The sequence below is a fragment of the Anabrus simplex genome, chromosome 6 (assembly GCF_040414725.1).
Source record: "Anabrus simplex isolate iqAnaSimp1 chromosome 6, ASM4041472v1, whole genome shotgun sequence".
Taxonomy (NCBI): Eukaryota; Metazoa; Arthropoda; class Insecta; order Orthoptera; family Tettigoniidae; genus Anabrus; species Anabrus simplex.
The window spans coordinates 245,381,718-245,525,896 of NC_090270.1; the positions used below are offsets into that span (position 1 = coordinate 245,381,718).

General features: G+C 40.2%; 2 protein-coding genes across 2 annotated transcripts; both read right to left on the bottom strand.

Moving 5' to 3' along the window:
- Positions 1 to 15,352: 15,352 nt before the first annotated feature.
- On the bottom strand, positions 15,353 to 117,512 carry LOC136875692 (leukocyte elastase inhibitor). The gene is made up of 8 exons (XM_068228278.1): positions 117,452 to 117,512; positions 98,920 to 99,029; positions 98,645 to 98,824; positions 87,190 to 87,388; positions 81,483 to 81,697; positions 39,733 to 39,921; positions 34,912 to 35,038; positions 15,353 to 15,655 (listed from the first exon to the last, which is right to left on the bottom strand). Exons 1-8 carry the CDS (start codon positions 117,510 to 117,512, stop codon positions 15,510 to 15,512), a joined length of 1,227 nt encoding a protein of 408 aa, XP_068084379.1. The 3' UTR covers positions 15,353 to 15,509.
- Positions 117,513 to 132,958: 15,446 nt separating this feature from the next.
- On the bottom strand, positions 132,959 to 137,400 carry LOC137501224 (uncharacterized). The gene is made up of 2 exons (XM_068228107.1): positions 137,103 to 137,400; positions 132,959 to 134,370 (listed from the first exon to the last, which is right to left on the bottom strand). The coding sequence occupies exons 1-2, from the start codon at positions 137,216 to 137,218 to the stop codon at positions 133,455 to 133,457; spliced, it is 1,032 nt and encodes a 343-aa protein (XP_068084208.1). The 5' UTR covers positions 137,219 to 137,400; the 3' UTR covers positions 132,959 to 133,454.
- Between the last annotated feature and the right edge of the window lie 6,779 nt (positions 137,401 to 144,179).

Consider the following 144,179-nt stretch of genomic DNA (forward strand, 5'->3'; position numbering starts at 1 on the left):
AATTGTGTGTCTACTTCTCAATGAACTTTCACAGGAAGAAACGGATTATGGGGCAAAAATTGGCATCTCGCTCCGGAAGGATTTTAACATTATAAGGAAGTAGAAATTATGCAAATCTTACTTGTAATTCCGTTCAGAGGAGAGATGTGTCCACTGCGATGTCCAGGAACACACCATCCCTCTCCTAGAAGTACATTTACTTTCATAACCTAATGAAGAGCAGCAGCTGCCATTCTCTATTGCTGGAGTAGCTACTTGCATTCCTATTGGCCAAAATAAGGTGCGATGTGACGTCATTCCCGTCAACGATGACAATTAGATACCGTTATTAACCCCGGTGAAATAAAAGCACAAATAAATTATACCAATAGCCCACATAGAATGCGTTTGTATCATCCTAAGCCAACCTCTGTCATGAGGCTTTTACAAGAGGCTTTTATCCATGGCTGCCACGCATGTTGTCCGCACGACAAGAAAAATGTTTTCATTCACTTTCCACCACTCGCCCCTTAGTTACTAATTAGACAGTTTGGCAACGTTGTGGACTGCCCAGGGAGTAAATAATACAGGGAGATGTCTTGGAACTCTGAGAGTGAAGTCCAATGACAGTACTCTACATAGGGGTTGGGGTCGTATATAGGCGCGAGAACGCATGTTGTTTTTTGACACTGAAGTGAATACTGTGAACTCAAATTGTAATTCTGGGAATTTTCAGACGTGAACACTGTAAGACACACTAAAGCTTAAAATAGATAATAATATGAAGTTGGTGCTGTAGCTATTATCAAGTAGTGTTGTGCGTACGGTTGCATGAATCGGAAAACCAAAAATATTCCTGGAGTAACATTACACATCTAAGATTATAAGTATGGTTTATAATATGTGGTACAGCATATTACCTCCATTGCTATTGTGCTAGTATTTTGGAGTCCCGGAAGCACCCTCCCCATTTCGTAAGAATTCCTAGGTTAGACTTACTTATCACCTCTGAAATATGTATCCCGTTGTGGGTGGTGGTGGTGGTAGTAGGAAAACCCACGGTGTCACCTGCCTGTCGTGAAAGGCGTCTAAAAGGGGAGAGGAACTGATGGTTGTATTTCCTAATAAAACAATAATCACCACCACCACAACCACTCTAAAATATGAATAGGCGTAAATAGTATTGTACCAGCAAAGTGATTACAAAACATATAATCCGTACTCTAAACAATATACGACGAAAATGTAGAGGGTTTATACGTATTCAAGCAGACACTGGTTTATTTTTAATACGCAACTAGGTACAAAATGGAAAAAAAATTATTCTACGTCATTGCCGCAGTCCACTACAAGTTCTGTTTATATGCAAACATCACGTGATAAAGAGAAGCATGAACAAGAAAAGCATAAAGAAGAAGAGCAGCAGGATGAGGGAGAGGAGAAGAAGGATGGGGATGAGGAAGAAAATGAGGAAAAAGAGGATGGGGAAGAAGATTTAACGATACTTCACCATCTGGGCGTATTAAGTTTTTAAGTAGATATGTTATTGACGAAAAACCTACGACATCAACACAAGATCTACCTTCTTTGTCTGAGGTTATGATCACGCCAGAGTATCGTAACTAGTTTAAGACATTTATTCCAAATACCTGTAGATCTCTCTTTGCTCCTTATATAGAAAAACTCTTTAGAGGACAAACTGACAAAACCTACGATATTCGCTACGAAGACGACTGTTTCTGGAGGTAATGCAAATGTTAAGATTAATAACGACGGTCTCATCGTAAAAGGTGTTACTTATAATCCTACTAAAGTACCCTTAGAACTTCTTTTCTCACGAATACCTGAAAAGGATATAATTTTACAAGATGATATTTAAAATTATAAAGCAATACATTTCGCTATTGACGCAACACGACGTAATTACAAGAGGACAGGAGCTGTAAATGCAAATAAGGGTCACAGTATCGAGAGTTTACTTCTAAGCTGTTTCCCTCACATCAACCAACTGCACGTGGACTTAATGTTATCTACAAGCCTTTGTTGCCGTATGTGGGCGTAAGATATTGGAATGAGCGTAACTTACTCGTTGAATGATTACAACTTCTAAGAGCTTCAGCAGACGCTGGTCACATAGGTCACGAATCAGAAATTCTAGAAACTAATAGAGAGAGAATTACGACATGGGTGTCTTATTCAGTAATGATTCCTCAAGATAGGACCTCGCCTGTGAAGATAAGCATCGTACACGAGTCACATAAACCAGCACGTCGCACCTACTGTCGCAGTCGCGTTATTACACGCGGAAGAGGTGATCTATTGCAGGCAGACTTAGTGGAAATGATTCCATACGCCTCTAATAATAATGAAGTACGTACTTACTGTCATCCATGTGTACCCTAAGTTTGCTTTTAAACGACCTGTGCGTTCTAAGACAGCACCTCAAGTCATTCAAATATATAGTTGAAAAATCGAACCGTTGCCCAAGGCTTCTTTAGACCGATCAAGGTAAAGAGTTTTACAAGGATTTTTGTTCTTACCTCAAGTTTCTTGGCATTCATCACTACTCTACGTACAGCAATCTCAAGGCAAGTGTTGTACAACACTTTAACCGTACACTCAAAACAATGATGTGGCGAAAATTTACAGCTCAATGCTCATATCGTTGGATTGAACTGTTACCTAGACTCGTGTCTACCTACAACGATACACCTCATCGCACTATCGCGACAAAGCTAGGTCTTGTTACTAAGAATAAACTACGCGTAGATGCTATTCATCTTGTAATCAAAACGGCTGATCCGCGCTGCCATCGCTTTAAAAAAGGTGATTTCGTTCGCATGAGCAAACACAAGTCTATCTTTGCGAAAGGATATACCCTAACTGGAGTACATAAATTTTTTAAATCAGGAGTGTTAAGCTTACTAATCCAGTTACATATTTACTTCGCGACCTTACAGGACAGCCTATTGAAGGAGGATTGTACATCAAAGAACTGCAGAAAACAAAATATCCTGATCACTATTTAATCGAACGTGTTATTCGACGTTGTGAAAACAAACTGTATGTCAAATGGCTTAGTTTTCATAACAACTTAAATTCATGGATTAATATAAGGGATGTGTTTTAAACCTTATGTTTTTAAATTCTAGAACATCTCTACCTCTTACTTCCTCTACTCATAAGACAAGATTAAACTTGCAAGTCAACACTATTACTACTAGATAATTTAGGACATGCTGTTGGGTAGGATTAATATTTAAAAATTAAACAACACATGCAATATGTTTCAAAATTCGTATTTATTTTAGAATATATACATTTTCCTTCTTCAGGTAAATCTGTTCTCTCCTTTCTTGCATAGATTATTTTGCTGTCTTCGCTGTTTAAATTCCACGACGTAGTAACAGTTTACATTTCATTGCACCAGCAACGACAAGTGCTGCTATCTTCTCAGCAACTAAAGCATTAGGTGACCACATAGGCTGCATAGCTTTATGAAGCAGATTTTCATCAGCTACACGTCTTAGTTCAGGATTGTTTAGAAGATAAGCAATGTCACGTTCTTTGCAGTCAGCATTTAACATATTAATACCAGGATCATTACGTGCCAAGCGGGCGTCAAGTCTTGTTCTAGGTTCGCAGTACTAGTAGCTAGGAAATGATGCTCAAAAGGAAGAAGATCAATCACCTTATTGATGAGTCCATACTCAGCGTGCTGTCTCACAATTCTCCCAGCACGCTTCTTCACCAATTAAATGCATTCCTTTGCCAAGTGCGGGATGGCATTATTTACGCGTATTAACTGTGTAAACTAGTAACTATACCATTTCAACCTGATAATAAAAAAATGCGCTGAACGCTTATGATTATTGTCATCGATAGGGTCACGGACGCGAGAGAGAAACTGTACGAGTGCGTTCCTTATGATCTTGTTCCGCTACCAAGGACGAGCGTTGAACCTTAAGATATGTTATATCTTAAAACGTCAGATGTGTTAACATAAATAATTCATACTACGGCCATGTTATGTATAGCCTATGATGGTTCGATGCTGTGCACCGAGCACGCTTAGTGGTGAAGAGGAATTAAACTTCTGCATACTTGCAGATCTACTGGAACGAGTTTTAGGAGAAGATGGCATCACCAGGAGATGAAACAAGGACTTATCTGCGGGTTCTACATGTGATTATGATGGAGTAAGTGCTATGATGTCATTTTAAATGAATGATTTATGGTCTGAGTTAAATGCTAGTGACAAATAGGTTATTGATTGAAATGTAATTTTCAACCAGGTGGCATTTGCTCATTTTGTATTTAATTAAATGTAAATATGGACAGGGTTGGAGTGCATGCTTTGCTTTGATTTTCTCTATATAATTAGATAGTTGGAATCCAAGGGAATTATTTACATTTGAATTAAAGTGCTCATGCGGAGTGCACGATTGAAAATGTTGAATTTTATATGAGAGGCCAGAGTGAGCCCAGTATTTGAAAGGGGATTGATATTTATTGGAATGTGAAATGAAGCTGCGAATGATGTCGTAGGCAGTGAGAGCTTGATTTGTATTTGAGAAGGATGTTAGTCTCCCCGTAGTACGTGTTAATATGAGCCCAGGAAAGGCTGATGAATGATTAGCATGCTAGCGACAGCACATTTAGCTTAGATAATGTTAGCACTGTGTGATGTGAAAGTTTGCTTCCGTACTACCAAGCCTCTTGAGTTGATTTGCATTTTGACCTTTACAGCCGTTAGTCAAACATGCGGCGTGAGAAGGAGAGAAGATGGTGGGCGTTGTGTTACACTCATATTCAGCAGAATGATAGGGGAATGTTTCCCGCTGCCTTCTTATTTTGTATTTTGATATTATGCCATTGTTTAATTTTCAGGAGTGCTTATTTGTGCTGTGTGTTGAAATTTACTTTGTCTTGTTGTTTAAATTGGATGTACAGCCCGAATGCTGTTTGATGATTGTTGGTTTTTCTAGTTCTGCCTAGATCCTTGTCGTGAGCCGGGACTCACGTGTAGAATGTGTGTTTTTGGATGGGATATGTTTTTCCAACTATGTACCATTTTATAGTATTTGAGTTTCATTACCGTATTTACGGATGTACATATAGAGTACTTGTATTTCACCAGTATTTTGTCGTATATCATAAATTCATGTTATGTACATTCAAACGTGATTATGCCACTCGACATCACACTTAAATGACGCAGCTACACACTCACATAAATTCGTAAACTTAGTGTCGAATCTCCATATAAACCAAGAACTTTGATTTTGAATATTTTGATTTGGGTCGATACCCTAACTTATCTTTAACTGTGTAATTTATTTTGGAACTGGATCCGTGTTTGTATTTCATTAATTTTTGTTTCGTTTCATTAATTTTATTATGTGCGGATCATACTTTTGGAGCCGATTGGAGACCAATTTAATTTGATTTATTTCTTTGTGTAAGTATGGACCGGTTATTTTTCTGGATATAAATACATCTTACCCCTTGAATATATATCACATTCGATAAACCTCCATTTTTCCTGTCATTATACTTAGTTGTAAGTGAGAACTTCGGCTTTATTTGTACCCTCGTTAGCCTAACCCACTCTCTACCCAGTTGAGCTTAGTCTGAAATTTCTGACAGGAAACGGAGTGATCGTCCTAGGTGGTTCTTACACCTACGGTGCGGTACAGAAATGTCTCACTGTAGGTCTCCTAGCTAAACTCACTTGTTCATGATGTAAACTAAATGTTCGAAGCTCTGACAAAACAAGGTCTTGGGTCCACTCACGAGGCACCTTCTCCCAGATCTTCTTTAGAGCATTCGCAGCTACAATTACTAGAAATCCCTTTGAAAATGTATTCAACTCTTCTTCAGAAAAAGTGTTTTTTGCAAGCATTAAACCTTACGGTTGCCTTTTCAACTCCGTTACACTTAGTATCAGATAGAATTGACATAATATCTTTACTCTACAAGTGTTTTTTCACAGTGACGTCATTTCGACACTGCAATTTTCATATGTTTTTCACCTCCTGGAATGTACTGCTACACAACCAATCAAAGAGAATGCACACATGTCGTAAATCCTGTTTAATTGTTTCTACACTATGCTTCTTCTGAAGGTTTTTTAAATGGTGGACATCCTAATTCATGCATGTCAATAATTTCACACGTTGATGATAGATACTCACGTAACCATTCCTTCTTTTCAAAAACCTTTAAAAGAACAAGGTCTGCTCTGGACAAATGTGCGTTCATGATCATAGATAGAAAGGGATGAGGTATTGTTTTTTCTTCTCACTGCAGACCTAAATTTTTTCTACCCATTGTATCTCCTTTTTTCATCGTTTTGCAAACAGTAAGAGAAAGGTGGGCTAAATACTAAAGTAACGAGCTTTTTGCACCCACAACACAGTGCAATCCAACACAGCCACCTCCTTGGACACAAATTTGTTGCCGTTTACTTTAAAGCCTTGTATATGAACTATTAATGTTCTTACCATAATGGAATATAGAACTCTTCTCTCTATCACTGTATCTCTCAGAGACTAAAGGAAAACTCACTCTTATACCATTTATAAAGGCTTGAGTTTACTAGAGAGTAACCTTGATAACGAACAAGTCTAAACATGCATAACCATATCGACATAATCGCTGCATGTTTAAACGGAATTTTGAAATCGCCCCCGCTTATTAGGTCACAGATCTGTTACTACGCCAAGTGGAAACTAGGCCAGATGAGGAGGAGGAGGAAAGGACATCTGACCGTAAAACTGGGCCCAAGATGGCGACTGTTTAGTTAGCCACCTCCAAAATAGTATCAGTAAGGCGCGAAAGGCATCTGTTCGTAAAACTGGGCCAAAGATAGCGACAGTGTAGTTAGGCCCTCCAAAATGTCATCGGTGATGAGAGAAGGGTATCTGACCGGAAAACGGAGCCCAAAAATGCGACTGTGCAATTAGGACCTACAAAATGGTGACGAGAAAGGGATCTCTCTTTAAAACTGAGCCAAGATGTTGACAGTTTAGTTAGGCCGCTCCAAAATGGTGACGAGAATGGCATCTGACCGTAAAACTGGTCCCAAGGCGGAGACTGTGCAGTTAGGCCCCGAAATGGCGACGGTAAGTATACTTGACAGTAAAACTGTGCCCTGTGTAGTTTGCTTCCTCCAAATGCTACTCCAATGCTACTTGCTCGTTATATCTACAGTTTGTGAGTGTCACTTTTCGGAAGATGCAATTTTAAATAGGCGGACTCGTTTATTGTTAATGGGGAAAACTTGAAATTGCGAGGATAAAGTGGAACCTAACGCCAGGAACTGCCCCACATAATTTTTCAAACTAACGTTCTATTCACGCAAGTCCCTGAAAGATCGAAAACCCTGATGGGGACGAGAGCTATTCAAAGAACATGTTGGCAATGAGGGAGGGGTATATTATATGTTTGGACAGCATACACTCTAATGTTGTCGGACCCACAGACTTTGGATTCAGTAGTGAGAACAGATATCACCTTGTGAGAAAATTGGTGTTTCATTACATTAAGTGCCACTTCTTCTTTAGGAAGGTAATAAGGAAAGAGGTGTACCTTTCCTCCAAATCAGCGAAATCATCCATGCAGTTCTCCAGGGTTTCGCAGAACTAACTCCTTCATGGGTGAGTTAAAAGATTTTTTTATATGTCTTAGAAAATGTGAAATGCACAACTCTTTCAACTGTACCTTACGATTTGTAATTCATTTCAGATTTACTGATGTTCACGTCTTTGCAGTTTAAACATTAAGCCATTAATTGTTAACCTATTGTCTTATTCAAATATTCCTGGAATTTACACACATAACTCGTGAGTGGAATTCGAACGCCATTCTGTCAAATGGACGTCGTACAGTTTTTCTTTCCGGTAGATTTTGTGCATTGCAGCGCCCACTAATTTTATAGGGGAGATGTGTACGAGAAATAAATTGATTTACTAAATTTTCTGTAATTCTGAAAGTATTTTAGTTAGAACCATAAAAATGTGTACACTTGATTAAAATACATTATTATTGACTATATAATTACCCAGTTAGTTTAGATAAAAAGTTTTCAAAAATTATTTTGTACATGTTTTAATTATCATCGTATTGATGAACCATTTCCTCAGCAACGCTGAGGTCCTGGACCGTGTAATTTCGTTTAGTGATTTATGAGAACTTGTTGATTTAATCTCCGCAGGCGTTTATAATTTTAATGCCTATTTCAATTTTTAAAAATAAATTAACATTTCAATTTTTAAAAATGTCACAAAAAGTACGTGATAGGAAACTCTGAAGTCAGTAAAATTACACTACCACTCATTAATTTCAATACACCCTGGTATTTCAGATTGACAACACAGATCAAACGTTATTTCTCACAAAAGATAATTATATTAACTTACACATTTATAATACAATCACAATCATTATATTTTACTTTCATCAAAGTATCTTCCTTTGGATTTAACGACTGCCTCACATACTCGAGGCATGCAGTCAATCAGTTTTTGTAGGTATCGTGAATCTATATGATTCCACACATCCTCAACAATATTCGAGATGTTCCTTGCTGATACGTCTGTCCACTTCATCCCAGACCATTTCAATTGAATTACAATCGGGGCTTTGGGACGGCTATAGCATATCTTTCAGTACTTTTTATTTTTCCTTTGATGAAATGCAGGTCGTACAATATGCCGACCGATGTTTTGGGTCATTATCCTGTTGAAAGTTGAACCCTTTCCCTATTAAGCGCAATCCAGTTGGTATTGCATGATACTGAAGTATGCGGTGGTACTGCTTCTGATCTATACATTCTTCTATTTTCACAATGTCGCCAAATTTATCTCCGGCAAAACATCCCCAAACCATAATAGAACTTCCACCGTGTTCAACTGCAGGTACAACACACTGCTGGGCTACCCTTTCTCCTACAAATCGGCGATCAAATATTCTCCTTCTGGTTCCAAAAAACTCGAACTTCGATTCAGCGGTGAATAACACCTCCGTCCACTCTTCCGTTATCTAATTAGGATGTTTTCTACCCCATCCAAGTCTCTTCTGTTCGTTTATGGGCCTTAGGAGGGGTTTCTTTGCTGTGGCACATCCTTTCAAGCCGGCTTCAAATAGTCCCCTGTTTACTGTTGCAACAGATATTGTGGTCGTGTTCATTTCTAACAATTCTGCAAAAAATTTGGGGCTCTGTTTTGCATCTATTTCTCTTATTGGTAATTCTGGCATATTTATCATCACCTTTAGTTGTTTTTCGAGGTCGTCCTTGTCGTGGTATGTCCTTATTGCTACCTGATGTCTTCTGGTGGTGAAGGGTGTATTACACTCCCTCTATAGACACACTACACTGTTTTGCAATTTGGCGAATAGATAAACCTGCTTGGCTAAGTGCTACAATTGCAGCACGTTCTTTTATGGATATCTCCACTCGTGGAGCCATACTAGCGATGTGCACACTTCAACTGTCACGAAGGAACTGACATGCATGAACCACATGTTATGTATTGTAGTAATGCTTGCCGTTCGCTGCAGATATCGCATCACTACAGGGAACAACACAGGTGCACCAAATGCGGCGTCCGTCGGCAAATAGGTAAACAAACCTATCCGATAGGTACATAACATTTATGTACACAACATTGTTTGTTGGATGTTTTGTACCTCTATGACCACAAACAAAATCATGACATGTGTACAACTATTGTACTATTCCTTTGCTTCACCAACCGTGTTCACGGTATTAGACCTTATCTACAGAGAACTAGATGTCAATTATTGGGTTTATTGAAATTAATGACCGGTAGTGTATACATTTTGTAATTCTTTTGCAGGCAAACGTACGACAGTGTATAGCCTGCCTGTCTATCAAATTTCAGAGTGATATCTTCAGTAGTTCAAGAGAAAAAGGTACATTTCTCAAGTAAGAAGGAAGTCTATGAAATGACAAATGAATTTCACAACACCTAATCTCGCATGGTATCTGTCAAACCAAAACCAACTTTTATCGGTAATCGCCATGCTTGACCAATCGGAATTGATGCTTCACAGCCTTCTTTAATACTCCTAAGTGTGATACCATCAACTGCCTGACTAAGGTGACATAACAGGCTCAGCGAAGTTGGAAAGTAGTAATGCTTGAAAAAAGGGGCGTGACACCTGGCACGCACGTGCTAGGAATTTTAATTTCTAAGATCACGATTGTTCATTATATTACAAGTAGAGTATTTCTTTTGTATATCTGTTTAAATATATAGACAATCACTCGGTAAAAATATTCAAACACACCTTGTTTTAAAATGCTATTTATTCGGGGCGTCAACCTAAGAAGATATTTTGCCCATACTTTGCACCATATGTTGTGAACCTCCGTGTATTTGGAAATAGCGGAAGTGTAAAGTGTTGAATGTAAGGAAAGCAACATTAAGGACGACACAAACACCCAGTCCCCAGGCCAGGGATATTAAACATTTACAGTAAAAAAAACCTGACCCTCCCGGGAATCGAACCCAGGGCCGCCGGGTGACAGGTGGACGTGGTGCGCCCTACACCGCGAGGTCGGATTAAATCACACGTTCCATGTTAATAAAGAAATTCAATGAATAGCTAGTGTCTACGCAGCGGAAAAATCGTGCAAAACAGTGTTAACTTTAGTATATACTATAGGAAAGAAACAATTTCACATCCTTTTTATTTTGGAGCTACATAGGCAATACATTTCTGTTTAAGGGTTCTGCGTTCAAATATTTCTGTCTTTCAAAGATCTCTCTTGTTGATGTGGCTATGTTATTTAAGAAAACAGGAACTCGCAAATAACTGAATGCACTAACTATGAATGTTCTATTTCAGAACAACTGAAGTGAGGAGAACTTCACAAAACACGAAATAAATTGTCACACGTGGGCCCATCAGGATTTTTATGGACTAACGGTTGTGATTTCAATACAAAATCATGAATAACTTTCCAAATCCACTGCAGCAAATCAGATGAGTACTGCAGTACATCTCGTTTATAAATCAACTTCCTTACCACTCATGAATACCTTTTCAAAAGAATCAAGTAGAAGTCACACTTGATTTTCAGGAGTGCTTTTAGGAAAAAATAACATATATATGCGATAGACATTATACTTTCGTACCGGTACATGGGTAGGACCATTCTGAAAGAAAAAAATTCGGATTTTACATCGTGCCTCATTCTAACAATGGAAAAATAGTTATTGTACAATATAATTAAACATTACCTAACGTAAGCATAGAAGTAAATTACCAGGGACTTGCGCAGATCCTCAAGGATACACGTAACTTGCTCTGCTAAATGTGCTGCACTGCGCTGATCTTGAGAAGTGTATGGGAGATTTTCTTCCGCATTTGCGAACACAGAAGTGCCACGTTACTGCTAGCAGGAATAGTCAGGAATCCCGTCTTCAAAAATGAGGTTGAGACTAAAAATGACAGCTCTAGCATTCAGCACATCATTGTTGTCTCACATTTGCCGCAGATCGCTAAAACCATCATTATAGAGTCACTATTGAATGCTTCGGTCAGTACGAAATGAAATCCTGTCCGAAGAAGGTACTTGACCCTATCCACTGTTGATGCTGTCGTTAACAGAATGGCTTCATATATCTCCTTGCCAGGATTTCTTGCAAACACCACGTAAGTCATTTTTAAAAGCGCGGTAAGATTGAAAAGTGGGCGTGCACGATTCGAGAAGTGAGCGTGGCAAACCACGTGTGAATTCTAAACTTCACATGACGGCATAACATTACGCTGGCTGAGTTGTGCAGGCTTAACCTGATATGACGTCACGCTGACTGCGTATGCAGGCTAAATCACACATAACCGAACGCTGTATGAGTGTAGGCTTTACTTCAAATAACTTCATGCTGACCACGTATACAATCTTAACCCTACATAACGTCACGCAGGCTTAACCTTACATGATGGCAGTGTCTTTGAGTGCACGCTTAACCTCACATGACGGCAGGCTAACCACGTGTGCAGGCTTCACATGGCGTCATGCTGGCTACGTGTGCAGGCTTAACCTGACTAGACAGGATAGCCACCATAATTGTTCTGGGTAACCTCAGGGCTTCGAAGCTGATGTTGAAATTCTGAACAAGATAGCGACTATGCATTCTTCATAGGGGGGTAGTGTAAGGCTTAATATGTGTGATTTGCTTATCTCTAGTGGGCTACCATGGGGCCTCGAAGCTCAAATACTACTTTTGAACTAGATTGAGACTATGCATTGCTCTTAGGCAAGTGGTGTCAGGCTTAGTACGTATACATTTATACTAATATATATAAAGAGGCAAAATTTGTATGTATGTAATGGCTAATCTCAGAAACTATCGGACCGATCCTAACAACATATTTTAATAATATAAATATTCATTATCCCTGAGGGACATGGGCTGTATTTAATTTTCAAAACAATTCAATGAGGCACCGTGAGATACAGAAAAATAAGAGGCTAATATATGTGAAATATCGAATTTTTTCGACCAAGGACGAAACAAAGCTCAATTTAAGCCCTTTGACGCAAAAAAACGCGGTATATCCTACGGGCTGGAAAAACATGCTTTAAGGCCCTAAAACCATCCATTATGGAAATATTTGCACTACACTACCTCTGTTCCAGGAATCGGATAAAGAAATTAACTGCCGTAACCATGGCAACGTCAGCTCCAAGATTCTACAACAGCGAGATTATCTACAATATATCACAAAAACCTAACATGTTACAGACATGAAAACTGGTAATCTCCTTTATAAATAAAAGTACACAAATTTTTGTTTTCATAGAATCCACTTAAGATGTGATGGGAGGGAGGTGTAAAGAAATGAGGAAGGATTTAAATTATTTATATGATGATACATATATCTCAGAAACTGAATATGTTACAGACGTTAAAATTGGTGCTTGGAATCTCATTTAAAAATAAATGAACACATTTTTGGAAAATCCACTTAAGCGGTGAAATATTAAAAATGTTGGTGAATTTTTAAAATGAGTATCTTCTTCTTCTACCACTTTTCCCACACCTAAGGGGGCGCGGGTGCGAGCTGTGTTGCAAATGTAGATTTAACCCTGTTTTACGGCTTGATGCCCTTCCTGACGCCAACCCTATGTTTAGGGATGTAATTACGATTGCGTGTTCTTGTTGTGGTTGGTAACGTGGTGTGTTGAGTGAATATGAAGAGGGGAGTGTTGGGACAAACACAAACAACCTGTCCCCGAGCCAGAAGAATTAATCACACGCTATTTAATTCTCCAACTCAGCCCGGATTCGAAACCGAAACCCTGTGAACCGAACGCCTCAACGCTGACCACTCAGCCAAGGAGTGTGGCAGTTTTTAAAATGAGTTCATCTCATAAACTTAACATGTTACAGACGTGAAAATTCGTATTTGTAATCTCCTTTAAAAATAATGAAACACGTCCTTTTCAGTTTTGGAAACCAACTTAAGCTGGAGATCGAATATAAGTTGACAATGGGTTGAATTCTCTTTATGAGGATACTTATATCTCAAAAATTAAGATTTTACAGACGTGAAAATTGGCATTTGGAATCCCCTTTAGAAATAAAGAAACCCTTTCTTTCTTTCTTTCGATTTAAAAGAGGAGTGTTTCTCACATATAGAGTTCCATAACGCATGTTCCAGATTTAGCTCTGCCAATAGCTTGGTCATCTTAGAACCAAAAGGCAATGCCACAAACGTGGTTTACAAAGAGGTTCTGGGGTAAATGAAATGCAATTTTTCGGCGAGTGTTTATACTTTAGGGATTTTCAGATAAGGTATTAGTACAGTACCGAGGAATAATTAATATTTATCAAATTACGAAATCCTGGCGAGCGAAGCCGTGGGTACAGCTAGTTGTTTATATAGGAATAACGTTGTAGGCTACCGTGACGCCTCGGAGCAGAGCTACGACTTTTGAACAAGATGGCGAGTATGCATTGTCCTTTGGGAGGTGGTTTAACGTCTAAAACTTACGCATTGCTAATACCTTGAGAGTAACCTCAGGGTTTCGGAGCTGAGCTTGGAATTCTGAAAAAGATGACGACTATTATTTTGATCATACGCAGGTGGCGTAAGGGCTAAATTACAGTAAAATGCTAAAGGGCACTAAGGATGAGGAGGAGGAGGAGGAGGGTGAAGAGGAGGTGGAGGTGGTGGAGACCACACTCAGTACTTTAATTCAAAGCTATGTTGGGACGAGATGGCGTGGCAGATCAATTGTTATACCATTCAGTGATCACATGGACATGGTTATGCATGTTTAGACTTGTTCACTAACAGGCTCTCTCTCCCTCGTAAACTCATGCCTTTATATATGCTACGAGTAGGAATATTTTACTTAGTCGATAAAACAGCATACTATCTTCCAGATGAAAAATTGGTCTCTACATTAAAGTGCTATTCGAACACAAACACTGTACGTTGCGAATGAAGCACTTCCCCAGTTGATACTGTAGCACTGTGTGAATGTGCTGTGTACGTGCGTGTGAATGTGTGTGCGCGCGCGCGTATGTGTGGATACAAGAAGTGGTTTCCAATACTGTAGTTATTTGTTTTTGTCACGAGGAGGACAACTCCACTAGGCACAAAATATGATATTGACAACCGTGCAACATGGTCGATAACGCTAAGAATTCTGAAGCTTGAAATGCAATATTCAGCAGAGCATACCCTGTAGTCCAATGCTGATTTTTTCTTATTTTCATCTGTTTCTCAACAAGGGAAGGAATGTTCGTAAAAGTGATTCGAATTAATGAATGATTTTAATCACGGTCATCATGTGAGGCAAGAATGCCTTTCAAATTTGAGTATTTATTCAATTAGCCCTAATGACAACTTGACTGATTGACCAATTTCGTCATAAAACATAAAGTATTTCTGGTCTTATTGTAGGATTTCCTTAATAAAAAAAATAATGATCATGAAACGTGATGGAGAGGAAGGTTTTAGAACTATAGAGAGCAATCAAATTTATACATTTCGTTATTAATGGGAAACACAACCAGGTAATCATCAATTTCGGCGGTGGCTAAATGGAAGTGGAAGAGTGGTTCGACCAACGCAGTTAATGGCTGAAAATATATGAAATGAGTAATTAATGAAGAACTGAAAATTTGTCAAGTGAATTATTTTACTGAATATCGTTGATAGTGGACAAACTTCTAATAGAGTAACAGAGTTTCGTCCAAAGCTTGCGACTAAAAACGACTAATTTTTCTTCTTATACTTATTGCTATTTTATACTTGTAAATCTGAAAAATGGAGACAAGGTCAATTAGAAAAATAATGTAAGCACATTCTTTCATTTAAATGATAGTGTTTACTTACGAATCAGTTATATACAATAAAACTGATTTGAAAAACTTACTCTTTGACTTTTCTTCAAATGTCAACAATAAATGACTAACGGCCAGTTGGTATCACGGTTCTACTTTTGCTTTGCGTTTCCTATGCTCCAGGCTCCACAGTTCCTAAAATGGAGAAGGTTGCTTCACCCGTCCAATGATCATAATGGTTCCTTTCTCTTCCTCTATGAACATGTACGTGAAGGGATGGTCAGCAATAAACTCCCGCGGGGGTCTCACTACCTTGGAAGTTCTTGCAAATACATCAGGTCCTGTAACAGAAGAGCAATATCAAATGTTAGCTAACAGTTATTATTATTTATCAGTCCCAGACGCTCCCGGAGGTCAGTATCGAAACATTCGTCTCCGTCGCTATTTAGCACGCACGTAACATTCAGTAACATCTATTTGCCGTTCAGAAAGGAAGATCTAGGAATGATTTATGTCGTCCTGTCTAACTTCTGAGATTTACTTTGTTATACTTCGGTGCAAAAATAGGTTTTCTTTCTTTTTCAAGATCCAATAATCGTCGCAATAAATATGTTTGCTAAGAGGGTAAATAATTTCGAACGGAAAATATATATATACCAGGTGGCTCACGGACGCCGTACTTTGTACTTATAAATGTCCCGCATGCATAAGTGATGTGTGGGGTGTCTACCAACTGATTTTAACAGGGGAACTACTGCCAGCGGGCAGGTTACGTCAGAATATGAAGAGATAAGAAACAGAGTCACACTCGCAGCATGTTACTCAGCGTTGCCGGTCGAATGCACCCCTTGCATTAGTAAACATCGTTTTCGACCGCACAGTTCTAGGCTGGTGTATGCTACAGCCGCAGTATATTTGCTGTCTGCATATCGGCAGTAGCTAGTGTGATCAGCAGCGGTGAATACACAGACATTATTTTAATCTGAACAATCTGGTCGGAATGCAACAGAAGCTCCAAACAGACGTATGCCTTCTACATACGTACTTCACCGAACAGTATTAGTTTTTGTTTCATACATGCAACTCTTCCATCGAGTGGAATGTCTACACGTGTAAAATAAATAAGTTATTAGATTTCATTTACTGCATTTTTTCTTGCTAGGGGCTTTACGTCGCACCGACACAGATAGGTCTTATTGCGACGATTGTATAGGAAAGGCCTAGGAGTTGGAAGGAAGCGGCCGTGGCCTTAATTAAGGTACAGCCCCAGCATTTGCCTGGTGTGAAAATGGGAAACCACGGAAAACCATCTTCAGGGCTGCCGATAGTGGGATTCGAACCTACTATCTCCCGGATGCAAGCTCATAGCCGCGCGCCTCTCCGCGCACGGCCAACTCGACCGGTACTACTGCATCTTTTGCGTGTCTACAAACAGTAGCGGCGGTTAGGGGGTGGGGTGAGGGACAGTCGCTCCCACCCGCACTTTGTAGAGTAAATATGGCATTTATCCATTTTAGCCAGCAGGAACTAGGAATTATTTTTAAAAAAGCTATTTGTACAAGCCTTATTGTCTTATAATCTAAATATTTCCTTTGCTGTATAGTGCTACGGCAAGTAGTGGAGACGTTGCATGTGCTGTGAGGAAGGGTAGTAGGGGTACAAATTTTTGCCGAGGTCGTGGCCACTGAGTTATAATTCACCCACTTGTCGCGCGCATTCATCAGTCTGGCAGTCTCTTTAGTGTCTGTTAGTTTCTTAGTGAGTATTCAAATACTAAATTATTTTAATTGCATAATCATGCCGTACTTCTATGTAATTATACCGGGCGAGGTGGCGGTGGGGTTACGGTCGTGCAGCTCGGAGTTTGCATTCGGGAGATAGTAGTTTCGAATCCCACTGTCAGCAGCCCTGAAGATGATTGTCCGTGGTTTCCCATTTTCACAGCAGGCAAGTGCTGGGTCTGTACCTTATTTAAGGCCACGGTCGCTTCCTTTCCACGCGCAGCCCTTTTCTGTCTCATCGTCGCCATAAATCCTATCTATGTCGGTGCGACGTAAAGCCAATTGTAAAAAAAAAAAATATTCAGTTGTAATCGTATTGCAACAGGAGCTAATACCAACGTTCCTATGTTATTTCTTTGTGTTATGTTATTTATTAAGTAAATTCCCCGTAGTGAGACCTGGTGAAAATTTTATTATACAGCATTGAATCAAAAACTCAAAGAAACTATTATTACGAATAGGCCTAATCCACGGGGCTGATTAATTACATTTACTTATAAAAAAGCATAATACAAACGAAATAATTTAGTCCGGTGAATGTAAAGTTGGTATTCTCTCGCGTTGAAATTACAATTACAATTAAATATATCTGTTTTTACAATTGACTTTATGTCGCACCGACACAGATAGAACTTATGGGAAGGAAGCGACCGTGGCCTTAATTAAGGTACAGCCTCAGCGTTTGCCTGGTATGAAAATGGGATACCACGGAAAACCATCTTCAGTGGTGTCGACAATGGTATTCGAAACCATTATCTCCCAAGTGCAAGCTCACAACTGCACGCCCGTAACCCCACAGCCAGATATCGCCCTGTACAATTACATAGATGTACGGTATGATTATGCAATTAATAATCATGTAGTATTTGAATACACACTAAGTAACTAACAGACAATAAAGAGACTGACGAATGCGCGCGGCGAGCGGGTGAATTATACCTCCGTGGCCACCCCCTCGGCAAAAATGTGTACCCCTACTACCCTTCCTCACAGCACATGCAACGTCTCCACTACTTGCCGTAGCGCTATACAGTAAAGGAAAGATTTAGCACATAAGACAACAAGGCTTGTACAATTTTATTAAAAATAATTTCTAGTTCCAGCTGGCTAAAATGGAATAAATGCCATATTTACTCTACAAAGTGCGGGTGGCAGCGACTGTCCCTCCTCACCCCACCCCCTAACCGCCGCTACTGTTTGTAGACACGCCAAGGAAGCAGTAGTACCGGGCGAGTTGGCCGTGCGCGTAGAGGCGCGCGGCTATGAGCTTGCATCCAGGAGATAGTAGGTTCGAATCCCGCTATCGGCAGCCCTGAAGATGGTTCTCCGTGGTTTCCCATTTTCACACCAGCCAAATGCTGGGGCTGTACCTTAATTAAGGCCATGGCCGCTTCCTTCCAACTCCTAGGCCTTTCCTATCCCATCGTTGCCATAAGACCTATCTGTGTCGGTGCGACGTAAAGCCCCTAGCACAAAAAAAGATGCAGTAAATGAAATCTAATAACTTATTTATTTATACACGTGTAGACATTCCACTCGATGGAAGAGTTGCATGTATGAAACAAAAACTAATACTGTTCGGTGAAGTACGTATGTAGAAGGCATACGTCTGTTTGGAGCTTCTGTTGCATTCCGACCAGATTGTTCAGATTAAAATAATGTCTGTGTATTCACCGCTGCTGATCACACTAGCTACTGCCGATATGCAGACAGCAAATATACTGCGGCTGTAGCATACACCAGCCTAGAACTGTGCGGTCGAAAACGATGTTTACTATTGCAAGGGGTCCATTCGACCGGCGACGCTGAGTAACATGCTGCGAGTGTGACTCTGTTTCTTGTCTCTTCATATTCTGACGTAACCTGCCCACTGGCAGTAGTTTCCCTATTAAAATCAGTTGGTAGACACCCCACACATCACTTATGCATGCGGGACATTTATAAGTAGAAAGTACGGCGTCCGTGAGCCACCTGGTATATACAATAAGACTTTTGTCTGTAAATTGATCAGAATATAAAATGAATGGTATTTCTGTATTGGTCGTGTCCATAGTAACAAGGAGATGAACTTCTTTTAATTATCCGTCATCTTTGCCTATCTGTCCGAATCACGAGAAAATGGCTGAAGCGAATGTAATGAAAATCGGAATGTGAATTCGGGGAATGAGGCTCTACAATCTAGGCTATAAATCATGTTAATCACGCTGAGTGAAATAGTAGTTCAGGGGAAGCCCTGAAATTTTATTCTCAAATATCCATGTTATTAGTGTTCCATTCGATAATACAACATAACTAAAGTTATATAGAACTAAATTTCCGATCATTTGTCTTATACAGTTTTACCGTACCGGCTATGATAAGAGAGATATTCATCGATTTCGAAGTTTGTTGCTTAGTTTCTATCATCTCCGAGCACTGCTAACATAGAAATATTGTTCAGTCTTGTTAACTGGCGATGATTTTGTGATGATTTTAAGGTATAAAACTGCAAGGTTATTGGTCCATATCGACAAGGGAATTTTGAGGATGATGATGATGATTATAAAAATGAGAAAACCCCTAACAGAACGATCGCTTGAAGAATAAAAGAGGAGGAAGTCATGGAAGAGGAGCCTTGATATCAGATGCTCTAATTCCACAGTTGAAAGAAAACTAAATGTGAAGGCCTACAGTACAATATCGAAAGCTCGTAAAACTGAACAACAATAAGCTTAAATTGACCATTGTTGTGTTGTGATTTTTCTCTTCTGTTGTCACTCATCTCCGATAGATGGGCTTCCTGTTGCGTCCCGAGTAAAACAGCCTGCATGAATATGGATAAATATAACTGGGAAGATAGATAACCTTGCACGGGCTGTATGATTGACCTATGAACGAGGACTCTACAACTAGTTTATAATTTTTAAGACATTTCAAATGCTGCCATATCGCAGAATATTCAAAATCGCGCAGGCAGATCACGTCGCCAACGAGGAGGTAGGTATGCTTCGCCGTTTCTTGGAAACTTGTAAGACGCTAACCCTTACAAAAGTAAGAAAACTCTCTATTTTGGTCACAGTTTTGGTTAAAATGGATTTTTAACAGAAGTTTGGAAATGAAAGGTGTAATACGAACAATGTATGTTCTAAAACAATGGGTGCTGAGTGAGAATTTTCCCACTAGGTCATTGACCCCTAGTTGACTAGTAATATCTATATAAGTTCTGGACAACTGAACGCTGAGTGACGTCATAACCTTGCGTACGAGAGCATGCCTAAACTCATACACTCCTTTGAAGGGGCCTAATTGGTCAGGAAATGATCTGGGGTGTTCTGGCTCCCTTAGGTGAGATTATGACGTCATACCGTTACGTACGAGGGCAATGTTAACTTCACGGGCCAATTTGGAGGAGCCGAATCGGACAGCCCCGCCTTGGAGGAGACAAGTCGGAAAGGTCACGGACCCCTTTGGAGGAGCCGAATCGATCGGGCGCCCATGGAGGAGCCACAAATTGGTTAAGTGACCTGCAGGTGATCTTAAGACGTCATTATGAGGTCTTAACTTTAACTTGCGCACGAACGCTAACCTAACCTCACACACAGGCTCCCCTTGGAGGAGTCCTATCGGTTAGGTGACTGTTAGTTCAGCTTACGACGTGTTAACCTAACCTCGCCATGAGAAAAGCCAACTTAACGTCAGAGGTGTTTTCCATGGAGGGGCCAAACTAGTGAGGTGACTTGTAGGTGTGGTTAGCACGTGTGTTAACCTAACATTGGCCACGAACCGTAACCTAACATCACACATGCTATTTGTTGTATGCCCCTCGGAGTAGTGACAGAGGATTTATAAATGCCCCCTTATCTTTATATAACCGAACGCGCCGGCCTTCCCCTGACAGAGTTGTGACGTCACAGCGTGACAAGTGAATATCAGTTCCCGCTACATACATATCAGTGCGCTCAGCGGTGACATCGCGAGTTACTGTAATCAAAAGACTATCAGATCTCGCTAGAGACATAACAGTGCACTCTCGCCGCAACTTCGTGAGTTACTGTAAACAAATGACTATTAGATCCCGCTCAAGAGGTAAACAGGGGGAATAGCTAGTGCGCATGTACATCAGCTTGAGGTACACTCTGACAGCGAATTTTGCAAGTTACTGTAAAACGGATTAGTCACGCACTCACAAGTTCTTTGTCAGTCTTAGTGTTCTTGGTGTAGTGACGAAGGTGTGACGTAATAAGCGCCAGCGATTTAAAGATGCATGCTTATGTTTACATAACCGAACGCACAGGCCTTCTCCTGAGGCAGCTGTGACGTCACAGCGTGATGATTTGAAATGCGGACTGCTGGCTAAGGCTGCATGAGGTTATAACCTAACGCGTGTCCATTCGTTGTCCCGTTTCTCTACGGTGTCGGATTTGTCGTGAGATGAATCTTTTAAGATGGATTTTATTGTAACCGGAAGACCTTACTGACGTCAACCTCATCAGGAGGATAATATGAAATGAATGACATAATGCATGATAGTACGAAGGGAGAGGGTAGAAGCCGGTAGTGGCACATAGCCTTCTCCTGTCAAATAGCATCGAGAGGTATGCTCAAGGCATCAGTTCTCCATCTGTGAACATTGCGGAAAGTATGGCAATTTAATAAAGGATTTTGGGCACACAATCTAGTAATAAGAAATTGTATACAATCTACCTTACCCTAATAGGCTGAATGGTTCAGACGGTTGAGAGGATGGCCTTCCATCGCAAACTCTACAGGTTCACCTTACCTCATACACGACACCGTAGAGAAACTGGACAAGGGTTGGACCTGTCAAGATTGATTTTTATAACCAGATGCATCTCCTGACTTCAACCTCATCAGGGAAAGTAATAATATGAAATAAATGACATGATATATGATAGCAAGAAGAGGGGGGGTTAAACCCGATAGTGGCACGTAGACTATTCCTGTCGAATAGCGTCGAGAGGTCTGCTCAATGATTTTCGTCTCTATTTTACGGGCAAATAACTATAAACACCCCTCCTCCTCTTCCTCTTCCTCATCCTCCTCCTCCTCCTTCACCTAAAACGCACCTCAACTTAGTTGAGCACATATGCCAGAGTTGACTCGGTTTCAGGCCTTGTACCAATTTGAAAATTCCGTAACAGAGCTGAGAATCAAACACATTGCACATACTTTATGTGCAGTTGTATAATAGCGGTACTGAGCACGTGCCATACTAAGGTCACACTGTTTTAACAGGCAGCGATCACGTCGATAAGGTTACGCATTTTCAGACTTGTACGTTTTCAATGTCACTCTCTGATAAACTCAAGCCCTTAAATATGCTATAAGTGAGAATATTTTCTTTACTCTCTAAGATACTGTGATAGAGAGTACAGCGCCATGTTCCATTATGACAGAACATTAATAGTTGATGTACAAGGCTTTAAGGTGAACGGTAACTAATTTGTGTTCAAAGAGGTGGCTGTGTTGGATTGCATTGTGTTGTGAGCGCCGAAACTCGTAAGTTTAGTATTTAGCCCACCTTTCCCTTACTGTTTGCAAAAGGATGAAGACAAAAAGCAGACACAATGGATAGAAAAAATTAGGTCTACAATGGGGACGAAAAGGTGTACCTTATCACTTTCTAGCTGTGACCACGAACGCTCATTTGTCAAGGAAAGATCTTGTTTTTAAAGGGTTGAGAAAATAAGGAATTGTTGCGTGAGTATCTACCATCAACATGTGAAAATATCGACATGCACGAATTGGGATGTCCATCATTTAAACTCATCTCAAGGAGCATAGTTGAGAAAGAACTGAACAGTGTTCACGCCGTGTATGCATGCTCTTCTATTGGTTGGGTCCCAGTGCATGCCAGGAGGTGAACAAGATATGTGAATTGCAGTGTCGAAATGGCAACAGTGTGAAAGAAGCATTTTTTAGAGAAAAGAAATCACGTCATTCTATGTGATACAAGTTTAACGCAGTTCAAAAGGCGATCGTTAAGGTTTACGCTCGCAAAGAAACTAAACACTTTTACTGAAGAATAGTTGAATGCATTACCAAAGGCGTTTTTGGTCATGGTAGCTGCGAAGGCAGTAAAGGAGATCCGGGATAAGGTGCCTCGTGAGTTGACTCAAGATCCTATTTTGTCAGAGATTCAGAGTTTAGATCATGATTAGGTAAGATACCTTCAGTGAGACAGTGCCGTACCTTTCAACTCATTAAACTGTAACACGGACCTAAAACTAACGAGTTGTCTTCGCTTATAAAAACTTATCATGCCTGCGAAAAGAGTAAGCAAGCTGTCGCAAAAAAGGGTGAAGAATCGTGCTGGGAGAAAAGTGAGGAAGCATGCTGGGCATGGACTCATCAATAAGGTAATTGATCGTCTTACTTTTGAGCTTCATCTTCCTAGTTACCAGTACTGTGGACCTGGAACTCGACTTGACGTCCTCTTGGCACTTGGTGATCCTGGTATCAAAATGTTGGATGCTGCCCGCAAAGAGCACGACATTGCTTATCGTCAAGAAGAACCTGAACTAAGACGTGTAGAAGTTGAAAATCTGCATCATAAAACTATGCAGCGTGTGACGGCACCTAATGCTACAGTTGCTGAGAAGATAGCAGCACTTGTCGTTGCTGGTGATATCAAAGGAAAACTGTTACTGGGAGGTAGCATTAAACAGGTGTTGTTAGATTTTTAACATTAATCCTGTCCTAATCACATAATAAATTGACTAATAGTAAAAATGTTGACATGTTTAAACTTGTCTTATGCTGTACAAGAAATGAGAGGTAGAGGTTCAAGAATAAAAATAATCAAGTATTAATGTACATCCTCTTTATTAATCCATTAAGTGAAGTTGTTAATAAAACCAAGACATTTGACATACAGTTTAGTTTCACAACGACGAATAACAAGTTGGATTAAATAGTGTTCAGGGTAATTTGTTTTCTGCAGTTCTTCGATGTAGAATCCTTCTTAAATAGGCTGTCCTGAAAGATCGGGAAGTAAATACGTAACTGGATTAGTAAGCTTAACACTCTTGATATAAAACATTTCTGTGCTCCTTTCAGGTGTGTATCATTTTGCAAGATTAGACTTGTGTTCGCTGATGCGAACGAAATCACCTTTTTAAAGCGATGGCGGCGCTGATCAGCCGTCTTCATTACAAGATGAATAGCATCTAAGCGTGGGGTATTCTTAGTAACAAGACGTGGCTTTGTGCCGACAGGGCGATGAGGTGTATCGTTGTGGGTAGACACGAGTCTAGGTAGCAGTTCACTCTAACGATATGAACACTGAGCTGCAAATTCTCGCCATATCATTGATTTGAGTGTACGGTGAAAGGGTTCTACAACACTTGTCTTGATATTGCTGTACGTAGAGTAGTGATGAATGCCCAGTAACTTCAGATAAGAAGAAAAATCCCTGTTGTAAAACACTTTACTTTGATCGATTCGAATAAGTTTTGGGCAGCATTTTGATTGTTCAACAATATGTTTAAATGCGTCTTTGACTTGAGCTGCTGTCTTAGAACGCGCAAGTTGTGCAAAAGCAAACCTAGAGTACACATCAATGACAGTAAATAGATATATATACCCCTTATTGCTAGAGGCATATTGAATCATGTCTACTAAGTCTACTTGCCAGAGATCATCTTTTCCGCGTGTAATAACGTGTCTGCGACAGTAGGTGTGACAAGCAAGTTTATGTAACTCGTGTGCGATGCTTATCCTTACGGGTGAGATCTTATCTTGACGAGGCATTACTGTATAATACCCGCATGTCGTAATTCTCTATTTCTAGAATTTCTGATTCCAGGTCTGTGTGACCAGCATCTTGTGAATCTCTTAAAAGTTGTGTTCTACGAGTAAGTTAGGGTCATGCCAGTATCTTACGTCTACATATGTCAACAAAGGCTTGTGGTTAATATCAAGACCACGTGCAGTCGGTTGATGTGAAAGAAACAGCCTAGAATTAAACTCTCGATACTTGCGACTCTTATTTGCATTTACAGATTCTGTCCTCTTGTAATTAAGTCGTGTTGCATAAGTAGCAAAAGTTATTTCTTTATTTTTTAAGATCATCTTTGGAAATTATGTCCTGGTCAGGTACTCGTGAGAAAAGAAATTCTAAGATACCTCTATTAGGTTTATAGGTAACAGCTCTTACGGTGAGAATGTTGGCATTAATCTTAACATTTGCATTACCTATCAAGAAACAGTCGACTTCATAGCGAATACTGTAAGTTGTATCAGTTTTTTCTGTAAAGAGTTTTTCTATAAAAGGAGCAAGGAGAGTTACATAGATATTTTGAATAAAAGTCTTAAACTGATTAGGACACCATGGTGTTACCGTAACCTCAGACAAAGAAGATAGATCTCGTGTTGATGTAATATGTGTTTCAACAATAACATCTGTAGTTAAAAACATAATTCGCTTAGTTTTTGAAATATCGTTAAGTTCTTCTTCCTCATCCTCTCCATCCCTATCCTGATTCTCCTCTTACACATCCTGCTTCTCTTCATCTCCTTCTTCTCCAGGCTCTTCTTGCTCTTGCTTCTCTTTATCATGAGATGTTTTCATAGAAACAGAACTTGTAGTAGAGTTGGGCCATGCAGGACAATTGAAATGTTTTTCAGTGGTGCACCTAGTTGCGTTTTCAAAAATAAATCAGTGCCAGCTTGAATACGTTTAAGCTCTTTAAATTTTCGTCGAATATTGTTTCGAGTACGGATTGTACGTTGTGTAATCTCTTTGCTGGATGTTGTCATGATGACGGCTTTTTACCAAGTGGAGTCTGTAACTCTGTGTTAATGCATATAAAATATTGAAAACCCATGCGAAACCGTACGTAATGAACATCACCGTCTTCATCAATAACTAAAAAGCCGTAACGATGTGATGACCAGCATGTAGCACACAAACGTTTAAATTCTTGAATGTCATGAGTGTAAACATGATCATCATACGCATGTCGAATGTTGCTTTCATCTTGCCGAAAATGCACAATAATATTTGCGTTATCGCGCATCAACTGTTTAGGCACACGAAAATAGGTCTGACATAAATAGATCCTATCTATATATTCATGTCGTCCCATGCTAAAGTATGCGCGAATAATGTTTTGCTGTTCTGTAGCGACATCGTCAAAGATCATAAGAAAATTGGGAAGCACATCATCCGGTGATGGTACGTGCTCATGTGCATTAAATTGAAAATATTTCAAACCAACTTTAACCAGGTTGTGTATTACAATTTGTAGAATAGTATATGGTGGTTGATAGAGTGACATTGCGAAAACGTAGATATTCTCGAAGCGTATGCCATTTGAGGAGGTACTGAGTGTAAAAGATTTGTCTTCCCACATCCCGATGGGAAAAATATAATACATCGAATAGTAAAAGGAAACAATGTTCCATGACGTCTTTTTGTAGTTGTATAAGAACTAGGTGAGAAATATGGCATTATGTCACTAACAGGTAGTGTGTCTTGCTGCTTTATAATGTACATGGTAACTGAATAATAAAGTTTTTGCTATCGGCTTTACGTCGAGCTGACACAGATAGGTCTTCTTATGGCGACGATGGGATAGGAAAGGCCTAGGAGTTGGAAGGAAGCGGCCGTGGCCTTAATTAAGGTACAGCCCCAGCATTTGCCTGGTGCGGAAATGGGAAACTACGGAAAAACATTTTCAGGGTTGCCGATAGTGGGATTCGAACCTACTTTCTCCCGGTTGCAAGCTCACAGCCGCGCGCCTCTACGCGCACGGCCAGCTCGCCCGGTGAATAATAAAGTAGGCAATAAAAATATATATGTATATCAAACGAAACATCAAGTAACTGTCAGTTCACAAATTGCTGTTGAAGAGGCAAATGGCAAATGGTGAAATAATGATATCAAGACGTTGAGGCAGAAAACTAAAACTGTTGGATGGAAGGAAGTTGTAAAGCCTGCACGAAAAGCTACTCGAGGGGAGTATAATCCGCAAGTATCCGTTACCAATGCACTTCCGCAGAAAGAGCGAGAATTTATTCTAAGTACAGAGCAATGTTTTGTAAACGTGCACGAATTATTCCTGTACCAAAACGAGGAGGATTTCTTCCTGCGCTGTTTGCTGGACTAGCAGCATTAGGGTCTTTGTCAGGTGGTGCTAGTGCTGTAGCAAGTACTGTTAAGGCTGTAGAAGAAGCGAAGCAGCAGTTGAAAGAGAATGAACATCATAACAAAACAATGGGGGCGATTGCATAACGAGGCAAAGGCGTACACATGACGCTAGCGCCTTACAAAGAAGGGCTTCGCATCTACATATCACCAAAGAACGTCTACTGAATACAGTGCCACATCGAGCTCAAACCCACAAAGAAGTTTCACACTCGCTAAACAACTAGGTATTCATTACTTTTGCAGTGTGTATGTGCGCGATCAACTACCAGCATGCCCACGTGAAGGTGAGTGTGCTGTAATTAACTTAGACAACTCATTACGTTGCTTACGTAAAACGCAAATTTAAAGTATGTTATCTCGATAGCTATGGAGACTTACCCATTCCACTTGAGCACATGCGTTATATCAGAAGAAGTGCAGACGTTGTTTGTATCAATTAAGTTTCAGGGGTCTGCTGTCTGTAATTTCGTTTGTTTTGACAATTTTTCAGATATTCATCCCTTCTAGGTCAACTCAAGACCGATTATTTAGTTTCTATTTTCCGTGCCTCTTTGTTCTTTTGTCTGTTTGTCTGTTCCAGCATCACGGCGAAATGGCTGGATCGATCTCGACCAAACGTCACGTTTGGAGTATATTCATCTCGGAGAAGGTTATGATATGCATGTAATTTAAACACCTTTGAATAGGCGATTGGTTTATAGGAAAACCAGAAAAGTTTTCCTCAACTTTCTCTTATACTATTGATTTTCTGTAAAATCCGTGGGCTGTATGTGAAACGTATCTCCATTATAAACAACTATTGTTATGGTCATAATATAGCTTTCTCTTCAAATGAAGGAGAAACTAACTATTATCTGCGGGTATCATGCTCTGCATTGAGTGACCGACAGACCGACAACGAGCGTACAGGTTACCATGGCAACGTCTCTGACTGCCTGACAGCAGGGAAGTAACGTATTGCCATTTTCTTCATCATTTCTGTAAATGCGTGTTTGTGCCTTGGGTAGAACGCAATCGAGACATCAATCGGCCATTCTGCGGGATATTGACGGAATATCGTTGGAGGTTATAACCGACCTTGAATACCTTAAGTAATAACACTACTACTCATCTTCTTATCCGTTTACCTATGAATCCTTGCGCCTAAAGTTCTCCTCTGTTACCGCTTTGTTATATCCGTAACTCATACCATTATAATTTATCGAGGGGCATTTGATATTCCAACTCATCCACTTGGTATTCACATATTTCTACTATCCCGCTGTTCTCAGTTATAATCCTATTTTCTATTAATTTCATCTTTCTTAACTGTATTATTTTCTTCCTTAATTACTCCGTGCTAATCCCGAAACCTGGACACTCTTTTCTTTGGGGAAATACTCCATTCTATGCAAAGGTATAACTCTTGGCCCCCGAAAATATCGAAATAAGGATGAAATTTTAATGACGGTGCAGGTCTTCTTTTCGGGATAATTGGTGGCTAAACGGTAAGTCGTATTACAAAACTGATAGCATAATCGCCGTTCTATTTGGAGAGATCAACAACCAAGGATAGCTGGGCTGTTAAAACTTCACGTTTTACTGAAAAGCCTTTGTATATTATTTGTGGATTTCTAACCCATCGTAAATTCAACTATGAAAAAGATAGCTCACAGTTTGGTCACTGTAAATTAAGAAATATTTGACCATATCTAAACGGAATTACGTATCCCTACGAAAACATGGACATTAATTTTGAGAAAAGTAAATTTGGGTAGCTCTATGACATGTTTTGTAAATTCCAATCGTGGTGTTATCAGAAAGAAGATCGTCCGCTATTTTCGCCTGAATAATTTAAAAATAAAGCACCGATTGTAGTTATAGCCTGCTCTTATCATGAAGAATCTATAAAAGAATCTTCTATTGATATTCGTTTAGAATTTGAAACATCTGAAAATATTCCTTCTGACACAACTAAGGTTAAGGTTAAGTTATGAGTAGGTTTCCACCTTCCAATACTTATCAATTTCTACACAATAGGTTTATTAATTACATAATATAAACCATATAATATATAATATATATATTATATAATATATATATTATATAATATATAATATAAACCATATAACCTCTAGTACATGTCTCGTTCCGATTATGGAACATCTTCAGCTAAAATTTAACAAAATGGCAAGACAATTAAAACACATTGATGTTATGATGATACAAAAGCTAAAAGATATGATAAAATGGCACGAAGATTAAAACATATAATTATAATATCCTCTATTTTACTCATTCTTTTCTCGTTTCAGACTCATTTCAATAATCTAACCACAACTCAACTTCAACTACGGTTATTTTATCAAGAGTTCCCCCGATAAATATACATTAAGAAAATCTTGTATTTCTCAAATTTATCTTCAAGATTAACAAAATGTACACGTCTCCAACATGAAGAAGAACCTTATCGTCGTTTTTATTTCGTCATTTGAACACTGACTTGTTGAGTTTTTAACCAACATGAATGAACTTTATTTCATCATCATAATTATAAGTTTTAATCTTCGTGCCATTTTATCATATCTTTTAGCTTTTGTATCATCATAACATCAATGTGTTTTAATTGTCTTGCCATTTTGTTAAATTTCAGCTGAAGATGTTCCATAATCGGAACGAAACATGTACTAGAGATTATATGGTTATATTATGTAATTAATAAACCTATTATATAGAAATTGATAAGTATTGGAAGGTGGGAACCTACTCATAACTTAACCTTAGTTGTGTTGAGCCAATACGGAATAAATATGAGATTTATAAGCTGTATTCACTTATTATGCATACGAGTGACGTTACTTACCATCCACTAACGAATATTGTTACAAGACTATAAATAACGATAGCCCTTCTTCATTAACATCAGTGTGTGCTTCTACACCGTACGCAATGGAACGCATAGAAGAAAACGACTACACGGTCATAGACAATCGTCTTGATAATAAACAAAACTGTGAATTTGCATCCATTTCGCCTACCAGCGAAACTAATACGCTACATCTTATTTACCTCACTGAAGTAAGTGAAACTATTAAGATATTCTATAAACGTCGAACCATATAGTGGATGACAAAATATTCTATTCAGTGCTTACCACCAGGATTTTTATCTACGTACGCTGCTCCTTCCGTAGATGCTTTTAGGGACATCCTATCTCTTCTCAGTAAGATTTCAATCGATGCAGTTTCATGCAGACGCTGTCCACTACATTACAATTATCGAAGTGAAAATCACATCGAATGCGATTGCGATGGACCTAATCCGAAGATTGTAAACTGTAGACAGTGTATGGATGAACTTTTTACCTTCTATACAGCGCCTGATAAAGATTCAGGAAGGAACTAAATACATCGATGACATTAAGGTGAGAAATGCATCAACTACTTTGCGAAGTATAACATGCATAATGTACAGTATATTGAAAACTTATTTTCATAGTCAACAAATGTTTCTGTTTAATTTTAATGCTGCAAGGGGCATTACAATTTTGGAAGCACGCTACCTCTTCACAATGTTAAGGAGTACAGCAAACATGTCGGCAGCATAACAAACACTGTAGTGTAACTGGTTGTAATTTGTTTAATTTCGTAAATATTTATACAATATATATTTTATTAAATTTAAGGTATTCTATTTAATGCATTCACTTTCCCTCCGCACACGTATCAAATGTTTTCCTAGCCGTCACCATTTTATTTTTATGAAAATTTAGGCTGAGGACAGTCTAGTTCTGAGAATTTACAGAAGGCTGAAGTATTCAGTCAGCATTATGTAAATATGGTCGAACCTACATATTTTGCGACGGAAGGCCAGCGTCTCAACCATCTGAGCCATTAAGCCTGGCAGGGTAAGGTAAGTAGTGGTATACAATTTCTAATTACTATATTGTGTGCCCAGAAAATCCTTGATTAAATTCCAATCCTCTCCGCGGTATTCACATGGAGTGAGGGCATACAACGCTGCTGATAGATATTTGGCCGTCAGATGGAGAACTAAAGCCTTGATCAGATCTCTCGATGCTATTCGACAGGAGAACCGGCTTTTAACTCAACCTTCCTACTATCATATATCATGTCAATCATTTGATCTTATTATCTTCCCTATTGAGTTTGACGTCAGGAAGGAATTCTGGTTACAATAAAATCCATCTTATAAGATTGATCTGACAACAAACCCGACACAGTAGAGAAACGGAACAACGAATGGATACACGTTAGGTTATAACGTCATGCAGCCTTAGTCAGCAGTCCGCATTTCAAATCACCCACGCTGTGACATCACAGCTCTCTCAGGAGAAGGCCTGCGCGTTCGGTTATGTAAACATAAGAATGCATACCTAAATCGCCCGCGCTTATTACGTCACACCTCCGTCACTATACCAAGAACACCATGCCGGGCAAAGAGCCTGTGAGTGCGTGAATAATCAGTTCTTCAGTAACTTGCAAACTCGCCGTCTAAGTGTACCTCAAGCTGATATACATGAGCAGTAGCTATTCCCCTATGTTTATGTATCTAGCGGGATCAAATATTCGCTCATTTACAGTAACTCACGAAGTCGCGTCGAGTGTGCACTGTTATGTCTCTAGCGACATCTGATAGTCTTCTGATTACAATAACTCACAAAGTTGCCGCGAGAGCGCACTGATATGTTTGTAGCGGTATCTGATAGTCATTTGTCACGTTGTGACGTCACAGCTCAGTCAGGAGACGGCCTGTGCGTTCGGTTATATAAAGATAAGCATGCATTTTTAAATCACTCGCACTTATTACGTCACAGCTCCCTCACTACTCCAAGGGGGACACGACAAAGGGCGTGTTTGAGGTTACGTTAACGTTCGTAGCCAAGGTTAGATTAACGCATGCATTAACAACACCTACAATTCACTTCATTAGTTCGGCTCCTCCAGGAGGAACCCATCTGTGGTTAGGTTGGCATTCCTCGTAGCGAGGTTAGTTTGACACGTCATAACCTGAACTAACAGTCATCTAACCGATTGGACTCATCCAAGGGGAGCCTGTGTGTGATGCTAGGCTCGTGTTCGTGCGCAAGGTTAGGTTAATACGTCATAAGGACGTCTTAACCTCATTTGCAGGTCACCTAACCGATTTATGGCTACTCCATGGGCGCCCGATAGATTCGGCTCCTCCAAACGGGTCCGTGACCTTTCCGACTCGGCTCCTCAAAGGGGGCCGTCCGATTCGGCTTCTCCAGATGACCCGTGAGGTTAGCATTGTCCTCATACGTAAGTGCATGAATTCATAACCTCACCTAGCGGTCAAAATAACTCCAGGTTGGCCAGTGAATTTAGCATTGTCCTCGTACGTTTGCGTACGACCAGGTAACCTCACCTAAAGTCCGGCTCAATGTCTAAAAGGTTAGCTTTCTGGCCATTGGTCAGAGGGGTCCCGGGTTCGTTTCCCGACAGGGTTGGGAATTTTAACCATCATTGGTTAATTTTGCTGGCACGGGGGTTGTGTGTATTTGTTGTCTTCATCATCATTTCATGATCATCACGAAGCGCAGGTCGCCTACAGGAATCAGCTAAAAAGACCTGCACCTGGTGAGCCGTACCTGTCCCCGGACACTCATGGCACTAAAAGCCATACGCCATTTCATTTTACATCACCTAAAGGGCGTCAAAAGCACCCCATATAACTTAGTGACCAATTAGGCCCCTCGAATGGAGTCTGTGAGGTTTGGCTAGCTCTCGTACTCAAGGTTATGACGTTAATCCGCGTTCAATGGCCTAGAACCAACGTTGCTCTACTACTCAACTAGAGGTCAATGACCTCATGGGAAAATTCTGACTCAGGACCTATTGTTTTAGAACATACATTGCTCATACTACTGAGAGGGAATTCGATTCCGAAGTGAACTATTTTTGTGCAATCCCATTCGATGCAGTAATTGTGTAGTTGTTCGGATATTTTTCCGAAGCCGCTGGCGTCAGTAGCTGTAAGGATTAGTGTGGCGCCAATTCTTCGACCTTCACGCGTATGCACGTGTTCTTTCTACTACTGTTACGTAACAATGCTGCTGACACATTAGTTGATTAATGATTATCTATTTTGGTTTCTATATATACACTGACTGACAAAGCAAATGCAACACCAAGAAGGAGTGGTCAGAACTTTATGCCAATTGCAGGGTAGACTGACGTCACTGAGGTATGCTCATGATGTGAAATGCGCCACTGTGCTGCGCACGTAGCGAACGATAAATGGGACGCGGCGTTGGCAAATGGCCCACTTCGTACCGTGATTTCTCAGCCGACAGTCATTGTAGAACGTGTTGTCGTGTGCCACAGGACACGTGTATAGCTAAGAATGCCAGGCCGCCGTCAACGGAGGCATTTCCAGCAGACAGACGACTTTACGAGGGGTATCGTGATCGGGCTGAGAAGGGCAGGTTGGTCGCTTCGTCAAATCGCAGCCGATACCCATAGGGATGTGTCCACGGTGCAGTCCCTGTGGCGAAGATGGTTGGCGCAGGGACATGTGGCACGTGCGAGGGGTCCAGGCGCAGCCCGAGTGACGTCAGCACGCGAGGATCGGCGCATCCGCCGCCAAGCGGTGGCAGCCCCGCACGCCACGTCAACCGCCATTCTTCAGCATGTGCAAGACACCCTGGCTGTTCCAATATCGACCAGAACAATTTCCCGTCGATTGGTTGAAGGAGGCCTGCTCTCCCGACGTCCACTCAGAAGACTACCATTGACTCCACAGCATAGACGTGCGCCTGGCATGGTGCCGGGCTAGAGCGACTTGGATGAGGGAATGGCGGAACGTCGTGTTCTCCGATGAGTCACGCTTCTGTTCTGTCAGTGATAGTCACCGCAGACGCGTGTGGCGTCGGCGTGGAGAAAGGTCAAATCCGGCCGTAACTGTGGAGCGCCCTACCGCTAGACAACGCGGCATCATGGTTTGGGGCGCTATTGCGTATGATTCCACGTCACCTCTAGTGCGTATTCAAGGCACGTTAAATGCCCACCGCTACGTGCAGCATGTGCTGCGGCCGGTGGCACTCCAGTACCTTCAAGGGCTGCCCAATGCTCTGTTTCAGCAGGATAATGCCCGCCCACACACTGCTCGCATCTCCCAACAGGCTCTACGAGGTGTACAGATACTTCCGTGGCCAGCGTACTCTCCGGATCTCTCACCAATCGAACACGTGTGGGATCTCATTGGACGCCGTTTGCAAACTCTGCCCCAGCCTCGTACGAACGACCAACTGTGGCAAATGGTTGACAGAGAATGGAGAACCATCCCTCAGGACACCATCCGCACTCTTATTGACTCTGTACCTCGACGTGTTTCTGCGTGCATCGCCGCTCGCGGTGGTCCTACATCCTACTGAGTCGATGCCGTGCGCATTGTGTAACCTGCATATCGGTTTGAAATAAACATCAATTATTCGTCCGTGTCGTCTCTGTTTTTTCCCCAACTTTCATCCCTTCCGAACCACTCCTCCTTGGTGTTGCATTTGCTCTGTCAGTCAGTGTAAATCATATAAATTATATCCATTAACCTCTCGATCTTGCTTGTACACAGAGTTCGAGCCTTAGCGGTGAATGAAGAGAACTTAATGTAAATAGTTTACCTTACTATGAGAAAATCGAATTACCATATTCAAATCCAGCGAATCCCGTTCCTTTTTCTTCATTCCTAACGTAAATTTGCTGTATTAAGGCCAACCTCTCGTTAGACATTCCGGAGAAGTCTCCGCCGATGAATAATTCAGCCACACCGAGCTGAAAGGTAAACAACGTATTCAAACTAAAATATAGAGGAACATAGATAAAGCCTTTATTTTCTGTGGTGAATTTAGGGCTGCTGGCCCTTTCCTACACTTAACCACACACATATTATTACCTATATACTACAATGACATTGATAAACTTAAAATACTAATAACTGCAAGTAAGAGTAATGTTTAAGACAATATATATATATACATACACACTCAAAAAACGAACAGGAACTGTCTGCAAAATACAGATTTGAAAAAAAATATTTTCAGTACACAACGAAATACGAAGGTAAAAATACTAGTAAACGTGAAAAAAAAATTAAATTTTATTTATATAATTGTATTTTTGCAATTCTAGATTTAAGTCAAATACTGTAATTACTACTAGCTATGTTTACTTCTAATTGTTAAAAACAGAACGGATGTTTTAATTTAATTACATTTTCATATTAACCCAATTTTTAATTTCATTGTACAATAATCTCATAACTTGATTCTCACACACAATCACTCGCTCCACTCATACAAGTATCTTGCTGGAAGCACTTAACGAGAAACTGCTGGTAAGAGGGTCTAAATATATGTTTTTATGCAGCATTCTTGATGACTTTGGGAAGAGCATTCCACCATCCCGAAGCGGTGATAGTGAATGATCGATGGTATGTGGTTGTTCGGTGGACAGATACTTCTAGGAGGGACACTGAGCGAGTATCGTGAAGATGTAAAGAACCAAGGTAACGAAAATTGCTTGAGAGGTTAAGCAGGGATATTTTCTGAAAGCACCTGGTACACAAGAATATTTGAATGTGGTATTCGTCTGTCGTCTAGTGGTATCCAAGAAAATTGTTTATAGTAGGGACAAACTCGAGCGTCATACCAGAAATCCATAGCATATATAAGGCAGGCGCTTTGAGTGCGTTGTAGTTTGAAGCATAATTCATTTGTTATATCCGTAAAATTTACATCACAGGTGTCGAAAATGGGAAATAATAATAACTGAACTAGTTTAATTTTTAGTGATGGAGGGAATACATTTCGGAACCCTTTCAAGGGGTACAAGCTGCGATACAACATTTTACAGATATTCGAAACTTGCGCTGACCAGTTTAGAGTTTCCGTTGTAATAATTCCAAAGTTAGAAACTGATTCACAATAAGGTATTACATTATTATTTATATTTATTGGAGGAATGCAATTTGGTTTTAAAATGGAAAGATTCCATCATGTACCGATGTTAATGGCTTGCGTTTTGTGGGTTTTTTTAAGTTTGTTTTTATTTGCATAGCCATTAATTAGCTAAAGATCAGCATTTACATTACATATTGCTTGTTGTGTAAATTATTAGTTCTAGTGTGGTAAATAGTTCGCAAATCATCAGGATAAAGATGGTACTTGCAGTGCCTAATTGATCTGGTTATATCATTTATATATAAAATGAACAAGAGGGGGGGGGGGCAGAACGGACCCTTGCGGGGCACCAATTTTTTTTGTTCGCCACGTTGATATATTATTATTTGCAATCACACACTGCCGGCGGTTTGTGAGGTAAGAATAGAAAAATCCCAACAATTTCTGGCTAAAATTTAAGTACAGTAATTAGGAAAGAAGCAACGTTGGATCGACAGTATCAAATGTGCTACTGAAATCTAGAAGAGTAGTCTAAGCATTTTCAAACGTTTTTTGTCGATTGCATATCTAATGTCATCTGTCACTTTCAAGCAGACCTGTCGTGGTATTATGCTCTTTTAAAGCCTGATTTCCTAAGAGCCAAGTAAAGCGTAAAGGACCTAAGGATTTACTCGCAGGCGTTCCACCACTTTGGACAGGGGTGGTAGGATAGAAACTGGTCGGTAATCTGAAGGAATACTTGGTGCATCCTTTTTCGGGATTGGGATGACAATGGCATTCTTTTGGTTAAACAGTAGTTAATAATGCGTGTTACGATCGGGAAAATGGTGCCAATGGTATATATTTGTAGAAAGACAGAGGTATGTTATCGTGTCCAACAGCATTTGATCTGTGAGAATACATAACTCGTTTTACGTCATTTATATCAACCTCTTTAAAAAAAGCATAGGATAGAAGCACCTCCATTTGTTCTAGGTGATTTCCAGACAAAGCATAAGTGGTAAGAAATTGTTGCACATTTTGGACTGGGAAGAATTGGAATGTTTCGATCTATCACTGGAGAGATGCTTGGAATTACATTAAAAGACGAATGCGCGTAAGAGGAGGTTTTAAGTGTAGGTAAGATCATAAAATGAATATACATTTGGAATTCAAGCGGACGAATACTCATTAGGGACTGGAATGATGTATCAGGGGAGATGTTTGATAAATTTCCAACATTTGTGAAATCATTTAAGGTAAATCTAGATAAATAAGTGTTAGGTAACCTGCAACCTGGACCTATAAGTAGACAAATAGTGATGGTTTGTATAGTTCTAAGACATTTACGTTTCTTATCAACACCCCCGTTCTGAATAATTCCGGGCAATGTGATCACACAGATCTTTAAGCCACTTAATATAATTTTAGAACATGTAAATATTACACTAATATCATTAACGAATCAGGAGAGAAATGAGCTTATTGACTCATGTAGTGTTACTGTTTACCTTTGCCTAGTGCAGAGGTCATTTCGCCCCGCGGACGCACAGCATTGGGGCAGGCCGCGGCGATGACCGTGTTATTCAACCACAATGATGTTGAGGTCACATCACAGGCCGTGAAGCTTGGGCGACGTCTTTCCAGCCACTCTCGATCACTACGGCGATACAAGAGTTTGAATTTGAGGCAGAAAACAATGAAGGAAAGAGGACAGAAATCCACGTCATTTTCAATGTACGTTGTAAGATACGAAGGGGCTGCGTGGCCGAGGCGGTAAAGGCGTGCTCGGTCCGCCCGGAAGGACGTCGGCTCGAATCCCCGTCAGGAAGTCGTAAAATTTAAGAAACGAGATTTCCAATTCCAGAGGTGCATATGGTCCCAAGGTTCACTCAGCCTACACCAAAAATGAATACCAGGTTAATTCCTGGGGGCAAAGGCGGCCGGGCGTAGAGCTAATCAGTCTACCCCATCACGTGCCGCGGTTAACAATGGTGGAAACCTTTACCAAGGGACTTCATGGCTTGTATGGAGGTGACTTTGTTTGTTTTTGACTTTGTTGTAAGAAATGAGTTATTTACGTTCAGTGCAGTTTTCGTATTTTGACCGGATATAATAAAGAGTTAGGCCTACAACCTAAATTATTTTTGTAATGTACGTAATGAATCACAATTTTCACTATTACATTTTTTTTTGCTAGTTGCATTACGTCGCGGCGACGCAGATAGGTCTTATGGCGACGATGGGAGAAGAAAGGGCTAGGAGTGGGAAGTAAGCGTCCGTAGCCTTAATTAAGATACAGCCCTAGCATTTACTTGCTGTGAAAATAGGAAATCATGGAAAATCATATTCGGGGCTGCCGACAGTTGGGTTCGAACCCACTATCTCCGAATACCAGATACTGGCCGCACTTAAGCGACAGCAGCTATCGAGCTCGTTCTATTACATTTTAAGAGATACTTACGTTTCTAATACAGTGTCATACAGAGTTTAGGTGGATAAGCTGTGGCTTGTGGTTGTTTGGGTTTAAATGATCTGATAAACTCACCAACAAACCAATAATGCTTACCGGTAATAACATCATTTAGGTTATTTATTTGAACGCATACTATTCATCTATCTATTAGATGCATTTACACTGGTGTTGTACATTAATCTTGGATAGTAAATACCTATGTCTTTACACGCGATGGAACTTTTTCGCCATTTATATGCTAGATCGGACGCCTGTTAAGGTTTAAATACTGTTTTCAGAAATTCAGTGAACGGGGAAAGTCACTCGGTATTACAACACTGTGCAAAATCAAGCAGTAAACTTGCTGAATTATGTAAATATATTACTATTTGCTTATATAACAGGAATTTTACTTTTTTTAACATGAAAATACTACCTTTGCCATCCAAGGAATTGTCAACAATAGCTTGTACGCTTACAACCATTCCCTTTGTAGATTGTAACAAAAAATATGACGTGTCAGTTTTCTTTGAGTCTATAAATAAAAGAAATAAAATTAAATTTATATCGGGCGCAGTATGAATCAAACATGAATATCATGAAAAGGTTAGTTATTAATTACTCTACCCCAATCAGTATTTCGCTGAATAGTGGAGGAGAGCTTCTTAATCACAATCGAACGTCGCTGCTCCCTTCCCTACAAAGTCTGTTCGCTCTCCCGCTTCACCTGTGACGTAATCTGGCCGCATGTACGTCAGGCCAGCCCGGCCGCGCTGGGCCAGCCTCAGCGGACGCCCAGCTGATCACCTCTGGCCTAGTGGTTTAACGTCACAATAAGCATTGAAGTTCTTTTGTGACACATCGATGGAAAGTGGCCTGCATTGGGAAGGAAGTGGGCGTGGCCTTGAGTGAGGTACATCCCCACAATTTGCCTGGTGTGAAAATAACCAACCGTGGAAAATCATCCTCAGGGCTGGGAATGGTGGGGATCAAACCCACATTATCCTCAATGCACCCTCACAAGGATGCGGTTAGAGTAATCCATACTGTCTTACCCTAGACACACTAAATGTGGCTAAGAAATAAGGAAACTCTGATTAATAATATTTCTGGGGTTAAGCTCAAGTTCTTACCTTTTGAAGCGGTGCTTCTAGGGAGTTCATTATGTATCCAAACAGGAAACGTGGAAATGCCAGAGCAACTTCAGTGAGTTTCAGATTTTTTAGTATGTGGGAAATGTTCAGTGTATGGAGTCTAGTTTCCAGCTTCCGAAGTCCATCGATATCATCTGGTAGAAGTACGAGCATACTGTATTTTTGTCCCTGAAATAAATCAAGATATTCTGACATAGGCTATAAACATGAAATCCAGAAGGTCCAATATATATCTCTAGTCTCGGGTACGGTTCAAATAAGGTTAAATCTGAATTAATAGTGTTTTTTCTTTCACATGAGTATCCAATAAAACGCGTTTGTCGAATCTGTCCGGCCGTTCTACTGGACCGATTTGCTTCATCCTTTTCTTTTCTGTTCTCTCCGGAGTTGCTTTCCGGTGAATCATCAGATATTGAAAGGCCTCTAAGTTCATTCAACGTTCAGTAATCCTAAAATTAAATCAATAAATGACCATTCCAATAATTGCAGGAGAAGGCTTACCCCAACCCGCAATACATTCTGTACTTAGCGGGATCCTAAGCGATTAACATTCTCTTTAATCTTCTTATGTATGTGTTAATCAGTAGAGCCCGGATTTTTATGCATTAATAGGTTAGAATGCAAACTTACTGAAGCGAGTAACAAGTATAGTCTACCTTCACAACGACTATGCTATGGGGTTTGCATAAACATTAGGGGTACTGCCCATTAGAACCCCTATAATTAATGTTACTCTTGCTACACTTTTGAAGAGCGGGTGGCCTGTACTTCCTACTAACCAAATTAGTTTGCAGTCTAACTTGCCACTGCATAAAAATGTCAGGGCCTTAATAAATCAGGGAAGAATACTATTCTCTGCTAGGTACTCTTTGATTGTCTGACGTTCCCCAGCTTCTCAGTAATTATACTCACCAGAGAGCAGAACCTTCCTGATATCTTACATGCTGCTGAGAGATAACAGTGGACGTCCGCACAGACGGGACTAGCTTTCTGTATGACCATTAATTCGAAGGTTGGAACTTAAATAGTGGCAACTACTTATTTACAACAGATACAAAAGAGTTACATGTTAGCAACCTTTACTATCCTACAGTGTAGTCACCAGCGTTGTGTATAACCCGTTGCCAGCGATGTGGAAGTCGTAGTATATCTTTAGCAGAGCCTGTTCTGTTGATGGTGCGAATGGAGCGGTCTACTGCTTGTCGATTCTCTGCAACAGTTCTGAAGCGAATGCTCGCGAATCGTCTGGTTTCGATCACTGTCCAATAATGCGGCAAGAGCATGCACTTCTTCTTCACTCGTAGGACGACCTGCCCGATGAATGTCCGCCACAGTTTCCCGACCATCGTTGAGGCTTTTACCCAACATGCCACTGTTGTAAGGCAATGCAGATTCCCCGCAAGCCTCTTGAAGACCTTGATGACACTGTCGTGCTGTACGACCTCCGGCACATTCAATATTGATCCAACTATGTTGTTCCTGTTTGGAAAACATAGTGACAACGTTACGTTAGACCGCTAGCTCACACGTGACTGTGTTTCTCTCTCCTAAGCGCACGCGGGTGATGTGGGAAGGGCAAGTCCATTTGCTCTGAGGTAAGGTAATGCACATAGGTCAATGCTAAGATACTAGCACACACACATGCGATTGTTGTACACGATTGTTGTACACTCTAGTGGAATAAGTTTAGTAGATTAGATTAGATTAGATTTATTATTCTTTATATCTACAGTAATAATACCCATTTGATCCGTTATAAAGAAAAATAACAATGTCCAGCCTAAGCCAAATTACATACTACTAACTTGGTGGACCCTACACAGGCGGAATACCGGACAACCATGCAAGGTTCCACCCCTAGCTAAATCTGTTAAGCTGCCTCTAACATGGACGGATGACCGGCTCACATGCTAGGGCACCCCCTATCTCTAAATTAAGCCTATAACTAATTACAACATTGAATCTATACTAATCTATCTTAAGCTGCCTCTAACATGGACGGATGACCAGCTCACATGCTAGGGCACCCCCTACGTCTAAATTAAGCCTATAACTAATTACAACATTAAATCTATACTAGTTCTAAATCTATACTAATCTGTCCTAAGCTGCCTCTAACATGGACGGATGACCAGCTCACATGCTAGGGCACCCCCTACATCTGAATTAAGCCTATAACTAATTACAACATTAAATCTATACTAAATCTATCCTAGTACCTCTTATCATTAACTAATAAATCAAAACCAATACTGTCTCAATACACATAAATACACCTTCACTTGAATAAATACCCTCTAAACTTCGCTATCTTTCCTAATATCCATAAATACACCTTCACTTGAAAAAATACCCTCTAAACTTCGCTATCTCTCTTAATATCCATCCATCGAATTCAACAATCATTCACTTCATTTCCATGCCACATATCATTACATATCTACCTCTTATCATAAAGACACCTTTACTAGAATAAATACCCACTAAACTTCGCTATCTTTCTTATCATCCATTCGCCACCATGCCCCTGCTGAACATACACACAAACCTTTGCACATTCCATTCCTCCTACATTTCCTCTACTTGTCTCTCTCAGGGTTGCTGATTCCATGCTTCAGCGGTATTATGAATGTCACAGACCCCATACACGCTAACCTTAGCACATTCCATTCCTACTACATTTCCTCTACTTGACTCCCTCGTGGTTGCTGATTCCATACTTCCGTTGAACTCACATTCTGCTAATACGTATTCTACTCATGTTGCAACTTTATCACTGCACTACCTATCTATTCCTGCTCATCTTATTCAACCATGCTTAATCTAATTAAATAATCATCTAAAACCAACTTTGCTTGCCGATTTACCATTAACTAATAAATCACTTACCAATACCATTCAAACTTCGGTACCTCTCTTAACCTTCATCCATCATCGTCATACTTAACACTTCAATTCCAGTCCTCATTCACTTTACAATTATAATACACATTAAGACATCTTTACTTGAATAAATACCATCTAGACTTCGCTACCCCTCTTCTCATCCATCCATCGAATTCAACAATCTATCCATCTTATATCTCAAGTCTCATTACTTGAATAAGTACCATACAATTACAGTACACTTAAAAACACCTTATCACCTCGCTACCTCTCTTATCATTCATCCATCATACCATACACATGCAGATACCATCACTTCTTTACTTTAACCATTACAATGCCCTTCGAACTCAACAATCTATCCATCTTATATCTCAAGACACCATTATATGAATAAGTGCCATACAATTACAGTACACTTAAAAACACCTTATCACCTCGCTACCTCTCTTATCATTCATCCATCATATATCTATTATCATCACCTTTCATATTTAACACTTCAATTCCAGTAGTTACCATCCAACCTCCTTTATATCTCCAAACTCGTAACAATTACACTACACATATAGACATCATTACTTGAGTAAGTACCACCTAAACTTCGCTACCTCTCTTATCATCCATCCATCTAAACTCTGATCCAACTTCTAAACATCAATACATATCTACCTCTTATCATTCTTCACTTGAATAAATACCCTCTAAGCTTCACTATCTCTCTTATCATCCATCCATCGCACTCCACAATCATTCTCTTCAATTCCATACCACATATCCTTACATATATACCTCTTATCATTAACTAATAAATCACTCACCAATACGATCTCCGTCATGTCATCACTTGAATAAATACCATACACTTGGTCTATCCATCTTCTACCTAAAGACACCATCACTTCAATTACAATTATACTACACATACAGGCACCATTACTTGAGTAAATACACACATACAAACACCACCATAACTACGCTTCTGTCCTCCATCATAGGCAAACTATGTTACTTACTACTGTTACTTGACTTTTTACTTCTCGTAATTATTCCTTCCATTTTTCCTTTTTTGTCCCATAGGTCCTTCAAACTCAAGCTTCTCCCTTTGATCACAGCACTTCTTACTTCTGCTTCCTCCCTCAAACCATTATTCTCGCTCCGATTCTGTCCGCTTGTCTTCCCCTGTGGTTCTTTTTCTTCCCTCGCGCAGACTTCCGATACTAATTCGTCCATTAAATTCCTGACTACTTCCATCCTTCTTGCATTTACTTTTTCTTCAGCTCTTTTCATGATCTCTTCCCAGGAACCCCATCTACTCAGTGTTCCTTCATTTACAGTATGTACATCAGCCCTGGTAGTTTCTTCTTGCCTCGAACTGTCAGCCCTGCTAGTTTCTTCTTGCCTCAAACTCTCATCCATTAATTTCAGTTTCGATATTGTCCACTTTCGGGTCCAATTCCTGTCGCTCACCACGAGTATCTGACCACTAATATACGCTTTCAATCCCTGTATTTTTGCTTTCACAAGATGTTTCTTAAGAATTTTAAAATTTCTACTCTCTTCTCTTCCGAAATCTCTCTTAATTCTAATGTTCTCACACTGTAGATTACCAGCGTTCCTTATCACTATGTCTGCCATCAATGAAGATAGCAGCGACACTTTTATGGGCCTGTGCCCTCCCACCTTGCCAACTCTCTCCACATTGTCTATATCTACCTCACTGAAATTTATTTTCATTTTTTTTTTGTATAACATCTACCACTTTGTAAATAATGTCCACTTTAGATTCTGCCTTGTCTTCCTCCACCCCATAAATAAATATGGATTTCTTCTTGCGCTCCTGTCTGCAGAATTCGATTTCTTTCTTCAGGTTTACCATCTCTTCATCCATATTTTTTATTTTCTCTCTTAGTGACACCAGTTCTTGCTCGCTGCCTTCTATCATCGCCTTCGTATTCTTCATATAATCCTGGATCCACTGTCTCGTCTTTTCTTGCTCCTGGCCTTGTTCTTGAAGCATTTTCTTTAATTGTTCAAACGGACATACCTCCTGTATTACTTCTCTTACTACTTTCCTCATAACCTCTACGTCTACCCAATTCATCGTATCTATCTCCTTGCCGACCGCTTGACCTTACCGCTTCCTCACTCTTAATCCACTCCACTCAGCAGGCGCACGCCACACGACACATCCGTCCTCCTCACTGGCTTAAGCTAGACTGGATAAGTTTAGTACGATAGTCGATGCATGCAAAATCGATAGGTGATGTGTACATGCTTTTAAACATCGCTATTCTTAATGCTGCTATGTTTCCAAGATTTTTAAACAGCTATTCTTTGTGCTTTAAGTTCGTGCGCATAGGTTATTCTAAGATACCTGTTACGTCGAACCTGAAAATTTACCCGATATAACGGAATTCGTCAGATAGTTACACAGGTGATGACTTTTATTATTTTCCACAAACAAACTTTATTTACATCATGCTTTCTTGTACAAAAAACCTGTTCTCAAAACCAAAGAGTATAAAATCTGGTGGGTGCATCTGGATGTAACATAGCTCCCACCTTTTGGTTTTCTTTATTCCTCTGTTAACAGAAAACCAAAATGAACCAACAAAAGAATCTGACAATTTGAGAAAACTTGGAAAATCTTCTTAGGTACCAGACATCTCCATTCTCCGCTGAGGAATTGATCAGTGATGCAGATATTTTTCTTCTCTCTTGTTTGATGATGTCATCATCCACGTTGACCTCTGATGTCGGCCATTCCCCTTCTGCCAACTTCAACCAGTGAGGACCCTCCCACCATTTGGAGTCTATAAGGACTTCTACGTAACAGCCTCGAGATGGAAGGTCAGCTGGATTCTGCTCCCCAGGAAGATGCCTCCAGTCTTCTTGTCTCGTCAGAGATCTAATCTCCTTCACTCGATTGTACACAAACACTCCCCATGACTCATCTTTCTTGATCCAATACAATGCCGCTGAAGAGTCCGTCCAACAAAACTCCGAGACGTTCAAGTTCAGACTTTCTCTGACCAAGTTTGCTAGTCGACTACCAATACAACATGCCGGGAGTTCCAATCGTGGCATCGAAATTTCCTTCAGTGGTGAAACTCTTGTCTTTTCCATGATCAGCTGAACAGAAACAATCTCTTCAGTTCCGGTACATCTTCGTATGAAGACAGCTGCAGCATAAGCGCTCCGGCTGGCATCACAAAATGTATGTAAACTCTAGGTTTGTTCAGACCTGCTTACTACGAAATGTCTCGGTATTTTCACTTCAGAAAGTCGCCAAACTTCAGCTTCCCATTTTCTAAACTTCTTCTGTACATCCTCTGGCAATGGATAATCCCACCCATTTTCGAATTCCAGCTATCCTGAATGAGAAGTTTAGGGAATAAGGTCAGAAGACATGAAAAACCAATGGGATCAAAAATCCTCTGAGCAGATGACAAGATTTTTCTTCTAGTAACACATCCAGTCTCATTTTGAGGCCTCACATCATAGTAAAATACATCTTCTTCCTTGTCCCATAATAATTCAAGAACAGGAGAAATCCTCTCAAACGTATTCTCTTTTCCCCTTGAGATGCATTCCCAGCCACGTAGTTCAAATCTGGCTCCTGAAAGTAGTTTCATAGATTTCTGAACAAATTGGGCCGTTTCCTCCTCTGAATCAAGGGATGTTACGCAGTTGTCGACATAGAATGAGCTTTTTAATAGTTGTGCTGTTTCTTGCAGTTCAGGAGGCTGTTTTCTACATGGAGATCAAGAACAGCACCCAACAAGAATGGACTACACTTGAGCCCAAATACGACTCGTCGATGTCGGAATATCTTGAATTTTTTCATGGAGGAATCCTCCCACCATATGAATCTCAAGAAGTCTCTGTCTGAAGGAGCAACAGAAATTTGCAGAAAGGCCCTTTTTATGTCCGAAATTACTCCAATTTCACGACGGCGAAATCTGATCAGAATAGGTGGAATTTGTTCCAGCAGATTTGGTCCTTTCTCCAGGCACTCATTCAGAGATGGACTTTCCTTCCCCCTGCAAGAAGCATCAAATACGGGTCTTAACGGTGTGGTTGAATTTTCTTTGAATACACCTCTGTGAGGTAAATAGTGACATTTATTCTCAAAGTCTTGAAAGGGTACCTCTTCAATCACCCCTTCTTGAAGCCAATCCTGAAACACAACATTGTGTTCCTGATACTTGTTGCTACTCAACAGTTTGTTAGTTGTCGTCCTGCACCTCTTCTCAGCAATTTCCAAATTGTCGCGGAGCTCCTCAGATACCTCATTCCATGGTAGATGAACTTCGTAACGGCCTTCCTCGTTGATTGAGACAGTCTTCTTAAAATGATCCAAGGTAGCCATTTCTATTTCTTTCTTCGATGTCCTCTCAGCAGGATCCCTAATTCCCAGGGTGTCCAACTTCCATAAATCAGTGATTGCAGTGTTTAAAGTCAACATCGACGATACCACCATACTGGATGAGTCTGAGAGACTGTTCAGAGATAGCCTCCCCATAACAACCCACCCAAGTCGAGTCTCAACAGCCACTGGTCCACATTTCATGTTTTTTATTCTTCCAGTGAGAAGTGTTCCGTAGGTGTCCGCTCCTAAAAGAAGTTCAATTTCAGGCGTCCTTCTCCAGAATCAGAGAGGAAGATTCTATTTTTTTTCAAGTTCTTTCATCCAAGGACCACTTTGGATTCTAGGGACAGTACCACAAATAATCGGTTGATCCAATACAGGGATCTTACATGTGTACCTGCCATCTAAACTGCTCAACTGTAATTGATAATTAAAATGTAGATACTCTTTTGATTCAGTTTCTCCAAACAGAGCATGAATCATGTTTTCAGATCCCGACGGTTCCAGTCCGATGGTATCTACCAGTTTCTTTAATATGTATGATCGTTGTGATCCACTATCTATGAGTGCTCTTACTATCCGATCCCCTTTTCTTCCTGTGATCTTCACCAACAAGGTCTGCAGAAGAACATCCTGACTACAGTTTTGGTTACCCAAGGTAGCACTGGCACCTTCCTTTTCGTCTTCTGTTTCTTCCACATTTTCCTTGGAAATATTTGAAGGTAATCTTGGGCACATTATAAATACATGTTTTTTTCCACAGAAGTGGCACATTACATTACCCTTACAGATCTTGGCAACATGACCAGGTCTCAAGCACTGAAAACAATACCTTGCTTTCATCAAAATATTCTTTCTTTCCACTAGAGTCATCTTCTGCGCCTTGAAGCACTCTTTGCTCTCATGAGATTTTCTGCAGAATACACATACATTTCCAAGATCTTTAATGTCTCCTGTGAACAGACTACTAGCAGTGGCCATGTTTTCCATTTCGTTTAACCTAGGTTTCTGCTTTGTAGGCTTCTGATTTGCTGTATTAAACCCTCCTTGGGCAAGTGCTACCCTCTGTTCACCTTCCACTTCATTCTTGAGGAATAACATCAGTTGCGAGAGTTTGTCACAGTATAAATCCTCGGTAGAGTCACTAACAGGGTGATGGACAGAATTTCTAAGCCATATTCTCAGCAAGTCTTCTGGTAGAGATGACTCAACTAACGGAAACAAGAATGCTGCGTACTTGTCAGCAGTCATGCCCAGAGATTCAAGGGATCGAAGGTGGGATTCTAAGCGATCGTAGAGCTTTAGGAGAGTTGAAAAAACATTTTGAATCACAAGTCCAAGTAGTTCGCGAACATAAAATTCTACGAGTAATTCTTCTTTTCCGAATCTACTTTTAAGACACTGAACTGCACTACCATAATTTTTAGCTGTTGGAGGGAAACTAGTTACCACCTCCCTAGCTCTACTTCCTTCAACAGTACATTGGATCAAATATTGAAATTTATCTTCTTTTTCTATGTCTGAGTCGTCATGAATTCGACGAAACTGACTCCAAAACCCTAACCAGTCCCTAACCTCTCCGAAAAATTTTCGAAGTTCGATTTTCGGCAGTTTGAGCTTTTTCTGTGAGAAACCTACGAAACCATGAGTCGATATTTGATTTCCTTCAAATGTAAGTTGTGATAATACAACACACTCCATTCTCTGACGAGCTTCATCTACATTATCACGATATTCATTCACTTTATCGTATTCATTTGTGTATCGTCCTTCGTCACTGTCGTCGAGAATCAGTTCTAATATTTTCTCATCGGCATCCTTCAGTTCATTTTCTAGTCGTTCTAGTTTAGTAAAATGCAATCTTACCTTGTGAGGGTCTGTTTCCGCCATCACCGCATCGTATGTTTTCGTGAACATCGCACGTATTGGTTTTCGCGATTTAGTCAACTTATCCGTTTCAAATTACTGCTTTGTTCACGTCCTCTTACGGTCGCCACTAATGTTACGTCGAACCCGAAAATCTACCCGATATAACGGAATTCGTCAGTTACACAGGTGATGACTTTTATTATTTTCCACAAACAAACTTTATTTACATCATCCTTTCTTGTACAAAAAAACCTGTTCTCAAAACCAAAGAGTATAAAATCTGGTGGGTGCATTCCATTTAGTCTCTGGATGTAACAATACCAGCATACACATGCGATTGCTGTACGCTCTAGCGGAAGGAGTTTAGTACGATAGTTGATGCATGTAGAATCGATATGTGATGTGTACACGCTTTTAAACAATGCTATTCTCAATACTGCTACATTCAAAATATTTTTAAACATGGCTATTCTTAATGCTGCTCTTAACGACGTAGGCGCGAAATTTAAATTTTTGTGCTTTTGACAAGTTCTAACTACATAGGCATGGAATTTAAACTTCGCGTCCTGACGTTCCATACCACGTGACCGTGACGTCACGATCACGTGCTCTTGTTTGTAAACAAAGCCAGTGCTTTTTTGACAGCTGTCATCTTGACGAACTCTAACCTCACTTTTAAGGACAATAGAGCATCGCTAACCTCACTGCTGCCATCTTTACGACGCTAAAACTCAAGGCTGCCACCGTATGCATGTCGTAGCGTGGAATTTAAAATCCAACAACAGAACATCACTAACCTCACTGCTGCCATCCTGAAAAGTTCAGTGTTCCAAACAATAAAAACTAGCAAGCGGGTACTGATTTCTGTTAGAAAAACGCAACTCATTGCACCATTAATAGGTCGGGGATTTTATTCTTTATTTGGTAATTGTGATAAGACATGACCCCTAGGTTCCATTCCCAGTTATGTATGGCATGAATTTCCTCGGTTCTGAACACAAAACCATTTACCAATAGAGATTCACTTGCAACGCCTAACAAAGTAGAAGCGTTCTTGCAGATAATAATCGATGAGGGTGTTGCTGCTCTCAAAAACATACCAACTTCAACTAATTCCTTCTACGATGAGGAGATCGCGGTAAGGTATAGGAGGAGGAGGGGCAGCCCTTTAGCCCATTAGCCCTTTAGCCACTTAGCCCTAGGAGGAGGAGGACCCCTTTAGCCCTATGAGGAGGGCGCGTTGAGGAGGAGGAGGAGAAGGGGGAGTCCTTTTGCCCTTTAACCCTTGTAATAAGATGTGACCCCTGAGTCCCATTCCCTATCATATGTGTAGCACGAATTTTTCTTCGGCTCAGCATTTTGCAATCATCTTGCATAGTAGCCCCTCCTGCATGCTTGTAACCCATGCCAACAGATTGAAATAATATGTTTCCGAACTGAAATTTCAAGTTACATGTTTATCCGACAATTTATTCGACTGCTAGCGGCTTAAATGTAACCAATGTATTTATTATAGCACTAGACGTTTTGTTTAATTTTACTTTGCGCACAAGCTGCATCCTTGTAACCCATGCCAACAGATTGAAACAATATGTTTCCGAACCTATATTTCATGTTACATGTTTATGCGATAATTTGTTCAACTGCTAGGGACTTAAATGTAAGCAGTGTATATCTTACAACACTAGGCGTTCTGTTTAATTTTACTTTCCGCATGAGCTACATGCTTGTAACCCATGTCAACAGATTGAAACAATATGTTTCCGAATTGATATTTCATGTTACATGTTTATGCGATAACTTGTTCGACTGTTAGGTGCTCAAATGTAACCAATGTATTTCTTATAGCACTAGGCGTTCCGTTAAATTTCACTTTCCGCGTTTGCGATAAGAGAATAGAGTTTGAATCTATGTTTTTCTATTGTAACTAAATCATATTATCATTTACCGAGCGAGTTAGCTAAGCAGTATGGTTTCTGTTCTGTAGTTTCTTGATGTTTGCACAAGACAAATGATAGAATTCAAATCGTTTGAAGTTGCACGTTTTATACCAGGTGGCTCATGGACGCCGTACTTTCTACTTATAAAGGTCCCGCATTCATAAGTGATGTGTGGGGTGTCTACCAACTGATTTAAATAGGGGAACTACTGCTAGCGGGCAGGTTACGTCAGAATATGAAGAGATATGAAACAGAGTCACACTCGCAGCATGTCACTCAGCGCTGCCGGTCGGATGCATCCCTTACATTCGTAAATATCGTTTTCGACCGCATTGTTCTAGGCTGGTGTATGTACAGCCGCACTATATTTGCTGTCTGCATATCGGCAATGGCTAGTGTGATCAGCAGCGGTGAATACATAGACATTGACGGTGAGGAGGGACAGTCGTTCCCACCCGCACTTTGTAGAGTAAATATGACATTTATTCCATTTTAGCCAGCTGGAACTAGGAATTATTTGAAAAAAGCTATTTGTACAAGCCTTGTTGTCTTATATGCTAAACCTTTCCTTTATTGTATAGCGCTACGGCAAGTAGTGGAGACGTTGCATGTCCTGTGAGGAAGGGTAGTAGGGGTAAAAAAATTTGCCGAGGTCGTGGCCACGGAGTTGTAATTCACTCGCTTGCCACGCGCATTCGTCAGTCTGGCAGTCTCTTTATTGTCTGTTAGTTTCTTAATGTGTATTTAAATACTAAATGATTATTAATTGCATAATCATGCCGTACATCTATGTAATTGTACAGGGTATTCCGGCCGTGGGGTTACGGGCGCGCAGTTGTGAGCTTGCACTCGGGAGATAGTGGTTTCGAATCCCATTGTCGACACCACTGAAGATGGTTTTTATACCAGGTAAACGATGAGGCTGTACCTTAATTAAGGCCGCGGTTGCTTCCTTCCAAGAAGTTCTATCTGTCTCGGTGCGACATAAAGTCATTGTAAAAACAGATATATTTAATTGTAATTGTAATTTTAACGCGAGAGAATACCAACTTTACATTCACCGGAATAAATTATTTCGTTTCTATTATGCTTTTTATAAGTAAATGTAATTAATCAGCTCCGTTGATCAGGCCTATTTATAATAATAGTTTTTTGAGATTTTGATTCAATGCTGTATAATAAAATATTCACCAGGTCTCGCAAACATACTACGGGGCATTTACTTAAAATTAATATAATACAATGAAATAACTTTGGAACATTGGTATTAGCTCCTGTTGAAATACGATTACAACTGAATATTTTTTTACAATTGGCTTTACGTCGCACCGACATAGATAGGATTTATGGCGACGATGAGACAGAAAAGGGCTATGCGTGGAAAGGAAGCTACCGTGGACTTAAATAAGGTTCAGCCCCAGCACTTGCCTGGTGTGAAAATGGGAAACCACAGACAACCATCTTCAGGGCTGCTGACAATGGGATTCGAAACTACTATCTCCCGAGTGCAAACTCAGAGCTGCACGCCCGTAACCCCACCGCCACCTCGCCCGGTATAATTACATAGAAGTACTGCATGATTATGCAATTAAAAATAATTTAGTATTTGAATACTCACTAAGAAACTAACAGACACTAAAGAGACTGCCAAACTGATGAATGCGCGTGACAAGTGGGTGAATTATAACTCAGTGGCCACGACCTCGTCAAACAATATATACCCCAACCACCCTTCCTCACAGTACAGGCAAAGTCTCCATTACTTGGCGTAGTGCCAGACAAATTGGTTAGCGGCGACGAACAGCATTTTGTGCGTATTTCCGTCAATAATTATGTTAATAATTAAAGAAAATAAATGAAGGATTTAGCAGATAAGATAACAAGGTTTGTACAAACAGCTTTTTAAAATAATACCTAGTTCCAGCTGGCTAAAGTGGAATGAAAATGTAATGTGTACTCCACAAAGTGGAGGGGGGGGGGAAGCGACTGTCCCTCCCCGCGGCACCTCCTAATCGCCGCTAATGTTTGTAGACACGCCAAAGGTGTAGAAATCGAAATCTAATAACATATATATTTATACACGTGTAGACATTCCACTCGATGGAAGAGTTGCATGTATGAAACAAAAACTCATACTGTTCGGGGAAGTACGTATGTAGAAGGCATACATCTGTTTGGAGCTTCGGTTGCATTCCGACCAGATTGTTCAGATTAAAATAATGTCTGTGTATTCACCGCTGCCGATCACACTAGCTACTGCCGATATGCAGACAGCAAATATAGTGCGGCTGTAGCATACACCAGCCTAGAACTATGCGGTCGAAAACGATGTTTACTAATGCAAGGGGTGAATTCGACCGGCAGCGCAGAGTAACATGCTGCGAGTGTGACTCTGTTTCTTATCTCTACATATTCTGACGTAACCTGCCCGCTGGCAGTAGTTCCCCTATTAAAATCAGTTGATAGACATCCCACACATCACTTATGCATGCGGGACATTTATAAGTAGAAAGTGCGGCGTACGTGAGCCACCTGGTATATCCATATTACCGTTTACGGGGCGAGTTGGCTACGCAGTATGGTTTTTGTTCTGTACATTTTGATTTTCACACAAGACAAATGATAGAAAGCAAATAATTTGAAGTTGCACGTTTAATATATTCATATCGCCGTTTACCGAGCGAGTTAGCTACGCAGTATGGTTTTCTGTAGTTCTTATTTTCGCACAAGAAAAATGATAGAAGGCAAATCATTTGACGTTGTTATTTTGTTGTATTCATATTATTGTTTACCGAGCGAGTTGGCTACGCAGTATGTGCACTAACTTATGCATAACCGCGTTGTATGTTCGATAGAGATATAAAGCTATGCCTTAACCGAGCGGAAAGACGAGGAGGACGTTATAACAGCAACTATCTTGCACAAGATATTCAGAATTCTAGTCTTATTACTTTTTCTGTGTTCGAATCCATCTTCTTAGAACAAAGGTATCTCCTGACATGTTCTGAACACATGTTGTAAGTAACGTAATCGTGTATCATGTACTATTCTACACTTGTTATGTTTTAATTACTTATTTTGTATTCTGAACACATCAATCAATATTCTGATCACATGAAGTTAACGATATCGAGTACAGTGTTCGATTCTAGTCTTGTTAGGTTTCAATTACTTTCTTTGTGATCTGATCTTCTTAGAACAAAGGTATCCCTTGCTAACTAGTAAACATGTTCTAAACACATTTTGTAAGTAACGACATCGTGTACAGTGTTCGATTTTTGTCTTGTTACGTTTTAGTCACTGATTTAGTGATCTGAACACATCAAACAATGTTCTGAACGCATGTTGAAGTTAACGGAATCGAGTACAGAATTTGGTTCTTGTCTTGTTATGTTTCAATCACTTCTTTTGTGATCTGCAAGTCTAAACATTCACAAATATAATGATGTCATCGCTACAAGATATAAACACGTGCACACTCTTGTCTTCGCGTTGCAGGTTTAATCTTGTTCCATAGAGATATAAAGCTATGCCATGACAGAGGAGGAGGAGGCGGAGGAGGAGGAAGAGGCGGAGGAGGTAGAGGAGGAAAAGGCCTTAACAGACTGTATATAGCCGCACTAGTTTAAAGATAGCCGCTGACAGCTGTCAAAAAAGCACGTTGAATTTTTCAAATTACCCGCCACCACATTTCAAAGGTATGAGGTTTAGTGCTGTAAAAAGCAGCACGATGCTCTGTTAATTAAAGATGGGAGCTTTCAAAAAGCACGTAGAAATTGCCCTCCAACACATGCATAAGGATATTCATAACAGCAGCCGCCATCATGCGCAGTAGCCTCTAAGCTAGCTTTCTTCAGAAGAGCCTGTGTATAGCCGCCATCTTGCGCAAGCGTCCCTAGGGAGTCTGATAAGCGCCTATGTATAGCAGCAAACTTGTGCGAGCACCCGTAGGCCGTCTCATAAAAAGCTATGCATAGCCGCCATCTTGTAGAATTAGATAGCCACCATCTTGCTCAAGCACCCCTAGACTGTCTCATAAGAGCCTATGTATAGCAGCCATGTTGCGGCCGCCATCTTGCGCAAGCGCCCTTAAGCCGTCTCATATGGAGCTCGCATAGCCCCATCTTGTAGAATTAGATAGCCGCCATCTTGCTCAAGCGCCCTTAGCTGTCTCATAAGGAGCTGTGCATAGCCTCCATCTTGTAGAATTAAGTAGCTGCCATCTTGTGCAAGCGTTCCTAGGGCGTCTCATAAGATTCTATGTATATCAGCCATCATGCGACCACCATCTTGCGCGATCGCCCTTAAGCCGTCTCATAAGGAGCTGTGTATAGCAGCCATCTTGTGCAATTGGCGACGGGAAGGGCATCCGGCCGTAAAACTGAGGTTAGCATCCTCCATGAGGTTAGTTGTGCTCTCTTATGCTAATCCCCATTGCCCTACTACTCAAATAACGTCTCGAGAATACCCATTGCCCTACAGCTCTAGAGAGCGTCGGGAAGGGCATCTGGCCATAAAACTGAGGTTAGGCTCCTCCATGAGGTTAGGCTCGCTGTCTTGCGTGTAAAGGATAATTTTAAGACCCTCCAAGATAATGTCCGTAAACTTATGCTCATTCTCTTAGGCGCCAGGAAGAGCAATTGGCCGTAAAACTGAGGTTAGGCACTTCCCCCACTTATACTACTAACGACAATTAATGGATTCCTATATATTCACAAACAAGCAGGAAAACAGAACAATAATATAGCTCGTTCCTAAAACAGAGGGAACAGAAAGATAATACAGCTTGTTTCTCAAAAGCATCTTTGAAAGAGTCCTATGTATGGAGCTTTTAATAATGTTCACAGGTGAACAGAAAAATAGAACATGCTTAATATATAGATATCTTGAAGGAATATCTTATGTACGCAGCTATAAAAATGATCGCAACTTTTTTAAATAGTAGAACTTGCTTCATAAATACATTGGATAAATGCGCTATTACTGTATAGTGTTCATTTCTTGATACACAATGTGAAAAGCTCTACCACCAGGTGTACCGCCTGCACACACTCAATTAATACATGTAGTTCTCTAAAGAAATGCCCACTTCTTAATCTCATTCCTTGGTGTAAAATAATTTGCCACCTTCTGCAGATTTAACACTTTAGCAGCCTCCTTGAGTAGGCCTATGTACAGAAGGCTGAATAAATTTAATATCTGGTCTCCTGAAGTTGCACGGAAGTAAGCCTCGGGTCTTTTAAGGCCTGAGAAAATCCTCTCAACTGTAGACGTTGTCACGGGAATTGCCTTCACTGTTTTAAAAAACTTCAACAGTTTTGAGAGTAAATCCTTAAAATAATAACGGCGTATGTCCTCGGGAGAGGCCCGGTGCTGTTATTTTTCTGGTAGATAGCCTATAGGCGACCTGCATGTCTTTGAGGATTGGTATCTACCTAAGATGGTTTCTAAGTGTGAAGACGGCACACGTACCCAGCCCCAGAGGCAGACGGATTAACAAATAAAGATTTTAAAACCCGACCGTGCCGAAAATCGAACCCGAAACTCTGCGAGACCAGGGTGCTAAACATTTTGCCATTAAGACGGACATCCTTAAGATGAACTACTTACTTGAAGGGATTGGAAATGTCCTCTAAGTATCAGTAATTTTTCTTTCATTCACCAACCACTCATGGAACATTCCACTGTGAAGCAAAAGACGATCTGAGTCCATATCATCTTTATGGAGTGGTCAATTGTTGTCTTTGTTTACATCGCTCCCAAGCAGAAACTGCTCAAATTCAAGTAAGAATTTGTAAGATGATGCGTCAAGGTGGTCAGCCGAACAATTAACGTTGGTATCTATGATTGCGGTCCGCCTCTGTGGTTTATTGTGATAAGCTGCCAAACCCGGAGGCCCGGCTTCGATTCTCAGCTTTGCCATGAAATTTGAAAAGAGGTACGAGGACTGGAACGGGATCCGCTCAGGCTCGGAAGGTCAACCAAGCGTAGGAGGTTCGATTACCAGCTCAGCCATCCTCGATGTGGTTTCTATGGTTGCCCACATCTTCTCCAGGCAAATTCTGGGGTGGTACCCAAATTAAGACCACGGCCACGTCTTTCTCTCTTCCTTCCTTATCCCTTTCAACCTTTCCTCACAATGCCTCTGTTCAACACAGCAGGTGAGGCCGCCTGTAAGACGTAATGTTAATTTTTCTCAGTTGTATCCCTGGCCAAATATCTTACGCTCCAGGACACTACCCACAGGTGGAAGCGGCTGGAACCCTCGCAGATTCCGGATGATAAACCAAGATTGAAGGGTAAACGGATTAAATAAATAATAATCTATAACTCAAACAATGGGCACCTGTTTCTTTGTTCAACTGAACCAAACTGCTCTGCTGAATTACGAGTATCTTCAGCATTGTCATACCGTTTGGGAATCTTATACCTTCTAGTCAGAGGGGATTAATGAACTTCTGCAACTTCAGTGGCCGTTAACACATTTCGTCACACACATTTATTTTTACATTGGTCGAAACGAATTATCGATTGATCGTATCAAATCAAAAAAAATTAAATCAGGCTAAATCAAGCTAAACTATACTAAATCATGCTAAATCAGGCCAAATCGAGGCTAAATCGGGATTAAACCGAGGCCCCACGTTGGGCGCCATTAATGCACCCGTTAGCATAGACATCAGGATTTAGCAAGCCTGAGTGGCATAACAAAGGACATAACACGCATGGGAAAGCCATTAATGCTTGCGGCATGTGATAAAGAAAATACTGAATAAAATTCAAACATTGGCATGGTTTATTAACCCCTCAGCGCCGACCTCTATACGTGGTATAGACCCTCTTTTCTTCCGTAGCCGCCGACCTCTATACGTGGTATAGACCCATGCATGGTTTCGCATTTACGGCTATAGCGAGAAGATTTTTGGAGTTATGGATTTGCAAATTGTTTTGTTTCCAAGAAGAAATGTTGGGGTTTATCAGTGTTGTAAAATAAGAATGAAGATCGTTAAAATGTAGTTGTTTTTGTAAGAGTAAATACTTGTCAAGTAAGTCTGAGCACTTGTAATCTCTGCTTTTTTAAAGCCTGTTTGCTTCATTCTTTCCCACGTAATAAAATAAAGAAATTATGATATGAGAAGTTTGTCTTTTCGCGTGATGTTCTTTGCTCTATTTGTACATTGAGAGTGCAAAATATTTATCATATCGTCTTTATTTCTCGGCTTGTAATATTTTCGTAACTCTCCACTAGCGCTCTGTGTAGGCATCAATTTGTGCTGCTTTCTGCCATACGATACGAGAACCAGTTGTTCATGGTATATATCTCGCTTGAAAGACGATGACTCGACCTTTTATCTGATATAAGTATCGAGTTGGTTTGTTTCGTCATAAATGTTATTCCCCTCATTCAGATTCGTCCTGCTGCTTTCGGCCTCGCTGCAGCTTCATCAGTCCGTGTGATGCGCCGCGCTCTGCCGTGGTTTGGCTGACAGTAATGTGCTTGAAATATTGTATAATTTAGATTAAAGTTTAGTCGGAAGTAGTAGTGACAGTATTAGTAGCAGTGATAATTAAATAAATGATGCGGCTGTGGCGGATGCAGTGGTAAATGATGAGAGTGACAATCAGGAGGAACCAGTACTTGGAAATTTCGTGTAGGAGACTATAGATAGTTATACAGGTCAAAGGGAAGTTTTCAACAGTGAATTCGGATTCCTAAATTCTCTAATAATATCCAGACAAGTCACAGGGACAATCACTGAGCAGTTACGCCTATCTTATCGGGTTCAGCTGGAGGAAGGTTTGTTTACATAATAAGCTCGCTCGGCCGGGAAAAGAAATATTCAAGGCCGGCGCGCATCAGATAATACAGTTCCAAGGTTGCAAGAAAGACATTTTATCATGAAATTATCACACAAGGGTGAGAAATACAAACCTCTGAGACGTTGTATCGTGTGTTCAAAACACGGAGAAAAGACGACGTCGATGTACTGCTGCCAGGAGTGTGACGTGGGTCTCTGTCTCGAAGAGTGCTTCGAACTCTATCACATGAAACTAAATTACTAAGGTAATGAGAAATAATTATGTCATTATCGGCATGTACATAGTTCTATCATAAGGAATTCAAAATTTCGTGAATATCGGGCTACTCTTATACTTGTAGTAACGCTTTAAGTGAATCAGCGTACTTCAGTCGCGCGTAGTTGAAATCTCATCCGGCCGCGGGGTAGGAAGCTCCTAAAATGGTTGCGACGCTGAGGGGTTAAACATGAAAACTATATCATTGTGTTGGCATCCTTTTAACTGTGATTATGGAAATGATAGTTATTAATAGGATTAAGTGCTGTTCTTGAAGTACATAAAAATAAATCAAATGGGGGTGGTACATGAATCTATGCACTATCTCGCCCTAACAAATCCAGAATTACATCTTGTTTTCGTTAATTCATTAATCAAAGAATTTTATTTAATTAAATTTAATTATATGTGAAAGATCTGTGTTCTGATGATCCAATCTGAAAAAATTAGTAATAGAAACGAAAAATTAAACTTCGTATGACAATCATACTAAATTACGGTCATTTGTTCAAATATGAATTTACTGTGACTGATTATGTATTATCCGCACACTTTATCTTGGTGCATTTACACCCTAGTGCTGAATCGGTCGACCTCGGCGATCTTCGAGATTCGTACTGGCAACCTTTGAAACACAAACTATGAGTCGCTTAAGCATCGTTGTGCGACATCTGGCGTACACTTTACATACTAGTACTGTTGTTCTTTACACAACAAAGCCAAAGTATAGAATTCATGCTAGGAACAAGATTCGCATCGAGACATGTTTTATAATGTTATATAATGTGTATGTGACATAGTTATTGGCTTAATATGATAACGGTTTAGAAATTTCATATCGATCGATCATATTCTCGATTCAATTCAGATTTCATTTTCATTCAGTTGGCAACACTATCGATACCGGGACAGCTCCCTCCTTACTCCTCACCCCGTACACAAATGCACCAAGATAAAGTGTGCGGATAATACATAATTTCATGCGATAATTTCCATTAAACTTAATCGACAAATGAAATAAGTATCTGTCCATTTGACAAATCCTTTCTGGATTAAATAAATTAAATAAGTTAAAGTATTTAAATGCCACTTCAAATAGTCTACCTAACTCAAATAAAATCTTACTCCAGATAACGCCACATTATACCCTTAGACGCTGGAATATGAAAGAAAATGGAAGTGCCTAATCCACACTATAACGCATGAGACCTAATAAAAATATATGATGAACACGCTATGACTATTATACGCCATGATTACAACTCTACTCCAACGCAATATCTACAGAATATTCTACAATATCTACAACATTTGGCAACACGCGAGATGACCATTACGTTCAAATGCAATCACATTTTCATAGCTTTGTTCGATGAATAACGGCGTAATTTAAGTAGATGACCCGGATGAAAGTCATCGAATGTTCGGGAATAATCTCGAAGAATGATCCATAATCATCGTGTATATACGTGAAAATTCAAGTAACAATAACTCTCGGAGAATTCTGAATATAATATTTTTGGACACAAGTAACTGAAGACATAGTCCAAAATCAAATACGCGCAGTCTATAATTATCCAATATCATGCAAAGATTCTAAATATATCAGTGTATATCTGCCCTTTGCATAAATGATGATCTCCAATTATCATAGCGTGATTTTGCACTCGAAGAATATTCTAATACGTCCATTATACAATACAACTCATTTTCTCTCGAAGACATGGGACTAACACATTACGAATTGTAAAATATACTATAACGTCACATTTAACATAGCTATACATTTGTGATCCGCCGGGGATGTCACAAATTCAAAAATTATATATCACGCAACAAGTCCTACGCGTACACACTTATTAACTAACACATTCGGATTCTTGAAGATCCAACCCATCTTTCGGTTTTAATGTCTTGACTTAATATTATCTCTCCTCTTGTTTGAACGTTAACTGGTTTTGATATACAGGAATGGAATCATTTCCAAGGCTTGAGTTTTAAGATAACCCTCTCACTTACATTCAAACGTACATGATCTGAAATTACAATTCGATTTTGTATGATGACTTTACACACGAGAAACTCTATGTTACTTAGAAGAAGATTCTGACACACTTCTACACAAGTTATGCACATATTCAGCCAATAAAGTTTAATCATAAAAATTATTATCAAATTATTCGCCGTATCTCATTAAGAAAATCACATACTGTATAACATTCACTATGATATCACAATCTATTTGACAGAAAAAAGTATATGAAGATCGTATGCTGAAACTACCACATAGTAAAATACAATAACTACACAACTACACCATTACAAGACCATTTACTTATTCTAAATACGTTAACTAACCCACTACTTGAACAGATATTTACTGCAATATTGTATCGACTTAGCTTCCGATGTCTTCTTTACGCTGGACGGCTAGTTGTCCTCAATGATGCAATTAAATCGGGCTTCCTCTCATCCCATCGCTGTCAGCTGCGGTCTCAGGGTTTAGACTTCCATGTTGACACTATCACACACGGTATTTAGTGATATCTCCATGTCAAATTTGCGGTTGTACTCTTCTTGATTTAAAGCTGAAACTTGTACAAGGGTAATTAATAAGGTTGTCACTCCACACATTCCAGAAAATATTGTCATGAAATGCGTACTTAAGAAGTCTCGACTCAACCTGACATCTGTTAATTTTTATACATGTTATCAATAAGAATAGCTCAGGTAATATGTCCCCGGGAATACGAAGTTAATCAGAAGCAAAGTCTCGCTTCCCCAAATTCAGCTGGAAGAATGAATGTCAATCAGCGAACGATGTCTAGCGAATGAATGACGTCCAGCGACTGAATGACCCTTAAACTACTGTGTGAACAGCTCGCGAGTGTGTGTCCTTGTAAAACACCAGCGCATGCTCTCGCACATGCCAGAAGTATCATAAAATTCACGACTATTTTATTATCATCCAACGTTCTTTCCACCTGTAATATTGTGCTTAATGATAATAAAATGTAGTTATTATTATACGAATGAACATTCTCTTTCAATCACACTACTTATTTCTAACCCCAGTCGTTTGCTAAGCTTAACATATTCGGTGGCATCGCCTTCAACCTTCTCATACATTCGCCGGCCTACATCTATTTCTTTCTTTTTCCTTCTCGCAAAACAGGTTTATGTCTCAGCTGCCGACACAAGCATGTAGTCGCATGGCGTAAATTATATGACCAGAACTAAATAATTATAACGGTAACAGCTCATCAGATTAAGCCCATACGTGTGCAAAGATCACTAACCCTAATATATACCATTCGGTATCATTAAAGAATGCCATCAGGCCTTTCGAAACTGTCACAATATAGAAAATAATAATAATAATAATAATAATAATAATACCGGTAATAATAATAAGTAGGTCAGACCAACTGTTTGCTGAGAGAAATTTCGCAGCCTGGTACTGCACCCACAATCGAGTATCAAATGAAATAAAATTAATTTCCTATATTTCATCTGAACTTCTACCAGGACAAAGTATTTCTCAAACGTTACATGTTCTAACAGAGCACAATGAAATCACACCGGGGGAAGTTGAGCCCTCGAACATGATAATAGTCACGTCTCGTTTGTACCACTCAAGCACTCAAGTTGTAAACGAAGGTACAATAAATCCTCTCGCACCGACAAGTCGAAACCTTCTCTCTAGTTCCCGTGAGAAAGAACGCTTCAACATAAAGGAACGACGCAAAGGAGGAGAGAAAGGCAGGAAACATGAAACGAAGAACCCCCGACCCCCCTGACATGGAATGATCTCGGCCCAGAGAAGTTCCGATTCGCCAATTAACCAACCAAAAATCTCTATTTTTAGCTAGTGATAGGAAAGGATGTTGAGATTAACTGGTGTATTTTGAGTAACGAACGAACATTACTTGTGAATTGGTAGTTATTCTCGAAAGAATATGGGCTTCCCAACCTGTTCCAATAATAACCAGCCTTTGCTGCCACTCACAACAATCAACAAGGCTTTTGAAGTAATTAGCCAGTTCTAAGAACCCAGTAGTCAGCGAAGATGCGATAACAAGGATATCCTCCTTATCTTGTAATGGAGTTGTATTACTCCATTACCTTAGAACTACATATATTGGATTCCATTTATATAGTTTAGTATTATGGTGTGCGTGTCCACGAATTAAGAGTTCGAGATACCATGGTCCCTTCTCGGATTTGCGCATGGGGAGCCATCTTGCGGTGGACTTGGTTATAGAAACACGAGGTGGCTAGTGTGTGCTGCGATCTGTCTGCGAAACGTGAAGTTTACCTGGCGAGGCACCGTGCTCGACAATGATGTCTGAGCGTTTTTGTTTTTTTTAATTCTTGGGACTGAATTGAAGAGACGCTCTGAAGCTAAGCTCTTGGTTGTGGTTTAACGACAAATTAATTGTTCAAGAAAAGAAGATGTTGGTGAATTTCGATCCGGGTTAATGGATTTCCACCTGAGCGTTAGGCTCGAAGTTTGGTTTGTTCCTTTTGAAAAGATTATTCACTTCTAACTATCCGACCTCGTAAGTAGATTCATATGTACTTCAGAACTGGGTTGATCTCGCCGAAGAAACTACTAATAATGACGTTTGAAGACATGGAGAAAATTTATGGCTATGATATCTGAGAAATGGAATATTTGATGTTTCGGACATTTGTTTTGAGCATTTAAAGTGAAGGACTTTTCCTACTGGTCTTGTTATGAGCTTGTAAAATTCAATCTAGGTTTGGGGTTTCAAGGTTCGATGGTAACTATGATATTAATTTTAACTTTTGGTTCTGTTACTTAAGGTTTCATGCGCATGAAACAAGATTTTATATTTGGGGAGCTCCTCACTATGGTAAATATGTATGTAGTATCGGTGCAACCTAATTCATTTTTCTTATTTCCCTTTAAATAATAATAATAATTATTTGATTACTAAATTTTTCAAACCTATTCGAGGGTGTTAGGTAATGTTGGAATTTTGTTAAGATGAAAACCTTTCTGTGGTTAACTCGGTACTGGTGTAGCCATTTTGAATTATGGTGACTGTGTTTTGTTACTGCCGATGTAATAGAATGTACACGTGCGTGGGCGTTGTCCTGTTGCCTGTGACAGCCGAGGATCTGAGTTGATTATTGACGGCTAGAACCGTGTGCTGTAATGGTCTTGATTTTGCCGCCTAGTGGTGGACCGGTTGCTGTTTGGTGATATTCAAGTGATTTAAGTTTCGGTCTCTGATGTAATGTTCTCTTAGTTAATCCTTCTTGTGGATCATGTACCTTCATTTGGATTATTTCTTGAAGATTACTGAAGTAATATGGGTTGGTAGGGTATGACCGAGATTGTCATTGGAGAAGTTTTCATCTTCAAGAGTGTAACTGTGAATTTATAGATTTTAATTGTCATTTGATTCTCTTTAATTAATGCATCGACCTTGATGGTTTAATTTTCAGTTAATTTTCCCTTTTAATTGATCCAGTTGCAACATTTAAATTTTAAATCAATTGTAGTTTGAGAGGTCGGTTATTTTTCTTTTGAAGATTTTGTTAATTAAAGTTTTCTTTTCTTTCAAATTTATTCAGTAGTTATTATTCCAGCCTTTAGCTAATTTAATTTGTTTTATTGATTCGCCTGGCCTCTTGGCCCTGTTGCTTCTACAAATTGCGACGACCTTCTATTGGGATTGCACGGTAAGTGATATGGTACCTATTATTTTGGTTTTCTTGGGACAATCCCTGGTCGTGCTATACGCTCTACCTTAGTATTTCATGTCGTGAGAATCTAAACTGTAAATACTGAAGTTTCGAGTTTATAACACTCGGCAGTCAGTGTAGCTAAGTAGGCTTACGATGGATGGTTGAGTTGTCAATCCTTCGATTTCAAACTTTGTTTGGGTGAAGAATATGTTAATGTAAATAATGTAGGCTATAAAATATATATAATTTTAAAACACATCAAATGTTTGCCAATTCATGTGTTTTAAAATAACAATACCGAAGAAGTCGCACAAAAGAGCTTCAGACTACCTAATAAAATACCACAATGTGTATAATTCAATAACAAGTGTGTATATATTGTAACTGAAATTATTGATCTGGTTGGAGAGCCGAGTATGAGACTGACACAAGGTGTCTCTGGTTCTTAACTGAAGCGTTACAGACAAGGAGAGCAATGCATGAAATAAATAAATAAATAATAACAATAATAATAATTCTACGGTTTTGCACACCCTATTTAGCTAAGGAGTTGGATAATAACAATAATAATAATAATTGTACCGGGAGGTACACCTCTACGCCGCGCATTCAACACGAGCGCCTAAAAGTAGTTCTCTATCTATCAAATGTGACACCAATAATACAACAAGTTAGAAATTTACTCTGAAGATATCACCACTAAAATCTGATATAATTTGGTTATTGTGAAGTTTCCTGAACTGTGTGAATTTCTACTTGTATTGTTTTCCATTCACCAAGAAGTTTGGATTTTCTCTCATAGATGACTCTACCAAAGAACGATGATCATGCACCCTGGTACGAAGTGAAAGAACCTTAGATTTAAAGGTTTTGTATTCATAAGTTTTTCTAATTGATGTTCATTTATTTCTGGGTGGGCAATATTTCCTTTTTTATTTCCGCCAGTTTTGAATCTAGCTAATCCCTAATTTCTGTAATTAATTTTGTACCAATCACAGTCTTCTTCTCCTTCTTCTGCTTCGATTTTCAGTGTAACGTTTTATTTCACCAATAAAAGTGAGAGGGTGTGGCTAGTTTAATCCTGAATGATCTCGAACTTTCCACGAGGGTTTATAAACTGCGGCTTTTCACGTCTCTTTGCCAATTGATCGTCATTTGACCTAGTATGTGTGTCAAAGCAGGAGGCGGGTGGCGCCTCTTTCATCAGGCAGCAGTACAACGACAAGGTAATGGCCACATAACATCTTTATTTCTTGTTAGCTCCGCAGTTTAACCTGAGGCAAAGGTCCGAATCATCAACCATGTAACCTAGTTTTCCTAAAAATGTAACTTTCTGCCGGCTAATATAAAAGTTCATAAAATCTTTAACTGTAAATCCGGGATAGAGAGTGATGTACCCTCTCGAGCTCCCCTTCATATTGGTTTGAGGTGACTGTAACTGGTTTTCTTCCTTTCCGTAATGTCTTAATTTATTCTTATACGAGTCACCTCCATTGTTTGGGAATAGCCTCTGTTTCATCGGCCTAGTGCCCTTTAGGTTTTAAGTGTTCATATCTAGGAGTGCAAGTATTCGCCTCCATTCCTTTTGTGTTTGGGTCATTTATTTAGCCATTATTCTTGTTCCATGAAGGCCCAGTAGGTTGGGTATTAAATACCCCTGTATAATCCAGAAATTGTAAGTTGATGTTGCCTTGAATAGGCTTGGAAAACTGAGAGCCTGTTAGCTCTTTTTCAAAGTAAGATTACTGTATGCCTCTTGAAGGCTAGATGTTGGATTTTGGGAGCAAGTACTCCATGAGTTAGGGGGATTCCTGCCCTTCAGTGAATTTGTGCTCTTTGTAAATTTGAGCTGAAAGCTCAGGAAATGTAAAGCGAGGGGCTTGAAGCCCAGGACTTGTGGAATTCACTATATTGTATTTTCCTTGACTTGGTTCTAAATTGCTAATTGTACCTGTTACGTTGTTATTTGTTGATTTTTGAAATTCTAAAGAAACCCATTCCCCCGGCACCTTCTTTAACCTCTTTCTGCTCAACGTGTAACTCCGTAATAATAATAATAATAATAATAATAATAATAATAATAATAATAATAATAATAATAATAACACGGTTTTATCACACTTGTAGGGTCACTGGTGCGAACATGTGGATTTGCCTTCCGACAGACGAATCACCAACATCACCATCATATGCCCTTATTCTATATGAGCAGTGCGGAGAGGATTGTCAAAGTAGAATTAAGCCCCATCTAACAGCGAATAATAATAATAATAATAATAATAATAATAATAATTGTTGCGGCTTTTGTGTTGGTACTCGTCTGCCGCATTTCATTTTGTAACAGTTGGCAATGTGCTGCTGCGTTTTTGTTTTAAACACAGACACTGAACATGGCGACCGGCAGCAGTACACGTGTTTTGGTGTACCTCCGAATTTGTTGTACATAATGTGTAAATATGCAGTGTTTTATTCATGTGTAATAAATGTTTGAATCACCTTGTGAGTGATATGTTTGTGTCTGCTCGTTTGGGGCAGTCTGGTCCTCCATTTGATTTGTTTCAAAATTGTATTTCTGCGCCTATGGAACTGAACTTTGTTATGTGCGGCCGATATGTTGTTTCGTCGTTCGCAACATAAAATGTTGGTCCTTCCGGGCCGCGATGAGAATCATTGTGAACTTTGAACATTGTGCTAGTCACCTAAAAACTGTTATCGTCATGAATTGCTGCCTGCAACCGCCGTTTGTACATAGCAACGAGCTTGGCGCGAAAAGCATCGTGAACAGTTATTGTATAAAAGCGCCAGGATGTCGTGCTTAAGGCTAATTACTACGAATGTTTGAATTCGTCATATTGAGATTTCAACGAAGTCTACATTGTTTTGGAACTGTTTTGATATCGCACGTTAACAATCTGTGGAAGTTACCACGTGCTAATGCATTTGGTCTTGTGAGCTGTTTACGCCAGCTTGTATCTGATACCCTGATGTTCGAGATGTTAAATGTTACTTTTAATTTGAACTCCAGCGAACATTACATCGCAGACGTCATCCTTTGGACTTTCCAGTCACTTTGGGCATGTGATTCCAGCCAAGGAGTGTTTCCAGTGGTAGTGATGATTGATGATACAGCACCGCCATGTACTGTAAGTCTGTTCCATTTGTCTTTATTGTTCCTATCTTGACTAGGGTAGACATCCTGCCTGATATCCTAACCCTACTGCTAGCACTTTCCGTGTATAGAATAACAGATTTGTCTTGACTTCTCATGGGCATTATACGATTTCGTGCTAATAATTTGTTGGGCCGCTTTGTGTATTTTGTATATTTTAGAACGTACGTGGTTTATTATACGTTATTTTATGCTTTTGTTCATCTACCTACCTTGTTGGTTCCATTCAAAGACTGTCACTCATTTCAACAATGCAAAATGAATGCAGTGCACTGAATATAGAGCTTATTGTTTGTATAGTCACCATAGTTGTAAGATTGATTTCTATTATTATCTTGTCAATAACTGATTACCTGAACTATTCATCATGGTGTTTGAATCCGAAGCAAAGGCTGTTCAGAAACGTGGTCTACTTAAAAGGTCATTAACTCACCTTGAAAATTACTTAAAGCAAGATAACATCAACCATCACGAACTAATTTCTAGGCAAAATAGGCTGCCAGAAATTTAGAAGGAATTCAGCATTGTTAGGGAGTATCTAGAATGTGAATTAGACTCAAAATCTAGCGAAACTCACTTTGGAGAGCATGATGAATTTGAAAACAGATATCATGCAATAGTTGCTAGGATTCAAGAATTGCTTTGCTCATTTGAGAGACCCACAAGTCCAAGCAATGCATCCATTATTTCTGATAACTCTACTCGGTCCAACTGTAGCTTGAAGCTCCCTCCCATTGAATTGCCTGTTTTTAAAGGAGATTTGACAAAATACTTGAGTTTCAGGAACACTTTTCAAAGCTTAGTTATTAACAATAGCCGCATTGACAATGTGCAAAGACTACACTACCTATTGTCGTCTCTTCAAGGCGAACCCAGGGATTTGTTAGATAACCTATCCATATGTGCTGACAATTTCACTGTTGCTTGGAATTTAATTGATGAAAGGTACAATAACAAACGCTTGATTGTTTCACAGCACGTAAAACATTTGCTCAATCTCCATAATTGTACTAGTGGATCTTCCGTTGAATATCGCAAATTGATAAACCAAGTAAAATCTAATCTTAGTGCTGTTGACAATTTAGAGGGTCAGGTTCCACTACATGAAATGTTGCTACAGGAATTGATTCTAAGTAAGATCAAGTCCAACCATAGGAGTGAATGGGAAAACAAATTTGCCTCTACTGATATTCCCACACTAAATAATTTGATTGATTTCTTGGAAAGAAAATGTCAAACACTAGAGCTAACAGAATGCAAGAAACCTGTTATTGAGCAAAAACGAGACTTAAAATCCAACCTAAAAGCCCTTCACATTGCCAACAATAGCACTTCCTTGAATTGTAGGTTTTGCAAAGTTGATAATCACAGCATTTCTGATTGTAGAAAGTTCAGACAAGCAAACATTGATCACCGTCGCAAGTTTGTGAGGGAAAATAAACTTTGTTATCTTTGTTTTTCTGCTTCTCATGTTTCTAAACATTGTAAGCAAAACAAATGCTCCCAGTGTAATGGGCCCCACAACTTATTGGTTCACAAGGAACAAACAAGTCCCAATAATAACAATAATAATATGAATGCTACAAGTTCTGCAATTGTCTCACCCACTGCCATGAAGGTTGTTTCAGGACTAGGTTCTAATGTTTTGCTGAGCACAGCGTGTGTAGGAATAAAAAATAGCTCAGGAGAGATTATACTAGTTAACGCTTTGTTAGACTCTGCGAGTCAATTATCCTTTGTGACTTCTGATCTTGTCAAGAAGCTTGGTATTCGTACTAGGTCTTGTCGTCTACCTATTGTTGGTATAGGCAATTCGAATGTGTCTCCTGTAAGTTCCACATGTAACCTTGTTTTGTTCTCAAATGTATCAGATTATACATTGAACTTGAACTGTGCAGTCGTGAACACAATCACAAGTCCACTCCCTGCGCAGGAAATTGATTGTTCCAATTGGGTTATTCCTGATGATATTATTTTGAGTGATAGGACATTTAATCAGCCCTCTACTATTGAAGTGCTGATGTCTACTATGAAATTGTGTCTTCTAACATTTTGCATAAGAAGGGTTATCCCGCCTTATTAGACACCGAATTTGGTTGGGTGCTATCTGGCACTTTCCCTGAATCGTGCATTAAGAATAATGCCAAGGCTCGTCGTGCCAATCTTGTGAAACTTGATTCTATTGACTCTAAACTCCAAAGGTTCTGGGAGCTTGAAGATCTTCATCAACCAATTCTTACTCCTGAAGAAAGGGCTTGTGAAGAACACTTTGTGAATAGTGTTCAAGGAGATGATTCTGGTAGGTTTGTTGTCAAACTTCCTATTCGTGCGGAAGTGCCACCTGTGGCTGAGTCTAAGCATAATGTAGTTAGAAGGCTCAAAAAAGATGGAAAATAAATTTGCTAAGCTTCCAGACTTGAAAAGGAAGTATGTAGATTTCATGCGTGAGTACAGTGAAATGGGTCACATGGAAATTGCACCTCCAGAGACCTCTAACTCTTTAAGCTTTTACTTGCCCCATCATTGTGTGCTCAAGGATTCTAGCACTACAACCAAGTTGAGAGTTGTTTTTGATGGAAGTTGTGAATCATCAAATGGGATAGCATTGAATTCTATGTTAATGGTTGGTCCTACTATTCAGCCTGACTTGCTGTCCATTGTTTTAAGGTTCAGAACCTATTTTGTTGCTCTTACGGCTGACATTGCTAGATGTATAGATGTGTGCTAATTCATCCTGACCACAGAAATCTTCAGAAAATTGTTTGGCGTGAATCTACTGATGAAGAAATCAAGGACTACCGTCTTACTACTGTCACATACGGCACAAGTTCCGCCCCTTTTCTTGCTACGAGATGTCTAGTTCAACTTGCTGATGAACACAAGGAATCTCACCCCACTGCATCAGAGATCATTCGCTTTTGTTTTTATGTTGACGACCTGCTGACAGGTACTAGTTCAGTTGAAGAAGCTAAGGAGCTTCAATCAGAAATCTCTTCTGTGCTTGATAGTGCACATTTTCATCTTAGAAAATGGACGTCAAATTGTCCAGAAGCTCTTGCCAATGTCCCTGTAGAGGATAGAGAAATGTTGTCACCTTGTAACCTCACTAAGGATGAAGCTATTAAAACATTAGGTATCGTGTGGCATCCTAAATGTGATGAGTTTCAGTGTCAAATAAACTTGAAGAAAGCACCTAAGGAAGTCACTAAGAGAAGCATTCTCACCATCATTGCTTCCATATTTGATCCCCTTGGATTGTTAGGATGTGCCGTAGTTAAGTGTAAACTTATCCCGCAGTCTCTTTGGCAGTTGAAAATTGATTGGGATGATGTGTTAGAACCTTCATCTGAAATTCTTGAAATCTGGAATGCTATCTACAGTGAGCTCCCCTTGCTTAATGACCTCAGAGTGCAAAGAAATGTAATGCCCTTTGCTAAGAATAAGGTTATTGAAATCCATGGCTTTTCTGACGCTTCAGAAGCTGCCTATGGTGCTTGTGTGTATATTAGGACAGTATCTGATAATGATGAGGTATCAGTGATCCTGTTAACTTCTAAATCGAGAGTTGCTCCATTAAAACAGCAATCTATTCCCGTTTAGAGCTTTGTGCTGCTCAATTGCTTTCTCGCCTAATGAGTAAGGTAACTGAATCGCTGAAATTGCACATTCCTTTCTCAACATACTGCTGGACTGACAGCACGATAGTTCTGTGTTGGTTACAGAAACCCGCCAATTGTTGGAAAACCTTTGTCGCTAATAGAGTTGCTGAAATTCAATCCCTCACTTCAGTCTCAGATTGGAGACACGTACCTACCCACAGCAATCCAGCTGACCACTTGTCTCGAGGTGTTTTACCCTCACAAATGTTTTCTCTTGATGTATGGTGGCATGGTCCATCCTGGTTGCGCGAATTATTCCCGGTGTACCCTGATTTTGTTGCCAGTAATTCAGCATCTGCTGTGAATGCAGAATCGAAACCCTCTTTGCGAGTCTTGCTAGTTAACATGCACCCACCTGAGTTAGAGAAGTTTTCGTCCTTTCTCAAACTTAAACGAGTTTATAGCTATGTTCTGAGATTTATTACCAATGTTCGCTCCACTAAGGATGCTCGTGTCATTGGTTCACTCACCCTTGAAGAACTGATGATTAGTGAAATAAAAATAATAAGTCTAATGCAAGCTATTGAGTATGGTAAGGAACTTCATGACTTGAGGTCTAATCATGTAGTTGCCTCTTCGAGCTCATTGAAAACTTTGAATCCATTCCTCGACGATTATGGGTTGTTGAGAGTCGGTGGTCGACTCATGAATTTTCAGTTGGGATACAATGAAAAACACCCCATCATTCTTCCTCCGAAACACTTTGTTACTAAACTGATTGTTAAACATGAACATGAGATGCTATTGCATTCCGGCCCTCAGGCTGCATTGTTTTCCTTGCGTAACAGATTTTGGATTCCGCGTGGGAAGACAGTTGTTCGTGGTGTAATCCATTCATGCTACAAGTGCTTCAGGAGCAAACCTCCACTCACCACTCACATAATGGGTCAGTTACCCTCGTATAGAGTTGAGCCATCATTACCCTTTGTTACGGTTGGTCTTGATTATGGTGGCCCAATCATCATTAAAGGTGATAACCCGAGGAGTAAGATAAAGTTTAAAGCGTACATTACTCTCTTTGTTTGTCTTGTCACTAAGGCAATACATCTTGAAACGGTGAAGTGTCTAACAACTCAGGACTTCCTCGCCGCATTTAGAAGATTCACGGCGCGTAGAGGATTTCCAAATCTCATCTTGAGTGATAATGGCACAAATTTTGTTGGAGCCAACAATGAGTTATTAAGATTTATTAAGGATAGCTCTACTGAAATAGAGGAATATTCATCTAATTTGAATGTGAATTGGAAGTTTATTCCACCCTCCAGTCCTCATTTCGGTGGGCTTTGGGAAGCTGGAATAAAGTCCACAAAATCACTTTTAAAGCGGACCCTAGGAAAATGCATTCTTAATTTTGAAGAGCTGAGTACTCTTTTGTATCAAATTGAGTCTGTGTTGAACTCGAGACCTCTCTGTTCAATGACTGACGACCCCAATGATCAATCCTATTTGACACCTGGACATTTTCTAGTAGGGAGACAATTGACCTCTATTGTATTTGTGCGCCTATGGAACTGAACTTTGTTATGTGCGGCCGATATGTTGTTTCGTCGTTCGCAACAATAATAATAATAATAATAATAATAATAATAATAATAATAATAATAATAATAATAATAATAATATTTTTGTTTTACTTTTCATCCCACTATCAAGAATCAGATCGTCCTTATAGACTAGTAGCTTATAACTACAGTACCTCCTCGTCCTCCACATAGACTTAGACTTCCTCCTCCCTGCTTTTTATAGAACTAATATATCTATAAGTAGAAGAGAAGGAGGATGAGGAGGAAGTCTATAATAAGGAATAGGTTGTCATACGCTACTAGGTTTATTAGGATGAGGAACAGGAAGATAAAGAGGAAGTCTAAGTCTATCCTCCTTATAGAACTAGTAGCTAATAACTACCTCCTCACCCTCCTCATAGACTTAGACATCCTCCTCCTCTTCATCCTCTCTACCGCGGGATAGATATTGTTGAGATTCCCTTCTAAACTGCATTACGCCTCTACTGCCTCTGCTACACTTTCTACTACAACTGCTGACTTAAAAACACATCGAGCTGCTACTGACATGAATACACCCCTTAATTCAGTCACATTGATCATTCCATATTCAGTTCTGCCCCCAAAGTCCGGCAACTGGAGTTCAACATCCAAACACCACTTTTACAATATTTGTCAAAACTAACTTTTTATGACAGTAATAATTTATTTAACATTTGTGGTAGAACAAGAAATGCATTATTGAAAACCAATATCTGTGGTAAGTCTATATGCAGACAGTTTTTAAACTATGAGCTTTCGGACTCAAGCTCTGAAACATTCGGCTTTTTTAATTTGGGTGGTCTAAAAAAACAAAATTGTAAAGTTATGAAATTAATTTGTAACTGTAAGGTCTTCTGTAGGGACTACAAGCATTATAAAGCAGTATAATGCAAAATGGTGTAAATATTGTAATGGAGAAAAGTTTGAAAATTAAATGTACCAGTACATATTCTCCAATTTAAAAGAAAAATTGTTAGACACATTAAAAATTCGATCCTATGCTGTTGTGGACTTTAAAAAGAATGTACGGAAACGAGGTAAAATGTATGGGACTGCTTCGGGAAAGAAGAGAAAAACGTAAACAAGGAATGGAATGTTCTTGTTTTTGAAATACTGTAATAAAAGGAGATAGAAAATTTGCAAAATATTACTTAAATATAATATTTTTAAATGAGCTGCCTGAGCAAGTTAACCAGTTTTTCAACTTTGCCAAGGTCAAAAATTTTCAATAATTCCATTATCTCCACAGCTCGCGGGTGCCTCCCCTTACGAGTCCCTGTTAACTGATTATCAGTGCAATACTTTAGGTTGGGAGAGAGGATTCAGCTATAGAAGTATTTACCCTATTCCTATTTTCTTCCTGAATGCAATTTATAATAACACAATATTTGTTTCACGAAAGTTCTGTTGAATAAACTAAAAGCCTCTGTTCTTTACAACTGCATAAGCTGATGTGATTCATAACACTCACCAAATATTAAGTTTATTTTGCACATAGAATGTCATTTTTTAAATACTGGTAAATAAGAAAAGCGAATAAATTTTAGAAGATAGAAGTACACTTAAAGATTCCCAGTTACTTGGGTGTGTTCGTCTTCGTTCATCACATTTCAGCGTTATTTTTGTTCGAAGAATACTTTTCTTATTATATCGAAAACATTGAAAATAGCGTTGAATTAATTTCATGCAAGTATGAAATACGGACTGAGATCATATGGTATCTGTTCCGGGGTATTTGTGGACCGCAGAGATGAAAGAAGGTGCCGGGATGAATGGGTCAAACTACAATGCCAAGAAAAGAATTTAAAAATTAAACTGAATTTTATATTTTGAAAAACAACAAACTTAACAAATTTTCACTTACAAGGGAACATCCACAATGGTGAAGTCGCCGATCGCGATGAAACTTAGCAAACACATTGAGGTACATGTAAAAACAATGCCAGCATCAATTTTAGGCGCCAACATTCATTAGCGCGTTATCTAAGGGGCCTAAAATTTGCGACATTTCAAGTTCCGCGCGAACAGCGATGAATTCCTCCTGACCAATGCTTAGCCGGAACACTGCTTTGTGCCACACCTCTGCTCCTCCTCCCCTCCGCCCCGCCTGGTTCGGCACCACTCGTTTCCCTCTCCCCGCGCTCCCGTCTGCTTAGCTGTCGAACAGAACCTGTGCTACACTGCGTACGCTATCAGCCTTCCTCATAGATCTCCCTTGGAAATTCCACATTGTATAGGCAGTTTACATTGTTGTACCAGTTCGTACAATAGTCATGTACACTTTTACGCATGTAACTGCCATTGTACCCAGAAGACTGTAGTGTGATACTTTAACATGGCTACTTGTTGAATACATAGACCTCTGTCAGCTATAGCGCAAAAGTACGAGTAAGTAGGACTACAGTTCTGCCTGTGATAACGGTATATCTACTGCATATATAAATGCACATCTTTATTTCTTTTTAAAGACTTTGCTTATTACGTCAATCATTCCATGTCATACTCATATCAAAGTTGTCTATGCATTTAATTGATTTATGTTCGACAACCATGGCTGCAATTGAAATGTGTTGTGCCTTTCACTGCAAAACATAAACACATCGTTCAATACAAGCACAAATAAAAACATTCTATGTAGATTCCTTATACCAGAGTACGTAATATGGGAAATACCAGCAGTTTCTAACTCGGAGTTTATAATTGCTGTTGTTCGCGATTTCGTTTCGTTATGACACAACTGATAGCGTACACAAAATGGGGGTAGGGGAGTGGACATGAAAAGAAGATCTGGACCTGTAACCATATTTTGATATCCCGAGGTACAACATCTCATTACATTCATTGAGATCCTCTACCCGGGCACGTAATTTCTTTAAATAAAAGGATAGTTAACGTTGTTTCAAGGTGGGTGATTTATTTTAATAAATTTCATATGTATGTCCACTCTAAATGACACTACCGACAGCTTCAAGGTGTTTCAGACGTAAATAATAATTGAAGCCTAGGTCGGACGCGGTGCCTTATACCACGTTTGTCCACGCCCGATGGTGCTTAACTCGGGGTTGTATCCACGAATTGACAACCCACCGGAATTAGCAGGAATGAAAATATAACATTTGCATAAAATACGAGTAAATACGTTTAGGTTATTTATTATCATTATGTGTGAAACGGAACGTGATTTAAAGGATTTCAATAATTATAGTACGTAAAGAAGCAAAATATAGCACCGGTCTCGTTCCACAGCCACGCAGCCGGCAAGCGCGAGGAGAAGGGAGGGGAACGTGCCGGGGAGAACCACTTGGAGGGTAAAAGGCGGTGCAGAGGGTGTGTCTCCAGACGGGAAGTGTGTGTGCCGGCTTAGCATTGGCCAGCAGGTATTCATCGCTCATCGCGCGGAACTTGAAATGCCGCAACTTTTAGGCCCCTTAGTTAAAGCGCTAATGAATGTTAGCGCCTAAAATTGATGCTGGCATTGTTTTTACATGTACCTCAATGTATTTGCTAAGTTTCATCGCGATCGGCGACTTCACCATTGTGGATGTTCCCTTGTTAGTGAGATAACAATGACATTTCAGGTATAAATAGAAAAATCCTAGATTTCAGAACTTTAACACTCTTGGGCTTTAAGACCCTAGTTTTACAACTTTGAGCTCCCAGCTCAAATTTACAAACGAGCACAAATTTGTTCAAAGGGCAGAAATCCCCTAATTCACGGAGCACTTGCTCCCAAAATACAACATCTAGACTCCCAGAGGCACTTTTACACCCTTGAAAAAAGCTGACGTGCTCTCAGTTTTCCAAGCCTATTCAAGGCAATGTCAGAAAATTACAAACTCTTGCCATCAAGACACAACTTACAAATTTGAAACAGGGGTATCTAGTACCCAACCTATTGGGCCTTTGCGGAAAAGAACATGTTAAGTAAATGGCCCGAAACACAAATTGAATGAAGGCGTGTACTTGCACTCCTAGATATGAATTCTTAAAACCTAAAGAGCATGAGGCCGATGAAACAGGGGCTATTCCCAAACTATGGAGGTGACTCGTATAACAATAAATTTGATTAAGTTTTTACATTAGCTGGCAGAAACTTACATTTTTAGAAAAGTAGGTTACATAGTTAATGAGTCGGACTTTTCCCTCGGGTTGAACTGCGGAGCTAGCAAGAAATAAAGATGTTATGTGGCCATTACCTTGTCGCTGTACTGCTGCCTGATGAAAGAGGCGCCGCCCGCCTCCTGCTTGACACACACACTTAGTTAGATGACGATCAAATGGCCAAGAGACGAGAAAATCCGCAGTTTATAAACCCTCGGAGAAAGTTCGAGATCATTCATGAATAATCAAGACACACCCACAGAATTTTATTGGTAGATTTCAAAAGTAACACTCAGGATCGAAGAAGAAGACTGTGATTGGTAGAAAATTAATTTGAGAAATTAGGGATTGGCTAGATTTAAAACTGGCGGAAAGAAAAGATAAATATTGCCAACCCAAAAATAAATGAACATCAATTGGTAAAAAGAACTTATGAATACAAAACTTCTTTAAATCAAAAGTTCTTTCACTTCGCACCAGGGTGCATGATCATAGTTTTTGTAGTGACATCTATGGAAGAAAGTCCAAACTTCTTGATGAATGGCAAACAAAACAAGTAGAAATTCAGTCAGTTCAGGAACCTTCGCAGTAACTAAATTACGTCGGATTTTAGTGGTGACATATTCTGAGTAAAGTTCTAAGTTGTTGTATTATTGGTTCCACATTTGATAGATAAAGGAGTTCTTTTATGCGCTCATTTTGAACGCGCCGCGTAGAGGTGTACCTCCCGGTACAGTATCAAAATCTTCTATCACAATCCATATATCTTCGACACTGAACGATTACCAGGTCAGATTCCATGATTTAAGAATGAGAGTAGCATATATCAATACCACGGTGTCCCTCATTTCATTTGACGGTACCGCGGCGCATAGTTTACGAACAACCTATTCTACTTGTCAATAATAATAATAATAATAATAATAATAATAATAATAATAATAATAATAATAATAATAATAATAATAATAAACGATTTATTAGTAGACTAAGCTATTTTTTCTAACATTTCTCTAGTGTGAGAACATGCCTAGATTGTTTGTTTGTTAAAAGGCAAATTATCAACGACCTTACCTTTACAATCACCGTCTCGAGTAAAAATTACACAGTAATGTACGAAATATACTAATATTCATATAGAATAAGTGAATAATACTGAGAATTAGAATTTTTACAGTATGTTAGTTAGGCATTATTTTCTAGCGTGGAGAACAGTAGAACAGAGGGATATACAAGGCTGGGGCGGTCAACTGTCTTACCAACGTAGTGCAGGAATGGACCATAATGGCAGGCGAACATACCTAGCCTTCAGAGAGCCCTAGTCTCAGCCTACTACAAATTATGTTACTAACCACTCGCCTCCAGATAAAGAGAAGCAAGAAGAGGAGATGCATAAGGAGGAAGAGGAAGAAGAACTCAATGTTCCTTTACCATCGGAGCTTTCTCATTCTACTTTATTTTCTAAGCCGACTACACGTTCTGGCGCTGTGCAAACATCTCAAGAAGAGAAGCAAGGTAGTAAAAGATAAAGAAAAGAAGAAGATTTCAGTGCTTCTTCATTATCAACCTGTTAAGTTTTTATCTACAGATGACATTGCAAAAGCAAATACTACATCAAAACAAGTTGGTCCGTTTCCCACACATTAACTGTATACACGTATTCTCAATGTTAACAACAAGACTCTGTTACCCTATACAGATGGAAGATACTGTAAAGACCTCAACTTACTCGTTGAGCATTTACAACTCCTAAGAGCGTATCAAGATGCTGGTTACACAGAGTATGAATGACAGATTCAAGAAATAGAGGAAGAATTACGTCGTAGGGCTATTATTGAGTAATAACTCTAAAAAGTGTAGACACATATGAGTTATAACAACGAGCTCATTGCACCTACCGTTGTAGGCGGGACACCACATGTAGAAAGGATGAAATTAGCCATCCATTTTTTTGCCATTTGTTTTTACAATGACTCACAAACTTGCTGTCATGGTTTACTTTAACACTTTTTATTTCCTTTGCAAACTGATGCACTTTCCCGCTCGCACATGCACACAGTCTATTCCCCTGTTACTTCTCTAACGAGATCCGATAAACCTAGTAGCGTATGACAATCTTCTTCTCGTCTTTTCGCTTCTAGTTTTAGTTCCATAAGGAAGGTGAAGTGTCAGACTGGTAAGGTTCATTCATTCATCGAAAGTTAACATGTAGTTGTTCTTTTCTGCTCAGAACACAAGAGAATGTATACTGACTGTTCAAAACTTTTTTGTTCATTACAAAATACGTGATGATTTGAAATTTATGAGCATGGTAAGATAACAACCAACAATGTATGCTCTAATCATAAAATATAGGTTGCTTCCATTTAAAATTGGTATGTGTGACGGCATCTTGTTCACTTCCGCTACTTGGTAGAGGATGCATGCTGTCCGTTCTACCTCCACGCACACCTCTCTTCTCTGATGAACTGGGAAACATAACATCAGGGAATGCATGCGATTAAAACACTCACAAAAAGCGCGTGCCAGTCATCTTGTTTGCATGCGCTAATAAGCGGAAAAGCAGTGAACTAACTGCTAGTGCGCCATCTGTTAGCCATTTTACCAACTAGCTGCTAGCCGGTGCAACGTCTGCGAACTTTTTCCCTTCTTTACAGTGTCTGATAACGATTCTAAAAAAAACTAAACACATGGGACACATCGCATCGAAGTGAAAATCACATCGAATGCGATTGCGATGGACCTAATCCGAAGATTGTAAACTGTAGACAGTGTATGGATTAAATTTGCCCTTCTTTACAGTACCTGATAATGATTCAGAAAGGAACTAAACACATGGATGACATTCAGGTAAGAACTGCATCAACTTCTTTGTGAAGCATAACATCCATAGTATAATATATGTTGAAAATTTAATTTCATAAACAATAAATGACTTGTTTAATTTGAATGTTGCAGGGGGCATTAAACTTTTGGAAGCATGCTACCTCTTCACAGTAAGATGTTAAGGAGTACAGCAATCTTGTCTGCAGCATAACCAATACTGTAATATAACCGGTAGTAGTCACTACGCCAAGGGGCATATGCCAAAGAGCGTGTGTGAGGTTAGGTTGCAGTTCGTGGCCAAGGTTAGGTTAACATACGTGCTAACCACACCTACAAGTCGCCTCACTAGTTCGGCTCATGCAGTGGGAGCCCGTCTGAGGTTAGGTTGGCGTTCCTCGTAGCGAGGTTAGGTTAACAGTCATAACTTCAACTGCCAGTCATCTAACCGTTTGGACTCCTCCAAGGGGAACCTGTGTGTAAGGTTAGGTTAGCGTTCGTGGGCAAGGTTATGTTCAAACGTCATAATGATGCCTTAACCTCATCTGCAGGTCACCTAACCGATTTATGGATCCTCCATGGGCGCCCGATTGATGTGGCTCCTCCAAAGGGCTCCGTGACTTTTCCGACTCGGCTCCTCCAAGGGGACCCGTCCGATTCGGCTCCTCCAAAGTGGCCCGTCAGGTAAGCATTGCCCTCGTACGTACGCGTATGACGTCATAACCTCACCTAGGGGGTCAAACAGCACCTCCAAATCATTCGCCGACCATTTAGGCCATTTCAATGGAGTCTGTGAGGTTAGGCTTGCTCTCGTACGCAAGGTTATGACTTTATTCCGCGTTCATAGCTTTTCTCCTCAACTAGGGGCCAATGACCTCATTCTAGAATCGACATAGCCTTACTACTCAACTAGGGGTCAATGACCTCGTGGGAAAATGCTGATTCAGCCCCCATTGTTTTAGAACATACATTGCTCATACTACTGTGAAATAGCCAAAAAAAGACGCAAAAGACATTCTCAGAGGAAATCAAATTATAATAAATAAAAATCCGTACATATCTGCAAATTTGAAAATATTGCTCAGTAAACGGAGGGTTAGCGGGGTCCACTATAGTGGGTGCGGTGTTACGTGGTTTTTCCGGTTGGTGTCCCTTGGTTGGTGGTGGTGATCCCTGCTCCAGAGCGTAAAATAAGCTCAACAAGAAGTCACTACATATGTACAAGCATACAAAATATCAAAATTAACAAATCAACAATACTCCCCTTTCAATGGCCCAAGAGCCACTGGTTTGTTCGTTGTTCATTGTAATAATATACAACCTCGTACCACGAAATAAACTTGTAACTTCCCTTATGAGGAAACGAGGGGCCCATTTTCGATTATTGCGGGCGGGTGGGGAGCTTCTTAGCGCCGCTACTGATAACATTCCATCCCGTAAGACGTATTCACACGTAAAACTTGCGGCAGACGCTCCGATGCAACCTACGGTGTTCTTCTGAAAATTCATTGCGATTTCATCGCACAGGAAAACGCACACATATTGGTAGGAAATAAATAAACTTACCCGATACGGCAGCTTCAAGATCCTTACTCTCCATTCTTTTATTTCTGCAAGCCCTAGATTTTCAGTCAGGTGCATCATTTGAGTGGTTACGCTGGATTGATTATCACAGTGAAAATTTGTGTCCTGTGTTAATTTCTTGTCAAAAGGATATTTCCAGAATCCCTTGAAACAAACGTCGTCCCCCAATACCATGACGTCATTCGACTTGAGGGCATCTGTAATAAAAACACAGGGTTTGAGTGACTAAATGAAGCTTTGCCGCCAGTAAACATGATATATATTTTTCCCGTGGTCCATGTGTTGTAATTGTCACAGGTGAACAATATTGTGGAAGTAAAAAGTGTTTTTGAAGACTTTATTTGTAAAGTATAATATAACGTTTTATTTGTAATGACCTAACCTGTACTGTGTAATATTTGTAACATATGTAATTGTAAATGGAAGATTTCTATTCTGTACTTACTGGAAGTATGTAGAAAATTGTTGAACAGGGTGTGTGCCTTTTGTGGGTTATGTTTTTCTGGAAGGAAATTTCTTACTATTCTGGAAATGGAAGATTCGCGAACGTGTGTCTTCGAGAATGTTAGTTAAAGTTCGCGACGGGAGTAGGAATTGTGATTTGGCGAATCTAGGTTATGCTAGGGCAGACTCCTATACGAAATTTAACCGGAACGGAAAGTAAGAGTGCTTACCCGAGGATGCGCCATTTCGGAAGTGAAGCGTTGCACATGACGCAGACCAACACAGACTAAAGGCAGATCAGGCCAAGACAAGGCCAAATAATCACGATCGCTGCCTCGCTTACTATATATAGGAAAACTCTGGCTTGGAGTAGCCAATCAGAATGTATGAGTCCGCCCATCCCCTCCTAGGTTCACCAATCACAATTCCTACTCCCGTCGCGAACTTTAACTAACATTCTCGAAGACACACGTTCGCGAATCTTCCATTTCCAGAATAGTAAGAAATTTCCTTCTAGAAAACATAACCCACAAAAGGCACACACCCTGTTCAACAATTTTCTAGATACTTCCAGCAAGTACAGAATAGAAATCTACCATTTACAATTACATATGTTACAAATATTACATAGTGCAGGTTAGGTCATTACAAATAAAACGTCATATTATACTTTACAAATAGCCTTCAAAAACACTTTCCACTTCCACAATATTGTCCACCTGTGACAGTAATACGACATTTAATATCGGTATTTGTATAATTTCTAGGCAGATATTGTTGTGGCTGGGCTGAGTGACTCAAACGGTTAAGGCATTGGTTTCCTGAGCCCAAGTTGGCCGGTTCAATCCTGGCTCAGTCTGATTGTATTTGAGGTCTCAAATATGACAGCCTCCTGTCGATATTTACTGCCACGTTAAAGAACTCCTAGTGGCAAAACTCTGGCACCCTGACGTATCCTAAAACCATAAAAGTAATTAGTGGGACGTAAAATCAATAATATTGTTATTATTATTCTTTTTTCCCTTCCTGTCACATTTCGCATGGGTTAATTTAATAATTATAATTATTACAATGTAAATAAAATTAATATTTTTTAAAAAATATAGTCCCAAATAACAAAGTGATAATGTGTAATAAATGTATATGTACCCCATGTAATTTATGTAAACACTAATATCAAAATGAAGATAACATTTAAAATAAGAAAGAAACACAGAACAGTAGTGAACTGCCTCCTCCCACATCACATTTACATCACACTCCATATGTCCCGCCACCATATTCCCACACATCACCCCAAACCACCTGAATACCCTGGCCAGAGAAAAGGCGTTACGTTCTAGGTGGCCCACCCGTCCCCCTCAGGGAGGGGAATGAAAACTTTTAGATGACGATGATGATGATGATGAGACTGGGTGACCAGGGCTGGCAAATAGCCCTACAACTCTGCTTTCCTACCAACCTAGCGAGCAGGCGACCGGTGACTACGGCTCTGCCGTTGTTCTACACCTCTGCATTCGGGAGACGGTGAGGGGTTGGCCTTACAGCTCTACATTCAGGAGGCGGAGTGGCTGGTCTCCACTGTCGGCTGTCCTGAGAATGGTCTTCCCTAGTTTTCCATTCTGCGGCATAGGCAAGGCCGGGACAGTTCCTATTTTAGTATGCTCCCACACCCATCTTACCTCCTCCGAAAATTCACACCACTAACGCAAATATCCCTGGCCTGAAGGACGACGTTACCATCCAAGACGCCCGCTGATGGTAAAGAAACCTACCATCGCCAGTTCACTTGGGGGTGCTCGTAAATACTATTAGATACAGTCGAAATCGGTTATAACGACAATCGATGGTCGTTATAGCCGATAGTCACACAAACCTGTTTTTTTTTTTTTGTTCTTGCTAAAAATGTCATATCTGTAAGTTTTAAGCAGCATACATACGTGGTTATTTAACAGAATTAAGTTAAAACTTCAGAAAACGTAAGCAAGTACTGTGTTTAGAGTACAGTACTTGTGGAGTGGGACTGCGAGGAATTTAATTGACTTTCGCTTGAAGAATAGGTCCATTGATCGGTATATTATTTGTTGTTTGCTGCTTAAACCATCCAAGTACTCTTCAATATCTTTGTACTCAGATGACTTTTAAAGAAATTACTTCGAAAAAAGGCTGTATTTTCTTTCTGTCATTCCAAATTGTAGAGATCTTTTAGTGTGATACCCCCAATTCCCTCGCGAGGCTGACGTCTGCACCCCCATTTTCTAATCGCCATGTAGTCTTCAATATTAAACACTTTCCTTTTTTTCTGTGACATTTTCACTGCGATGTTTGCCTTGACAATTTAACAAACAAACTGATTTGAAATCTACAGTAATAAGTGTTGCATTGTTTTCCGAATATGTGATCAAAATACGTCGTTTTATGCTATATGTCGTAATAAATGAGGTCGTACTAAGCGAGTTTTTAAATACAATGTTTATATAGGATATAGACGGGACCGTTAGTTTTCGCCGTTATATCCCGTACGCCGTTAAAAGCGATGTCGCAATGAACGGTTTAGACTGTAGGCTTATATTCATTAAGGTCTGAGTAACAAGATAAGGTGTGACTATACTGCTTTCTTGTACTATTGCTCAATATAAAAATAATAATAGTGCACTATATCACTGCCTTCGTAATACACAGGCCGTACTGTAGAAAGCGCGCCAAGCCGATCAGCTGATCAATTGAGGGGAGCTAAGCGAATACTCCAAATTGCACTTGTGAATGTAATTCATAAGGATTGGGAGAATTCATTCGATAATTGCGAATGATGAAAGACGGAACCTTACATTTAAGAATATTGCATGTTTGCTCTTTAAATTTATCACATTAGGATTTACGTAAACAGCTCTTATTAAGATAATAGTTTAGCTTAGGTATCATATCTCCACGTGGCGAGTAATATAAATTCGAGCGACTTAACCCTTTAATGCATGATTTTATTTTCATGTTTAAAAGTTATTTTTGGACTTTCCATAAGGTTAATAGAACAGGGAAAATATTGAAAAAATATCAATAATGCTGCATATATGATGCAACGTGAATAAACATTATCTTTGATACGGTTGCCATTCAACTAGTTCCTACATAAAATATACACAAATGGTTAACTAATTTCAAAGATATTCTATAAACAACTTGGAACTGACGTGTAACATGCACTGGTTCATGAAATGTCCATCAGAGGCGTGCAAATCAATTTTTGAATCTGTGTTGCATATATGCTACATCATGCAACAAAGGGGTGTAGGCTCTCCCATCTCATAACATACGCTACTCTAAGGCCACAGTACAGCCAACCTATGAGTAACTAAGGTCAAAGATCTTATATACATCTTGGAACACATGTGGAATATGCATTGGTTCATGAAGTGCCCACCAGAGGCGTGCAAAACAGTTTGTTAATCGATGTTGCATATGTTACACAATGCAACAAAGAGTTAATACTTCTCGCGGATTTTATTCATTTACTTTTTATCGTATAACACGTTTTTTGTGGAAATATAATGTTTTGGGAATTTAAATACAGTATGTGAAAGTTCGCAGTTGCAACGTATAATGGAAAAAAATACAACTATATAAGTAAATATACATTAATATATTAATTTTCTTCGTGTGAGGGTAGGTTACTTATATAATAAACGAAAATTCCAACCGAAAATGTACGTGTTACACAGAATAAAGGAGTAGGTTTCACTCATTTTCCTGAGCTGATGATGAGTTCTGCTTTTGACTTTCTTGCTACACAGCTTTACAGCAGGGCGTTTTATTGTTGATACAGTACAATCATAAAAGAGGACAGTAATCAATCGAACCTACATATGGTTATTTCTTGAATTAGTGAAGTTAATGCGAGGAAAAAAGTAGAAGTAAACCCTATTTATTAAACCTAACCTTCTGCTAAATGATTCTAGCATTTTTGTGCATACACTTTAAAATTTTAAGATTGAACTGTTTCTGGTAGATAACATTCAGATGTTGGAAGCAATGCACTTTAATAATTAAGTAATTAAGGAAATATTCTTCGGCAGTTTTCGTGAATGTAGGAAGTAACTAACAGATCATGCTGGTCAGTGCATTAATATTTCGGAAAACGTGGGTTGATCCCAAACAAAGAAAATGATACAAGTGTTTGTGTGGAAGAAAGGGTCTCAAGAAAATCTTCGAAGGATACTGCCAGAAGTGTCAAGAAAAAACCAACAACAAAAAAGAGACTGTATTTATGACCATCTAGAGTGTCCGCCTCGTTGCTGAATGGTCAGAGTACTGGTCTTCTGTTCAGAGTGTCCTGGGTTCGATTCCCGACCGGGTCGGGTATTTTTACCTTCATTGGTTAATTCCAATGGGTGCTTGTGTTGTCCCCGACATTCCTAAAACTCACATACAACACGTAACACTATCCTCCACCACAATAACACGCAGTTACCTACACATGGCAGATGCCGCCCACCCTTATCGGAGGGTCTGCCTTACAAGGGCTGCACTCGGCTAGAAATAGCCACACACATTTTTTTATTATTACCATCTAGAGTTATGGAGTGACTATTATTATTATTATTATTATTATTATTATTATTATTATTATTATTATTATTATTATTATTATTATTATTATTATTATTATTATTATTATACATTTTTTGCCTCTATATTTGTATTCATGCTTAACAATTATTTGTTGAATACATTGACGAGTGAAACACTCAAGCTTTGACCACGTAGATCGCACTTCAAAGCTACTTCTCCTAAAATTACATATCCCTTACTTACGAATTACGAAGTGATTACATGTGTTAGTGATCTCACCAGTTATATTAATAACAAATTTGTAAATATTTCAAAATTACAAGGCACACAGACCTATCAAGTCTTCACATTGCACAGGATAGACAGAGGAAACAGTTCGCCTCTTTGCGTGACGTCATCGGAGCTAGAGTGCGGCCTGTTCATCTCGAAGGCAGTGACTATATATGACAAGTAGAGCACGGGCTGATTGAGGGAGTTGGAGGGAGACTGGGAATTAATATCCGAAACTAATTCCGAATGCTGGGACGGTTTCTTTTATAGATCATGGCATATCCCCTCTCACAAACATCGCACCTCATATCACCATAACACATCATCCTCTAGGAGGCCCACCGTACCCCAATTACGGTATGGAATGGAAACATTTTAGAGGTATTAGCAGCGAGAGCAATGAACTCACCTGGAGCAGGAAGATTTTGTATTTTTATGTGACTCTTCTCCGCAGCCCACGTATCGATTGCTGTCCTCACGGCCTCAGTGTTGTGTTCAACGACCGATTTGAAGTGTTGCTTCGTAGACCGAAAGAATTGGTCCTTAACCTTAAAGTCCTTATGAATATAGATCTTATTCGCTATTTCCAGAGTGGCGTTCTCTGAATTCTGAAATAGAAGAATGCTGTTGTCACTTAACTAGGAAACATACAACAAATGGTGGGTATTTCATAACCTGCACAGTTTTATGGAATTAGCTGTATTTAAGTATCGCATATACAGAGTGAGCCAGTAATAGCTTTCCCCTTAATTATCTCAAATCCTTCGACAATTTTAGCCATGTGCTTGTTTGCAGAGACCCACTCCAACCGCCTTATTCAAAGTTTCCATACTTAGTACATAGAGCACTTCCACTACATTGGCCCTGTTTAAGTGGAGTATAAATGGTCATTTTATTGAAAAAAATATTTTTTGTTTCTTATGCAGAAACATTACTTGGAATTTCCTGATTAATTTGGTGTATGGTTAATTAAATTTGGTTGACTGGAAGTATATTTAATTTAAATAGTTGCATAGTCAGTTACAAATTAATATCTCAAGAACCATAAGGCCTAGAAGGTTGCGGTTGGATTTAAATTCTAGTGGAAACCTTGCTCCATAAGTTGGTATGAGTAGCATAACAGTTGCTATTTTTGTTGAAGTTGTACATGAGATATTCTGGGTGTGGAGCTGAAGTATTGGGTGAACTTTCATTCACAACCTCTGATACACCAGGGCTATTTATGTAGTACCGATCCCCTTTGTTTCTTTACTTTCTTGAACACACCTTTTACTCTTGTCATGAACAAATGTAATAATTAAAACACAAGACACACTTTGCACACGTACAATTTGTACTCCTTTTCTGCAGTTTTTCTGCCAAAGCTCTTTGAGGAGGAAGAGGATGCACTCGGACAGTGTAGAAGATGATGAATACTTCAGTGCTGGCGGGTCTAAGCTCTTGTTTCTGTTACGGGGATTTAGTGGACCAGGGAGTTGTAAAAAGGTTCTTGCGTGAATGAGTATACAGAGAAAAGATGAGAGCAGAATTTAAATCCTAAATTTTGAAACTTCATTCCTTTCCTTCCTTTTCTTAAAAATAATGATAGATAATCTGAACAAGCAGAAAAAAACAGCAGTTAAAGAGCGCGTCTGGTTAATTCCTCCAACTTGGCGAATGGGTGTTTGTTTTTGTCCCAACACTCTTATCTACAGATACTCACAACACCCTACCTTACCAACCACTGCAGAAACAAGCAGTAGTGAATGCATCCCCTTCCATAGGGTTAACGTCGTGAAAGGCATCTGGCCGTAAAACTGGGCTTAACACAAACATATTGCCCATTCCGTGTAATTGGGTAAAATGAAGGAACAAAAAAAAAAAAAGACATGGTAGTCAAAGATACACAAGACGAAGGAGATTACAAGTTGTTTTTAAAGCTATTGGGATACAGTTCAACAGATAGGGGGATGTTACTGCAGGTACTTGTTACGTGGCCAGTCTAATTTAACGTTTCGTTCATTACAATACCTGTTAGTCACTGACGAGGAGTAGGGTATGACTTGAACATCAAGAGGTCAAAGATCACGGTGGTAACAATGACGTACATGTTCAGATTAAAAAGAAGGATTGTATTTTCATTGATTCTAAAATTAATTTGGAAGGTGATTGTTACCCTGCAGTTAAGCCGCAACTGGTGCTTGGAAGGTACGCAGTGACAAACTTGGAAAATATCTAGGAAAGCAGGAATATAACTGAGTCACCAAAATGCTGACAGGCTGGTGAGTGCCACTGTTTTCCTTATAGCCAAACGGCTGCATAACATGAATCTTCAAGAAAGCTGACAAGGGATTCATTAGAGCTTCTGTGTTGATGATGTCTCCGAAGAATACTTTGGACAGCGAGAATCTAATAAGTAGGGGAGGATAGTGTAAAAATGTCAACTTTTGTTCCTTTTGAACTTGGATGTTGCTCAGGAGTACATGAATTAATTCTGCGATATAATACGCGATAATTACACGTTTTCATTTTGCAATCTTTTACATTTATTCGACTTGGGATAATCAGTCATTATCTCGACTTTCAAGAAGGCTTTAGAATTATAATTTGAAGAATTTTCACTCCATGAGAAATTTGTGCTGGACCAAGTGGAGACGAGACAGGTTTTTCTCCGGTTACTCCGGTTTTCCCTGTCATCATTCATTCCATCCACTCTCCACTATCATTTCGTTTCATCTGTCAGTCATCAACCATTGCCCCTGAGGTGTGCGACAGATTCGGCAGCCGGCACAATTCCTATCCTCATTCCATTCCTGACACAGCCTAATAACAGGAAACAGGCTGTGGATTTTCATTTTAATTTTCATTCCTTATTCTAGGGCCCGCATGTTTATGGCATGTCACATTTTATTTCTTTATATCATTTGCCTGGCGAATACAAGTTAAGCTTGATTTTATCTGTGGTGACTAAAATTATGCAATTTTCGCGGGTCATACGAAGTCGTATTTTGGCTCTTTTAACGTTCCTTGTCATTTTCCAGTATTTTTTCATATTATTCCCATTTTACCCCGACTTAAGTGCGGGCAGTGTCCACTATTCGGGAGATAGTGGGTTTGAACCCCAGTGTCGGCAGCCCTGAATTTTTTTTCCGTGGTTTCCCATTTTCACACCAGGCAAATGCTGAGGCTGTACCTAATTAAGTCCATGGCCACTTCCTTCCCACACCTAGCCCCTCGCTGTCCCATCGTCGCCATAAGAGCTATCTATGTCGGTGCGATGTAAAGCAACTTGCAAAAAAAAAAAATCCCCCGTGAATTTTCGTGTTTTGTCATATTTTCATATTCTTATTCCATTTTCTCATACCTGCTTTCAGTCATCGCAAAGATGGACTTTTCACATCTCCTAATTGTTGTATGTAATTTCTTACAACTATCTGTTTTAGAAATATATATTTATGTGAATTTGGGCGGTAAGCTGTATAGAAAGAGACAGAGGCGTACAAAGCGATAGAATAGTGAGCCGCAATTGAACTCTAATGATTCGACGTGTTTCAAGTATGGCCCAATAACATCCTGCGATGTTGAGCGGTCTTTTATTCCCTGACAAGTCATTGTTGCGTGAAAATAGAAGATCGTTCCTATTTGAAAACTTTAAAATATATGTAATTTGCTATTGTCATTCTTTCTGATCGCCCATCAAAATGTGACATTTATTTCATTAGGTGCAGAGTCGGAAGTTACTTCTGGATTGACTAATTAAATAAATTCGAAATATGATAAAATTAATATATTTACTTAATTATTACAGGGTTATTCTAAATGATTGTTGGGGTTTCGTGTTTTTTTTTTTTTTTTAAACGTGGAAAACGTGCCATTTTTATTGTTGCACTAACGGTTAGACAAACTCTCAAAGTTTTGTTTTGCATCAACTGTAGTACTTAAGTTACCACCAGATGGCTGTAATAGCAGTGTTTAACAAAATGGCTGTTAGTGATAAGGAGAAAGCTTTTTGTACTCTTGAATTTCATCAACACCGATCAGTTACCAGAGTCCAGCGCCATTTTCGGAGCCTCCTTCCGACAACTCTATTCGCAGATGGTACGCACAATTTGTGGATACAGGTTGTTTGTGCGAAGGGAAAAGCAGTGAGCGTCCCGCCAGAAGCGGATGTGACTCGGATTAGGGGCGTTTATCTCCGTAGTCCTAAGAAATCAACTACGAGATGTAGCGGCGAACTGCAAGTTCCTCAAACCACAGTATGGCGTGTGTTACGAAGGCGCCTAAAGGTAAAGCCATATCGCCTACAATTGCGTCAAGCTCTAACAGCTAATGACAAAGACCTACGTTTCAACTTTTGCATGGCACTGCAGGAACGGATTGAAGAAGATGATGGTTTTCTTGACAGAGTAGTTTTCAGTGACGAAGCTACTTTTCATGTAAGTGGAAAGGTAAACAAACAAAACGTTCGCATTTGGGGTGCAACGAACCCCCATTGTTCTGTGGAACATGTGCGAGACTCTCCTAAGGTGAATGTGTTCTGTGCCGTTTCAAACACGAAGATCTATGGCCCGTTCTTCTTCAATGAACAGACAGTAAGAGGGCTGACCTACCTGGACATGCTCACAGAATGGCTGTTACCCCAGTTGAGTAACGACAGAGATGATCACGTGCTGCAACAGGATGGTCCACCACCTCATTTCCACGGGGAGCTTAGAGCATTTTTAAACCAAGAACTTCCACAACTATGGATGGGACGCGGAACGGAAGGTGATCTGATGCTCTTACCCTTTCCACCACGTTCACCAGATCTTACACCATGCGATTTCTTCCTGTGGGGATATGTTAAAGATCAGGTATTTGTTCCTCCTCTACCGGTGGATATTCAGGAAGTGAAGCAGCGCATCCAAGCCGCCTTCGAAAGCATCACCGCTGCGCTGCCATGTTGACTCGTGTGTGGGAAGAGATGGACTATCGAGTAGATGTGTGTAGAGTGACACAAGGCGCACAAATCGAGCAGTTGTAATGTATCTCAAAATAACTTTATGAGTTACAGTACACAATAAAACAAGTTTCATATTCCTACGTCAATTGCACTGTGAGTTATGAATTTTTGTAACCCCGACAATCATTTAGAATAACCCTGTATTACTGAATTTTCTAGATTTTTAAAGTATGTTTTCAATGCATTATTATTTTAAGCAGCGGAAAATTTCTGAAGATTTCAAAAATGTGGCCAACAACTTTAAAGTCATATTTATTGTCATATTTTAATACATTTCGAGGTCATAAATGCGTGGACCTTTCTAACATTTTTAGATCATAAACATCCGGTCCCTACTTATTGCCATACTGTGTCCACAAGTGACAACATAACTTTTACTTACAGATGGTTAATTTACTAAACAGCTTTCATGAACGAGAGAACTGACAAGCAGTTTTTGGTAACCAAGAAAGGAAAAGGAAAGTATGCATACCTGTGAGTCTTGTGTTTCGAAGATATATGCAGGAGCACAATACAGAACTCTGAAAAAAGTATGGAAACGTGGATCCACTAACCGTAAGTATCTCGGCAGGTTAACGCTGTATATGAGATAAAATATTTAAACCGAATCTATATAAATAAAATCATAACGACCATGTGCCTGTACATTGACTATTTTGGCGAAACTTTTATTCAGCTTTTCGTTTCGTTTCTGCATATGTTTAGTTTTGGTGCCTGTTCGTCTGTTTGTTTGAGTTCTTATAACTTGAAAACTACTGGGTATATTTCTACCAAATTTCATATTTAGAATCCACCTTTCCTTTGGTAGGTTTTAGGGCCAACATTGTTTCTATATCCCTGAAATGACTGGGGGTTTATAGGAAACAGAAACATTGATTTTTCACTCCCGCAAAATATACACAACGAAAATGGAAATCTACCATCCTTAATGGAAATCAATTTCTAAACGTTTTTTCTCATATGCATCATTCCGATGCGAGGATTAATAAGGGAGATATCATTAATGGACCGTTTTCAGTCTAACTTCGAGCGGACTTTTATTTTTAGCTTTTTTGTCGATTTGTCTGTTTGTCCGTTTGTTCATTTCTTATAACTGGGACACTACAGTATATACTTCTACACAACTTTATATCTGTCCTTGGGTAGGTATTAATATCAATATTATTTCCAAATACCGGTTTGCTTTCGGGGTTTATTGGAAGTCGAAACAGTGATTTTACTCTCCCACAAAATATACATGACCAACCTTAATGGAGAACTACTAGCCTTAAGGGAAATCAATTTCTAAAAAGCTTTTTCTCATGTGCACCTTTTCGATAGGAGGAAAACAAGAGAGTTACCATTAATGGACTGTTTTACAGGCTGCCATGTCATTTCAAGTTAGGTTAAATAGTTCAACTATAGTTTAACTACAGTTTAACTGTAGTTTAACTAAAGAGCCATTTTACTTTTTTCCACAGAATAGATAATAAAGGAGGTTATCGTCAACGATTTGTTTCACCGGGCGAGTTGGCCGTGCGCGTAGAGGCGCGCGGCTGTGAGCTTGCATCCGGGAGATAGTAGGTTCGAATCCCACTATCGGCAGCCCTGAAAATGGTTTTCCGTGGTTTCCCATTTTCACACCAGGCAAATGCTGGGGCTGTACCTTAATTAAGGCCACGGCCGCTTCCTTCCAACTCCTAGGCCTTTCCTATCCCATCGTCGCCATAAGACCTATCTGTGTCGGTGCGACGTAAAGCCCCTAGCAAAAAAAAAACGATTTGTTTCATGATTCTTCAGTCACATTGTCACTCCTGGTTTCAGATGGACAACAATATGTAATCGAGAAATAGGGAGAATTACTCACAACTTTCAACCAGGCACAGTATCGTTCAATAAACTCAGTGAACTACCCCATTCTGTTTCCTCTTTGTTCAGCTTTATCGTACTTCACGTTACTGCCACGTGCTTTCGTAGAAGAACATCAGGTTTGACATGCCCGTATTGAACGTTTGAATACAGATGTGTAACTTCGCATAAATTCATTAAGGAATCTTGAAATCGATTACCAAATTCCATGCGAAGAACGGGCACATATGCTAGTGTCTTATAGAAAGCGAAAGCAACACTCCGGTGCTATTCACATTCATTATCGTGACAGCTTTATGGAAATATGGTTCCAGCAGCCATAAAAGAATTTCAGCAGATTAACGCAGTATGTGAGTTTTAAAATATTTTTGGCCATATTCACAACGATTATGCTGATAAGCCTATGAAAATTTGGATCTAGCTACAAGAAGTACCTCGGCAGATAAACGCTAGTTATAAATCCGCCTTGTAAATAGTGAAAGCACTTTCATGATATTCACAATCATTAAGCTAACAAGAGTTAATGTGGATCCACAAAAAAGAAGTCAACAACACAGCCCAGCGCTCGTACTGAGCAGACCTGTCAGCACCCGCAGTCTTTTACCTTCTGCCAAATGTTGGGAAGCCGTCGGGGACCGTCGGCAAGGCCTACTTTGTTGATGACAGCGAGGAAGCGCCCAACTGCACTGAGCACAGCTGCCACGTCAGGAAATCGGCGGCCTCGGAAGGATTCCTTCAACTTCGGAAACAGGTCGAAGTCTAAAGGACTCATATCTGGCGAGTACGGAGGCTGTTCCAAGACCTCCCAATGCCACCATTGAAATAAGAGCTTGACATTGTTTGCGTCGTCATGCAACAATATACGGCGATCGTCTTGCAATAACTTAAACGTGAACCATAGCGCCGCCCTCTTCCAGGTCTCCCTAGGACGACCCCTCCTCCGTGCCCCTTGCGGATTCCATTCCAATGCTGTGTATTCTTTAGATCCCGCTGGCTTTCTCAAAGTATGACCTATCCATTTCCATTTCCTCCTCTTTATTTCCACTGCGACTGGAACTTTTCTTTTGTTCTCCATAGCACGTCATTAGATATAATTTCAGGCCATCTGATGTTTATGATGCGTCGTAAGCAATGGTTTATAAATGTCTGCAAGAGATTAGTGATGGTTCGTGTAACCTTCCAAGTTTCACAAGCATATAGAAGGACTGATTTAACATTTGTATTGGAAATTCTTATTTTTGTCTTCCTTGAAATGTTGTTATTTTTCCATACTGTATACAGTTGCATGAAGGCTCCATTTGATTTCCTTATTCTGACTCTCACATCCTCTTGCGCCCCTCCTTCTCTTGTCACTACACTTCCCAAGTAGGTAAATGTTTTAACCTCTTCAATCACTTCTCCTGCCACAAACAATCTTTCATCGATTTTGGATTTTAGGATTTACGCTCATTTTCTTGAACTTAACAACATTTACTGTAGAGGAGGAGGCTCTTGAAGCAGGGAAGACTTGCAAAGCAGTTGAAGCATTGGCAAGTCGACGACCACAATGGAGACATTTCACGGATGCCCTATGTTCCAGTGGGAACGAGAGGAATTAAGTCAGTAAGTCATAGCGCCGCATAGCTGGACGCAGATGTCGCTCCAGAAATCAGCAATAGTAGTCACTGTTGACAGTTCGTTCCTCAGGGACAGCACGCACCACACTCGTAGACGTATGCTACAATCCGCATAAGCTTCACCCGACTCGGTTCCTGTCGACATTTCTGTGGACGTGGTGAACTAGATTGACGCCATCAATTCGACTGACGCTTTAATTCAGGCTCGTAGAATTCTGCCTTTTTAAAACATGATTTAGAGCGGTGAATTCGACTCTCTTCACTTCAACGCCACACAGCAACAACACTCCCAAATGGATGCCAGTCAAATGCACCCTACACATCGACAACAGCGCCGCCTGACTACTCCCATATCCTATTTGTACATAACCGAACTCCTGCGAGTGTCTGGATTACATTGTCACTACTGTACCATTACGTTACATTAGCGGCCGTCAATGTAATGGAAACAATGGACAAAGATGGCGGACAATAGCTTCAGGTGCAAGTACACAGAGTAGTGATCTAATAAATCGATATCGCCCGGCCGCAAGGGAAAAGAATCTCAAGAGTTAAATAACGATGGACGGAAAAATTTGAAAGAGAACGATTCTTGACTACTTTGTGAAGATAGAGTTACAAGTTGAAGGGAAGTTGCACGGCTTATAGAAAGATTATAAAAAGGATCAACTCAACGTCAAATACGAAAGTATTAGTATATTAACAGAATAGAAGACTATATCTGCAAGAACATAATACGGAAAAAGAGTAGATTTGAAAGAAATATTTGTTACTGTGAGGCCAGACTTCAGAAACGGAAAGGAAGCTTCAGCCGAATTACACGTTGCCGAAATTAGTACCATAGCGGCATAATTTATTGTTTCCAGGAGGGAGGCAATATCTGTTTAAGCAAAAGAAAGAGCAAGGAATAGGCCAGATTAGAGAAATCTATAAATTTAAGGAAAAGAATATTTTCGTCTAACTCGAATTTCCAAAAACAAATATTGCGAATTGAATTGCCTATTGTTCACCAGTATACTATGAATTCTACTATGTATTTGTTCTTTTATGATTGCATGATGACTGGTGACAAGATGGACTCAGCTTAAACAGAAGGGATGTTTGCTCAAGACTGATTAGCTCAAGCCAAGACCCAAGCCGAAGCCGCAGATGACGTAATCTTCGGATCGCAGTGGTTGCCTACTCCAAGATGCCGTAGTCCAGCCAAGATCCAGCGGCAAAATCCCATTACGAGATAAGTATTATGAGTTGCATCGTAATGAATTTCAAATCAATTGATGAAAAATATTTATAGGTGTACAGGAGTGCTAGATATATGAGATCAAGTGCCAATGAAAGGATATATGAATATAAATGCCAATTATTAGCCGATGAAATGTGCTATTTTATGCTATATAACTGCAATGCTAATGTGATAATTTTAAGGTTATTTGAAACTAGATCTGACTGAGTATTTGTGCATGTTTTGTGCCAATTAATACATGTAGACCGTGAAGCGTTTAACCAGTTATGGATATATAAAAATAAGCGAGATATAAGACGTAACCTAGAACTTCAGGTCAATATGTATACCAATCATGGCCAGTACGATAATAATATGGAAAAGAAGTGTTTGAAATATTACGAAGTTGCAGTGTATAAGAGAATAATCAGATCATTGAATATTGCGTCCGTAACACAGAGGTTATTTTAGTGGAATTGAATGATGATATATTTTAAATATGGAGGAATATATATATATATAAAGGAAATGCAGTGTTAATGTGGCATGTTATAAGTAGAATGAGGAGATATGTTTCTGTTCGTTATTTAAGAATGGGATAGATAACTGAAATGCGAATTCCTGTGTTACATATTATATTTAGATTTTGGTTAGCACTGCAAGTAAAGAATATAGGCCATGTTGAGTTGAATGCATGTCTCGAGCCAAGCAGTATGTGTTTCGTTGTAACTTTCGGAGGATGATATGGAGAGGTTACGTGTTTGTTATGCATTATGATATATATATTTGGGAATAGAATGAAATCTCGCACATTTACGTATTTGAAGGTCAGCACGTTAGCGCTTATACGGAGTACGGTTTGCTTTATCGAAACTATGGCACAGCGAAGAAATATTTGGGAGCATGTAAATATTTTGGCACATGACTAGGACTATATGGCACGATTTTCGCAGGTTAGAATGACGTACCATCAAATCTATGGCACTCGGTACTAGATTTATTTGGTTTGTGTTGTACATATGGTGATGTACTGATTTAGTTGATTCATTTGGGTTATAATAGGAATATTGGTAACTGTATGGGTGTTTTAAACCCATATTTAAACATGCTAATGCTTATCTCGTAACGTGGTGAGTCACAAACAAGAATCCAAACATGAATCTAAACATGTGTCCAAATAAATTTTGGTCAAATAGACCGAAAACCAAAATGAAACTTAACTTATGCCCCAAAGAAAATCCCAAACAACATTAAATGAAAGATATTCCACTCCTCCTTGGTTTAATAAAGTTCTGATCCCTATTTTTCCCCTTATATGAATTTAATCATGGAAGATATGGTATAATTTGATATTTAACAAATATGTAAGCAAATATGTTGAAGATTTAAAGTTCTTTCAAATTTGTTTATCCCGGAAACCAAGCATTTTGAGAATGATACTTATAATTCCATGATTTTCCTTTCGTTATTGCCAATGAATATATATTATTCGATTTTATTATACATTAGCATGCTAATAAATTAGATATAGATTTGATTTTGCATTTCTATTCTTTAAGTAGGTAGTAGTAGGATAGTATACGGAATTATTGAGTTAGCTTACGCTGGATATTAGATGAGGATCGGATAATTTCTTTTGACATAAAGATATGGTATGAATGTTTCAACGGACGGCGACTCTTCAACGGAATCCGCGATTTATTTAATGCATATGGGAACAACGAAGCGAATTTTTACCCTGAGAAATGATTATATGCCATATGTTGGAACTTATGTTCATAAATATTATTCCAGTTTGGAATCTTTGTATGACTTGCGACCCGATGCTTAGAATTTTGTGGCCGGAGCAATATTCAAATATGTGAATACTCAGTTAATACTCCAATAACATTAGACAGAGATGCCGATAAAGGTCGCAAATCTAATTTAATGGCACATATAAAATTGGTCGCCCAATGTGGCGCAACAACATAAGACAGAGGCATCGGGAAAGGTTACAAAAATCATCAGGCATACTACTTTACTTACAACCCTCGTATATATAGATATCAGTGGTACATTTTAGGTCCCAAATTCAAATGGTGGTTTATCATTTAAATAACGCAGAACGTTGTAGTGTTTCCAGTTTCCCATTTATATTTATTACTAAAACGTCCTATTAAAATGAAGGTGTTAATTAATACAAGAGCTGTATTACCTTCAACAACGCAAGTAGTGTGCTGAAGGCCTGTTCCAATCTGGAATGCTCTAGAGGTAGGTGCAAGGCAGCAGAGAGACGTTTTGCAGTATCTCCCCGTGATCCTACGAGTAAACTTGCCAGGCTCACCTCCAAGCTGAAAGGTGACACCGCGATGTTGCCGGGTTCTTCACTCAGCACCTTGCAACAAGAGTCTGAAGGTCAGCATACAATGTTGGCACAAGATAGGGGTTGAAGAAGAAACCTTCGAAACTAGCTTTGCTCACTCCACTTACCTGGTAGAGAGAAATACTGAAATCATTGATACTCTGAACTACTTCATTATGTCCCTTTCCACTTTGTGCTCGTTCATTGCTGTTCACGGCTGACAGCTGATACCAAACAACTGAAACAAGAAAATAAATATAAACATTTCTTTACATTTTCCCAAGTGTTTCTGAAACCACTCTGTCTTGTTTATGGTGTCAGTAATAACTAGTTGCTGTTTATCCGTCTTTGGTGGATTAAATTATGTAATTGCAGCGGTAATGCCATTTATCGGTGATGAGTTTCAGCAGAAGAGACAGAGCACAGCTCGGATTAGAACAATAGTCAGTCAGTTATTGTTAGTATCTTTTAGGGCAGAGACGCTCACGCTGGGCTTTTAGTACCACCAGCACACAGCATATAAGTAGGCGAACGAGCGATCAGTGTGCGCGCTTCAACGACAGCAACGTTGTGGTTACGTCAGAGGCCGTGAAAGTCAATGAACGGTGAAAGTTCACTTGAGCGTTAAGGGAATAGCGTTATTTTTTTCCAGTGGACAGAAATCTAAGTAAATTCCAATATAAATAACGTTGTAAGAAACTGGTTATGTCTTTTTTAAATTTTGTTTTACGTCGCACCGACACAGGTGTTATGGCGATGATAGGATAGGAACGGTCTAGGAGTGGGAAGGAAACGGTCATGGCCTTAATTAAGGTACATCCTCAGCATTTGCCTGCTGTGAAAATGGGTAACCACTGGAAACCATCCTCACGACTGCCGACAGTGGGTTTGGAACCCACTATCTCGCGGATGCAAGCTCACAGCTGTGCGCCCCTAACCGCATGGCCAACTCGCCCGGTATTGCTTATTTCTGCACTGTTTACGTATATTGATCGGGTACAATAAAGAGTTTACTGGTATCAATTAACATTTTTGCACTCTACGCAATGACTAAAGTAGATCTCTTTAAATTAAAATATTTCAACAAAACTGTAAGTTAAAAAGAGGAATTTGTCTTGCAATGAAACAGAATTAATTGAAGGTAAATCAAGGCTTGAAATCAATATTTTGCAATTACAGTATATTTTAAATGCGAGCGCAAATAATCTGAAGATTATACTAATGATCAATAAAATTCACTTCCAACTCAAATCACTCCTTGATAATGATAATTAATTAATTGATAAAAACATCGCAGAAGGAAGAATAAATATCCAAGAAAACGAGATTAATCCAGCATAAAATACAGAGCAGCGACTTACCGTAATACTAATCACCGTCAGACATCATAACGTTCAACAACCATATCATAAAACATAAAACAGGCTCACGATAATTACCCACATAAGATATCATGACCGGGCGAGTTCGCCGTGCGGACAGAGGCGCGCGGCTGCGCGCTTGCATCCGGGAGACAGTGGGTTCGAATCCAACTGTCGGCAGCCCTGAAGATGGTTTTCCGTGGTTTCCCATTTTCACACCAGGCAAATGCTGGTGCTGTACCTTAATTAAGGCCACGGCCACTTCCTTCCAACTCCTAGGCCTTACCTATCCCAAAGACCTATCTTTGTCGGCGCGATGTAAAGCCACTAGCAAAAAAGAAAAAAGATATCCACGCCCCCTTCGCAACAAAGAGCAGAGAGCAGTGAAAGTAAAATACACGAAGGACAATAGGAAGCCAAAACATGGCAGACGGACACCAGAGGGAACAAACGAAATAAAATGAGTTCGGCATATAATCTTCTAATTATTTAGATTCGAAAGGAATGTAAGTACTCAGTCACCTCCAGATAAACGAGTAACATGGACTGAAAATAATTAAACAGGATGCATTCCCTTTGAATAAATTAGCTTAACACAAATACCTTTGCAGGTGACCCATTTTACATGTACTTACACGTCAACTACACCGTGTCTTGAAATCAACGAGGTGTACAAGAATAACATAGAATTTACCATCCAAAGTTTACTTTACGTTTACATTAGTGTTTAGTAACAGTAGTAAAATTATCTGTAATTATTTTTTCTCTCCCAACTGAAAGATAAAGGGTAAATCCAATATTACATAAATGGTAAAACAACCAGAAGAAGGTTATGGTAGAAGTAACGGGATCAATACATGCATCATCATAGACCGTCACACCCTTAAGCGTTCAGTCTTCATTTACTAAACCACCTCGGTCCTCTACTTGTAAAGTGGGGTAACTTCGGCCATACAGGGAAACTTCGGCCACTGACGAATAGCAACACTTATTTTTTCCTGCCTTCTATACTGGAAAAGATTAACCAATTGCAACAACTAAAATGCATATACAATAGAATGCTCTATCAACACTCGGTAGTCCAAATAACATTAGCGGGCTCATTGTTGAATCAATCGATTTTTTTCGCAGCCCCGACTATTGTCTTGTCTGGTAACAGCAGAAAACAAACTGTTCTCTAGCCCCAGCATTCGATTCTCCATTCCAGTGGTTTATGGGGTCAAAATGTAAGTTTGTCTGGTAAATGATCAACACAATTTGATGCATTTTAATCAAATAGGTTTTTCAGGGAATAGTTTTGTGATAAAAGTTGTCCTCTTCCGGGGTAACTTCGGCCATGCCAAGAACGTACAGGAAAACATTACGCGGCCGCGGGTATTGAAATTACAATCCTGTTTACTTCAAGAACGCTTTAGAAGAGATTAATAAAGACACAATAACAATAAACGGGGAAGTTTATCCCGACAGGGAGGGGAAAGACAGTTTCCATTTTCAATGATAAATAGACGGATATCAGTTGACACGGACGATACACATTTAAGAACTTGACGCTGGCCCAGATATTTTCTAATTTAGAAGACAGTGTATTATGAGAACAGTCTACGAGATTGCTTCTTTTCCGACCGCCTTTTCTCTCCATACAAATGGGCTTTATGACTTACGCACCTTTTATTTATTATATTTTGTACCATTACAAATATTCACGCAATGCAACATGTAATTTGTAATATCATACAATGCTTGTATGCTTAGGCTAAATAAAATAGTTTCTTCTTTTGGGAAAAAGTGAATTTGGTCACTATACATCTTTTTCAGCATAAATCGTTTTAATTTGTTTGTGATTGTTGATACGGGGCGTTTTGCAGGTTTTAAAAAAAACATTCACGGTGGCCGAAGTAACACTACATCGAAGCAAACTTCGTTTCTTGAGTTATTTATATGGCGGCCGAAGTTACCCCAAAACACGGGGTAACTCCGCCCACTCTTTCGACAATCATTATTCATTACTGAATTACGATGAGAATTATGTTCATATTTAAAAATGAAGAATAAACATGGCAGAATTTATATTATATTTTTCAGAAAATTAGAGGGAATATTTCACATTTTATTTTTAAAAATATATTTTACGGCTTCTGTGGCCTCGTTTAGTTCTATACCACTTACCTTTAAATCGTTAGAAACCGAGTCCAATCAACGTCGTCTTGGTCTCCCTCTACCTCTCTTACCCTTAATAATAGAGTCCATTATTATCCCAGGTAACCTATTCTCCCTTATTCGCCTCACATGACCTCAAAAACGAAGTCAACTCATGCGTACAGCTTCATCCATGGAGTTCACACTTAACTTAGCTTTAATTTCCTCATTCCGAGAACCCTCCCGTAATTTTACCCCTCTGTTTGTATCAGCGAACATTCTCGCTATTTTCATGTCTGTTACTTCTAACCTATGAATAAGATATCTTCAGTCCACCCAGCTTTCACTCCCGCAAAGAAAAAATGGTCTGAAAACAGACCGGTGTAAATATAGTTTTTTTCCGGGAGATGACTTCCTCCTTACAGAATACTGATGATCGCAACTGCGAGCTCACTGCATTAGGCTTACAGCACCTCGATTGAATCTCACTTACTATACTACCATCCCGGGAGAACATATATCCAAAATAATTGAAATTATCTACCTATTCCGGCTTTGTTTCCCCAATCTGACATTCAGTTCTCTTGGGTATCTTACCTACTGACATCAATTTAGTCTTGGGAAGGCTAACTTTTATACCATACTAATTGCACCACTTTTCATGTTCCAAGATATTAGACTTCAGGATTTCGGCAAAATCTGCCATTAAGACCAAGTCGTGAGCATACACCAAGATGCTTACGACATTTTCACCTACCTGAATCCCTCCCTGACACTTAATACCTACCATCAGATTACCCATATAAACTATAAACAACAAAGACGACATGTTACAGACATGTCTAACCCCTGTAAGTACCCTGAACATAGAACTCATTCTACCACCTAGTCTCACTGCAGCCCAATTGTCAATATAAATGCCTCGACTAATTTTAATAATCTGCCCTTAATCGCATCGTCCCCTAGCACTCCGAACATCTTTTTCCTCTGTACTCTGTCATATTCTATATCTATGAGTAGATCTAAGAAACAAAAACGTAACTATCTATTCCACTCGTAGCATTTTTTCAGTTACCTGGCGCATACTGAATATCTGATCTTGACAGCCCCTATGTGGTTTGAAACCACACAGGTTTTCATCCAACTTCCCCTCAACCACCGATCGCACCCTCCCTTCCATGATGCCGGTGAACACTTTGCCTGATATACTCACCAATGAAATACCTCGATAGTTTTGCAACCCTTCCTATTCCGTTGGTTATATATAGGTGCAATTACAGCTTTTGTCCAATCAGAACGTACCTTACTCATATTTCATGCTAATCTTACTACTCTATGAAGCCATTCATCCCTGCCTTCCCATTATAATTCACCATTTCAGATCTAATTTAATCTATACCTGCTACATTTTGACAATAGAGTTTATTTACCATTATTCCGACTTCATCAAGTTTGAATTCACCAGTGTCATTGTCCTCCACCCCATGAGCTCGGTTGTTCGGGACATCACCAGGAAGATACCCTTTTGCGTTTAGAATATTTTCAAAATAATCTTTCCACCTGTCCAACGATTCCCCAGGATCTGTTAAGAGTTCACCTGAATTACCCAAAACACTATTCATTTCCTTTTTCCCTCCCTGCCTAACATTCATTATTGCGATCTAGAAAGGTTTCCCTGCTGCTTCACAAAGCCTTTCCAGGTTATTACCAAAATCTTCCCACGACGTCTTTTTTGGATTCAACAACTATTTATTTCGCTCTGATCCTTCCATCTACATAACTTACATTGTTGGTGATACGGATTCCATTTTTGAATGCGCTTGCGAGTAGGCTATGCCAAGTGCTCTGTATGTTCTTAGTGATAAAGTAGTTAATAGTTGTAGAAATTTAGCACATTGTGTGTTTGTGTGTGATACATTTAGTTCCACAAATTATGATGTTTAGTGTGACTGAGATTAGTGGTATTTATTTACGTTATTTTACATTGAGTAGATCCGTAGGCGTTCGATAGATAACAAGTTGTAGATTAGGATTACGTGAAAGGTGAAATGTCTTCATTTTTTAATATTATTAATTAAATATTAGTAGGTTTGTTGATAGGCAAGTTGCAAAGATGGGATATTAAAAAGAGTTGTAACTTCAGCATCGTTTATATTAGTGTAGCCAATAGACAGGGTATTTCAAGTAGTGTTCAACTGTTCCACCTATCACGAAGGTTTTTTTTTAATAACGCAATACTGTTGTAAATTTTGTTTTATGAAAGAATTTCAACAGATTATACAGTATTTCACTGGCGATATAGCTAATAGTCGTTGTATTGTTGTCGATTATTTTCATTCTTTGTATTTAAATATTACATTCTTCGCTACAGTGGTGAACAAAGGCGTAGTGTAGCCAAGAAAATATAAATAAAACTCAGCTGATCCCTGTATTCTGATCATTTGTAGTTCTGAGCAGGTAGTTCAAGTGTCCGTAATTTATACTTCGCACTCTCAATCTTCCAGTATTTAAGAGCGGTTAGCTAATTATAATCAAATTCCTATATCCTAATCATTGCAGTTCAAATCTCCGTCGTAGTTTTGAGAGAAGTTTTTTTGAGACATTACTGTATACACCCTCTTTATTTTTCAGCATTTAAGGACATTTTGGTACTCCGTCGCGCGGAGTAGGGAAAATAATAGTAATCCACCAGCTGTAATCATCACATAACCATGTTCCAGTGGAGAATTGTAGTGTAGATACGGTATATTAGATGGTATCTTGTCTGTTATATTCGTGTGATCTTCATGTACGGTAACCCTTTCGATATTTTTCAATTCTATTAGAGCATAGTAGGATAAAATAGTACTAATATTAATCTATCTATGCACTTAACTTTGTTGGTAATCCTTGGGTAGTTCCTGCGAATTTCAAACTTCAATTGCAATTTTTATTTCTGTTTGTGCTTATTGTGCCTATTGTAATTTGGATACGTCTGAAGGTATTTTAAAAATGATTGTAGAGTATTGTAGTATTTTATTAGAAATTATCGTGCTTATTCTCTTATTGTAATTAGTATACGTCTAAACGCATTTAGAAAACATTGTACTGTATTTTAGTATCTTATTAGAAACTAACGTGCTTATTCTCTGTAATTAACGGCAGTTTTCATCCTGTTAGGGTGTCACAGACGTATTTTCTATTTGTTATTTAAAAAATTATATAACAAGAAACTTTGAATTATTCTCTTAGACTCAAAAGACGCTTACAGATACTTGAAGTGGGCCTGCGCTGTGATTTGAGTGTATCTTATTGGTACCGTATGTGTTTTTTTGTTCCAACATCGGTTGTTCTCCCTCCTGTTTCTTCCCTTCTCAAGCGTAGTCTTGGTGGTTGGATCTGTCCAGCGGTGGAGTATCATTATTATTTGCCACTCGATCTGAGCATCTACTTTGGGTGCCTTTCGAACCCGAGGCTGCTGGGCTGCGAATATCGGAGTGTAAGTCGTGAGTGTATGTTGTATTTGTACGTTGACCTAGGGCCCTGCCAAAGACCGTTAACTTTTCGTAATTTGTATTACTATTATACTACTTTTTGTAATAGGCGTTCTGTTCTCTTGTAATGAATGTACGAGGCCAACAGAGGTTTATTGGTTTATTATAAGGTGCTTCAGCTACTTTCTTGTTTTTTTTTTTTTTTTTTGTTTTTTGTTTTTGTTTTTTTGTTTTTTGCTATTGGCTTTACGGCGCATCGACACAGTACGTTTTATGGCGACGATGGGACAGGAAAGAGCTAGGAGTGGGAGAAGGAAGCGGCCGTGGCCTTAATTAAGGTACAGCTCCAGCATTTGTCTGGTGTGAAGATGGGAAACCACGGAAAACCATCTTCAGGGCTGCCGACAGTGGGGTGCGAACCCACTATCTCCCGAATACTGGATACTGGCCGCATTTAAGCGACTGCAGCTATCGAGCTCGGTCTTTTTCTTTCTTGTAAATATTATGCTACTTTGTTCTTTGCTACCTTAGAATAAATTACATGAATTCACGGACGAAAATCTCCCTATGAGTATTTTCCTTTCTTCCCGGCCCTTCTCAGGTGTTGTAGGAAAAAAGTAGAGCACGATTAATTATTATTGTGAATAGTAGTATATTAATGACCTTATTGTATTGTGATATGTGTGTACGAACCTTTTATATTTCCTTTCTTTTCATTATTCAGTAAATAATGGGTAAGGAGTGCAAGTGTAGGAACTGTAGGTGTGGCGAGGCATTAAGGAGTATGGAGGAGGAGTTGGAGAGTTTGAGGGAGATAGTTATGATTCTCTCAGAGAAGAGGAAGGAAATTGGGCCTCCCTCAAACAATGTACAGGGTACAGTAGGTCTACAAGGGGACTGGAAGGAAAGGGGAGAATTGTAGAAGACAGATGGTTTAATGTTTTAAGTGGACGGACATTGCAGGCTAAGGGCTTTATTCAGGGCCAGAATTCAGGACAGGTGTCTGTGAGAAATTGGTACGAGTCACTGCAGGTAGAATAACAGAGGGCAGATGAGGAACAGGGAATTGTTTTTGAGAAGTGTGGAAGTGGGAGGAAAGGAAAATGAAATGTAGAGTAGAGGATAGGATAGGATAGGAAAAGACACGTGAAACAGGGTCAGGGAGGAAAGTAGCTTCTGCAGCTGTCAGGAAAGATAGGTGGGCAGGGTCGAGGCTCTGGTCTTGGGGATTCCATTGTCAGACATGTGGGAAAAGTGTGAGGAGGAAACGGGACCAGAGTAGAGTTTTATCCAGGAATTAGGTTAACGCAGATGTTGAGGAAAGTAGAAGAGAAGGAGGAGGGAAAGGAGAAGGTGGTAGTATTTCACGTTGGTACTAACAACGTAAGACAAGCAGGTATAAAGACCAACATAGTTGGGGATCTGTAGGATCTGGTAAATGCAGCACGGGTGAAGTTCAAAGAAGCAGAGATTGTTATCAGTGGAATACTGAGTAGGAGGAATACTGACTGAAAGGTGATTGGAGATTTAAATGAAACAATGGAGTGGGTACGTGGGTGGATAGGAGATAAGGATCTGCACTCAGATGACCATCATTTAACCGCAGCGGTACGTATAAATTAGGAAATTTGTTTAGAAGGGTTGTAGGGAAGTACATTCAGGGAAACGGGGTGGTCTAGGGAGCAGTGATAAGGGTACGGGGATCTGGAAGTCAAGTAGGGATGACATAAAAATATTAGTGTTGAACTGTAGAAGTACTGTAAAGAAAGGAATATAATTAAGTAATTTAATAGATATATATTTCTCAGATATTGTAATAGATGTTGAGTGATGGCTGAGATATGATATAATGGATGCAAAAATATTATCATGCAACTGGAGTGTGTATCGTAGAGATAAGATAGGAATGGCAGGAGGGGGAATATTCATGTTTGTGAAAGAGGAATTTGTAAGCTACGAAAAGGCTAAAGATGACAAACCTGAATTGTTAGGTGTAAAGCTCATCTCTAAAGATAATAGGCAACTTGATGTCTTTGAGTGTACAGACCGGGAAAGTGTAGCGCTGACGCTCATTAGGAATTTTTTGATAAGACAATCAGGTATGTGGGAAAGGATATTGTAAGGAACGTGATTGTAGCGAGTGATCTCAATTTACCAAAATTTAATTGGGAACGACAAGAATCATGACCAACAAATGGCAAATATGTCGATATGCGAAGGACAGCTGATTCAGAAAGTGACGGTATCAACTAGAGGAAAGAAGATCGTAGACGTGGTGTTGGTAAAACCAGATGAGCTATATAGAGAAACCGAAGTAATAGATGATGTTAGTGATCCCGAACGGGCATGAGGTAGTTTTTAGAAAGTAAGTATAATCGGTGGAAAACGGTAAATAAAATGTAAATAGGCTCTGAGATGGATTTAAAGCAATTGTTGAAGAGTGTGAAAACAGGTTTGTACCTTTCAAGGTGGTTAATAGTCGTAAAGATCCACTATATTATAACAGAGAAGTAAAGAGACTAAGGATGAGGTGCAGGTTTGAAGGAAATACAGTTAGAAATGGCCGAGGAAGTGAGCAGAAATTGAAAGTATTTACTAGGAAATTGAATCTAACAAAGAAGTCAGCTAAGGATAACATGATGGCAAGCAGAATTGGCAGTCATACAAATTTTAATGAAAAAGGGAAGGGTATGTATAGGTACTTTAGGCAGAAACAAGTTCCGGGAAGGACATTCCAGGAATTATTGATAACAAGGGGAGTGTGCATGTGACGATCTCCAAAAGGCAGAAGTATTCATTCAGCAGTATGTAAAGTTTGTTGGTTACAAGGATGACGTCCAGATAGAGAGGTGACTAATACTAAAGAAGTATTAACATTTACCTATGATAACAACGATATTTACAATAAGATAAGTTACAAAAGTTGAAATCTAGAAAAGCAAGTAGAATTGATAAGATTTCGGGGTATATACCAAAGACAAGGGGTTGGGATATAATACTATATCTGAAGTATTTCTTTGATTATTGTTTGCATGAAGGAGCTATTTCAAATTAATGGAGAGTTGATACATGTATAGTAGCCCCTGTGTATAAAGGAAAGGGTGATAGACATTAAGCTGAAAATTACAGTACACAGTACACAGTACACAGTACTCCTCAAACCAGTACACAAATCTATCGCTAAATAGTGCGCAGATAATATATAGCTCTTGGAATAAATGACAGTAGCTAGCGTTTAGTGGGAAATTTAGGAATCACGAAACAAAATTAAGTTTGAATTCTTAAGCAGGGCCACAAGAATCAAACCGGAAAGAAACATGAGTACAAGACACAAGAAAAGAACAAGCTATGATATTAAATGTCACAAGGCAATAAGCTTAAGAAAATTAAAAAAATACTGACACAAATTTCTATCAGTGCTTATTAGGCTAAGCATATCGTGTTCTAAACACCATTACAGTTGCAGCTGTAGCGTCTCACCCGACATAGGACTTCGAAAATGTTCACGCATCAATTGTTGAATGCTCAACTGTACATGTTAACTATCGCCTGTATTTGAGGTAGTTATTAGTGTGATGCATTGTGTGTATATAGAGATAAGTGTATTTTGATGAAAACAAATACCCAATTCCCACTCCAGGGGCATTAATCATGTGTAGTTAAAATATTCGACCTGGCAGGAAATCGAACACGGGGCCCCCGAAACGAAGTCCATTCAGCCAATGAAACAGGCATTGTCGATCACTTTAATATAGGCTATACTTACAGTATTCTCAGATACCTGTGGTTTCGGAAGTATTTTGTGAGCAAGGAAATCAAGAGTTAAAGCCTAAGTTAACTACTATGATAATAACACTGAGAAAGCTGTCGATAGGCCGGCCACTCTCGTCTCTCACACAAATTTAATGAAAGTTTCAACGTGCATGGGAGACTCCTAGCTCTCATTCAGAGCTGTGTGCGTGAAATATTATAGCGTGTGGTCCTTGACGGATGCAGTTATTCTCCCACCACCACACTCACTGGTGTACCTCAGGGCAGTCTACTAGATTCCTTTGTTTTTTCCCTGTTTATTGATCATGTTATCGTTAATGTTTCCCACAATTCATGTGAAATTCTTCTCTTGACAAATGCTCATCAAGTAGGTCGATTATCTCTCAGATACCATCTCCTTGCAAAATGCACTTGTTTCACTGTCCCATTGGTGCACTACAGGGCGTCTTAAACTTCATCCATCCAAGTGTTCAACCATTTCGTTCACACTTAGTAAATCCCCCGTATTTCATGTATATCGTCTGATATATAATAATTTCGTGTGGCTATTTCTAGCCGAGTGCAGCCCTTGTAAGGCAGACCCTCCGATGAGGGTGGGCGGCATCTACCATGTGTAGGTAACTGCGTGTTCTTGTGGTGGAGGATTGTGTTATGTGTGGTGTGTGAGTTGCAGGGATGTTGGGGACAGCACGAACACCCAGCTCCCGGGCCATTGGAATTAACCAATGAAGGTTAAAATCCCCGACCAGGCCGGGAATCGAACCCGGGACCCTCTGAACCGAAGGCCAGTACGCTGACCATTCAGCCAACGAGTCGGACTATCGTCTGATGATCCAACCGATTTGGTAATAAAAATGACAAGGGAGTGCGTTTTGATAATAAATTGTTGTTTGTTTCCCTGCATTTAGCGCGTCATCTCACCTGCTGTCACTTCTTGGTTACTCTACAGGTTTTTGAGATCACAGATACGGTACCGGTATAAATGCCCTCAGCATTTCATATTCCCTGTGTAATACCGTTTGTCGAATGCGTCTCTCCTATCTGGCCCACTTCCTCTTCTTTTTATTCTTCGAATGTCAGCTATGTTGATCGGATACAATTTTTCTTCCGCGCAATAGTCATATGTGGCCGGCCCCGTGGTGTAGGGGTAGCGCGCTCGCCTCTTACCTGGAGGCCCCGGGTTCGATTCCCAGCCAGGTCAGGGATCTTTACCTGGACCTGAGGGCTGGTTCGAGGTCCACTCAGCCTACGTGATTACAGTTGAGGAGCTATCTGACGGTGAGATAGCGGCCCCGGTCTAGAAAGCCAAGAATAACGGCCGAGAGGATTCGTCGTGTTGACCACACGACACCTCGTAATCTGCAGGCCTTCGGGCTGAGCAGCGGTCGCTTGGTAGGCCAAGGCTCTTCAAGGGCTGTAGTGAAAGGGGGTGTGGTTTTTTAATAGTCATATGTCTGGCGCAAATAGAGATCTAACTGTGCGCTTGGGAAATTAATCCTCTGAACTCTTTCAGTTCAAGGAATGTAGCTAATGGTTTATTTAGGTCACTTGAATTAGTTTCCTTCTTTCTTTTTTTTTTTACTACTGGCTTTACGTCGCACCGACACAGATAGGTCTTATGGCGACGATGGATAGGAAAGGGCTAGGAGTTGGAAGAACGCGGTCGTGGCCTTAATTAGGGTACTGCCCCAGCATTTTCCTGGTGTGAAAATGGGAAACCACAGAAAACCATCTTCAGGACTGCTGACAGTGGGATTCGAGCCAACTACCTCCCGAATGCAAGCTCACAGCTGCGCGCCCTTAACCGCACGACCAACTCCTTTCACTCCCCATCCCTTTCCATAATACCAAAATGAAGACCCCTCTTCAATGTGCCCCACTCCTGTCTTTCTCTTACCCGAAGATTCATCTCTATCCGCATTCCAGCTATAAAAATCTTATCTCTCGACAGGAACCTAAATATCTTATCACATCCTTCCTTCTGTCATGATATTTCTGAACTTAGTCTCAGTTTTCCTTCTGGTTCTTTCCTGGTCTTGCATTCTCTGTCTCGGCTATTGTGTTTAAGTAGAATGTCTTTTGATTCTTTGATGATGCCATTGTTTATGTAAATATATTAAAATATTGGGCTTTAGTTGCATGAGACTTGTATCGTTTATTTTGTGCACATGTGTGACCTCTGTATTTGTATAATTCTCATTTTAATTTAATAATTACTATCGTACATGTTATGAATCTTTGTAATTCGACATGGTACTGTTGCTGATCCTGAAAAGAGATCTATGTAAATTTCTCCGCTAAACTGAAAAGCATAGATTTATGGATATGAGTTTGGGTATAGAAGACTGGAGAGCGAGTACAGATTCTTTGGTTGTGTCCCTCTCACGTAAAAGAACTCCTGCGGGACTAAATTCCGTCACCTCGGCATCTCCGAAAATCGTTAAAGTAATTAGTGGCACGTAAAGAAAATAATATTCTTATCAATTATTTCTCCATGAACGGAACTCGAACCGCTTAACCATGTCAGACCATGTAGACTTGACGCCTGAACGGTCATAGCTACCAGGCGGGGTTCCGAAAACATGAATACAACCTGATAAAGATGATTGTAGAAGACAAGGTAAAATTTAAATGAGGGCATGGGTGGAGATTTTCCTGGACGCGCAGTCTTCGACGATGGTCCGACATTCACGATTTAACACTGGCAGGAGGAACACAAAATAGAAAAATTTCCTCCATGTTGGTCACCTATCTTCTGTGAGAAGACGGCACCAGAAAAAGAAGAAGAAGAAAAACAAAGTCATTCCAAAACGAAAATTTTTATCGGGGCGGATGACCTTCGATGTTAGGCCCCTTTAAACAACAAGCATCATCATCATCATCAAAATTTTTATCTAGTAGACACAGTTATAATTAGACTGTCTAAAAGTATTATTCGTAAATATTATATGGGTCCGCCTCCGCAGTACAGTGGTTAGTGTGATTAGCTGCCACCCCCGGAGGCTCGGGTTCGATTTCCGTCTGAAAAATGAAACCTACAACCTGTTTTCTAGTCATTGACCGGGTCAGGTATGTAATGAATGAAACATATATAGGCTGTTATTACAATGAGGTTGCCACTCCCAAGGTGATTTATTAATGAGTGATAGGTGCTATGAAATGAGAATGGAGAGTGTTGCTGGAATGAAAGATGACAGGGAAAACCGGAGTACCCGGAGAAAAACCTGTCCCGCCTCCGCTATATCCAGCACAAATCTCACATGAAGTCACCAGGATTTGAACCACGGTATCCAGCGGTGAGAGGCCGACGCGCTGCCGTCTGAGCCACGGAGGCTCCTTCGATTTCCGTCTCTGCCACGAAATTTGAAATGTGGTACGAGGACTGGAACGGGGTCCACTCAGCTTCGAGAGGTCAACAGAGTAGAGGTGGGTTCGATTCCCACCTCAGCCATCCTCGAAGTGGTTTTCCGTGGTTTCCCACATCTTCTCCACGATACTGCCGGAATGGCACCTAACATAAGGCCACGGCCGCTTCGTTCTCTGTTTTTTACCTATCTCTTTCAATAATTCCATCCTCCATAAGGCTCCTCTTCAGCATAGCAAGTGAAGCCACCTGGGCGAGGTACTGGTCCCCTTCTCCAGTTGTATCCCCGAACAAACATGTCAAGCTCTCACTGCCCTTCAGGCGGTAGGGGCGGTCTCCCTCACTGAGTCCAAGGGAATAACCAATCCTGGACGGTAAAGGAGCTAAGAAACAAAGAAAAGGAAACGAAGTTATAGTTGGGACGGAAATTTCAGGAGTAGATGATGGAATAATAGCATTAGACGTGGTCGTAAAAACATTGGCCAAAATAATAATGCCATTGTCAAGCAGTATCGAAATCATTGGAGTAAGAATGATATGCGATGGGATGAGTGTACGTTTATATCTTATTTATTTATTTATTTATTTATTTATTTATTTATTTATTTATTTATTTATTTATTTATTTATTTATTTATTTATTTATTTATTTATGTAATATTATTACCTTCCAGGGTTGTTTTTCCCCGGACTCAGCGAGGGATACAATCTCTACCGCCTCGCGTGGGAAACCACGTGAAACCATGTCGAGGATGGCTGAGGTGGGAATTTCCCCCCCCCCCCCACGCTTCTACTCAGTTGACTTCTCACGGCTGAGTGGATCCCGTTCCAGTCGTCGTACCACTTTTCAAATTTCACGGCAGAGCCAGGAATCGAACCCGCCTTGTCGGGGGAGGAAGCTAATCACACTAACCACTACACCACAAGGCGGACACCGGCAGATATTGCCGAACGAATAGTTAAATATTAATTGAGATTAAAAGCGGGGGAAAGAGGTTAAATTCTAAGGATAGCATGCCAGCACCTAATGAAACATCAACATGAGGGTTACTGGGTGAATGTTGTCAAGAAACTACTAGATGATACAGGAATGGGGTACCACTGCTGCGAAAGAAATTCATCAAGGGATGATAGGCGATTTTGTAGAAAGGCGGCCCGACGGAGTGCAAGACACAGAAAAGCACGGACACAATTTAGTAGCAAGAAAACACCTGTAGAATTTCATAAAATATGGCAATAAAGACTAAAATATTAACAGAAAGGAAAATGAGAGGGATAACATGGTGGCTAATAGAAATATATAAGAATAAAGCCATAAGCCAAATAATTAAGAAATACGTGCATTTTTTGGCAATAATAGTAGAAAGAGGCACACTTACTGCAAAGACTGAAAATAAATTAGAAAAATAGAGAGAAATGTATGGATTGGAAGGAGACAGGCATAATCGAAAATCAAACTGAGCTTTACACTCCTGTTAACTTGTTAAACAGAGAATGGAAGACACCAGGGAGAACAGCAAAACTCTGAAATATTATAAAAGGAATGTGCGAAAATAAATATAAAGATGATGAAAATAGTGAAGAAGCATGCATTTTTTAGCAAGTGTATATATGTGCAGGTATTCTCGACTCTGTGAGTTAAAGTCTAGGAAGTACCTTTGAGGCTTATCTAACTGTTAATATTAAAGACACGTCCAAGACGTATTTAGGCGAATACAGTATATTAGTAAATAATATTTAAATAATTTGTAACATTTTCGTACTTGAATTATCTTTTACATTGTGCATCATCAAAAACTAATTTCCTGCAACTCACACACCACACATAACACTATCCTCCACCACAATAACACGCAGTTACCTACACATGGCAGATGCCGCCCACCCTCATCGGAGGGTCTGCCATACAAGGGCTGCACCCGGCTAGAAATAACCACACGAAATTATTATTATCAAAAACTAATTGCATGAATTATTATTGCAATAAACGAATTCTCCCTCCAGAGTTGTCGGTCATGTGTGACTGGGAGAAAAGAGTATTTTTGAGATACATTCATTTCTGCTCCCCCCATATGGAGGCTGCCAAAAAGACAAAACTTACATACATACATGGATACTGAACCCTTTAGTCAGTGATGGGTTCAATACATACATACATGTCATGCTTCGATGGGTTGGGTGTTTCAGTGGCAACCAAACATCCAAACCTATTCCTCACTTAACCTTGTCTGAAGCTTCTAGTATGAATGAATGAATGAAGTTACGGGTGACCATCAACTAAGGAGAGAGTATTCTTCTACTTTCTTCTTAAGTTGTTTAGCCTCCAGGGTCGGTTTTTCCCTCGGACTCAGCGAGGGATCCCACCTCTACCGCCGCAAGGGCAGTGTGCTGGATCTTCAGACTCTGGGTCGGGATACAACTGGGGAGGATGACCAGTACCTCCCCAGGCAGCCTTACCTGCTATGCTAAACAGGGGCCTCGCGGTGGATGGGAAGATTGGAAGGGATAGTCAAGGAAAAGGGAAGGAAGCTGCCGTGGCCTTAAATTAGGTACCATTATGACATTTGCCTGGAGGAGAAGTGGGAAACTACGGAAAACCACTTCCAGGATGTCTGAGATGGGAATCGAACCCACCTCTACTCAGTTGACCTCCCGAGGCTGAGCGTACCCCGTTCCAGCCCTCGTACAAATTTTCAAATTTCTTGGCAGAGCCTGGAATCGAACCCGGGACTCCGGGGGTGGCAACTAATCGCACTAACCACTACACCGCAGAGGCGGACGGAGAGAGTATTCGTTTATTGTAATCTAAATTATTACATGGTGTTAGTTTTGACAGTACTACAAAATATCAAAAATATTCCAATTCGTGAATGTTACAATAATTTACCAAATAAATAGTATATGCAGTAGATTTATATTGCCTATATTCCTACTAATTATGAACGACCAGCCCCCCGCCCCTCCCCAGTCAGGGAAACCATCCACCGGGGGAGAGACCATCCACCCATCGCTACCATCGCTATCACGTACCCGTAACTATGTTGGTTTAAAAAAATACCAAACTTATTCCAACTAACAAACTGTCACAAGATATATTTAAAATATAGTTTATTGCTATAAGGCATATTCTCTGACTGTTATTTAGACATACATTGGGAAGTTATGCAACCTTAGCTTTTGAGGTACTTCCTAACTAAGTTATCTAGTCCAGGATACCTCTTCCTTAACTACAAGCAGTTTTCTATGTCTTCACCTTCTTTACGTTTCTCTTCCCAAATTCCTCTGATAATATTACATCACTTTTATGCTCTACCAGGTTTTCTCCGTTCTCCATTTAATAGCTTAGCAAGTGTATAAAGTTCAGGCTCATTTAAATTTTACCTATCTCTTTCCCATCTAGATTTCTAATATGCAGAATAATTTGTGGAGCCGCACCCAGTATTAACTTTTCCATAAGCCCTTACAATCTGAATAACAACACTTACCAACTGCTAGTAATATTCCACAATACTTCATCTTTCAGCTCTTCGACGATGAGTGCGGTTTACCAGAGATAATCTTCACTCTCACAGCCGCAACGCACGCCACAATGACGTTGGCTTGAGGATCACCAATGTTTAGTACTATTCTAAGTTAGGAGTTACTTCCTCTTCATCTTATCGCTTTCCGGGAAGGGCGAGACTCAAGATTTTAATATCGTGACTCTTGCAAACTGCAAACTAATTATTATTATTATTATTATTATTATTATTATTATTATTATTATTATTATTATTATTATTATTATTATTATTATTATTATTATTATTATTATTATTATTATAATACACTGGACCTGTAACAATGAACGACCAAGAAAACCAATAGGTTTAAGTACGCGGGAGAATGACTGGAACCCATTGTGAACTCAAATTAATAAGCTAGAACTGGCATACCCAACTGACCAAGAAAACGAAAATCCACAGCCTGTTTCCAGTCATTCGACTGGGTCAGGAATGGAATGAATGGAGCCCTCATCTAGCGGCGAGAATAGGAATGGTGCGGCTGCCAAAGCCTGTCGCACTCCTCTGGGACAATAATAAGTGACTGGCAGATGAAATTCTAATGGAGAGTGTTGCTGGAATGAATGATGACAGGGAAAACTGGAGTGAGTTCCCGGAAAAAACCGCTTTGTCCAACACGAATCTCACATGAGTGACCAGGATTTGAACCACGGTATCCAGTGGTGAGAGGCCGACGTGCTGCCACCTGAGCCACGTAGGCGTACCAAGTGACCAAGAACACCTACAATAAGAAGTATCTCTCCCGAAATAATAAAACGAAGCGCTACCAAGCAGTCATACGCCCTGAAGCTTTATATGCTTCAGAATGTCTAATATTCAACAGGAAGGGACTCACAGACAAGCTCAAAATCCAGGAGAAAAAAATAATGTGGAAGATATTAGGAGCAGACAATTTTTTATTTAAGGAGAGTCTTTTCAAAAGGTGGTATTTCCGCCTTAAGTAAGTCATGGGAAAAGCGCTAGAAACAAAATAAAAGGCACATGGAACGTACCCATGGCTCTCTCATAGGACATTCTCTGGGACTCACTCACAACTTCGCTGTACGTGGACATATCTTCGCAGCAGCACCTCCAGTGTTTTTTGATCGGCCGGGTGGCTTCTTCACATCTATAATAACAGCTCCCGCCGACCTGAATCAGCATATCGGCCGACTCCTAGTTGGATGTCAGCCTCCCTATTACGCTCAACAATGACGACGACGACCACCACCAACACAACGACTTCCGCCCTCACCTTTTCCTCCCACCCTATGACAACGGTTACGTCATCCCATCCTACACCACTTATGTCCTCATCTTTCTCCGCGCCACTTTTCCTCAGATCAGTGTACCACCTCCTCGCTTTCTGCGCCGCCGTTCACTACCTGTCTTTTCGTCTGCACAGCCACCATCTACGACACCGTCAATTCCGGCCACATCAGCATTGGCCGCCCGTCAACCAACATCACAGCCATCAACATCAGATACCAACACAGTCTTCAGTCGCGTAGTTCGCGGCGTCGACCCACTCATCTCCGTAACAGAAGTCCAACGCCAGCTACGTCTTCACGCCATACCAGTCCGGAGGGCGTTTCGGATCTTCAACTCCACCGGCCCAACATACTTAGTGCGCCTACAGCTACCCACTGCAACATCAGTCTACCATCTCATCGCCACAGGTGACCCCATCTACGGTCGTCTCTATAACGTCGAACCCTCTCGTTCCCCTCCACAATTTAGACATCCCCTCACCACACCACGTCACCGCACCCGGCCTGATCATTCTCCTTTTCAATCACCCCACAACGTCCGTCTACCTTCTCCCCCAATTAATATCTCCTTCCCACCGCCGCCAACACTCGAACATCTCCGACACCTCGCAACTATACTATACCACATCGCCTCCGCACTTCACCACCTCACCCTTCCACGCAACTTCCATTTAAGCACTCCCGTGTAAACGTCCATTTCTTCCCATCTCCATAACCAAGTAACCCGATCTTCTCTTCTCAATAAATATTCACATCGCTTTACCCATCCTCTTCATTCAGACACACCGCACTGCTCTCTTCACACCTCTCCCGGCCCGAGCGAGAGCGTCACTCTCTAAGGGGCCCGCTCCGCCCTTTGGGCGAGGAATGAAAACTGAAAAAAAAACCATGACCAGGTTTGACACAAATTTTAAGGAATGACATCTTCCTGGTCTGGATTGCTCATGACAATCGAAAATATTCAACCACATTAATGCATATGGACGAAATACTGATTTTTTGGATGTGGAAACAACACCTTTTGAACAGATACTCCTCATTTGACAGCATATTCTGCTTCTACCTACATTTACGAAGCAGCTCTGAAATGAAAATATTTAATTAATGTATTTATTTATTTATCGTATGTCGTTTAGTGCCGGGAGAGTTCGAGGACATGTTGGGATCGCCTGGTGCAGACCTCGTATGGCAGACCCTCCAATGAGTGTAGGTGGCATTTTCCGTGAATGAGAAGTCCGTGTAATTTTTGTGGAGGGTAGTGCAGTGTGTAATGCGTGAGTTGCAGGGACGTTGGGGACAGTACAAACACCCAGTCCTCGAGACAGTGTAGATAACCGTTTAAGGTTTAAATTCCCAACCTGGCGAGGAATCAAACCCGGGTCCCTTAGAACCGAGGGAACCAGCCAATGAAAATAATGAAATAAAAATATAAAACGTACTTGACCGCTGAACATTTAATGTCCGGTTATCATTTATGCTAAGCCAACTACAAACCAGCTTTTTCTCAAGAAATGCAGTGTAGTGTTGGCTACTGAGTGTATGATTCGAAGCAGTGTATCGATTCATACAAATGTCCGAGTGAATCGATTCACAGGAACGGCGAGCTCACGGCACACTATTCAGCTGACTCGCAGCAGACAGTACTGAGTGGCTCACTCACTGATCAGTAAAAATGAAATGTCGTATGGCTTTTAGCGCCGGGATATCCCAGGACGGATTCGGCTCGCCAAGTGCAGGTCTTTCTATTTGACTCCCGTAGGCGACCTGCGCGTCGTGATGAGGATGAAAAGATGATGAAGACACTACATTCACCCATCCCCCGTGCCGTTGAAATTAACCAATTAAGGTTAAAATCCACAACCCCGCCGGGAATCGAACCCGGGACCCTCTGAACCGAAGGCCAGTACGCTGACCGTAAAAATGAAATGTCGTATGGCTTGTAGTGCCGGGATATCCCAGGACGGGTTCGGCTCGCCAGGTGCAGGTCTTTCTATTTGACACCCGTAGGTGACCTGCGCTTCGTGATGAGGATGAAATGATGATGAACACAACACATACACCCAGCCCCCGTGCCATTGGAATTAACCAATTAAGGTTAAAATCCCCGACCCGGCCGGGAATCGAACCCGGGACCCTCTGAACCGAAGGCCAGTACGCTGACCGTTCAGCCAACGACGCTGACCGTACAGCCAACGAGTCGGACACTGATCAGTGAGACACAATGCACACACAGCTCACTACCGGAACACTGGACATTGGCAGGGAGCCGAACTTCCGCTGGAGCGAGACGTACAGAGCCATAGCACACTGAAAGAATCGTACGCTATAATGGACTTTCGTGCTCAGCTCATTTGAAAACAATACCCACTTTTATTCACTGTCCTCTTCTTAGAGGGAGGTTTTAATAATAGATTGTAGTGTCGTCAAAACATAACTCCAAAGTACCTAGCTTTTAAGTAGGTAGGCTATTAGGCTATTGTATTTACCGTATTAGCCGCCTCTGTGGTGTAGTGGTTAGCGTGATTAGCTGCCACCCCCGGAGGTCCGGGTTCGATTCCCGGCTCTGCCACGAAATTTGAAAAGTGGTATGAGGGCTGGAACGGGGTCCACTCACCCTCGGGAGGTCAACTGAGTAGAGGCGGGTTCGATTCCCACCTCAGCCATCCTCGAAGTGGTTTTCCGTGGTTTCCCACTTCACCTCCAGGCAAATGCCGGGATGGTACCTATCTTAAGGCCACGGCCGCTTCCTTCCCTCATCCTTGCCTATCCCTTCCAATCTTCCCATCCCCCTACTAGGCCCCTGTTCACTATAGCAGGTGAGGCCGCCTGGGCGAGGTACTGGTCATAATCCCCAGTTGTATCCCCCGACCAAGAGTCTGAAGCTCCAGGACACTGCCCTTGAGGCGGTAGAGGTGGGATCCCTCGCTCAGTCCGAGGGAAAAGCCGAACCTGGAGGGTAAACAGATGATGATGATGATGATTTACCGTATTAGTTTAAAAACTAGTTGAGTGAATTAAACTCACTTCTCTAGCCTGGCTGAGTGGCTCAGACGGTTGAGACGGTGGCCTCCTGAAGCCAACTTGGCAGGTTCGACCCTGGCTCAGTCCGGTGGTATTAGAAGGTGCTCAAATACGTCAGACTCGTGCCGGTAGATTTACTGACACAAGAACTCCCGCGGGACTAAATTTAAGCACCTCGACGTTTCCGAAAACCGTACAAGTAGTTAGTGGGACGTAAAGCCAATGACATTAATATCTAGCCTACCCTATGACTATGAGTCATGCTCAGTTTTATATTGGAAAGAACCGCTCGGTATTCTCTCAGTTCGTATGTCGCATCATTGCACAATACTTCAATAATTGAATCACGAGATCACAGGTGTACGCAGACAGCGCGTAAGTGAGCCGACTGATGCAATAGCTTAAATAAAAAGATGTTTAATCAGGAAACCAGTGGGCTATTGTATATCTCGGATAGCTTATACAAAATATGACGATTTAAAAAATCCTCTGCTGATAGAAAAATACATTTTCAAACATAGCCGAGCTAGTTGGCCGTGCGTTTAGGGTAGCGTAGCTATGAGCTTGCATTCGGTGGATGCTGGGTTCGAATCCTACCGTCTGCAGCCGTCAATATGGTTTTCCGTGGTTTCCCATTTTCACGCCAGGCAAATGCTGGTGATGTAACTTAATTAAGGCCACGGCTGCTTCCTTCTCACTCCTAGCCTTTTCCTAGCTCATCGTCGCCATAGGACCTATCTGTGTCGGTACGAAGTAAAGTAACTTATTTGACTTATATTTACTATGTAGGGTACTTATTGTGGACACAGGTATTTTTACATCTAATTCTGTATAAATAATAGAGCTCTGACTTTCAGAGAACTGTGGAAAACCGTAAGATATTGCATAAAATTTCAAATTTTAACTTATTTATTTTTTATTATGTACTTACCGTGAATATAATTTCTTTGAAATAATTTAAGTCCGCCTCTGTGGTGTAGTGGTTAGCGTGATTAGTTGCCACCCCCGGAGGCCCGGGTTCGATTCCCGGCTCTGCCACGAAATTTGAAAAAGTGGTACGAGGGCTGGAACGGGGTCCACTCAGCCTCGGGAGGTCAAATGAGTAGAGGTGGGTTCGATTCCCATCTCAGCCATCCTGGAAGTGGTTTTCCGTGGTTTCCCACTTCTCCTCCAGGCGAATGCCGGGATGGTACCTAACATAAGGCCACGGCCGCTTCCTTTCCTCTTCCTTGCCTATCCCTTCCAATCTTCCCATCCCTCCACAAGGCCCCTGTTCAGCATAGCAGGTGAGGCCGCCTGGGCGAGGTACTGGTCATACTCCCCAGTTGTATCCCCCGACCAAGAGTCTGAAGCTCCAGGACACTGCCCTTGAGGCGGTAGAGGTGGGATCCCTCGCTAAGTCCGAGGGAAAAACCGAACCTGGAGGGTAAGCAGATGATGATGATGATGATGAAATAATTTAAGAAAATACTAGGCAAACAATTGATAGAAGAAACGTGAATCTGAAAGCTATATGACGCATAGGAAAGCAGTTTATAGAATGAAGACCAGAGGACAGCAACAAGCATTGAATGTTGTTGCTGCTGTTTTATCAGTACACAGATGGAATAGGTTCGATGACTCTATTGAGCAGTGAATCGGCTCACAGTATTGATTCAGTAACGTGAACGAAATTAAATGAATCAATTCAGTAAAATGAATCGAATATCCCATCACTATTGCCGTGCCATGCTTCAACTTCAAAGTAAAAATTTAGCGACAGCAAATTTCTTCTTATTAAGAATATTTAATTGAACCAAGAATTTGTTTATCTAATGACATATTGACAATCATACTGCATGATGAAATACTCCAAACTTAGTCCGTTTTTCGTCCAGGGTTGGTCTTAACTCGGACACAGCGAGGGATCCCAGCTCTAGCGCCTCAAGGACAGTGTCCTGGAGCGTGAAACATTTGGTCGGGAATACAACTGGGGAGGAGGGCCAGTACCTCGCCCAGGCGGCCTCACCTGCTATGCTGAACAGGAGCCGTGTGGGGGATGGGAAGATTGGAAGTGACAGGCAAGGAAGAGGGAAGGAAGTTGTCGTGGCTTTCAGTTGGGTACCATACCGGCATTTGCTTGGAGAAGAAGTGGGAAACCAGGGAAAGCCACTTCAAGGATGGCTGTGATGGGAATCGAACCCTCTCTGCTCTAGTTGACCTCCCAAGTTTGAGTGGACACCATTCCAGTCCTCGTTCTACTTTTCAAATTTCTTGGAGGAGCCGGGAATTGAACCCGGGATTCCGAAGATGGCAGCTAATCACACTGACTACTACGCCACAGGGGCGGACGTATTATATTTTTAATTTTTAAAATACATTAACAACATATGGAATTTGGGACCGACAAATGTAGGATTCAGAGCATTGAAATGGGGAAAACTGACCCAGGGCCTATGAAACGACCAGGAATGAAACAATCGGTTCCCTGGACTATGATGAGATGAGGCTTCTTTGATAGGAGAGCCTTCTTCTATATGTCTGTCAGTCATGGCCATCCACCAATACTTCACATCACAGCCTGCTCGCTTACTGAGTAACATCGCGTCACACATTTTGTCAATAATTTTGAGACACAAATTTTCAGATGACCCCCAAACATTTGTCAAAATTTAAATCCAAGGATAACAGAATTTGAATGTTTATTGCTTGTCCTGTTACACATACTTTAACAGAATCCTATAATTATAACACACATTTTGAATTAGTTGAATGAATGCCTAGATAAATTGATGACCGGGCGATTTGGCCATGCTATTAGGGGCGGGCAGCTGTGAGCTTGCATCCGGGAGATAGTGGGTTCGAACTCCACTGTCGGCAGTCCTGAAGATGTTCTTCCGTGGTTTCCCATTTTCACACCAGGCAAATGCTCGGGCTGTACCTTAATTAAGGTCACGGTCGCTTCCTTCCCAGTCCTAGCCCTTCCCTATCCCATCGTCACCACAAGACCTATCTGTGTCGGTGCGACGTAAAGCAAATAGCAAAAACATTTTGATGGATGCATGACTTCATGATTGTGTTCGTTCATGAATGAAGGAATAAAGACTCTTCTCACCCTGTCACGGATAGCCACCAACTGGGATGAGAGCATTGATAACGAGAATAAATGGGATTTCCTGTGAGAAAGAATCGCGAAGGATTTTCAGTCTGAAGGAGATCGCACAAAAGAACTGTTTGGCCACCTAAACTCTACATGGACACCATCCATCATGAACTCCGCTGAAATCAGGATGTAGTTTTCTGCCCTCTTCAACTCCGTTTAAAGCACAGCCGATGAAAATCGGGGCTGAAGTAAAAAGCCGTAAGTTCCTCGACCACTTGGAGCATATGAAAACTTAAAGAGAAACTCTCTCCTGGCCATGAGGAAACCTGGACCTCGTGGAAGTCGTTAAGCTGGCTACAAGCTAGGAATGAACGATCCAAGGATAACAAGAAGAAATGGGATTCCCTGCGAGAGACACCTTGTGTAACTGCAGTGTACAACAGACAACAAGGCACCGGTTGGATTGCGTCTGCCACAATATTAAAGTGCATGTGAGAGCATATTTCCAAAACGTCCTTTCTCCAGCAGCTTCTAGTTTACAGAACGGAGGAAAAACGAACCGAAAATGTAATTTTGAGTTTGACTCTCTCAAACATTCTTGTAGCTAATTGTTATACATCCCATAATTCCCCACAATCAAAGAATGCATTTAATACCATACCTTAAATTAGATATTAATACAAATGAGTTGGAGAAGGGACATTTTGGAAATATAAAAAGGATAAGATACGTTTTGGAAATACATTTGAACATCCTGCATAGATAACTCTTTACACTTCTAAACACTGCTGACATGCGTACACTTTGGCATCTGTGGTAGTCTCTTCTGAGCATAGAGTTTTTGTTTCTTAACATTTTTCCTCCACTCCTCCTCATTCGTAGTACGTTTTCTCCCTTTTCTCAAGGGAGCAGGAACTACTACACTGTTTTTAACACTACCTTCCTTTGACTGTTTTTCTGCCTTTATTTTGCGCGGAAACGAATGTAACAGTAAACACTTGACAAAAAGTATGTCCAAACTTATTAAATATACCAAACAATATGCGTAAAAGCAGAATAACTTAGCAAAAAACGCACACGAAGTACAAGGACTTGAATGTATTATTACACCATAACCTGTAGTTCAATTGTTTTCCTAAATCTCATAGTCATGCAACAATGTTACCACTACACAATTATCACCATATTTGAAAGCAATTCTGAAGAAATTGCATAAAATGCTCGTTTTGCATTGCCTTTATATCTTGTATTGGAGGATAAGAGACAGCTTTGAAACAATAATGGCAGTCCTTGTTATACAGTATAGAGGAGAAGAGACATTTTGTAAACATAATTGTGATGCACTCCAGTCAGCCATATTGCTGTGGAAAAGAGACTCTTTGGAAACATAGCTCATATTTAACCGTGTTTTGTGCTTATAAAAAGGACATTCTGCCTAAAAACTCATCACCAGTCCCCGGAGAAAGAGATGGACATTATCAATGTGCCCATAAGTCAATTTCCTCAAAATGTGGAGAAAGGACGTTTTGGAAATATGCACCTCATGTCTCGATCTTGTACAGTATGTTGTAAAGTGTCCAAATTATGGGCTGAGGCATTGTCGACAACTTGTAAATGTCATATGTGCTATTTTTCTTTGGCTTCTTTCAGCTTTAGTAGCTCCCTTCGTAGCTCTAAAAAAATGAAATGGCGTATGGCTTTTGGTGCCAGAAGTGTCCGAGGACGTGTTCGGCTCGCCGGGTGCAGGTCTTCTTATTTGACGCCCGTACGCGACCTGCGCGTCGTGATGAGCAAAGTTGGAATTCAGGAGGACAAACTGGGGCAAATATTCATTTATAGGGAGGGGAGTTAGGGATTGGAATAACTTACCAAGGGAGATGTTCAATAAATTTCCAATTTCTTTGAAATCATTTCGGAAAAGGCTAGGAAAGCAACAGATAGGGAATCTGCCACCTGGGCGACTGCCCTAAATGCAGATCAGTATTGATTGATTGTACACCCAGCCCCCGTGCCAGCGAAATTAACCAATGATGGCTAACATTCCTGACCCTGCCGGGAAATGAACCCGAGACCCCTGCGATCAGAGGTCAGCACGCTAACCATTTAGCCACGGAGCCGGACTCTGTAGCTCTGTGGTAGTATAACTTGGGGACAAAATATGACGGCCTCAGTTTCTGGAAGCGGGGAGGAAGCCAGCAGTCAAACACACCTTGCCCCTGGTGAGTTAAAGAGTTCGAAGTGAACTCCGTTTGGTGTGGGGAGGTTGCCAAACCACTTTCTTCCACACTCTCATAAGTCTTTACTATTTCTTCATGTCGAGTTCAGTAGACGATTTGGCAACTCCGGCTGCAGTAGACGTAGTAAATCCTATAAACTGCTAACAGACACCGAGCTGCCGCTGGAGAGAAGTGGTGTGAGGCGAGGTCGTCATGTTTTGTCCTCAAATACACCTCCGAATTCCCAGGTTGTGGTTTGAGTCCGGCGGAAGTATTCGGATTCTTGAACGAAGGCATAAAGATTATTCGATACTCGATGTCGGCATGTAAATGATATCTGGCGACACGTTTCGTGTTCACCTGACAAAATTAATCAAAACTCAACCAAGAGTTTACTCTGCCACCTGCTAAAGTAAAATGGAACACCGAGATGGACGCAGAGGCAGGCTAAATGGCGTTAAACTGAAATACCTGGATGCGATAGCTGAGGCCATAATATTATTATTATTATTATTAATATTATTATTATCATTATTATTATTATTATTATTATTATTATTATTATTATTATTATTATTATTAATCGATACGGCCACCTGTGGGCCACGTTTACACAATCTTCCTTCTGTCACGCAGACTGATACCCTTCTCTTTACACTCTCGCCAAAGATTCTTGAGTCTTTGACTTCTTCTTGCTCGTTCTTCCACCGAGATGTTCCGTGGCTTTGCATGTTGCTCTTCAGACGCATCCCTCAATCCCGCAACCTTCTTCCTAAATGATGTCCTTTCTTTTATATCCTCCTCCTTGATACCTATTTCTATTATTATTATTATTATTATTATTATTATTATTATTATTATTATTATTATTATTATTATTATTATTACAGCCCGCCTGGTAGCCATAATCGTTAAGGCGACAAGTCTATATGCTCTGGCAAGTTCGGGTCCCGTTGGCCGAGAAAATTTCCGCGATCATAATGTTGGCCGGCAGCGTAGGGTAGGTGGTGGATTAAATTCCAAACCTCAACGCAGTTCTCATAGGGAGAGAAGGCATATGACGCTGCTGATGGTGACTCGTCCGTCGGATGGCGACGTAATGCTTAGATCAGGACCCCTTGGTGTTACTGGACAGGAGTAGGTCACGTGCCGGCACCAGGTTTCAACCTCTCCCTACCTCATTATCATCATCACCATCCAACATCCAGACGCGCAGGTCGTCTATGGGAGTCAACCATACGAGCAGACCATATCCTCGGACACCCTGGCACTAAAAGCCATAAAAAACCAAACCAAACCAAACCCCATGGCACTACAGCCCTTGAAGGGCCTTGGCCTACCAAGCGACCGCTGCTCAGCCCGAATGCCTGCAGATTACGAGGTGTCGTGTGGTCATCACGACGAATCCTCTCGGCCGTTATTCTTGGCTTTCTAGACCGGGGCCGCGATCTCACCGTCAGATAGCTCCTCAGTTCTAATCACGTAGGCTGAGTGGACCTCGAACCAGGTAAAAATCCCTGACCTGGCCGGGAATCGAACCCGGGGCCTCCGGGTAAGAGGCAGGCACGCTACCCCTACACCACGGGGCCGGCTCCACTAAAAGCCATACTGTAACAAATTACTATGATTACGCACAATGGGAGGAAGCGGCAGGGCCTAGGATTCTGGACAAAATGACTACAAGAAACTTTATACTCTGAATGTATTTTCTAAATATTCTTTTTGTACTTTTTTCTGTTTATTTTTACAGAAACAACAACAATAATAATTAACAACAAGAATACATATTTAGAAAAGGTTTTAACAAATATTTAACAGTTGAAGCTTTAGCTGTTCATTAATAACCAGGGGTAATGAGCTCCCAATTTTCTTCTTCTTCTTCTTCTTCTTCTTCTTCTTCTTCTTCTACTTCTCCTTTATCTGTTGATCCTCCAGTGTCGGTTTTTACCTCAGACTCAGCGAGGGATCCCACCTCTCCCGCCTCAAGGGCAGTGTCCTGGAACTTCAGGCTCTGGGTCGGGGATACAACTGGGGAGGATGACCAGTACCTCGCCCAAGCGGTCTCACCTGCTATGCTGAACAGGGGCCTTGCGGAAGATGGGAAGACTGGAAGGGATTGACAAGGAAGAGTGAAGGAAGCGGCCGTGGTATTAAGTTAGGTACCATCCCGACATTTATTTATTTATATATTAAATTTATTTATTTATTTATTTATTTATTTATTTATTTATTTATTTATTTATTTATTTATTTATTTATTTATTTATTTATTTATTATTTATTTATTTATTTATTTATTTATTTATTTATTCGGGATCAGCAACAGCATAACGCCGAATTACAAAGATCTGAGCTATGTACAATAGATATTAATCTAAAATGAAAGATATATAAATATATACAAAGGACATAAATATATACAATAAAAACTGTACAATAATATATAATACTTATTTACATAAACAACGATATTAACAAAGGAAAATGTACAGTAAATACAGGAGCAGAAGTGCTTGGGAAACTGAAACTCAAGACTCTTTCTGCTCGGAGGAAAGTGTGTCTGTCTGTTAGGTCATCAGCCCAGAGGCTGGTTGGATCCTCAAATAGCACCACCAAAGGTTATGCGGTTATAAGGAAACCGCAAAAATCAATGGCAGCACCAAAATGAGGCGTACTAGGCAAGACGAGGAGAGAGGTAGTTTGCAATTGCTTTCCTCACTGGGTCAGAAAGTGCTATTGCAGCACGACTGACCCTATGAGCAACACCTTTCATAACACTCAGATGCACTAGTCGTGCTCTGAATGTCATTACTCAGCACCACCCATACCCCAGCAGCTTCCATATTGTCACAGCCAAGGATGAGTCTGGAACTTCTGTGGAAGCTACACTTTACTCTGGCCTGTGCCAAGAGATGGATACAAAAGTACTGTATCCATCAAGAAATGGCAGCAGGCAAGCGGAGGAAAGTAGCCGACCTAAAACTGCTATACAAAGCAGCTAATTGTCCATTTAGGTCTCCAGATTTAGTCTCGTTATTCCCCCTCCACGTCCCACCCCGTAGTACCGGAATGAATACCCTATTCCATATTCCTTACTCCCGGCTTTCTCTCACCCAAAGGTCCCTTTCTGTACATATTCCAGCAATGTTTAATACCTTATCTATCAACAAGAACCTAGATATCTTCGTAACGTTTCCTTCCTTCTGTCATGATATTTCTCATATAACTTAATTTTCCTTCATGTTCTTTCCTGTTATATATCCCTTTCAGACCGAGTACGCACAATTGTGCGGGTTCGTATTTTGTTTATCCCTGACCGTATTTGATGTTTTTTCGGCGCTAGACCGGACTGCAGTGATTGTGCGGGACACGTGGCGTCTATTTCAATTATTTTTAGTATGCGCTTGACCGCCAGGGCGAAGGAAGAAGAGTTTAAAAAGCACAGTTGATCGGCGAGATGGTGAGAAGCAGTAGTGCCAAAAGTAAGTATTTATTTATTGCGTTTATATTAATCTAGAAGCTTTACTGAATACCGGAATATATTCAATGAAGTGTGTACATTGGTTAGTGAACGTAAATTTTGAAGATACATCATCGTATGTGATACAACGAGGTTTTGAATTTTGATACGCACAATTGTGTGGGTCCTTTTTTCGGATGTTAGTTTTTATTTTGTAAAATAAACTATCAATATGTGTATTGAGGAGTTTTTGACATACAAACAAAAATTCACGCCTCCAGTTTTCTTTCAGGTCTGAAAGGGATATATATGGAATTGTAAACGCAAGCAAATGCTGGTGGATGATCCTTTCACAAATTATTGATAAAGCAGGTAATATGGAGACCTGGCAATACTTTGCGATATCCGATCTCTGTCCACCTTTAAGAACGGGTGTGATATAAACAAGTTTCGAGGAACTCGGAAAGTAGCCGACTGAGAAGCAGCGATTGAATATCACGCTATTAGGGTATGAAAGAGTTACTGCTGTATTCTTAAGGAAGATAGGACTGAGACCATCAGGACCAGTGGGTTTATTTTCCGACAAAGACGAAAGTAGGGAGTTCACTTCAGATTCAGTGGTAGAAATATTACTAAGGCTATGGGAAGTAACAGGTTTGATTTTAGGAAAATAAGCATACTGCACAGGTTTACTCTAACAAAATTAGAGGTAAAATATTCATTGAATAATTCAGGTCTATCTGCTCCACTGGCTACAGAATGGTCCCAGTTTACTACTGCCGATATTCGTTTGTTGTCTCTTCTGTTATTTATGAGTGACCAGAACCTTTTACTGTTGTGTCTTAGTTCAAGGCAGGCTCCGTTAATATATTCTGAGTAATCCCGCCTTAATAAATACTTGTAGTGTTTGCGAAGGTCAGAGAATATTTTACAATTTCTCTCGGAGGGCGCATTCTTCCATTGTCTCCAGGCTACCGATTTTTTTAGTTCAGCACTTTTAGTGTCACTCTTCTTCCATGGGGAGAATTTTCTGGACATCGAACGAGTAGGAATGAGGTCACTGATCACAGCAAGAGTCCAATCATAAAATAAGTCCACATTTGCCTGGAGGAGAAGTGGGAGACCACGGGAAACTACTTCCAGGATGGCTGAGGTGGGAATCGAACCCACCTCTACTCAGTTAACCTCCCGAGGCTGAGTGGACCCCGTTCGAGCCCTCGTACCACTTTTCAAATTTCGTGGCAGAGCTGGAAATCGAACCCGGGCCTCCGGGGATGGCAGCTAATCACACTAACCAGTACACCACAGAGGTGGACACTCCAATTTTCAAGACGTTAAATTATTATTATTATTATTATTATTATTATTATTATTATTATTATTATTATTATTATTATTATTATTATTATTATTATTATTATAGGCCACCTAGTGGCTGGTGCCTTTACCATTGTAAGATAAATCTTTGCTGTACAACACAACTACATTAGGCCTATATCTGTTTCAATTCAAGTATAGTGGTTGGAACCTTATTTGCAGTATTTGCGGTTAACTAGAACAGCTTTTCCTAGAACATTCATTTACTAGGCAATGCTCATATGTTCCTGACTCACAAGAGTCACGATTTGCCTTAAGGTTTTTTTATTATAATTATCCCCTTCTGCACGTGCCGACTGGTATTGCATAATCTTCTAATACATCTATACATTACAGCTGGTATCTAGCAAATCACATCAGCCTCTTGCAAAACGCATTAAATTTGAAGGACACTATTTTGGGAGCTTAATGCTTGCTGACGGACACTGTTTTTGAGAAGGCGGAATGTGATAACTTTCTGACGTCATTATTCATTACTAACCTGCCGTCCAGACGGTCTTGGTAGAAATCTCTATAAATAAATCTTTTCTGATTTTTGTTTTGTATATGGGTGGGAAGTCTTGCGGCTGATGATGATGATGATGATAATAATAATAAGAAGAATCGTTTGGCCTCACATAGCATGTGTAGGCAGTTTGATTTGATGACCTTTAGGCTATCTGCATGTCAGTTTTGACTTTTCATTTGAATGGATGAAAACCACAACGGTATAAGTGACATTTAAAAAAAATGAGTTAAGTGCAGAATGTAACTCCGGGAGGATGTATCTTTACACCAGCAAAGAGGTACAAGTGAAAGCGGTAATATTCTGCGCTCTAGTGATGGGTGGTATAACTACAAATAGCATGCTTTATATGAGTGTTGAAGATGTTTAAATGCCTTTTTCTCTGAATGACCAAAATGCTACTTACACCGTTATCGTTTTCATCCATTCATTTTATTCTACCTGTTCACAGAGAGATGAATCTCTCTTTGTCGACAAGGTTGAATTGTAATTTTTGCACAGACTCACTCAGACAGGTTGCATGGTGATGACGGATCCGGGCAGAGCTAAGACTGAGAAGAAAACAATTGTGTCCTAAATTTAACACTAACATTGGTAAACAGTAAAAATGTTTCCGAATTAAAAGCAGTCAATTCCTATTTATTATTTTATATTTTATTTTATGTGAAATAAGCATATATTATGTTCGAAGCACTTAGTTAACTCTCATTCCCTTGAAAAATATGAATTGGTTTTATTTTTTAATTTTGCTAAATAACTTTTTTTATAAATATAGGTCAAAACTGACTTGACATGGCTTACTTCCTTTAATTCGTAGGTGGAGCATAGGGCATCGACGAAATTTCTATAGTTTGTTCTATCTACCGCCAATGCTTTCACCTCTCTCCGTGTCCTGTTGACTCCAGCTATATCCTTGTCTATGGTTCTCTTCCAGGTAATCCTCGGCCTGCCTTGCTTGAGACTACCTTGCAGATTCCGGTTCATTGCGTACCTTGTGATGCTTTCTTGTGGTCTTCTCAAGATGTGTCCAGTCCGTCTCCATTTTCTTCTCATTATCTGTTGCTGGATGGGTCATTCACTTGTGGCCTCCCAAAGGTCTTTGTTTGAGATGACATTCGGCCACCATATTATCATAATTCATAACACTCTACCCGATCAAAAGTATCCGGACACCTGTCTAAAACTGCACTCAGACTTTACCCGTGTCACGTTCCCTATTATTGAACCTTAGTATGAGGTGGGTCCCCCCTTCGCTTTTATGATAATTTAATCTATTCTGGGGGCACTTTGAATGAGGTGTCTGAATGTCTGTGGCGGAATGACAGCTCATTCTTCCTCATGAGCTGAAACCAGAGAAGGCAGTGATGCAGGACGCTTGGAACAGGAGCGAAGTCGATATTCTAAAGGCCCGCTCCCACCTAGTGGAATGGAATCGAATCGAACCGAACAGAATTTTTTTTTAACGTGTGTTTAAATGGGAGATAGAGATGGCGATCGCCACGAGTCGAATCGAATCGAACCGAACGGAACAGGATTCTCTGCCAAGAATATTTTTCGACTAGCGGAGCGGAATCGAACAGAATTATCAACATTCGTGCAACTTCGTAAACGATCGGCATCTTTCGGTCGGGGATTTGGCGGCAAATGTGTATCAGGTGGAAGTCAGCTGTTTCCTACAGATTGATGAGACGTTTTAATTTGCGATAGTTAATTTGCTTTATTTATAATAATGGACACAGAAAAGCTGATCAGTTTAGTTCAGAAATACAGTTTTCTTTATGACAAGTCCCACAAGCACTACTGTAACAACAACGTAAGAGACAATGCCTGGGAGGAAATAAGCAAGGAAATAAAAAATCAAACAGGTTAGAAAAATTATATACAAGTTATTTCATAATTGTTGTTGACCTTACTATAAAATTGTATCATGTTGAAGTACACATATAGTATACTAGTACGATAATTGACATCACTTAGGCCTATATTTATTATATTTACAGTATTTACAATAAAAAATATATATTTACATTGAACAATTTCATAAGTCCTACACTTTGCTGCGGACAACAAACACTTCACAGATTTTAATTTGTGTTCAGTCTACCTCTATTAATGATGTCGTTTTGCCATGGTACGCAACCTACTGCATTAAAATAAGTTTTAAATTCATCACGTACTCCCATTGCAACAGAAGTAGCATTTCCTCCTGTAAAATGCAACCGCTGCAGAGCTGCTGAAGTTGAATTTAACGATTCCTCTTCAACGAACGAAATTACATCGTCTCTCAAGAAATTGTGCAGTACACAAGTTGTGAAAACTATGTTCTTTACATGTTGAGGAGTTTGCTGCAAACGTCTTTGATACAGTCTAAACTTTTGAGCCATTATTCCGAATGTGTTCTCTACTACATTTCGCGCTCTACTGAGTCTGTAATTAAATATTTTCTTTTCTTTGTTGCCATTTAATTGAGCTTTGGAGTAAGGTCGCATCAAATAAGTCTTTAAGGGGAATGCTTCATCCCCTACAATAACATGGGGTAAATGGATATCCGTACCAGGTAGATTTTTCTTTTCCGGAATATTCAAGTTTTTTGTTTCCAGCGCTTTTCCTAAATTTGAATTTTGAAAAATTCCTCCATCACTATTAGAACCAAATGCTCCAATATCCACGGCTATGAATTTATAGTTCGAGTCCACCAATGCCAAAAGAACAATAGAAAATGTGCCCTTGTAATTATAAAACAAAGAACCACTTTTATTTGGTGCTTGTATGATGACATGTTTCCCATCAATGGAACCTATACAGTTTGGGAAGTGCCATCGTTCTTGAAATCCCTTCTCAACACTTTTCCATTTTTCTTCAGTCGGTTTTGGCATGTATATAGGATGAAGAATGTTCGATAAAATTTCACATGTTTCATTAACAATTTTGACGACTGTGGAATGTCCTAACCTGTAGCTGAACGAAATTGTTCGCAAGCTATCCCCTGTAGCAAGGAACCTGAAACAAAATAGAGAACAGTTCACTATATTTTGCCTTATATAGTATTTATGTTACAAATTTAAATTATGGTACTTATGGGCCTGTTTTCTTTTCCAGCAACTGAATGTAAAGAATCCTGGAAGCGTTTGAGAGAATGCTACAGGAAATCTCTGATCAAGAAAGAAAAAAGTGGAAGTCAGGGAGGGGTAAAAAAAGACTGGAGATTTCAGAATGAGCTGTCATTCTTGAAGCCATACCTTGCACCAATTTCCCCACAGTTATCCAATATTTCCACAGAAAACACATCCCAGAATTTAATAATAGAACCAACTCAATATTTTCTTTTGAATAACAATGACACCATTATATCAACCGAACCTGTAACACCTGAATCTGTAGTGTATATTGAGCCAGAAACCACTGAAGGAACTTGTGCTGCAGATCCTAACCAGTTCACACAAGAAAAACCATCTACTTCACAGGCAACAATCTCACCATCAACAAAAACAGTGCATTCTGGTTTTAAAAGGAAACGATCCCAGACACCTCCATCCACATCTGTAGCTGCAGTTTTGTCTAATTATCTGGAAAAGGTGAACCCTCTTGAAACAAACAAAACTGATGCAATAACACACTTCTTTTTAAGTATGGCAGAGACTGTAAAATCTTTGCCTCTGGACCTTCAAATTGCTACGAAGAGAAGGGTACTAGAAGCTGTGACAGATGCTGAGATGGAAGCAGTCAACCGACAGGGTTATCAATGAAGAGTACAAAAAGTACATGATTTTGTTGTTGTTCTGTTCACTGCTATAAGTTGTAATAAAATAGATTATTTTAAGATTCAATTACTGTTTTTATTAAATTTAAAATTATTGCAGCTTACCTCAAGTAATTATTCTCAGAAACTTCAAAACTGGGTAAACTTTTTCTTAAAATATACATTAGTCCCTCATATTATGGTGTATTCCAAGAAACCTTCCTGTATATCACATGTGTTATCAATGAATGCTACTTTTAATCTCTCTGTAGTGGTATCTACCTTCGACCTGTTACGAGTTATTCAAAATTAATATCAACTGCTTCCTATAACTCATATGACCTGGTCCCAATGAATCAAGAAATTAGAAAATATCTTACTGACAGGTTGTAAAAAGTTTGCTAAGAGACCTGCCTGTATATTTATTACAAGGTCTCCCATTAATAATGTTTTAACATAGGTACTGGAGACAAATCTACTTTCATCAACCATGTTAATACTACTGGTACAAATATCATTCAAATTAGGTTAACAATTAGTAGGCCAACTTATTGGGAACAACCTCAAACAAGAACTAAAAACAAAATAAAATTTGTTTTAGTTCCAATAAGAACTCGGGGCACCTTCATTATCAGGTACAACCAGAGTGCAATTAAAAAATAGTAGCCCTAGTTATTCAGTGAAAATTTAAATTTAAGTAATTCAAGCTTTGAGTTTTAGGCCTAAATTCTAATTAGGCCTACAGCCTATATTATAATAAAATCTTGATCATGACCTTTTAAAGCATTATAAAACCTTTCATTTGTTATTCTGGCTACTGACACCCTACAGCTATACTGTTTGACTTTTGATTTTCCACAGGACAGCAAATTTAAATTTAATAATGTTTAATAAAGCTGCTGTCAAGCCTAATGCTATAAACTTAGAGGATTTAAATTATTATTCTAATGAGGATTCTATGCAGGACTATTCCTATCTGTCTACCAATAGGCCTAGTATGAAATGAACAATTTTCTCTCATTCAACTTTTTCTGATATTCTGGGGGTAATTCAGTTGTTGGTGTTGAAAGTATTTTACGTTCCTTATTCTTTTTTTAAGTTTGAACATATTTCCTTTGATATTTTTATGTGAGTTCAAGTTCCACTCTTACAATCTATAGTCCTAATTTTACAGAACATAATAGCCCACTAATACTTGGAAAGCACCACACTAATTTAAATTTGCTGTCTTGTAGGAATTCAAAAAAGTAGAACAGAATAGCTATAGGTTGTCAGTAGCCAGAATAACAAATGCAAAGTTTTATAATGCTCTAAAAGGTCATGATCAAGATTTTATTTCGATATAGGCTGTTATTAGAATTTAGGCCTAAAACTCAAAGTTTGAATGCAGCAGAAAAACCTATTTGTAGCCATTAATAACGAATATATGAATAAGGATAAGTCATTTATCTTATAAGTTCACACCGAGTAGCTTTCGAACTTCACAAAACTCTTATTCGACAGGGAATAGAACAAATAAGTAAAATTAGAAGATCACGGCGGGATTACGCCAGCTTGCTCTTTCCAGTAAATTTCTACAAGGTAGGTACCGGTAGAGATGCATGCGATGATTATTTCACGGTGAAGTGATGGAGCTAGTTTGCATTTCTACTGCAGTAATTATATAACAATTATTGCTTTTATTTACTTCTATTGCTATCAAATTTCCCAGTCAGCTGACGACTGGTTAGGCTTCACGTTCGAGTTGACGTTAAAATAATATCGGTACTGCTATGGAGAAATTAACATTCTCCGTAACAGCTCGCTAGAATTTCGTCAATAATTTGTAATAAAACTTGCCCACAACAAGCTCACTTGCCGGAAACACTCAACAGGATTGATAACGAAGTGTCTAAACATAGGCCTACCCACATAATTGTCATTATCATACATTATGATATATATATATATATATATATATATTCGGTTTTGGCTTAAAAATTTTACAACTTACCTCAAGCAGACGATCATTCTCAGAAGAGGAGGTACTGGTGCACGAAATCTTGTAAACTGTTTCGTTAAATGTGGTTCTGCCATCTGAAATAGTTGTTGAAATTTCAACACACTCATTCTGAAGTACTGCCGAAACTTAGCTTCATCGCGCAATAAATATTCAAATAAAGTTGCATACTCTCCTTTCGGCTCTCTTGTTAAATTAATTTCATGTACCCAGAATCTTCTCCGATCTCTTTTCCTCTCATTATCTTCATTTTCCGCCTCTTCACACAAAAGTGCTAGCGCTATTAAACTGTCCATTGCGTGCCTTATATTTCCCGCGTAGAATCCCGTTCGATTCTATTCCGCTGCTGGCTGCTAGATGTGAGCGGCCGAGCGGAAATTTCGACTGTTCGGTTCGATTCGATTCCACTAGGTGGGAGCGGACCTTTACTCGTCCCAAAGGTGTTCCACTGGGTTCAGGTCGGAACTCTGGGCAGGCCATTCCATTTCCATTGTTCACAGACCATTGCCTCACAGATGCAGCTTTATGACAGGGTCCATTGTCATGCTGATACAAATAATAATCGTCTTCGAACTGGTCCTCTACTCCACGCAGTACATAAAGGTTTAAAATGTGTTCATATCCTTCCGCATTTAGAGTTGTCTTAAGCGCAATAAGGGGACCACACCCTAACCACGAAAAACACCCCCATACCATAACATCATCTCCTCCGTACTTCACTGAAGGCACTACATATGATTGCAGGTAACATTCTGCAGATAATCGCCAAACCCCAACCCTTCCATCGGATTGCCACAATGTATAGCGTGATTCAACACTACACTCGTTTCCAGTCATCCACTGTCCAGGTGCGACACTCTTTACACCACCTCAAGCTTCGCTTAGCATTGACTACAGAAATACCTGGTTTTTGAGCAGCAGCTCGACCACTGTAACCCATTTTCAACTCCCAACGCACAGTTATTGTGCTGGCTGGACTACTGGTGAGTGATTCCTTACGCTGATTTCTTGCGTTTGCTCACAACCAGCCTCCCTCCGCAATTCTCAACGGTCCCTGTCCGTCATTAAATGAGATCTACCTGGTCTTGGTTTAGCTGCGGTTGTTCCTTCGCGTTTCTATTCACAATGACATCACCAACAGTCGACTTGGGCAACTTTAGAATGGTTGAATTGCCCATGGTGGATTTGTTACTCAGGTGACATCCAAATGACTAGTCCGCGTTTGAAGTCACTGAACTCTCCTGACCGACCTATTCTGCTGTTTCTGCTTCTCTGCTGACGACACAATGCTCCCGCCTCCTCTTACACTGGCGGATCTGCCTCTTATGATATCTAGGGTTCAATTCCGCATTTCGTAGAGGTCACCGGATACGTTTGATCAGATAGAATACTTCAAGCATCGATTTAAAAAAACTGCAACCTTGTGGTAATGTCTTTAATCACTCGTCATGTCCCAGTTCCATAGAGTAAAACAGATTTAACAGTATCCGTAGGTTCGTTTTTATGCGAATGTGAGGGGATCTCCATGTTGGTCGTAACTGTGCAAAAGCTCCTTTGGCATTACTTATACGATTCATTACATCTCTAAAAGCACCTCAACCCTGGCTGATCATGCTTCTTAAGCAGCAAAATACTATCTACGTTTTCTATATCCACTCCATTCCATCTAGAGTAAACACTGTGTAAACCATATTGTATTCCTAGAGAAGACATATTCTTTACATAAATGTCGTTTGCTGTGCTTAGGGAAACCCATCCGCTGTTATTTTGAACAATATTATTTTTTGCTTTCGGAGTTCTAAGAAGAATCCATTTTCAGGGGTAAATAAATAAATGGTCCACCTCTGTGGTGTAGTGGTTAGTGTGATTAGCTTATACCTCCGGACGGCCGGGTTCGATTCCCGGCTCTACTACGAAATTTGAAAAGTGGTACGAGGAATGAACGGGGCCATTCAGCCTCGGTAGGTCAACTGAGTAGAGGGGTTTCGAGTCCCTCCTGAGCCTTCCTCGAAGTGGTTTTTCCGTGGTTTCCAACTTCTTCCGGGATGGTACCTAACTTATTGCCATGGCAGCTTCCTTCCCTCTTCCTTGTCTATTCCATTCCAATCTTCCACTCCCCCTACAAGGCCCCTGTTCAGTATAGCAGGTGGGGCCGACTGGGTGAGGTACTAGTCCTCCTCTCCAGTTGTATCTCTGGCGAAATGTCTCACGTTCCAGAATACTGCCCTTGAGGTGATAGAGGTGGGATCCCTCATTGAGTCCTATGGGAAAAACTAGCCCTTTATTTTTCAGGGGTGCAAAAGACATAATCTACGTTATCTTAAGCTGTTTTGTTATTTGGTTTCCAACTCAGATCTTTGAGACATCAAGATGTGTAGGCCTATTATTTAGGTAAGAGGTGAGGTAACTTTTCCATCTCAGGAACGTAAACTGATTCAATTAATACAGAGAGCATATTACCATTACTTCACCTGTGAAATGTCCGGCTCCGTGGCTAAATTGTTAGCGTGATAGCCTTTGTTCCCGAGGGTCCCGGGTTCGATTTCCGGCCGGGTCAGAGATTTTAACCTTAAATGGTTAATTCCCTTGGTTCGGGGACTGGGTGTTTGTGCCGCCGCCCACATCCCTGCGACTCACACACCACACTTAACACTATCCTCCACCACAATAACACGCAGTTACCTACACTTTGCAGATACCGTCCACCCTCATCGGAGGGTCTGCCTTATAAGGGCTGTGCCTGGCTAGAAATAGCCGCACGAAATTATTGTACCTGTAAAGTAAATAAGGATAAACCGTGGGTACCATTCATTTGCTGTAATTTATGTACAATAAATCTCTGTGGTAGATTTAGTACATCTCAGGAATGTGAAGAGAGATGCCTCAGATCGAAAATCAAAGAAACAGAAAGGCTTCAAAGAATAGATGAATGGATAAAAGTGCATGGGGTTGAGTTTGTGCAAATATACATATACCCTAAAACTAAGCCCTAACTAAAGTGTTCTGATGTCATATTCATGTTTTTTGACTGCTATTTACAGTGAATTGATTGTTTTTGTCAAGGAAACGGACGTTTTTTATTTCTTTGTTGACCAGTGTAATCAGTGGTCCGACACTTCGAAAAAGAAGGTATCGGCAAAAGGATGGAAAGGTCGACGAAGGGTGTGACAGACTCCTTAGGCCTCTGAAACCTATTACCGGCGGGGTCTGTGAAGAACAAGATTTGACCAAGGGGATTGGAATGAAAAGTTGAGAGTGAGGAGTCTGGTACAAGTAAGTGGAAGCAATGCCAAGACTCAGCTAATGGCTCCGTGGTCGCTAACCCCCACGCTACCAGGTGAAGAACCCCTGGAGCCCTTTTTAGTAGCATCTCTCGGCAGATGTTGTTCTAATGCCCCCCCCCCACACACACACAGGGGATCGTGTAGATGGGACATTGGGGTTTGAACCCACAATCTCCCGGATACAAGCTCACAGCTACGTAAGGGAGACCGCGTAGCCAACTCACTCTGTTAAGTTTAAATTATAATTTTGTCAGTAAACACTAAATGTGTCACCTGAGATATTTTACATGCTGACATCGTGTGACTATTAGGTCAACAGCCCAAAGCCTGATTGGTTCCTGAAACAGCAATACCAACTGTTGTATAGTTAGAGGAAAACACGAGAAGCGATGGTACCGTCAAAATTAGGAATACTGAGCAGGATTATGAGTTAGGTAGTTTTCCGTTGCCTTCCTCGCTGGATCAGAAAGTGCTATTGCAGCACGACTGCCCTATGGTACTTCTCATAACACTCAGACGCAGTAACCGTCCTTCGGAAGACAGCCGGACCCATACCTCAGAAGCTTCCATATTGTCACAGGCACAAATGTGAATGAGAACTCGGACGAAGCTATATTTTAATCTAGCCTCGGCCAGGAGACAGACAGTGCATCCATCATCAAATAGCAACAGGTGGATCGTACGACATGGAGTGCCAAAATAATGTTTCATCTACATTTTCCCCGGTGAATCCATGGTCTTCACGAGGAACGTATAATAACTCAGTCACTGATTTACTTATGATGGAACCGGAGAAATAAACATCGGAGAATGTCAACCTATTCTCCATGATTCTGTCAAGAAAAAGTCGAATAAAGTAGAAATCTGTTAGTAAAAATACCTATGCGTTTAGCATTGTATATACGAGTAAAAAAAAAAAATAATCTATATAAATAAAATCGTAACTTCCGTGTGTCTGTACATTTACTATTTTGGCGAAATTTCCGCACAGTTACCCGTTTCAGGTGTAATAATGACCATCTGAATATTTTTTAGCTCTGGTGTCTGTTTGTCTAGATAACTTGAAAACTACTGGATATATTGTTTCCAAACTTCATATTTGGAATCCACCAGTCCTTGGGTAGGTTTCTAAATCACTGAATTCACTTGTGGTTTATACGAAACCGAAACCGTGATTTTGCACACCCATAAAATATACGCAACCAAACTTGGAAATCTACCTGTCTTAATGGAAATCAATTTCTAAACCTTTTTACTCATATGCATCATTTCGATACGAGGACTAATAAGGGAGATAACATTAACGGACCGTTTTTTGGTACAAGTCGCACCGGACTTAACTCAAGAGCGGGTGCGTGTAAAACCTATTTCTTATAACTTAACAACTACTGGAGCTATGTCAAACAAATGTAGGTTTTGAGGACCATACCATTTCAAATTCCCGAAATGGACTGGGTGTTTATTGGGAACAGGACACGATTTTACTCTTCTACAATATATACGAGACTAACCTGACTGGAAATCGACCAACCTTGATGGGTATTCACTTCGGAAACATTTTTCTCATGTGCATTTTTTCGATAGGAGGATTAATAATGGAGATATCATGAACGGTTGATTTTGCAGGCTATGTACAGCGGACATAGCCCAAAAGGTGTTGTACGTAGAGCAGATTTTTATATCTATATAAATAAAATCGTAACTACCGAGTGTCTGTACTTTGACTATTTTGGCGAAATTTCCGTACAGTTACCGTCTTAAGTGTAATAATTAACATATGCATATTTGTTAGCTTTAGTTTCCTGAATGTCCTCATTTTTAACCCCTCCCTCAAAGCAAGATTGAGGCACAGTCTGCCAGACGAGCTAGAAAATTTAAATTTGGAAAATTGTTATGTCTTATCCCGTAATCGACGGAAAGCTTCCAAGATCTTTAAATATTTCATTTTTAACCCCCCAAAATTTTGTAATATTGAGGCAATTTTAATGTCCGTGCAGACCGTTGTTTCGAGTCATTTCGCGGCTAAACGCTAAGTCGTATCACAAAACGGACGGCACAACCTGCGTTCAATTTTCAGTGATCTACAACTTTGGTCCTATGACTTTTTTTTTTTTTCGTATCTCTCTCCCTTATACGTTAGATTTGGTTGTATTTCTGGATTATTCGTAAATTTGGTGATTTTTTTCAAGTATATTTCATTGATTGGCACACATGTGGGAAAGATAGAGTTATCAATTTTGGCGCACACATTGACACACTCAAAGGCCATATGTGGACCAAATTTTATGATTCTATCTTATACACGAGTATGCAAAAATAATATAAAGCGTTAAAATTGTACCCAAATTTCATCCACTTCAAATTTTCAAACTCAATTTAACCAATAAATATGGGAGATACGAGAAAATGTTTTCGATTCAATTAAATGGAAGATGAAAAGGGCGCGTCTTATGGCGCAAACCGTTTGTTGATATGTACCGTTTAGGAGTAGTGAATCTCGAAGTGGAGGTCTGCACTCATAAACGTGCTCATGCTTACCTGTCATCTACACTGACTGACAGAGCAAATGCAACACCAAGAAGGAGTGGTTCGAAATGGATGAAAGTTGGGGAAAAAACAGAGACGGCACGGACGAATAATTGATGTTTATTTCAAACCGATATGCAGGTTACACAATGCGCACGGCATCGACTCAGTAGGATGTAGGACCACCACGAGCGGCGATGCACGCAGGAACACGTCGAGCTACAGAGTCAATAAGAGTGCGGATGGTGTCCTGAGGGATGGTTCTCCATTCTCTGTCAACCATTTGCCACAGTTGGTCGTCCGTACGAGGCTGGGGCAGAGTTTGCAAACGGCGTCCAATGAGATCCCACACGTGTTCGATTGGTGAGAGATCCGGAGAGTACGCTGGCCACGGAAGCATCTGTACACCTCGTAGAGCCTGTTGGGAGATGCGAGCAGTGTGTGGGCGGGCATTATCCTGCTGAAACACAGCATTGGGCAGCCCCTGAAGGTACGGGAGTGCCACCGGCCGCAGCACATGCTGCACGTAGCGGTGGGCACTTAACGTGCCTTGAATACGCACTAGAGGTGACGTGGAATCATACGCAATAGCGCCCCAAACCATGATGCCGCGTTGTCTAGCGGTAGGGCGCTCCACAGTTACTGCCGGATTTGACCTTTCTCCACGCCGACGCCACACTCGTCTGCGGTGACTATCACTGACAGAACAGAAGCGTGACTCATCGGAGAACACGACGTTCCGCCATTCCCTCATCCAAGTCGCTCTAGCCCGGCACCATGCCAGGCATGCACGTCTATGCTGTGGAGTCAATGGTAGTCTTCTGAGCGGACGCCGGGAGTGCAGGCCTCCTTCAACCAATCGACGGGAAATTGTTCTGGTCGATATTGGAACAGCCAGGGTGTCTTGCACATGCTGAAGAATGGCGGTTGACGTGGCGTGCGGGGCTGCCACCGCTTGGCGGCGGATGCGCCGATCCTCGCGTGCTGACGTCACTCGGGCTGCGCCTGGACCCCTCGCACGTGCCACATGTCCCTGCGCCAACCATCTTCGCCACAGGCGCTGCACCGTGGACACATCCCTATGGGTATCGGCTGCGATTTGACGAAGCGACCAACCTGCCCTTCTCAGCCCGATCACCATACCCCTCGTAAAGTCGTCTGTCTGCTGGAAATGCCTCCGTTGACGGCGGCCTGGCATTCTTAGCTATACACGGGTCCTGTGGCACACGACAACACGTTCTACAATGACTGTCGGCTGAGA

What these genes read in the sequence shown, in the direction of transcription:
- LOC136875692 (XM_068228278.1), bottom strand. Translation starts at nt 117,512, where the DNA reads ATGTCCACGTACAGCGAAGTTGTGAGTGAGTCCCAGAGAATGTCCTAT. An exon ending in ACAAAATCTTCCTGCTCCAG is followed by an intron (nt 81,698 to 87,189) that starts GTGAGTTCATTG and finishes TTTTTATTACAG; the next exon opens with ATGCCCTCAAGTCGAATGAC. An exon ending in TCTTGAAGCTGCCGTATCGG is followed by an intron (nt 39,922 to 81,482) that starts GTAAGTTTATTT and finishes GATTTATTTCAG; the next exon opens with GGACAAAAATACAGTATGCT.
- LOC137501224 (XM_068228107.1), bottom strand. Translation starts at nt 137,218, where the DNA reads ATGAGTGTGTTGAAATTTCAACAACTATTTCAGATGGCAGAACCACAT. An exon ending in AGAATGATCGTCTGCTTGAG is followed by an intron (nt 134,371 to 137,102) that starts GTAAGTTGTAAA and finishes ATTTTGTTTCAG; the next exon opens with GTTCCTTGCTACAGGGGATA.